We start from the raw sequence: 144,179 nt of genomic DNA, 5'->3' as shown, positions 1-144,179 counted from the left end.
GATGCAAGATAAGTCACATATAAGTTATATCATCATGGGCTTATCACAATCCTCGTCAAGAAAGTGCTGGAAGAAAAGGGAGTGACCTGTAAGGCATGCTTGAAGGAGTTTCGGGTGAGCAGTGTAGGGAAGTATGCTGGCACGAGTGCAAGCAAGAAAATGAAGGCAGGGACACTGTCCCCTGCCAAGTAAAAGGGTAAAAGCTTGCCGATGCAACGAAAAAGAAGTTTGTCGAAGACACTCCACTCTCGGCAAGAAAAGAAAACTAAGAACCCTGACAAAGAAGAACACTATCTCTCTAGGGATGAATCAGTATCAATCAAGCTCTCTGATTGTGATTGATGAATCATCTCAGGTTTTGCCTAAAGACCATAACCTTTCAATGCTTGCAGATGCAGCAGCCCACACCATGGTAAATGAAGAAAATGTGGAAAAGGAAGATGACATATTTTTGTCTACCTTTGTTCACAGATTAAGAAAGAAGAAGATGACACTGAGTGCAGGTAAAGTTTAGGTAGAGGGTCAGGAGGATGATGAGGCATAGCACATGGAGGCCCTTGACAATTTCGATGAACAGGACATCGAAACCCTCAATGTTTTTTTATCAACAGGGTATTGAATCCCCTGAAGAATTGGAAGAATGCATTAAAAACCCTGTGGAGTTAAGTGCGCAAGGTACTGAAACCCTTGGCACGAAGGTTGTGGAGGGAAACAAAACCCTCGGCGATAAGGAAACGCCAGGCGTAGAAACTCTTAGCGATGTCATAAAGAGAACACTGGAAAACCTTAATCTTGAAAATGACAAGACTTGCTTTGAGTCTGTTGCAGAGAAGGTATTTACACCAAAGGATCTGAGCATAGAACCCTCTACCCTCTACCTCAACAACCAAATAGTGGAATAGGAGAAGCAAGCTCATGACCTGGAGGCTTTGAAGTAGGTCGTGAAGGAGAAAAATTGGCAAAAGCAAGGCAAGGTAGAGCTACTCACAGAGGTCAAGAAGTAGGAACAACAAATGAAACTATGGAAGTATCGGGCTTCCAAGTGATACGAACACATCAAGAAGGTGACTAATCAGTTGAAATGAGCCTGAGGTAAAAAGCCAAAGGTAGTGAAAGTAGGGATAATTATTGAAGTATAGAATTGAGAGCTAGCCAACCATATTTGAAGATTTTTTGCAGTAGGTAAAATGTTGTGTGAGGACACACAATAACTTAGGGATGGGAGGATGTTGTTGTCCCAAATTGCTCTATTCTTACCCTATTTCCATAAGCCTTAGCCTCTATTTTATCTCTATTTAACCCTCTCATTCCTGCACTAGTCCAAGATAATCATCTATTCCTACATATACTTCGTATTTCATAATTAAGATTTATTAAGTGATTTATTAATTACTTTACATTTATTTCATACCTTTTAGTATCTCTTGTAACTTATGTTTAACTGTCCTAAAAGTAATTGAAGAACTAAGTGTTAATCATTATTTAGCGTGATCAATGTAGGCAGATTCCTACACTGCCAACGATGTTGCTCCGTGATCTCTGTGATAGTTCGAATCCTTCCACGTGGGCATTTTTGATCCATGACTCCTAGTTTGGTTGCAGAATATCTGAGGTTGGATGTTGGAGGCGTATAGTCCAGGATACTTGCCTAGAATATGATCTACAACTAGCAAAGTTTGTGCTTTATTATAACCATTAGCCAGTTTTACAATGTTGTTTTTTAATCCATTCGGCTAAAAGGATTGAATGGGAAATGACTATAGTTAGTAGAATATGGCTAAGGCCAAGAGAATGTATATAATTTATATTGTAGGTAGAGCCAAGCTAGCGATATCTGAGTTTGTAATTTCATTTACTTTGTAATTTTGTATCTCCCTCAATTCTGGGCTTGACTCACATTATCATGTATATTTGCTGATCAAGTTTAATATAAGGAACGAGCCATGTTTTCTTAACACTATGCCTAATTTTTATTTCATGCATGATTATGTGTTGAACCATTTCGTTTCCTAAATGGGAAACAAGCTGGTTGGCTTGGGCTGAGCCAACCCAGCTCGTTTACCCTTGTGCTTTCGCCATTTAAAATGTTTCTGTGAACATTTATTCATTTGTAGTTGCATGGCTTGGATTTTTCTTATATTTATTTCAGAATTTCTAAGTTAAATTCATTTCATATTCAATTTTGAACACACCCGTAGTTTGGAAGTTTAATTAAGTTTATTTATTTCCCTCAATTACTTTCTCGCAATTTCCTTCCTCCAATTATTTTCCTGCAATTTTTGTCTTAGTTTGCTTCCACTCGAGTCATGCTAGAAGATTCTTCCTGTACCAGTGTATGTAGTTTCCTACACTCCAGTTTATTCATTTACTTCATAGCAAGTGTTACATTCATTTTCCTGCTTATAATTTCATTTATTCCTACAAGCAAAAGTATTGTTAATTCAAGTAATCATTCTTAATGTTAAGAGTTATACTTCTAGAGGATCTAAGAATGTTTACATGAATTAAGGAAGGACATTATTACAAACACCATACTTTACACTTGTACTTTATGACTTAAGAAAAAAGGAACGGGAATGTTATAAGTGAATTGCCAAAAGTTAGTTTGATGCATACAAATTAATTTGACTGCTGCTTTGATTATTCTGAATTGTTTTTGCTTTATGAAGTTTACTTTCATTGCAAATTTTAGTTAATTAAAGAATTATTTTTCACGTGTAATTTATCTCAGAATCTAGCTTGCAATTGCAAGTGTTTTCAACATGTCCTTAATTCTTTCAAAAGTAAATTGGAAAATTTGGTGAAGGAAGCTCTATCTCGGTGCAAGAGATGGTCTCTTTTCATGGGAACAGAGTGCTCTAAGCCTTGAGGCTTAGAGAACCTCCACAAAGACTTAAGTCTTCAGTAAAGAAGGTAAAATATACTTTTTCACATAAGTATTGTACCTGCAATAGTGCGTGCAAATTACAATAGTACAAGAACAAGTTTCTTGGTGTCAAAGGAAGATCAATTGTGAAACAGATCTTTGCAAGGGCCCATATGTTAATCTATTAGCCATCTATACTGAAGATAAACATATTATTTCATTTCAGAATTTAAGATTGCTTCCAGTTGTGTGAAAGTTCCTTTACTTGATTTCCTCACAAATTATTCTTTTACATTCTAGCACTAGAATTTCTTTGGCGTCGATTGCAATTAAGATAGTTTTATGTGTGATTTTGCAACATTTCATTTAGTAAGTAGGATTAGGAATAGGAAAAGCTCATACCACTTCTGGCATTTCCTGTGCTTCATCTCTAAGTTTACAAAACCCCCAGGTTGACAATTAAGTGTTGAAGGATCTTGCTTAAGTGCAATTCCTGCACCCAAGATGGTCAACCATGGTTGAATGTCACATTGTGACAAGGATTGTCTAACCATGAAAATAAACCATGTTTATTTTAGTGTTTGTAATATTTATATTTGGTTTTACGAATGTAGGATTTATAATATTAGTCCCTTCGGTTTAATATTATTCCTTTGGGTTTATAATCCCTTGGGGTTTTAGTATTAATCCCTTGGGTTTATTATTCATTTGGGTTTATAATATTAGTCCCTTGGGTTTATTATTCTCTTAGGTTTATAATATCGATCATGGTTAACCATTGTCAATCATAGGCAACCATGGTCAACCATGTTTTAATGTCGCATTGTGATAAGGATTATCTCACCATCAAAAGAAACAATGTTTATTTGAGTGTTTGTAGTATTGATATTTGGGTTTACCAATGTTGGGTTTATAATATTAGTCCCATGGGTTTAATATCATTCCCTTGGGTTCATAATCCCTTGGGGTTTTAGTATTAATCCCTTAGTTTTATTACTCCTTTGGGTTTATAATATCAATCCCTTGGGTTTATTATTCCCTTAGCTTTATAATATCAATGATGGTCAACCATTGTCAATCATAGCCAACCATGGTCAACCATGGTTGAATGTCGCATTTTGACAAAGATTGTCTCACCATGAAAATAAACCATGTTTATTTTAGTGTTTGTAATATTTATATTTGGGTTTACCAATGTTGGGTTTCTAATATTAGCCCCTTGGGGTCATAATCCCTTGGGTTTAATATTATTCCCTTGGGTTCATAATCCTTGGGGTTTATGTTTCTCTTGGGTTCATAATATCAATCCCTTGGGTTTATTATTAACTTGGTTTATAATATCAATCATGGTCAACCATAACCAACCATGGTCAACTGTGGTCAATCATAGTCTGATCTCGCATTATGAAACAAATTGTCTCCACTTAGGGTTTATATACCTTGGTTTTTTAATATTAGCCCCTTTAGTTTAATATTATTCCCTTAGGTTCATAATACCTTGGGGTTTTAGTAATAATCCCTAACATACCCCTTTGGGTCTACACTGGGAAAATAGCTACTAGGCTACATTAATTAAAATTTTCTTTTACTTATTATTAAATTCTAATGGACTCATAGGTGGAGTTAACCAAATCATTACATGCATAGTAATCATCTAGGAAACTATACTCAAAATCTTAGGCACTGAATACCTGCAAGAAAATGAACCATATCTCACACTCTTAGATTAGTCGTTAATCTTAATCTCAACTTGGAGAAAGGGATCGAAACATGACATGTAGCCATCAAACTCTGAAATAACTCTTGCAAGCATTAATGGATATTAATTTAAGTTTAATGTAGTTATCATGTCCGTATGTCATGATCATAGTCCTGTACACATAGTCAATATGTTATTGTCCAACATCTCATTCACATGCATAACTAGTTAGAATTAGCGTAACTGGAGGTAGTCTTATTGGTAGGAAAACACAAATAATTTAACCATTGGTCATACAATGAGAAGCATTATTTCTGCAGCTATTCCGCTTATATAAGCAATCACCAATTTAGGAAATTATAAGCATACTATATTCCTTTATTAAATGAAATATGATCAGGTATATTTATATATGATCTCCTCATAAACAAAGTTAGTATTTACAACTACATATTATGCTTCCGCTATTAACTCTTCTTTTGAATGTGAAAGGAGTCACATATATAAAACTACAATCATTCTCATAAGAAAAACATTAACACACGTAATCTATTTATGAATAATTGTCACATGCAAATTCTACCATGAATGGGTACTAGAATTGTTACCCACTGAATATTCTTCTACAATTAACTTCACACTGGAATGCAACATGCATAAGAAAATCTGTCATTCCATAATAGAGATAAATTCACCCATCAGTATATCTGAGCTAAATGATTTAACCTCATAACAAGTAAGGATTAACATAAAACACATACCATGCAAGTGAATCTCATCATATTAGAGGAAAACACCATTAAATCTATTAATACATAAGCATATGTAATTCACTCAAACATTCTCATGGCGAAGAAACTTAAGAAATTTTCTCATAAACAAACTGGAACTATAATAGAGAGAGAGTAAGAATCATCATACAAAACATTCCACGCATATGACACCAACTAAAACCTCACTTGGAGGGAGGAGCACCACCACCCAACCATGAATCACCTCTGGTTCCCCCGAAGCCAAATTTCTTGCCAATGATCAACCATACTCAATTGATCAATGCACTGGGTAATTAATACCCTCTTTCATTATTTAGTTTCCATTAACAATGTCCTGCTTTAATGGATTTTTCCATTTGCCTAGGTATTTGTCAGAAAAGCTCGTCTTTATCTCCCATGAGGCTTTTACTCATAAAATCTTGCCTTTATCTCCCGCAAATATTTTTTGTCCAATGGATCTTTATCTCCCATCCATCTAATGGATCTCCAATCCATCCAAGCTTATCTAGAATCACATCTAGAATATTTATCATGAAAGATTCATCTCTATCCCATTCCTCAATGGGATTTAGAAATAGTCTCCTCTCTCTTGGTGGTCAACCCTCCAAGTGATTTATTTTATTAATTTATTTAATAACACATTTTCTTTTCATATTACATATCACCTAGGTTTCTTCAACTTAGGTTTAGAATTTTTGTCCCACAAAGTAGGGTTTCACACCTAGCTTTCCTCAACTTAGGTTTACAATCATTTAACACACAAGGGAGGATATCACACCTAGGTTTAACTCAGCTTAGGTTTACAATAATTTAGCACATAAGGGATGGGTGTTACATACTCCCCTCCTAAATTTTACACCATCCTCTGTTTATAAATGCATCATGTCCTCGTTCACAGGTAGCTGGTTTCTGAATCAATAACTCTCATGGCTCTGCCATCTGATGGAATTTTTCTGATGTACATCAGTCACAAGGAGTGCTCCTCTTCCATAGATACATTGGTCACCAAGAGTGCTCCTCTTCCATAGCTACATTGGTCACAAAGAGTGCTCCTCTTCCATAGCTACATCAGTCTCAAGGAGTGTTCTCCTTTCATAGCTACTTGTAACATTGTTTTCAAACCATTTGTGAGAATTTATAGATGTAGAATTTTAACTATGATACATATCATAATCTGTTACTTAATATTACTAAAGAAACTATTGATCATTTTTCATTTTATCTGAAGAATGCATGTTCACTTATGGCATTCTTCCAAGCCTTTGTGTTCTTTGTTGATCACTTGCTTCTTGAAGTTTCTCTGCATACAACATATCTATTAGCATAATTTCCACATCAATATGCCTACAATGTCATAAAAATATATATATTCATCATATGTTCACCATATATATATTCTTTGTAATCGTATGTATGCCAAACTTAACCATGGTTACTTATCCTTGAACCACTTCTTACTTTCCTTCTTCTATGCAACCACCTAGTCAGTTGTCCTGCTAGACATCTACCCAATGTCTTCATGCATACCTACACACAATGTGTATTATACACACCGATATACATATCATATTTCAAACATGTAACATATGTAGTCATACGGGTACCATATGTACTGTTGTACATAGTACCATCTATGCTACAACCCATCATACCATTCCCATGGTATCACCTGCATGACAAAAAATTTGTCCACATATTTTTCTACCATGTTAGTATCATGCCAAACATTCCTTTATCTTTTTCTAGCAATTAAAACAATTGTGCTCAGTTGACAAGGAATTTGTATGAGCATGGTTCATTTTTGTAATCAGAGAAAGTTTTGTCAAGTGTAAATCATTTTCAGATTTCATGTGGTTGTAACACAATATCAGTAATATAGTATGTATTCATGCATATTTGCATCTTAAGAAGACTATTAACTCATAGTTTAATAATCGTTAGATCAATACTTCATTCTTAAATCATTTATCTCGGGTGATTTACTATTTCCCTTTTTATGTTTCAACAACTTAACCACTCTGCACTATACTTTACCAACGTGATCATTATGTCAATCATGTTCTTTTCTTCTACAGATTACTCCCCTTTTATAGGCATTGGGGTAGCCACATCTTTAAGGTTGTTGTACAATGATTTCTATATAAATTGCCTAACGAACCAAGACCAATACCGAAATTCATCATGAGTTGCAAGATAATTCCAACAATCCATTAAACTCAAGACTCTTTCATGCCATGGATGCTTGACATATTTCATCAACCAAATGATAACTACAATATTGTTATAAGGCTATAATATTGTACACTCATATGTTGACATGGAAAATTTGTATGCCTCATTATTATGTGTAGATTTTAGCATTGTTCATTCTACAACAAGTTTATCTTGATGATCGCTTAACTAGGCTTATGATAACAATATACCAAGCAATCCATGACAATGCATGAGTATATGTATCATACAACAATAAAACAATGATGCAAACATGAACTTCCTCTATTGAAGCTAGATATAATGTTAATACCATGTCAATTACATTAATGTTTAAAATGCTCACAATCTTTCTCAGTCAACATTCCCTAGATAACCATCTCTTTATACATAACACATTCAAAAACCATCTACTAACCATATTCTACCAATAGGCCATATTTTTTTTATAGAGGCTCATGGTCAGTACCTAACAAGGTAAGCCCTCTTCCATAATCATCTTTACATTAGATGTTATAATAAAGACATAGTAGCAAACTATGATTTGTGCATAACCTTTGACATGATAATAATCATTAATCATTATACCTTGTTAATTGCATTGTATCCATAGTTTATTATGCTATAAAACATTCGAGAGTGGATGATTATCATACCATCATCACACCTCTCTCACCACAAGTATAATATCCTATGGCATTGATCTTCCCAATCTATCATCTTCCTTTTTCACCATTTGTTTATTATGGAAGATAGTTAAGTAGGCCTTAATGAGTTAGTTATAAGGATTTTCATATAGCAGTAGAAATTAATACCTACTCAGTTAATCCTCCAATCTGACTATAACCCTTTCAAGGTGTGATTAATCTATTGTTTAAAATATGAGAATTTCTCATAGTTTGCATCTCGTTGTTGCTTATCATAATCACCTAATAATTCATGCACGCTAATAATGTTTCACTGCTTAATTTTGGTAGCAGATTTATCGTAAAAGAAACCAAGCAATGTCCATGTCTTAAATGCAAGCCACACTTGCCAATATGCTTTACTGCATGCATTATTCTTTAAAAATGGACTAAAAGAATCCACATCCTTGACAAATAATTTTATTAAGTCCACTAACTCTCCTACATACAGATCATATCACTTTTTGTTTCTTTTCGTGGATAAAATTTCATTTCCTAATATGAATTTCTCCATAATTTCCACAACTGTGAATATCATTTGATGAAATCAATGCTCCTATACTTCATATAAGTTCATATAACATGAATAGGTTATAATTACATTCGGGTTATAACACATCCATACATCATTCGTTACTGCCACTCGAAAATCTTATTTCATAATTTAAGCTCTACCACGTCTCAAAGAGCTTGCATTAACTATATAGGAGAATAGTAAAACAATGAGTTTGTATATTTCTCAAATCTCCCTGACCAACATATCAACCAATTTTACTGCATTAAAACCTTGTACCAATGAATAAACATTGCAATGAATTAGAGCATAAAACCCTAAATGCCCAAGTATCTGATATGATTTGTGTAAATTTAGAAGCAATCTCTGAATGCATTGAAATAATCAATTTCATTACAACATTTGGCGACTATCTAGTCTCTCTCAGATAAAAAGCCACAATGCATTACAAAATTTACCGAGGGGGATTTCAAGACTAAGAAATCAATTTTTATGAGCTATTGTATTCCAACTCGGCATAAATTATAGTGGAATTCTGAACATAAATCAAAATAAATGATAATAAGCTTTTCGGTAGAGGAATTGTCTAATAATAACTATTTCACCGAAAGAAAAAACTGACACATCAATACCGGAATGAACGACTTACTCGTTGTGGAGCGGCGACTTCCGGAGCAATTATTTTCTTTGTTTTCGGCTTCTAGAGTTTTAAATACTTTTTTTCTCATTTCTATTGCTCTCAATATCCAAAAATTCCCTATGGATGGTTCTAGGAACCCAACAAAGGGTATAATTGAAAGAAAAATGAAATTAATACAATTGTTTTTTTTTTTTTTTTAGTGCAGTAAAACCCATGTTAAATATGAACTTGGAGATTCATTCCTACAAAACCCACGTGGAAAATCAACTTTTGGCCAACCCCACAAAACCCTCAATTTTTTTTCTTGTGCATCCTTTACAAAAGCCTATCGATGATTCTTAAAATTCTTGTTTTAATGGAGGATCTGCTTGCTAGCTATTATTGTTTATTTTGTTCTAGATCTCCTTTTGAACTAGTGATGCAAAATAATTTAATTAGCTGGGGCACTGGGTAGTGTGAGCGTAGAGTACATTCTTAGTTCTCACATCCCATTTCATAGTTAGCACCATTTACCCCAAATTTTATTAAATTCTCTGGAGAGAAGGAAAAATTCCATCTCCATAGGATTCCTTTGATATGAGTTATGCTAAACTTCCTTGCCAAGGTACATAGTGCACATTCACCTTTATATCTACAATGCTCAAAAATTTCTCCTGGTGTGGAGAGTTTGCAAACGTCCAATCTACCATAGCTAGTATTTGCAATGGCAAACAATTTTTATATAATGTGCTATCCATGCATATATAATTATCTAGTTTTCTCAAATGAAAACCAAAAAAGTTGATCAAAAGGCTTATCTATGTTGTTTGTAAGGTATAACGAGGTTTTCCTACTCACTCATTTTTGGGGGAAAGCCAATGTCCAAGCTTGCTTGTAGAGCGCTAGCAGGTTCTTCATCATTGTCCACTTCAGAACTTCCCCCTCTACTATTCGCCTTTCTTTGTTCTCCCTCAGAGAGAGAAAGTGCAATAGCGTGAACCAAATCCTCATTGCCTAGCAACATCAGAATTTATTCTATCATCTTCAATGAGTATTGGGAGTAAGAGGGGTAGTGAATTTGTAATGTTATCCCAGAGCTCCTCAACAAGAACTAAGAAAATTCGAAAAGTCATTTTAATGTCTTTAAAGCAAACCGTAAAGCAGGAAACCTTAGTTACTAATCATGTTTTTCCTAAAAATCAGAATGAAAGCTGGTGGTTGATTAGAGAATGTTTACCACCATGCCTTATTCTGCTAATCTCTGTTCTCATCCTATCCAAATTTTTATTTAGAAAACATCGTGACTACTTTTACTTAGCACGTCACACCTACTTATAATAGTATGTTTTATTGCTTAATCTGATCAATGGAGGATAATCATTATCCCTTCCCTACATACGACTCCTTATTGACAAAAGACAACAAACCAGATCCTAACTTTTCTTTGAACTTCCTACCAACTTTCTTATCTCCCAAAATGGTGATAAAGTGGCATTCGTAGCACTGCAACCTTTTTCTAATTTTTGGTTTATATTGCTGCCTCCTTTTTTTCTAAGAAAAGAAAATAGAAACAACAGTCGTCAGAGTTTCTTTGTTTCAATTACCTAGACCAGCATTCCTTCTACACTAACACACACATCACACCCCCATGTTTAGCACCCAACCAAACCATAGGGAAAAATCCATCGTGTGGGGTGTCACACGTTTCTTCCATTGTGTTCCTCGTTGAGAGGTTCAACCTAATTTTCGAATTCAGAACTCTGGCTGAAAGACTCATTTCTATGGAGGCCTTTTCTACATAGTAATTTGGTACTTACAGTTGCTAGTGAATTGTGAATAATGGAGTCCAAAGGAAGTGGGATCATTGCTTTTCTAATCCATCGAATTAATTTCATTAGATTTGTGCATATATAGAAAATTAATTTTCTATAAAGAGTTATACAATTGATTTCCAACATGGAATACAATTGATTTGTCCCTTCAAAATGTGTTGCATTCTTATCCTGCCTATGTTGACAAGTCATGTCATGTCGGATTTAAAGCCCGTAACACAATTGACAAGTCACTTCTAAATATTCAAGAGTCTATTCGTAAGTCGCATCTTGTTTTCATCATCCTTTAGTCATCATTTTTGTTTATTTTCATATACTAAGGAGCAAAAAAAAAAATCATGGTTACTTTGAAATGTGGGATGATTTCAACATATTCTGAAACAATGTGAGATTGTTTCACTTATGTGAAGATAATTATTTTTTATTTTTATTTTTCACCGCTGGTTTGCAATAAAGAAATCAATAGAGAAATCAACATAGTAAGTAACTAAATAATCCTCCCCAGGTAACATTTGTCGACGCATACTTTGGCATCAAAAGATCCTTACCTTCAAAAGTACAGAATTGTGACACTGATATATATATTCTATATATCAACCCCAAGGTATCAACCTTTAAGGTAGGTGTTCGGAATAAATCTGGTGTTCTCTCATTTCTAACAGTGCATGGAGTTCTTGCATGCTTCCTGTTCGATTTTAAAGGGTCCTTCTTATGTACTCTCATACATCTACAACAGTACAGCCTTTGGATGCAGTCCTTCATAGAGAAGCAACCTATTTGGATGCAGTCCTTCTTTTAAAATTGACTTGATATGAACTGTTTTTTCTGGTATTACCTTGAGAGATGACTTGTCTCGTTATTCACCCAAGAAGTCAAGAAATTCATTGGTATTATTAATTTGCGTAAAACACCCCATTCCTTTCATCTTCTTGGAAAGGTTATATATAGTGGAGCAAAATATAAATGTGACTCTATTTTACTATTGGGAGTCAAATAATATTTACCTATTTTCAAATTTTAATTTGTGGGGTGATTTATCTTATTTGGTTTTCCCACTTTCATATTCCGCAAAGGCGAATTGGCCCATAGGCCACAAGGTTTGGACTTGATCACTCTAATACCATTTGTAACGTACCCCTTTGGGCCTACCCCAGAAAAATAGCTACTAGGCTCCATTAATTAAAATTTTCTTTTACTTATAGTTAAATTTCAATGGACTCACAGGTGGAGTTAACCAAATCATTACATGCACAGTAATCATCTAGGCAACTATACTCAAAATCTTAGCTACTAAATACCCGCAAGATAATGAACCATATCTCACACTCTTACATTAGTCCTTAATCTTAATCTCAGCTTGGAGAAAGGGAAAGAATAATGAAATGCAACCATCAAACTCTAAAATAACTCTTGCAAGCATTAATGAATATTAATTTAAGTTTACTGTAGCTATCATGGCCATAAGTCATGATCATAGCCCTATACATATAACCAATATGTTATTGGCCAAACTTTCATTCACATGTATAACTAGCTAGAATTAGCCTAAGTGGAGGGAGTCTTATTGATAAGAAAACACAGATAATTGAACCATTGGTCATACAATGAGAAGCATTATTTCCACAACTGTTCCACTTGCATAAGCAATCACCAATTTAGGAAATTATAAGCATACTATATTCCTTTATTAAATGCAAGATGATAAAATATATTTATATATGATCTCCTCATAAACAAAGTTAGTATTTACAACTACATATTATGCTTCTGCTATTAACTCTACTTTTGAATGTGAAAGGAGTCACATATATAAAACTACAATCATTCTCATAAGAAAAACATTAACATAGGTAATCTATTTATGAATAATTGTCACATGCAAATTCTAGCACGAATGGGTACTAGAACTATTACCCACTGAATATGCTTCTACAATTAACTCCACATTGGAATGCAACATGCATAATAAAATATGTCAGTCCATAATAGAGATAAATTCACCCATCAATATATCTAAGCTAAATGATTTAACCTCATAACAAGTAAGGATTAATATAAAACACATACCATGCAAGTGAATCTCATCATATTAGAGGAAAACACCATTAAATCTATTAATACATAAGAATATGTAATTCACTCAAACATTCTCATGGTGAAGAAACTTAAGAACTTTTCTCATAAACAAAATGGAACAATAACAGAGAGAGAGGGAGAGTAATAATAATCATACAAAACATTCCAGGCATATGACACCAACTAAACCTCACTTGGAGGGAGGAGCACCACGACCCAACCATGAATTATCTCTCATTCCCCCCGAGTCGAATTTGTTTCCAAGGATCAACCATCCTCAATTGATCAATGCACTGGGTATTTAATACCCTCTTTCATGATTTAGTTTCCATTAACGGCATCTCACTTTTATGGATTTTCCCATTTGCCTAAGTCTTTTTCGGGAAAGCTCGTATTTATCTCCTATGAGGCTTTTCCTCATAAAGGCTTGCCTTTATCTACAACAAATCTTTTATGTCCGATGGATCTTTATCTCCCATCCATTCGATAGATCTCCAATCCATCCAAGCTTATCTAGAATCACATCTAGAAGCTTTATCATGAAAGATTCATCTTTATCCCATTCCTCAATGCGATTAGGCAAGAATCTCCTCTCTCTTGGTTCTCCACCCTCAAAGTGATTTATTTTATTAATTTATTTAATAACAAATTTGCTTTTCATATTACATATCACCTAGCTTTCCTTAGCTTTGGTTTAGAATATTTTAAACGAGAAAAATGGGTTTCACACCTAGCTTTCCTCAGTTTAGGTTTACAATCATTTGACACACAAGGGAGGATATCACACCTAGCTTTAACTCATCTTAGGTTTACAATAATTTAGCACACAAGGGAGGGGTGTTACAGGTTTATTGTCCCTTTGGGTTTATAATATCAATCACTTGGGTTTATTATTCCGTAGTCAACCATGGTTTATTATGAAGTCAACCATAGTCAACCATGGTCCAACATGGAATTGTGATAAGGATTGTCTCAATATGAAAATCAATGATGGTCAATCATGTTTATTTTAGTGTTTATAATATTTATCTTAGGGTTTATATACATTGGGTTTATAATATTAGTCCCTTGGGTTTAATATTATTCTCTGAGGTTCATAATCCCTTGGGGTTTTAGTATTAATCCCTCGGGTTTATTATTCCTTTGGGTTTATAATATCAATCGCTTGGGTTTATTATTCCCTTAGGTTTATAATATCAATCATGGTCAACCATTGACAATCATAGCCAGCCATGGTTAGCCATAGTTGAATGTCACATTGTGACAAGGATTGTCTCACCATGAAAATAAACCATGTTTATTTTAGTCTTTCTAATATTTATATTAGGGTTTACCAATGTTGGGTTTATAATATTAGTCCCTTGGGTTTAATATTATTTCCTTGGGTTCATAATCCCTTGGGGTTTTAGTATTAATCCTTTGGGTTTATTATTAACTTGGGTTTATAATATCAATCATGGTCAGCTTTATTAATCTCTTGTGTTTGTAATATCAATCCCTTGCGCTTCTTGATCCCTTAGGTTTTTAATATTTATCCCTTGGGTTCACTAATTCCTTGGGTTTATAATATTAAACAATTGGGTTTATTAGTTCCTTGGGTTTATAATATTAGTCCCTTTTGTTTAATATTATTCATTCGCATTCATAGGGATTATGAACCGGAGGGAATAATATTAGACAAAAGAGACTAATATTATAAACTCAATGTATACAAACCCTAAGATAAATATTAAAAATACTAAGATAAACATGGTTGAATCAATTATTATTATTATTATTATTATTATTATGAATTTATATTATAATAATAATATTAATATAATAATCATAAATATATAAATATATGAGAATATCGTTGTTATTATTTATATAGTTATTAATAATCATAAATAGTTGATCTTTAAAAAAATACACATAATAATTCCCTTATCACAATTCTAATTATTATTGGATCATGGTTGTTATTATGAATTAATATTATTATTATAATAATAATAAAATAATATGATGATAATAATAATAATTATTATTAATATAGTAGCTATTATGTTATTATTATAATAATATAATAATAATAATAATTTTATATTATTATGATAATATAATATTATTATGAGATAATATTATATTATCATAATAATATGAAATTATAATTATTGACGGTGAATGAGTGCACTATTAAAGCACTCCTTGCGATAGGTCACTGGTTCAAATCCCCATGGATGCTTACCTATAAAAAAAAAAGATAATACAATATTATTATGAGATATTATTATTATTAATTAATATTATTATGATTAATATTATTATTATAATTATAATATAATATTATTATAATAATAATACAATATAATTGTTATTATTATTTTTATAATTTTATATCATTATAATAATAATAATTATTATTATAATTATAATTATTATTATGATTATTATTATATAATGATAATGTAATATTATTATGAGTTATTATTATTATTAATTAGTATTACTAATACTATTATAATGTGTTTATATTAATATTATAATAATTATATAATAATAATATATATAAATGATATGGTTATTATTATTTGTATAGTTATTAATAATAGTAAATAGTTGGTGTTTAAAAAAATTCACATCTATGGGATTATATCTATCATATTAGAAAATGTGGTTGTATATATGTTTAATATAGATCTATCTACCTATATGAACCACATTGATAAATGTAGTTATACTAATTAAATATTTATTTTAATATATAGCAATTGATATTTGTGCTCAAACTAAACTCTCTCATAAAACATCTAAACTAGACGGAATCTGCTAAAAAAATTGCGTTCAAATAAAATGATTACTTCTCACGCTTATAAATCATGCTGCAATTAATAGACTCGTTAGAATTGAATTCTGGTTTAACTATTTGATTTGAAACGTAGCGATACTGCAGAGTCGTAGATACCTTTAGGGTTTAAAAACGTCAAAACAGAATTTCCAATGTGAATCGTTGAAACTAATCCTGAGCACAAAATGTACCTAATGATTAAATTCTCTGTTAAACAACTACACCTTGATTGGAAGGAGCATTCTGCCCTACAAGGGTTCTTTATAAAGACACAACATTTCATCAGGCTCTAATCTACTCTAAAAACAATACTCACACGTTGTATATCAACGGGCAATACAAATTACAGCACTGGAAGACGAGGAGTCCGAAATGCCAAGTGTTCATGCGCTCTCGGTAAAGTGAGTACATTAAAATTTTCAGTCATGTCCAGTTTCTGCCCATTCAGGGGAGGCCTCCAGTTGAAACAGTGCAAGAGCTGCGCCACCACAAACTCTACAATAAGCGTTGCCAATGGCTGCCCGGGGCACCCTCTCCTCCCTCCTCCGAACAGAAGCCACTCAAAGTTTTCATGAGTTTTCTGGATTAAGCCAGCTTCTGCGTCAGCGAGGAATCTCTCAGGCTTAAAACTTTGGGCATACCCCCCACGACTTTGGGTTCCTACCAATAGCCCAAAGATTGAAAAATGAGAGTGTTTATGGGGATTTCATAGCCAAAAACAGTGCAGTCCTCCACGGCCGAGTGAATCGCAAAATAAACGAGACCAGGAAGATCGGACTTGTGTACCATACTGTCCATTCCAACTACGCGTTCCAGCTTGTCCTGAAGCTTCTGCTGTTAGAACATTAATCACAACTGAGCAAACTAAGTCGCCCACTCACAAGTCAACAAGTTTAATGTGACTCTGAAGGAATCAGTCGAACATCAGATGACAGAGATCAGCGCAGGTCATTATTGATTCTCTTTCATATGTATCTATAAATAATTATATTCAGTAATGAAATATCAAACTCTTTTAATAGAGTCTTCATTATTTTCTTTTATGGTATCAGAGCTCAAATTAGCTTGAGGAGACAGAACTTGCTGTGACGAGAGGCCAAGTGGTATTAGCTATGTGAGGCCAATTGTTGTGCTCTTGTTGAACGATAACACAAGGAGCATGAGACGCGTTAAAGAATTGCTGTGAGTAGAACGGAGTGAGGGAGTGTTGCTGTTCTGCTGTGCGTAGAACAGAGTGAGGGAGTGTTGATGTGATGCTGTGTGTAGATTAGTGTGGAGCTGTGTTTTGAATATAGAGAGTCCGTTGTGGAATAAAGCCAAGGGCCGAGTCTGTTAGTTATATGGTTGTTAGTCGAAAGGCGCTAGCCAGGGGCATTGGATTGTGAAGTGCGGTGAGCCTTGTGCTCTTTGATGTTAACCCTGGAGTTTTCTGTGTATTTGGAGATGTTGTGAAGGTAGAGTTCAAATGGGATAGCGCACTGCCCTGCGTGAACGAGCCTGAAGGCTGTTGGGGATTTTTCTGTCAAAATCCCAAAAACACAATATAAAATGCACACAGAGAACAATGCTCTGTTTCTCTCCAGGATTTTCACACAGCGGAAAGCTAAAAATTATTTATCAGAACAGAGTATTACACCCATAAACTAGGATCTGTATTCATTAAAATGAAAAGCCTGATACAAAATTCTTCCTCTTGCTGCTCAGAGGGATTTACCAAAAAAAACACACATTCATTACAGTCTACGCTGCTGCATATTACAAACATACACTTGCGCTGCTGCGCTTCTACTCACACACACACACCTCTACAGTCTTCCTCAACACGACATCAACTATATTTACATTCAAAATCTGAATGGTTTTAATGAACAAAAATGGAGTCCCATACTGGGAACTGTTCGAGGCTGTCCTCCTCGTCCTTGACTGAGTTACTTATTAACTGTGGTAGCTGAAGATTGAATGTCTTCCTACTCGCCCATGCTGTAAATTGAAAGCTTCTGCCTGCTATGTTGTACTGTTCCATGCTCACTTAACTGCCTCCACGCCAATTCTATGTTTCTCCATATATTTGAAAACATACATAAACGCTGCAAAATACAAATAATTTGCCTTTGGGTGGATTTCAAACATTATACAATTTGGTTCCGGAAACCCATCGGGTCCGAGCTTCATCGCATGGCGCTTATATAAAAACGGTTATGTACCCATGGTTTCCCCGATTGCGATATGCCGATTGCACTATGTGCCGATACCTCTGATCATATATATATATATATATATATGCCTGCAATACATTAAAAATGCCCTGAGCACGGACTTGAAAATTTATCAAAAAAAATTTATAATATTGTCGGGTCCGCTCCGTCGCATCGCTACACAACTCATGTTAAAGACCCCGACCCTATGACACTACCGATAGCGATGTGCCGATAGCGATATCGGCGATCGCTCATCGCAAACACAAAAGCTTCTTTATAAGTCCTTCACTTCGACTTCGCCGATGCGATATCGGAGATCGCTCATCGGCGATGTTTCATATCGCTGCCGCTGCCTGCCTCCGATGCTCCAACCCGCCGATATGCCGACTTGCCGATACGCCGATACGATCTAGACCGTTGATCGGTTAGATCTGACGACTGAGGTTAAAGCGGATCTTTAAGCCTGCAGTTTGATTTTTGAAAGTTCTTGCCTCCCGATCCTTGGTGAAGCGCTCGGTTATTGTCTTCATGCTGCCGCATGGCTCAACTGTTGCACAGTTGAAATTATATTTTCAACACTCCCCTTTAATTTCAATTGTTGGGCATTCAATCATACCCAAACTCTTCCTCAAAAATTCAAAGCTTTTCTGATCCAATGGCTTTGTCAAAATGTCTGCTACCTGTTCCTGAGTGCTGCAATGTTGTAAACTGATTTCTCCATTAATCACCAATTCTCTGATGTAATGGAACTTTGTGTCAATGTGTTTGGTTCGTTTGTGAAACACAGAATTCTTGGACAGTGCAATAGCAGAGCTATTGTCACAATAAATCACTATTGTTTTTGCCTGCTCTTGGCCTAGGCTTCTCAACATCCTTCTCATCCACATTGCTTGACATGCTGCTGCTGTAGCTGCCACGTACTCTGCCTCTGCTGTAGACAACGCCACAATTGGCTGTTTCTTGGAAGCCCATGAAATGGCTCCTGAACCCATGTGAAAAACATAACCGGAAGTGCTTTTCCGATCATCCACACTTCCAGCCCAATCGCTATCAGTGTATCCAACTAAATCTGAATGTTCTGAGGCATGATATAGAATTCCAAACATTTTGGTACCTTTCACATACCTCAAAATTCTCTTTGCTGCCTGCCAATGTGCCTCCTTCGGCCTCTCCATAAATCTGGAAATCAAACTAACAACATACATTAAATCAAGCCTAGTTGCTGTTAAATACATAAGGCTGCCCACAATGCTTTTATACAAGCTAGGATCAAAATCCTTGCTGCTGTCCTTTCTGCTGAGCTTTAATCCCATTACTGTAGGAGTGATTGCTGCCTTGCATTCTTCCATCTTAAATCTGCCCAAAACTTGATTTACATATCTTGCTTGACATATAAAAATTCCTTTTTCATTTTGATCTACTTCTATGCCTAAGAAGTATCTCAAGAAACCCATGTCAGTCATTTCAAATTCCTCTTTCATGACTGATTTAAAATTCTCAATAAGATAAATATCATTTCCAGTGAAAATAACATCATCTACATACAAGACAACAATTAAAATTTTACCATCCTTTTCCTTGATGTAGACTGTGGGTTCTCCTTCACACTTGTCGAATTCATTATCCAATAGATATGAATCTATCCTGCTGTACCATGCTCTTGGCGCTTGCTTCAGCCCATAAAGAGCTTTCTTCAATTTGCACACTTTGTGCTCTTCACCTTTCTTCTCATATCCGAGAGGCTGTTCCACATAAACCTCTTCCATTAACACTCCATTTAGGAATGCTGATTTCACATCCATTTGGTAGACTTTCCATTTGTTTTGCGCTGCTATGGACATCACTGCTCTTACGGTTTCCATTCTTGCAACCGGTGCGAAAGTCTCCTCATAGTCTCTCCCATATTGCTGCTTGTACCCTTTGACAACAAGCCTTGCCTTGTGTCTTTCTATCTTGCCTTCAGCATTGCATTTGGTCTTATAGACCCATTTGACTCCGATAACTTCTTTACCTTTTGGTAGCTCAACCAAATCCCATGTCTTGTTTCTTTCTATGGCATTCATCTCCTCATCCATAGCTTCTATCCATTTCTTATCTTTAATTGCATTTTCGAAATGAATAGGATCATCAACATGACAATACAAGGCAAATAAGGAATTCATTCCTTCATTATAAATGTCACTTAAGTTTCTGAACTTTTTACCTCTTTCACTTGGTCTGCAAGTGCTTGAGGATGCACTTGAATTTCCTCCTTGTGGTGTGCTTGGAGAAGCACTTTCATTTATCCTCAATGGTGTACCTTGTTGTTCTTGTGTTGGTGCTGCTGTTTGGGGATTCATTTCAGCCACCTCCTCTTCATCTTCATCATGAGACAAACAGTTTTTAACATTCACTGTTTTCTCTATGCTTCCATCCCAAGCTTCCTCTTCAATGAATTGAACATCTCTGCTGACAAAAAACTTCTTGGTAGATGGGATATACAACCTGTAGGCTTTGGATTCCTCACTGTATCCAATGAAGATGCATTTCTCCCCTTTGCTGTCCAACTTCCTCCTTAGCTGATCTGGTATGTGTGCATAGGCCACACATCCAAAAACTCTCATGTGGGTGACTCCTTGCTTTCTCCCACTCCATGCCTCTTCTGACACTTCGTTCATGACTGCTTTTGTAGGACACCTATTCAAGATATATACTGCACAATTTACAGCTTCAGCCCAATAATCATTTGGCAAATTCTTTGCCTTCAACATGCTCCTTGCCATATCCATAATGGTCCTGTTTTTCCTTTTAGCAACTCCATTTTGCTGCGGGGTATACCTTGCTGTAAACTACTTGTGAATTCCATTTTCTCTACAAAACCGCAGGAATTCTTTGGAGATATACTCACCTCCTTTATCAGTTCTGAAAACTTTTATGTGCAGTCCGCTTTGGTTCTCCACAAGTGCTTTGAAGTTTTGGAATTTCTCAAAGACTTCACTTTTGTTCTTGAGGAAATATATCCAAGTCTTTCTTCTAAAATCATCAATGAATGTCAAGAAATATAGGCTTCCAGCTAATGATGGAGCTTGCATTGGTCCACACAAATCTGAGTGGATAATCTCTAAGGATGCCTTTGCCCTTATACTTTTCCCTGATGGAAAACTCTCTCTATGTTGTTTGCCCAATATACAACCTTCACAAAGGCTGTCCGGCTTCTCTATCAATGGTAATCCTCTTACCATTCCTTTTCTGCTTAACAAGTTAAGACCTCCAAAATTGAGATGTCCAAATCTCAAGTGCCACAACCAATTTTCATCCTTTGGCACGCTTTGGAAAGCCTCTTGGGTAACTGCTGCTATTTCACCTTTGTTTTTCAAATCTGCCCTTATTCTAAGAGGGAACATCCTGTTCCTCGTCATCTTCACTTCAGCAATGCATCTTTTGCTGGGTGCTATATCCATGATGGTGCATACATCATTTTTAAAGAAAACATTGTACCCCTTATGGACAAGCTGTCCAATACTCAAGAGGTTACATCTCATTCCAGGGACATAGTAAACATCTGCTATGGTTTTCTTTTCTCCTTGCTTTGTAAATATTTTAACTTCACCTTTACCCATAACAGAAATCGTGCTATCAGTCCCAAGTGTGACTTCTGATTTCACATTTTTATCTAGGGCAGAAAAGAAGGCTATGTTTCCTGTCATATGGTTGCTACAACCGGAATCTAGAAACCATATATCTTCACTATTTGTTTCAGCCATATTACAAGCTAACAACACATTACCTTGGCTGACATTTTCTCTAGTAATATTTGCATTAGATCTATTATTCACATCATGCTGCTTCTTCCTACATTCACTGGCATAGTGTCCATATTTTTTACAGTAATAACATTGGACATTGGATTTTTCATACCTTTGTCCTTGAGCATGATGCTGTCCACTTTGTTGGCTGCTGCCTTGACCTTGGTTCTGATTTGGATTGCTGCCTCTTCCTTGAGCATTTGCTGGACTGTTCCTTCCACCTCTGTTCTGGCTTCTGCCTCTTCCTCTCTTGTTTCCTCTGCCTTGACCTCTTCCTCTTCCAAAGGACATCTGGGTCTTGAAGGCTTGCTCTAGAGATGAGTTTTCATTTCTACTCAACCTCTGTTCATGTGTTATCAGTGATGCATGAAGCTCATCAACTGAAAAGTTTGAGAGATCCTTTGTCTCTTCAATGGTGGTGACAATCGCATCAAACTTTGAGGGTAAGACCCTCAATATTTTCTCCACAATCCTCCTTTCTTCGAGTATCTCTCCATGAGATCTTATTTGTGTAACCAGGCCAATTACTTGAGTGAAGAATGAGTCAATATTATCTGACTCCTTCATGTTTAGATTCTCAAAATCTTTCCTCAGCAATTGTAGTTTTGTTGTCTTCACTTTCTCCATTCCTTGATAGGCTGTTTTGAGAGTTTGCCATGCTTCTTTGGATGACTTAGCTGCTGCTAATCTTGGAAACACGCTTCCATGCACTGCTTGATACAAGAAGAAGAGGGCTTTTGAGTCCTTCTTCTTGTGGCTTTTCAACAGATCCTTCTCTCCCTGAGTTAATGCATTAAACTCATTTTCATCTGCTGGTTGTTCAAAACCATCCTCAACAATTTCCCATAAGTCTTGGGAAGCAAAGAGGGCTTTCATTGTTATTGCCCAATAGTCATAATTTTTGCCATCGAATAGTGGGAGCTGCATACCCATACTATTGCTGGTGCTGGTGCCTGCCATTCTTTCTCTTTTAACTTGGATTCTTTTGCTGAACTTCGCTCTGCTGGAGAAGCTGCTGCAGCAAAAGTCTTTTCTTCAGCTTCTTTGACACCTTCAAAGAGCCTGAACTTAGCTCTGATACCACTGTTGGGGATTTTTCTGTCAAAATCCCAAAAACACAATATAAAATGCACACAGAGAACAATGCTCTGTTTCTCTCCAGGATTTTCACACAACGGAAAGCTAAAAATTATTTATCAGAACAGAGTATTACACCCATAAACTAGGATCTGTATTCATTAAAATGAAAAGCCTGATACAAAATTCTTCCTCTTCCTGCTCAGAGGGATTAACCAAAAAAAACACACATTCATTACAGTCTACGGTGCTGCATATTATAAAACATTCACCTGTGCTGCTGCACTTCTACTCACACACACACACACCTCTACAGTCTTTTTCAACACGACATCAACAACAATTACATACAAAATCTGAATGGTTTTAATGAACAAAAATGGAGTCCCATACTGGGAACTGTTCGAGGCTGTCCTCCTCGTCCTTGACTGAGTTACTTATTAACTGCGGTAGCTGAAGATTGAATGTCTTCCTACTCGCCCATGCTGTAAATTGAAAGCTTCTGCCTGCTATGCTGTACTGTTCCATGCTCACTTTAACTGCCTCCGCGCCAATTCTCTGTTTCTCCATATATTTGAAAACATACATAAACGCTGCAAAATACAAATAATTTGCCTTTGGGTGGATTTCAAACATTATACAATTTGGTTTTGGGAAGCCATCGGGTCCGTGCTTCATCGCATAGCGCTTATATAAAAAAGGTTGTGAACCCATGGTTTCCCCGATTGCGATATGCCGATTGCACTATGTGCCGATACCTCCGATCATATATATATATATATGCCTGAAATACATTAAAAATGCCCTGAGCGCGGACTTGAAAATTTATCAAAAAAAATTTATAATATTGTCGGGTCCGCTCCGTCGCATCGCTACATAACTCATGTTAAAGACCCCGACCCTATGACATTGCCGATAGCGATGTGCCGATAGCGATATCGGCGATCGCTCATCGCAAACACAAAAGCTTCTTTATAAGTCCTTCACTTCGACTTCGCCGATGCGATATCGGCGATCGCTCATCGGCGATGTTTCATATCGCTGTCGCTGCCTGCCTCCGATGCTCCAACCCGCCGATATGCCGACTTGCCGATACGCCGATACGATCTAGACCGTTGATCGGTTAGATCTGATGACTGAGGTTAAAGCGGATCTTTAAGCCTGCAGTTTGATTTTTGAAAGTTCTTGCCTCCCGATCCTTGGTGACGCGCTCGGTTATTGTCTTCATGCTGCCGCATGGCTCAACTGTTGCACAGTTGAAATTATATTTTCAACAAAGGCTGAGGAGTGGAGACTCCTGTGAAGGTTTGTGTGTGAAGAGTGGTGGATTGTGTTCTACTTGCGAGTGCTGTGAAGCTGTCCGATCCCTTTGAAGGAATTGTTGGAAATTGTTGGAAAACGCTGATGAGAAGAGTTGGGCAGCGAAAGTGTGATGCACATCCAGGGCACTGAGAGGCAGACTATTCTAAAGTCAAAGCTCGCCAGAGTTTAAGAAAAATTTGAGCCTAGCTAAGAGTTGTGTGGAAGCGTTGTCAGATCTCCATCGTGTCTTATTTGTTGGGTTTTTTTCTATGTGGCAGAAGTAAAGTGGAGCGCGGCTGATATGTCTATCTTTTTTGAACATGAACCATTTTCTCAACAACCCATTTGACAACATTTTTGGGTCTTGCAGTTTTTTTGGGTTCGAAGAAATCTTTGACAAACAATGTGATGCTATTGAGGATTATGTTATTGATGATCACGAGCTAAAGTCTATTCCATATAATTTTACAATCAGTCCGCCTAAAACTTGATTTTCTCAAAAATCAATTGTTGTAAATTTGATTGGATCTGCTTCCAAGATAACTGCGACTATGAAAGATATGACCATGGATGTTGTTCAGAGGCTGCTTATGTTTGAAGATAACTACATTTTGGTGGCTCCTTTGTTGGTTCCTCATGGAAAGTGGGGAGAACATGAATTAGATTACCTTGTTCAGAATCTTGCATTGCATCCCAATCGAGAAGAGATTGTTGATGTTAAGTACGTAAGCAAGGAGTAGAAGAAGATTATAAAGAAATACAGAAAGGTGAAGATGAAACTGCACCAGCAAATGAATAAGCATGGACCCTTTAACAAGAAGGCAAAAAATGAAATGTTTTGTTGTAAGCTTAGCTAAGACTTACACTAGCAGGCAAGTTAAAGTTTAGGTCCTCGTGATTAAAGAGAAGTGTTAGAACATTAATCACAACTTATCAAACGAAGCTGCCCACTGTTCACACGTCAGCAAGTTTAATGTGACTCTGCAGGAATCAGTCGAATATCATTTCAAGACGACGGAGATCCGCGAAGGTCATTATTGATTCTTATGTATCTATAGGTCATTATTGATTCTTATGTATCTATAAATAATTATATTCAATAATGAAATATCAAGCTCTTTTCATAGAGTCTTCATTGTTTTTTTGTCATCCGCAACACTTTAGGGTTTCTCAGCACTTCAGACATGGCCCACTCTATGCTCGTAGAGGATGTGTCCATGCTAGCCACCAACATATCCTGCCGATATCAATATAATTGGCTTTTCATATTTATTTGAAATTCATTTTCAAGATCTATCACAATGAGATTATTTGGGTTTAAGTTTAGAATCATTATAGATAGCTTCATGGTGTCATTTTAGTAGTTCCATGATAAGTGGGGCTATACCATTATTAAGTAAGCCGAAGCCATTAAGTAAAGGAAGGCATTGTGGAAAAGGCATTGTATCCATTAGTGTCATTTTTAAGAAGCAAAGCATCTCAAATAAGTTTATAAACACGTGCTAATCACTTCTTAAAAATGAATTAATATATTGATTCTAAATATCACTTCTTAAAATGAATTAATATATTAATTCTAAATATCATTTCTTGAAAATAAATTAATATATTAAAATAATTTAATATATTGATGAGAATTATCCAGACAAATAATCTCATCCACCATTATATTTTGAAAATAAATTTTAAATCAATTCTAATCACAAAAACCTCACTTCTAAAAGTTGTATCTCAATTCCAAAAGTATCATTCTACAAATACCTAACCCAGCTTTAAACTACAATGACAACGGCTTTTATATTATCTTGTGTAATTTGGAGCTCCGTATCTTGATCTCGCGGGACGTTGGGGTCATGCTGCCCCTTAACCTTGTCTTCTTCTAGTACTTTCTCCATGAAGTGGTCTGGCGTATTATGCACTTGCTTCAAGCAACGGTTGAAACCTCGCAGATAATCTATCCAGGCCAGGTATGGTACATAATCTCCGATGTTAAAAGTAAACCTCGCAGATAATCTATCCAAGATAACATAAGAATTTCTTTGATCAATGAATCGAATCCAGTGCTACCGATTAGGTCTTCGTCTGAATATTCCTACCAACTACCATTTTGCAGATTATAGCATTTGTCAGAGCCGAGATGGTTTTGCTCATGTTTAAGGGGCGAGGGTCATCCTGAGGATGATCCGAGTTTGAGTTAATAATAGAGAAAATCATGGCTGAGACTTCCTCTTCTCTTATGATGAATCAATGCGTCTGGAGCTCAAGAACTGTAAAACGCAGATCTTACGCTTCTACCTCCAGTACGGACCGTACGGAAGAAGGCTACGTCCGAGGAATTATAGGTAAAGCACTTAATAGTGGCAGACGAATTTCGGCTGGCAAAGAGTCGATCATGGCCCTTTAGGAACTCCCCTGCAATTTCCCTCAGAAGAGAGGACTAGGGTGAGAGCGTAGGAGCCGAGGCGATGGGACATGAGAGGCCCGTAATTCAAAGAAAGCTCTGCAAGAGCTTGGTGGGGAAGCTTTCCTAGAAAATGGAGGTTTCCGATAATGGGCAAAGGGAACGGCCCCGGGGCAGCGGCCGCTTCCGCTTGTGGGGGTAGATGAAAATGAAGAAGCTCCATGCCACCACGATTGCGTATTCCCACAGGGATCTTGTAACAGATTCCCGTTCCCAGGCCATTGTCAGCTATCCACTCACAAATATTAACAGCTATTGATGTTCTCTTTCTACTTATTGAATCCGCATCTCCAAGGTAGACAGAGATTGAAGGCCCAACTGCTCTTATCGTAGCTTAATCGAAAGAGAGTGTGGAATACAGAATTGTTGCAAATAATAATCTCAACCACTGCAATAAACACCTAGCCATGTTTGTTAGAATTATTTTTGCAAGTTGTGTTTCTCTTTGAAGATGGAACGACTCAACCCAAGCGCCCACCATTCCACAACACAGCAAAGAATTGAAGGCATTTAATATATTTTGGTAAATAGACATGGGCAAGCATTTACTGAGCGAATATTGCACACACTCCACAAACACACGCCTGAAATGTGAACACTCAACAACAACATTATATTAATTATTTGGTTTGCAATGCATTAATGTAAAAATTGTATGTTGGGATAAATATGTATGTAAAAATCATTTTGCATGTAAGGGAGTAAGAAAAAAGAATCAAAGAGAGTGACATTCTTTGAGGAGAAAACGGTGGAGCAAATTTTGGTGGGCCCATGAAAACAAAAGTTACTATGTTTTAGTGTGTGTTATTCAGCTTGAAGTGAAGATCTGAAAATTTTGTTTTTATCTGAAGTGAAAATCTGAAAATCTTGTTTTTATCTAGTGAATGAGCGGCTATCTCATATGAATGTATTTTTCATGAATTAGAAATTAATCCTAAGTTTTTATTGTGTTGCTCCAAACTTACTTTGTTCTACATTGTATCTGAAAATCTTGTTTTTATCTGGTGAATGTGAAGTGAAGATCTGAAAATCTTGTCTTTATCTCGTGAATGAGCCACTATCTCATATGAATGTATTTTTCATGAATTAGAAGTTAATCCTAAGTTTTTATTGTATTGCTCTAAACTTACTCTATTCTACGTTGTTTTTTTGTCGTGTGTGAATACTGTGGTTTTAAGTCTCTGTGTAGTTGTGCATAAATCAAGCTATGCGAAATTAGTGTCGCCAAGAGTCATAGAGTTCGGTGAAATCGGCGTTGCAAAAATTCGTAGAGCTGCAGAAAGTAGCGTAAATCAAGCTGCGTGAAATCAGCGTCGTCAAGAGTCATAGAGCTGTGCGAAATCAGCTTCGCGAAGATTCATAGAGCTGCGGAAAGTCACACCCCTCTGCCTCGCCACGTAAATATTTTTTAACATGGTATTGGCTTTATTATTGTAAAAACAAGTGCTTTTACTAACAGTTAAAATTGTTTTGAGGGCAGATAGTGCTTTTACTAACAGTTAAAATTGTTTTGAGGGCAGATTTCTTTTAGCATATTTACCAGCAGAGCTGAGGAAAGTCACACCCCTCTGCCTCTCCGCGTAAATATTTCTTAACATGGTATTGGTTCTGTTATTGTAAAAACAAGTGCTTTTACTAATAGTTAAAATTGTTTTGAGGGTAGATTTCTTTTAGCATATTTACCAGCACGTAGAAAGCTTTTTTTGTTCACTCAGAAATGGCAACATCAAGCACAAGCTTTCCTAATCCTCAGATACCTTAGTTTAATGGCAAAAATTATGATTATTGGGCTATTACAATTAAGGCCCTATTTTCTTCTCAAGACATTTGGGATTTGGTGGAGAATGGTTTTCAAGAACCAGCAGATGCAACAGCATACAATGCTTATCTCAAGAAAAAAGAGATTTGTTAAGGGACAATGGGAAGAAGGATTCGAAATCCATGTTCTATATTTTCCAAGAAGTTCGTGGAAGTATTTTTCCAAGGGTTGCAGCAGTAACGAAGTCCAAGCAAGCATGGGACACCCTCCAGACAGCCTACTAAGCCATGGCAAAAGTCAAGACAGCAAAGCTGCAAATGTTGAGGAGAGATTTTGAAACACTTTGTATCAAAGAGTCTGAGAATGTAGATTTGTTTTTTACACATGTAAGTGGGCTAGTTACTCAAATTAGGTCTCATGGTGAGATACTTGAGGAAAGAAGAATAGTTGAAAAAGTTTTGAGAGGTTTGCTAGCAAGGTTTGACACCATTGTTGTGGCCATAGAATAGACAAAGGATCTCTCGCAGTTCTCAGTGGATGAGCTTAATGCATCAATGATTTCTCATGAACATAGACTTAATAGAGCAACAAACTCCTCATTGGAGCATGCCTTCAAGACACAAGTATCATTTGGTCAAGGTTGAGGCAGAGGAAGATCATATGCTAGAGGAAGAGGAAGAAGCCCACATAGAGGTGGAAGAAGCAGCCCTTCAAGCTCAAGTGGAAGAGGCAACAATCAAAATCCAAGTCAAGGCCAAGCCAAAATCAAGCACAAAGTTAGAGGTATAATAAATCTCAAGTTCAATGTCATTACTGTAAGAAGTATGGTCATTATGAAAATGAATGTAGAAAGAAGCAATATGACATTAGTAAAAAACCAAGTGTAAATTTCACAAAAGAAAATCAGAACCATGATAGCATGTTTTTAGCTTGTAATGTAGCACAAGAAAAACAAAGTGATATATGGTATCTAGATTCAAGGTGTAGCAACCACATGTTAGGAAACATAGAAATGTTTTCCAATCTAGATGAAAGTGTGAAATCTGAAGTGACATTAGGTACTAATAGTAAAGTCTTTGTCATGGGAAAATGAAGAGTTAATATCCTGATAAAGAAGGCGGAAAAGAAGTACATCTCAGATGTTTACTTTGTCCCTAGTCTGAAGCATAACCTCATAAGCATTGGATAGGGCATGTAAAAGGGCTATAATGTCTTATTTAAAAATGATGTGTGCGCAATTTTGGATAGGCCTCCAAGAAGACATCTGATTGCAAAGGTTCAGATGACAAACAATAGAATGTTTCCCCTAAAATTAAAATCAAATTTGCAAAAATAAGGTGCACAAACACAACTCTCAATGAACTCACAAGAGAATGGAAGAAAAGAGGCAGTTGTCACACAAGTAAACTTTCAAACAGAGGTAAAAGATGAAAAATGGTTATGGCATTTGAGATTTGGTTATCTCAACTTTGGAGGTTTGAATTTGTTGCATAGGAAAGGCACGGTGAAGGGTTTGCCACTCATAGAAAAATCAGACAGCCTATGTGAAGGATGTATCTTTGGCAAGTAACGTAGAGAGACATTTCCAGCAGGAAAGTCAATAAGAGCTAAGACACCTTTAGAGATTGTCCACTTAGAGTTATGTGGACCAATGCAGACACCATCAATTGGCGGTAGCCACTATGTATTGACCTTCATTGATGACTACATAAGGAAGACATGGGTCTATCTCCTAAAACAAAAAAGTGAAGTGTTTGAGTGCTTTTACCAATGCAAAGCTCTTGTTGAGAAGCACAGTGGACACTACATCAAAGTCCTCAGGACTGACAGAGGTGGAGAATACATCTCAAATGATTTCCTTCATTTTTACAGGGAGCATGGAATTCACAAGAAATTTACAACAAGATATACACCTCAGCAAAATGGTGTGGAAGAAAGAAAGAATATGACCATTATGGAAATGGCAAGGAATATGTTGAAGGCAAAGCATTTGCCAAATGATTATTGCACTGAAGTTGTCACTTGTGCAGCATATATCTTGAACAGATGTTCAACCAAGAGTGTCTAGAACATAGTTCCTAAAGAGGCATGGAGTGGAAGAAAGCATAGTGTCGCTCACATGAGAGTTTTTGAATATGTGGCATATGCACATGTCCCAGATGAGTTGAGGAAGAAGTTGGACAGCAAGGGGGAGAAATGTATATTTGTTGGATACAGTGATGAATCCAAGGCGTACAAGCTCTACAATCCATTAGCCAAGAAATTCATAATCAACAGAGATGTGCAATTCATATAAGAGGAAGAATGGGATGGAATTTTAAAGAAGACAGTCAATGTCAAAGCATGTATACCACATGAAAACAAAGAGGAATTAACAACAACAAGTAATTCCTCAATAGTGACTCCCTCTACACCTATTCAATCACAACAAAGCAGGCAGCAAGCAACACCATCAACAAATAATAGGACAGTTTCGCGTAGCCAAGCAAGTGCTTCTCTAAGCACACCACAAAGCACAACACCAAGTGACATGTCAAGCCCATCTTCAACAAGCACAAGAAGACCAAAATTCAGAAATTTAAATGAAATTTATGAGCAAGAAGAAGTTGATAGCAGCGCTGGTTTGAATTCCTTATTTGCATTATTTTGTCATGTAGATGACCCAATCCATTTTGAAGATGTAGTCAAAGAAGAAAAATGGGTTGTGGCAATGGAGGAAGAAATAGAAGCAATAGAAAGGAATGACACATGGGAGTTAGTGAGCCTTTCGAAAAGAAAACATGTCATTGGAGTAAAGTGGGTCTATAAGACCAAAAGTAACATTGAGGGAAAGATTGAAAGGCACAAAGAAAGGCTAGTTCTCAGAGGATACAAGCAGCAGCATGGAAGAGATTAAGCGGAGACGCTCGCATTAGTCGTGAGGATGGAAATAGTGCACGTAGTTGTGGCGATTGCCATGCAACATAAATGGAGAATGTATCAAATGAACGAAAAATCAGCGTTCTTGAATGGAGTACTGAAAGAGGAAGTGTATGTCGCGCAACCGCTTGGTTATGAGGTAGAAGGCCAAGAAGACAAAGTGTATTGGTTGAGGAAAGCTCTTTATGGGCTTAAGCAAGCACCACGCTTATGGTATAGAAGGATAGATGCCTACATTTTGGACAATGGTTTCGACAAATGTGATAGTTAGCTTACTCTCTATATCAAAGAGAGCAAAAGTAAGATTCTCATTGTTGTCTTAAATGTAGATGAATTCATTTTCACAGGTAGTGATGATTTCTTCATCATTGATTTCAAACAAGTCATAAAAAGTGAATTTGAAATGACTCACTTGGGATTGTTAAGATATTTTTTAGGCATAGAAGTGAAGCAAATAGAAACAGACATTTTTATCTCTCAAGCAAAGTATGTGGCAGACATTTTGGAGAGGTTTAAAATGCAAAACAGCAAGCCCGCACAAACTCCAATTGTCATGTGGTTGAAGTTGAACAAAGAAGATTGCAACAACAATGTCAATCCAACATTACACAAAAGCATGATAGGAAGCTTGATGTATTTGACCTCCACTAGGCCGGATATAATGTATGCAGTAAGTTTGGTGTCAAGGTTTATAGAGACACCCAAGGAGACACATTGGCAAGCAGTTTAAGGTATTTTAAGGTATGTCAATGGGACAAAATAGTATGGAATTTTGTACACAACAACAAGTGATTTCAGGCTGGTTGGTTACGTTGATAGTGATTGGGCAAGAAGTGTTGATGACAAAAAGAGCACATCAGGATATGTATTTCATTTGGGTTCTGCAACCATTTCATGGGCTTCCAAGAAGCAGCCAATAGTGTCATTGTCAACAACAGAAGCTGAATATGTCGCAACGACAGTGGCAACATGTCAGGCAGTTTGGATGAGAAGGATGTTGAGGGATCTTCATCATGACCAAGAGGGAATGACAACCATTTTCTGTGACAACACCTCAACAATTGCATTGTCAAAGAATTCTATCTTTCACAAGAGGACCAAGCATATTGATGCTAAATATCATTTTATTAGAGAGTTTATTAACAATGATGAAATTGTGTTGCAGCACTGCAGGTCACAGGAACAATTTGCTGATATCTTCACAAAGCCATTGGCACGTGAAAGTTTTTTTTTTATCTCAAAAACTCCTTGAAAATTGTCAATGGTGACAATTGTGATTAAGGGGGAGTGTTGGAAATAATAATCCCAACCACCGCAATAAACTTCCTGATAGTAGCCTTGCTTGTGACAACTATTTTTGCAGGTTGTGTCTCTGTTTGAAGATGGAAGGACTTAAGCCAGGCATGAACCATTCTGCAACACAACAAATAATTGAAGGAAGGCATTTAATGTATTTTAGTGAATAGATATGGGCAATCATTTACAGCGTGAATATTGCCCACACTCCACAAACACCTGCGCGAACTGTCAAAACTCAACAACAACATCATATTAATTATTTGCTCTGTCATGCATTAATGTAAAAATTGTATGTTGAGATAAGTATGTATGTAAAAGTCATTTTGCATGTAAGAGAGTAAGAAAAAAGAGTGAAAGAGAGCGAGTGTCTCTGAGGAAAAAATGGTGGAGCAAATTATGGTGGAGCAAATTTTGGTGGGCACGTGAAAATAACAGTTACTGTGTTTTACTGTGTGTTATTCGACGTGAAGTGAAGATCTTTGAAAATCTTGTTTTTACCTAGTGAATGAGCCACAATCTCATATGAATGTATTTTTCATGAATTAGAAGTTAATCCTAAGTTTTTATTGTGTTGCTCCAAACTTTCTATGTTCTACCTTATTTTTTTGTCATGAGTGAATATTGTGGTTTTAAGTCTCTGTATAGCTACGTGTAAACCGAGCTACAAAATCAACTTCGTGAACAATCATAAAGCTACCTCTGCCTCTCCGCATAAATTTTTTTTAACAAGAATTTCAAGTCGCCACGTTATGATTTATCACTTTTATTTTCTTAATATTATTAATATTTTGTGATAAATTTAGAAATGGATAAAAACTAGTGTGCTTGTATAAATTAAATAGGGTTATAAGTATTGGGTTGTTTGGCTAAATAAGTTTTGGTATAACCATGAATTTTTTGGTATTTAACATATGTTTTTCAATACATATATGGATTCAGCACTCTGAAATTTTTTGGGTATTGGGATTGTGGAAATTTCACAATTCAACTTGGTGATTCTAAGAGATCCTTACCAAATTCTAAATAAATTCAGATTGTAAGCAAATTCTATTGAAAAATATGCCCTAAAAACACCATAACTTATAATAAGTAAAGTAAAACACTTATATAAATTAAACATACATACACACACACACATATAACAAAATTCATAATTATATTGTTTCACGCTCACTTTACTAAAAAAATAATATGAAATAATCATATCTATATTTACAAAAACATGTAACAAGATTTATAATTGTTGTTGAATCTTGTAGAATTGTGTAAATGTTCTCCTTGTCCCACATTTAGGGTGTGTTGAAAAAATTAATCTCAACCACTGCACTTATTAAACATGCAACAACCATACTTATGGTACACTTGCAAACCAAGCAAGTAGATTAGGTTGCGGATTTTGTTTGCAGATTGAAGGATATGGATTAAATGAAGTTTTGGATAGGATTACAAACTTCAAGAACATATGATCATTTAATACAAGGTTGGTAAGGTTGGTAAAACATATAGTCCTGACATTATATGTACTCCACAACATAGAAAATCATTTTTTGTACAATCAACCATCGTATGCCATAACAGCTTTGACTTTGTCTTGAAGTAAAGTGTTAAAACTTGTATGTTTGAATATACATATAAGTTGAAGTCTTTAGCTTAGCGGTGAATATAATTGTCAAATGTAAGTTTTAGAAGTTTTAGAGAGAAAATCATGGAGCAATTTGAGGTAGGCTCTTAAAACAATTTAGTTAAAGGTTTTACATTGAGTTACTCTATAACTCTAAGTGAAGGAGCCAACACTTCCATATAAATGTATTTCATTTATTCGCAATTATAATCAAAAAATTTATTGTATTGCTCCCATTTACAGTGTTTTACTCTGTTTAACTATGCATAAATTTTTTGAGCTTTTATTTCTATTTAGTTGTGCAAGTCAACTTTGTGAATTAACCTCTGTGAATTAACCTCTGCAATTGTGTTGTTTAGAGGAAGCCTCCTTTGTCTAAACTTTCACATGTTATCACAACTAGTGTAAAATTTTCAAGTGTTTTTACTGTGAGTTAAAATTTGTTTTGAAGCTATTATTTTTGGAGCATATTTACTAACAGGTAAATTCAAGAACAAGGTTGACAAATCCTCAAATACCTAAGGTTAATGGAAAAAAATTATGACTGTTGGGCTATAACAATGAAGGCTCTTTTTTCTTCTCAAGATATTTGGGATTGGGTGGAGAATGGGTTCCAAGAAATAGCATATGCAACATCATACAATGCCTTGTCACAAACAGAACAGGATCTTTTAATGGACAATATGAAGAAGGATTCAAAAGCCTTCTTTTACATTTTTCAAGCAGTTCATGAAAGTATTTTCCCAAGGTTTCCAACAACAACAAAGTCCAAGAAAGCATGGGATACCCTCGAGGAAACCTACCAAGAAATGGGAAACGTAAAGATGGAAAAGCTAGAAATGCTAGGGAGATATTTTGAGACAATTTGTATGAAAGAGTCTGAGAATGTAGACTCGTTTTTTACACAAGTAATTGGATGAGTTACTCAAAACAATTCTCATGGTGAGACAGTTGAGGAAAGGAGAATAGTTGAGGAAAATTTGAGAATTTTTCCAGTAAGATTTAATGTCATTTTTGTGGCCATAGAAGAGACAAAGGACCTCTCAGAATTTTGAGTGGATGGGCTTCATGCATAACTGGTTTGGCATGAACATAGACTGAACAAAGCAACAAACTCTTCATTGGAGCATGCCTTCAAGACACAAGTTTCAGTTGGTCAAGTTAGAGGTAGAGGAGGATCAAATTCTAGAGGAAGAGGCAGAAGCCCACACAAAGGTTAAAGAGGCAGCCCTTCAAGCTAAAGTGGAAGGCGCAACAATCAAAATCCAAGTCACGGCTCAAGCTAGAATCAAGCACAAGTTCAGAGGTATGATAAATCTCAAGTTCAATGTCATTATTATATGAAGTATGGATAGTATGCAAATGAATGTAGAAATAAGCAACATGATATAAGTAACAAACCAAGTGAAAATTTCACAAAGGAAAATGAGAACCAACATAGCATTTTTTTTAGCTTGTAATGTAGCACAAGAAAAACAAAAGGATGTATGGTTTCTAGATTGAGGGTATAGCAACCACATGATAGGGAACATAGAAATGTTTTTCCATCTAGATGAAAGTGTGAAATTTGAAGTGAGATTAGATACTGATAACAGAGTTTTAGTCATGGGAAAAGGAAAAGTCAACATTTGAATAAAGGAGTGAGAGAAGAACTACATTTTAGATGTCTATTTTGTCCCTAGTTTGAAGCATAACTGCATAAGAATTGGACAACTCATGCAAAAAGGGCTACAATGTCTTTTTCAAGAATGGAGAGTGCACACTTTTGGATAAGTGTCCAAGAAAACAACTAATTGCAAAAGTTCATATGACAAGCAATATAATGTTTCCCCTAAAGATAAAACCATATTTGAAGGAAGAAGGTGCACAAGCACAATTGTCAATGAATTCAAAAGAAGATGAAAGAAAAGTTGTCGCTATCAAGCAATTAAACTTTCAAGCAGAGATCAAAGATGAAAACTAGTTATGGCATTTAGGATTTTCTCACCTCAATTTTGGAGGCTTGAATTTGTTGCATAGGAAAGGAATGTTAAAGGTATTTCCACTCATAGAAAAACCAGACAACCTATGTTAAGGATGCATTTCGGGAAAACAAAATAGAGAGACATTTCAAGTAGGAAAGTTAATAAGGGAAAAGGCACATTTGGAGATTGTCCATTCAGACTTATGTGGACCAATGCAGACACCATCAATTGGTGGTAGCTATTATTTTTTGACTTTCATAGATGACTATACAAGGAAGACATGGGTCTACTTCCTAAGACATAAAAGTGAAGTGTTTGAGCGCTTCCGCCAATACAAATCTCTTGTTGAGAAGCAAAGTGGACACTACATCAAAGTTTTGAGGACTGACAGAGGTGGTGAATACATCTCAAATGACTTCCTACATTTTTGCAGGGAGCATGGAATTCACAAGAAATTTACAACAAGGTATACACCTCAACAAAATGGTGTCATGGAAAGGAAAAATGGGATCGTTGTGGAAATGGAAAGGAGCATGTTGAAGGAAAATAATTTTCCAAATGACTATTGAGCTGAAGTTGTCACTTGTGCAACATATATCATTAATAGGTGTCCAATTAGAAGTGTTAATAATATGGTCCCTGAAGAGGTATGAAGTGGAAGAAAGCATAGTGTCACTCACATGAGAGTGTTTGGATGTGTGGTGTATGCACATGTCCCAAAGGAATCAATGAATAAGTTGGATAGCAAGGGGGAGAAATGCATATTTGTTGGATATAGTGATGAATCCAAGGCATACAAGCTCTACAATCCATTAACCAAGAAGGTCATAATCAGTAGAGATGTGCAGTTCATAGAAGAGGAAGCATGGGATGGAAATTTGAAGAAGAAAATCAATGTGAAAACATGTATACCACATGAAGACAAAGAGGAATTGACCAAAAAATGTAATTCCTCAATGGTGACTCGTGCTACTCCTATCAAGCTCAATAAAGTAGTCAACAAGTGACATCATCAACAAATAATAGGACAATGTTGAGCAACCAAGTAAGTACTATTACAAGCACACCGCAAAGACCCACAATGTCATTTACTTCAAGAAAAACATCAAGTGAAATGTCAAGCCCATCTTTTGCAAGCATAAGAAGAAAAAAAATCAGAAATTTAAGTCAAATTTATGAGAAAAATGGAGTTGACAGTAGTGTAGGTCCGAATTCCTTCTTTGCATTCTTTTTCATGTAGATGACCTAATCCATTTTGAAGATGCAGTAAAAGAAGAAAAATTGGCTACAGAAATAAATGAAGAAATAAGAGCAATAGAGGAATGGCTCATGGGAGTTAGTGGACCTTTCGCAAGGAAAATAGGCCATTGGAGTGAAGTGGGTCTATAATACCAAGAGCAACATTGAAAGAAAGGTTGAAAGGAATAAAGCAACGCTATTTGTCAAAGGATACAAGCAACAACATGGAAGAGATCATGTAGAGATATTTGTGTCAGTCGTAAGGATGGAATAGTGCACCAACTATTGCCTATTAGCATGCAACATAAATGGAAAGTGTATCAAATGGACTTAAAATCAACGTTCTTGAACAAAGTGTTGGAAGAGGAAGTATATGTTATGCAATGGCCGAGTTATGAGGTAGAAGGCCAAGAAGAGAAGGTGTATATGTTGAAGAAATCTCTTTATGGGGCTCAAGCAAGCACCACGTGCATGATATAGCAGAATAGATGCTTACTTGATGGACAATGGCTTTGATAAATGTGATGGGGATCCTACTCTCTACATAAAAGAAAGTGATGGTAAGCTTCTTATTATTTTTTTATATCTAGATGATTTGATTTTTACAGGGAGTGATGATTTTCGCATTGTTGATTTGAAGGAAGTCTTGAAAAGTGAGTTTGAAATCACTGACTTGGGGTTGTTAATGTATTTTTTGGACATATAAATGAAGAAAACATAAAATGGTATTTTTATTTCCCAAGCAAATTATGTAGAATTTATTTTGGAGAGGTTTAATATGAAGAACATCAAGCCTGCACCAACCCCAACTATCATGGGGTTGAAGTTGAGCAAAGAAGATTGCAGCAACAATGTCAATCTGACATTATACAAAAGTATGGTGGGAAGTTTGATGTATTTGACTGCAACTAGGTCAGATATAATGTATGCAATAAGCCTAGTGTCAAGGTTCATGGAGACACCCAAGGAAACACATTGGCAAGAAACCAAAAGGATTTTAAGGTATGTCAATAGGACAAAGGAGTATGGAATTTTGTATCCTGCAACAAATGATTTTACACTGGTTGGTTACACTGATAGTGACTAGGCATGAAGTGTTGCTCATAGAAAGAAAACATCACGATATGTTTTTCATTTAGGCTCGGGAGCAATTTCATGGGCGCACAAGAAGAAGTCGATAATGTCATTGTCAACAACATGAACTAAATATGTTGCTGCACCAACAAAAACGTGTCAAGAAATTTGGATGAGAAGAACATTGAGGGATTTATGCCATGAACAAGAGGGAACAACAACTATTTTCTACAAATAATAATTCTACAATTGTACTATCAAAGAATTATGTTTTCCCAAGAGGACCAAGCACACTGACGCTAAATATAATTTCATTAGAGAAATAATTAATAATGGTGAAATTGTGTTCCAGTACTGTAGGTCACAGGAATAGTTTGCAAAAATCTTCACAAAGCCATTAGCACGTGAAAATTTTGTTTATCTGAGAATTTGGTTGGGAATTGTCAAAGGCGACAACTATGATTAAGGGGGAGTGTTGGAAAAATTAATCTCAAGCACCATAGCTATTAAACTAACAACAGTTGGAGAGTGGGATATCCCTTGCGGCAGCACCAGTAAGGAACATAATGGAATTCCCACACAATGCCAACTCCACCACCGACTTCAAGATCAACATCACTACGGTTTCCAGCCGAGCTCAGACTTTCTCCACCCTCTCAGCGCCAGAGGATGCCATTCTTTCCCGGGAAGCCAATTTCTAGAACCAGGAATTTCCTGGTCCATTTCAGAAACCAGAAGGTGAGACTCCCTCGGGTTCATTCCAGGGACCTAGCAGTGGGCCTTCCGAGGATTCGTTCATGTGCCCTGGCTACGGGCCCTAAGGGGATTCGTGCCTGTGACCTGGAGGCAAGTTCGTTCTACCCCGGGGGCAGGTCATGAGGGTTTTTACCCAGACTAATCCCAACTTTTGGCTCACGATCCATGATGGGTTTATCGTTTTGGCCTATATGAATCCCAGTGATGAGTTCCAGCAATGGGTCATGGATGAGACGTACAACATGGTAAAGGACGAAGATGACGATCCTTCGTTTTCTCTGGTTAATAAGGCAACCAGTCAGGCCCTGAAGCATGGACTTGGAGAAACCCAGCTGGCTGGTTTGAAGTGGAATGATGTCAGGAAGAGGGTGTGGGTGAGGCTTGAACACTTGGCCTCCTCATCACTGTCCAAAAAGCATGTGTTCTATCTGAGATTTGTAAGGTAGGCAAGCCAGCAGCGGATCTGCCCCTCGAACCTACCAGATCTGCCTGCATAGGTACTAATGCTGGCAATACACATCGACTGGGTTGCAGAGCTAAAACAACAGGTCAGCATCATCTCTACCATAAGCAAGCAGCGGATCTGCTTCTCGAACTCGCCAGATATGCATGCAGAGGAGAAATCCTCTCCTTATCATCACTGTGGCAAATTTTCTCTCGGACACACAAGAGGCCCTGGCACTATGTCTAGGCACTTCTTTGACTCCTTTCAGATCTAAATTTCTCAACCTATAGGTAGAACCATCCTGCAATGGGTCAGTTCTTCAAATCTGGTGCTGGATCTCAAACTGGATCTAGAACGACGAATTGGGATCCCTTCAGGCCTTCAGAGACTTCTCTTTCAAGGTAAACAACTTGAAGACCTTCTTCCCCTCTCTTCTTACAGCATTACCAAAAATAGCTCTTTGGTGTTAACCCTTCGTTTGAGAGGAGGTGCAACGGGAGAGTCATCCTCTACTCCTCCTTTCTCTTACAAAGATGCAGTACACTCTGAGGGCCCCAAACCCCCAGAAGCTCTTAAACCTAAACCTTTTTTGGTTGACAAGATAGAGGAAGTTCCCTCTGTTCAAATCACCCATGAAGGTCTTGCAATCCAGCTTCAAGAATTTGCAGAAAGATCCATCATTTGCAGATTTAACAGACTGTGGCCATGATCCCAGGATCTCTATGCATGGATCCATGCAAACTGGACTCATCATTATAAGATCAGTTTCTGTTCAAAAGGATACTTCATTGTTCTATTTGAGGACAGTAAGCATTATGAAAAGGCTTTAGAAGAAGGCCCTTGGTTCATGGGAACTGCAGGGCTCTTCTTGACTCCTTGGTTCCCAGATTTTGATCCAGCAACTGCAGTCATTACCAGGACACCTGTATGGATCAGGCTTCCAAACTTACCTGCCCACCTATGGCATACTGCAGTCTATAAAGCTATAGGCAACACCTTGGGCAGTTTCCTAATGGGAGATTATTGGCAGGAAAATAAAGGTCTCTACACATATGCCAGAATTTGTGCGGAGTTAGATTTGAGCAAAGGACTTCCAGATCAAATCAATCTCAAGATAAACGACTTTGTCTGGACCCAGACACTGGATTACGAAAATACTGCTTTCCGTTGCTGCCATTGCCACCAATCAGGGCATCTGCAGAACTCCTGCCCATCTCTCCCAGCAAAAAAGAATAAGGATAACTTCTCCAAACCCAAGTCCAAACGATGGGCTCCTTGCTCTCCACCTCCAGTTGTGGATTCTGAATCCTCTAGGTCTGAAGATGAAGGTAGCAATACAAATTTGGATCAAGCCCCTCATTCTGTGGTCCCTTCCAACGATGGTTCGACGCATTCCTCCGATACAACCATTGCCCAGAAATGCATCCATATGACCTCCTCCTTTGATTCAGAGAAGGAGGTCCCCCTTGTGGAGAACCCCATTCTTCAAATGGTTATTGCTCATTCACCCTAGGATGGTTGGGTCGAAGTCAAAAAAAGGAAAGGGAAAAAGCTTCGTGTTGAGGCTTCTGCCCATTCTGGGTAGAAGTCAGTCTTTTTGCTTCCAGCCATATGTTGTAGCTTCTTGCTTGTTTCACTCCTTCTCCGGAACTGAGGTTGATAGTCCTATCATTTCTGGTTGCTGGTTTTTTGTCTCTCTTGATTGTATCATCTTGTACCATATTTTTGATTAATAGAATTAGTCCAATTCAAAAAAAAATTAAATAAAATAAAAATAAATAAATAAATAAATAAAATGAATAAAAATAAATAAATAAATAAAAAATAAAAAATAAAAAAAATTAATTAATTAATTAATTAAAACAAAAACAAAAACAAAACAAAAACAAAAACAAAAAAAAATAAAAAAATAAAAATCTTACAGCAGTCATAGTTGTGGTACACGAGAAAACCAAGCAAGTAGAATTTTATTGCAGGTTGCGGATTTTATTTACAGGCTGAAGGATATGGATTAAATGAAGTTCTGGAGAGGAATAAGAACTTCCTATTCCATAACACATTGTATAATAAAAAATGAATGAGAATTCAATCCAGGGTTCAAATGTATGGTGGATAGAAAATCATTTTTTGTACAATCACCCATCCCATGCCTTAATATATTTTACTTTGTCATGAATTAATGTATTAAAACATTTTATTTTCGAATATACATTTAAGTTGAATTATTTAGCTTTTTTGAATATACATTTAAGTTGAATTATTTAGCTTTGTGGCAAATGTAAGTATCAAAATTTTTAGAGAGAAAACTGTGGAGCAATTTGTGGTGGGCCCTTAAAACAATTTAGTTACATATTTTTCAGTGAGTTACTTTGAAACTGTCAGTTCAGTGTAAATCTCAGTAAGAGCTCTTGTTTTACTCGTTGAAGGAGCCACAACTTCCATATGAATGCAATTTAGTTACAAGTTTTACAGTGAGTTACTCCACAACTGTTGATGAAGTGTAAATCTTAGTAAGAACTCTTGTTTTACTTGGTGAAGGAGCTCGAACTTCCATATGAATGTATTTCATGTATTCAAAATTATAATCACAAGTTTTATTGTGTTGCTCCCATTTACTCTGTTTTAATCTGTTTAACTGTGTGTCAAATTTTTGAGCTTTTATTTTTGTTTAGTTGCAACTATGAGAGTTAACCTTCGTGACTGTGTCTTGTGGAGACTCCCCTGTGTGAACTTTTAGGGTGGACACTCCATCCATAAAAAAAATTATTGTGTTGCTCCCATTTACTTTATTTAACTGGGCGTAAAATTTCTGAGCTTTTTTTGTTTAGTTGCGCAAGTCAATTGTGTGAATTAACCTTCACAACTATGTTCTATGGAGATTCCCCTACCTGAACTTTCAGGATGCACACTCCATCCATCATCAAGGACTAGAAAGCAAAGAGATGGTAAGGAAACTTTAAGTAATGAAAACCTTGAGAATACATTTTCCTTCCTCCTTGGTCTTTTCCTCACTTCTCCTTTTTAATTATAATTTTACCATCTTTATTTTATTATTATTATTTTTTTTTTTTGTCTATTTTCCCTCCCCTAATAAAACCATAAATTATTATTATTATTATATTATACAACTTCCATATATTTACATATTAACGTATAATTTATTTTATATATATATATATATATATATATATATATATATATATATATATATATATATATTTATATATATATATATATATATATATATCATTAACCATTTAATGGTTCTTCCAATAAAAAAAATTATATAACCCCTCCCCTTATTATTATTATTATTATTATTTTATCTATCCCCTCCCCCTTCTTTATATTTTTTGTTTATTTATTTTCTCTAATTTTTTATTTTTGTTTTTACCTTTAATTAATTTCAATCCTTTTTTTTTAGCCATTTGATTCACTGTTTATTTTAACCACCGGCCACATTTAATAGTTTATTACCTCTTTCCATCATCCATCTAAATTTTTTTAATATCATTTAACCATTCATAGCTTCATTTTAATATTTTACATATTTATGACCGTTAATCTATTATCAAGGTTCTCACTACTTAATGGCTTGATCGGCACTCGCCCTTACCATTTATTTCTTTTCTAGTCTCCCATTAATCTATTCTCAAGGTTCTCACTATTTAAATGCTTGATCAACACTCACCCTTACCATCTCTGTACTTTCTAGTCCCTGGTAATGGGTGGAGTGTCCACGGAAATATCGACACGGAAAACATGTAAATAGTTCTTCATACAACATGAATAACCCTATAAATCTTCACTCTCAAATTTTTTTATAATTATGGAGATTATTAACTTATAAATATGTTTTTGTTATAGTACCATGCACCAATATGGTGACTTATCTATACTACATGTCCAACATCCATAATTCATTTCATATGGCACTTGTTCATATGGTATAACTGCCAAAAATATTCTATAAATGTTAAATCTCTAACATTCACCTAATAATTATTGATAATTAAATTCAAATTCTAGAAACCTAAAAAACAAGCTTATCTCAATAATTACAATTTAAACAATATAAACATATTTCAATTATTTTTTATTTGTGTAATTTAGATATCTAGTTTTATACAAAATATTTAAATCAAAATTTTATAAAATATCCATAATTTAATTTTAATTTTTTTATTTTTGTTTCGCTAAAATCAAAACGGCTAGCCTAACATCCAAAAAGGTGAATCAGAAATTTTAATCCATCCAATTGAAATACCCATTCTAAATTAAAGGTTGTGCTAAAAATCATAACAAATATCAAGTCACACATCAATTGCCAAACAATTTTCAAAATCTTATCAACTACAAGAAGTGGTTGTGAATGAAGCGTTTTCTTTCGAGTAAGGAGACAATCCGTCCACGCAATACAGATTCCTTATCCTAAGCAAAGCAATTTTGTTTCTTTCGAGTAAACGAGACAATCCGTCCACCCAATTCAGATTCCCGATCCTAAGCGAAGCAATTTGCCAAAAATTTATTTGCTACGAAATTTGGTTGTTGGTCAAGCATTTTCTTTGAGTGAACTCACTTGGTAAGTTTCATGTGATCATTTATCCTTTTACCTTTAAGTCATATCAAGTTATTGATGTCAATTTTATGGTTAAATTTAATTAAAATTAAGTTTATTACATATGTTAATTTATATATATCAATTACATTACTAAATGTTATTGAACTTAATATTAATATTAATTAATATATAATATAATAATAAAGTTTTATTATCATTATATTATAATTATAATATGTTTGTTAGGTTAGGCGTACCTATTTCAGGTTCTCGGAGATTTTTATTTTATTTTATATAAATTAACACACAAGATTAAATGATAAAAGAATATTCTTCGTCATATAACTTGGTTGTGGGATGGTTGGCTCTTGCGCGTTACCATGTTAAAAAAATAATTTTTAAATAATATTTGTTTTTTTGTCGTTCCATTCTTCGTCCACTGGCATTATGATTCTTGCATGCCATGCTGCCACACACATCCCTCACATGTTCATTAGTTGCAAGATCCAATGGAGATTTTGTTGTTGTTAAGCCGATTGGGATCAGATCATTTCGTTTACCCTCAAGGGCACATGTTTTGCCCTTTGCCTTCACGATTTTTACATTGTATTGTATTATTTTAACATTCGAAAAGAAATTTTATAGTTTTTCTCATGATATAATTCAATCATCATCTAGTTCTGAAGATGAATCACATTGGTTGATTCAACTTCACATTGGTTGATTCAAAACACGTCGACCAAAAATTTCTCTTATGTGATTTCTACCGAAAGAATTTTCTTAATCTGTGGTGTGTGTCACAATTAAATTCTATCATAGGATCATAATAAAACATACGGAAATAGCAGCTTGTTGTTATATGTGTTTGAGAGAATTATTTGGTTTATGACTTTAAATATATATTTGAAACATTTGATTTATGACCCGAAGATCAATAAATTGGTTATTTTTTATTTCTCTGTTGGCGATGAGGATAACTTCAGTCTTAACCATGGTGTAATATTTTCTATTTAAGAAACCATCACAATGAGTGCAAGTACAAGAGAGCATATATGATCATGGTCAATCATGCTCAATCATGGTCAAAAGTTACATTGTCACAAAAATTTTCTTGATATGAAAATCAATCATGGTTAGGCATAGTCAACCATGGTCCAATGTCACATTGTGACAAGGATTGTCTCAATATGAAAATCAACCATGGTCAACGATGTTTATTTTAGAGTTTATAATACTTATCTTAGGGTTTAGATACCTTTCCTTTATAATATTAGTCCCTTTGGTTTAATATTATTCAACGAAGGTCAACCATGTTTTATAAAATCAATTGTGGTCAACCATGGTTAATGAGGGTCAACCATTAGCCTATGTCACCTTGTGACAATGACTGTTTCAATATGAAAATCAATCATTATCTCAACCATGGTCCAATGTCGCATTATGATAAAGATTGCCTCAACATGATAATTATGGTCAATGATGTCAATTGTGGTCAACCTTGGTGAAACATGGTCAACCATGTTTTATAAAGTAAAACATGGCCATCCATGGTCAATCATGCTCAACCATGGTTGAATGTCGCATTGTGACAAAAATTGTCTTAATATGAAAATCAACCATGGTTAAGCATGGTCAACCATGGTCCAGTGTCACATTGTGACAAGGATTATCTCTATATGAAAATCAACCATTGTCAACCAATGTTAACCATGTCAATTTTAGTGTTTACAATATTTATGTTAGGGTTTATATACCATGGGTTTATAATATTATTCCCTTGGGTTTAATAATATTCCCTTGGGTTCATGATCTGTCGAGGCTTTCGTATTAATCCCTTTGGGTTTATAATAACAATCCCTTGGGTTTATAATATCAATCATGGTCAACCACAGTCAATCATAGCCAACCATGGTTAAATATGGTCAATCATGTTTATTTTAGTGTTTCCAATATTTATCTGAGGATTGATATACCTTGGGTTTATAATATTGGTCCCTATGGTCCAACATCACATTGTCACAACCATGGTCAACCTTGGTCCAACGTCACATTCTAACACAGATTGTCTTAAGATGAAAATCAAATATCATGAACCATCGTCAATCATGGTCAACGATGGTCAACGAGGGTCCAATGTATTAATCCCTTGGGTTTATAATATCAATCCCTTGGGTTTATTATTCCCTTTGGTTTATAATAGCTATCAAGGTCAATGATGGTCAATCATAACCAACCATGGTTAACCATGGTCAAATATCACATTTCAACAAAGATGGTATCAATATGAAAATCAACCATCGTCAACCATGGTCAATAACCATGGCCACATTGTGTCAAATATTGTCTCATGGTCCAACATCACATTGTGACAAGCATGACCAACCTTGGTCCAATGTCGCATTCTAACACATATTGTCTTAATATGAAAATCAACCATCGTGAATCATCATTAATCATGGTTAACCATGGTCAACCAGGGTCCAATGTCGCATTGTGAGAAATATTCTCTTAATTTGAAAATAAATCATGGTCAAGCATGGTAAACCATGGTACAACATCACATTGTGACAAGGATTGTCTTAATATGAAAATCAACCATGGTCAACCATGTTTATTTTAGTGTTTATAATATTTATCTTAGGGTTTATATACCTTGGCTTTATAATATTAGTCCCTTTGGTTTAATATTATTCAACAAAGGTCAACCATGTTTTATAAAATCAATTGTGGTCAACCATGGTTAATGAGGGTCAAACGTTGGCCAACATTGCATTGTGATAGTGATTGTTTCAATATGAAAATCAATCATCATCTAAACCATGGCCCAACATCGCATTATGACAAAGATTGCCTCAATATAATAATTATGGTCAGCGATGTCAATCATCGTCAACCTTGGTCAAGCATGGTCAACCATGTTTTATAAATTCAAACACAGTCATCCATGGTCAATCATGCTTAACCATGGTCGAATGTCGCATTTTGATGAAAATTGTCTTAATATGAAAATGAACCATGGTTAAGCATGTTTATTTTAGTGTTTACAATATCTATCTTGGGTTTATATACCTTGGGTTTATAATATTATTCCCTTAGGTTTAATAATATTCCCTTGGTTCATAATACCTTGGGGTTTTAGTATTAATCCCTTTGGTTTATTATTCCCTTGGGTTTGTGATAATAATCCCTTGGGTCTATAATATAAATCATAATCAACCATGCTCAATCATAGCCAACCATGGTCAACCATGATTATTTTAGTGTTTATAATATTTATCTTAGGGGTTATATACCTTGGGTTTGTAATATTAGTCCCTATCGTCAAACTTCATACTGTGACAATCTTGGTCAACCTTGGTCGAATGTTGCATTTGGACATAGATTGTATCAATATGAAAATCAACCATTGTGAACCATCGTCAATCATGGTCCGCCAGGGTCAAATGTCACATTGTGAGAAAGGTTCTCTTGATTTGAAAATCAATCATGGTCAACCATGGTCCAATGTCACATTGTGACAAGGATCATCTCAATACGAAAATTAACCATGGCCAACCATGGTCAATTATGTTTATTTTAGTGTTTATAATATTTATCTTAGGGTTTATATACCTTAGTATTATAATATTAGTCCCTTTGGTTTAATATTATTCAATGAAGGTCAACCATGTTTTATAAAATCAATTGTGGTCAACCATGGTTAACGAGGGTCAACCATTGGCTAATGTCACATTGTGACAAAGATTGTTTTTATATGAAACACAATCATTGTCTCAACCATGGTCCAGTGTCAGATTATAAAAAAGATTGTCTCAATATGATAATAATGGTCAGCAATGGTCAACCTTGGTCAAGCATGGTCAACCATATTTTATGATGTCAAACATGGTCATCCATGGTCAACCATGGTCAAATGTCACATTGTGAAAAAGATTCCCTTGATATGAAAATCAACCATGGTTAAGCATGGTCGACCATGGTCCATATCGCATTGTCACAAGGATTGTCTCTATATTAAAATCAACCATGGTCAACCATGCTTATTTTAGTGTTTAAAATATTTATCTTAGGGTTTATATACCTTGGGTTTATAATATTAGTCCCTTAGGTTCTTGGGGTTTTAGTATTTAATTCGTTGGGTTTATTATTCCCTTGGGTTCATAATAACAATCCCTTGGGTTTATAATATCAATCATGGTAAACCATGGTAAATCATAGCCAACCATGGTGAATCATGGTCGACCATGTTTATTTTAGGGTTTACAATATTTATCTTAGTGTTTATATACCTTGGGTTTATAATATTAGCCCATTGAATTTAATATTATTCATGTCAGATCATAATCCCTTGGGGTTTTAGTATTAATCCCTTGGGTTTATTATTCCCTTCGGTTTATAATATCAATCCCTTGGCGTTTATTATTTTGTTTGGTTTATAATATCTATCATGGTCAAACATAGTCAATCATAGCCAACCATGGTCAACCATTGTCTACCATAGTCAAATGTTGCATTTTGACAAAGATTCTCTCAATATGAAAATCAACCATGGTCAATAACCATGGTGATATTGTGTCAATGATTGTCTCATGGTCCAACATCACATTGTGACAACCATGGTTAAACTTGGTCTAGACACAAATTGTTTCAATATGAAAATCAACCATTGTGAACCATCATCAATCATGATCAACCATGGTCAATCATAGCCAACCAAGGTGAATCGTAGCGAGCCATAGCCACTCATTATCAACCATGATTATTTAGTGTTTAATTTTTAATAATTAATAAATTCTTTATTTATATTTAATTTTTAATAATGAATATTATTTATTATTTAAATAATTAACAATATTTAAAATATGAATTTAATATTAATATATTAACTATATATATATATATATTTTAATTGTGTAATATTAATATTAATATATTAATTTAGCATATTAAATTTATAATATAGTGTATATTAAATCAACTGTTATTTATATCAATTACATTTATTAATATGGTTGTTCCAATCATTTATTAATACGATTGTCCCAATTATATATATTTGAGAGAATTATTTGGATTCTCCTATATTTGAAATATTTAATTTGATTTGATTTATTACGCGAAGATCAATAGACTCGTTATTATCTATTTCTTTGTTTGCGATAATGATAGCATAATCTTTGCTCTTTATGAAACCATGGCAACGAGAGAGCATATATGATCTTTCTCACCTCTTGCTTTCCCAGGATTCTTATCCATTTAACGACAGTGTAAGTAATTCATCTCAGTTTTCCACCTTGCTTCGTTCCTCTTCTTCTACAACATATTGATTGATATATTGATTGTTAATCTTAGAAACGAACATACGACTATTAAGATTTTATTTTTATTTCTCTTTGGAATTGCAGATGTTGGACCATGAAGATAATGAGATGATGAGGGCTTTGCAGATAGTTTATTAATTCCAAATCAATCAATAAATATCATTTGGGTTTTAATACAATCTCCAATTCTACTAGATGTATTTTGTCCCTCATTTTGAAGGAGAAGGATGAATATAGACCAATTGTTTGAAGTTTCAAAAACTCATAAATATTTCAGAATGGATTTGGAATGCAATTCTTGCCATTTTTGGGGGGTTTTTCAATTTTTTAAATTTTTCGCAAACGAGTTCTCACATAAGACGAGGACTTGCATACCTTCAAAAATTTTAAATCAACTGAATGCGAATTAATACAACATTCAACACTTTTTACTTTATTTTCCATTATGTTTGTTTGTGAGTGATAATAAAGAAATTGAAAGATATTTTTTCGTTTGATATTTATAATGATTTTAGTTTAGATTATATGTTGCAAAAAGGGATTTGTGAGTTACATTTATCTCGACATGTTAAATGGATAAGTATAATAATATTAATATTACATACGCATGGAGGATAATTGATTAAAAGAAAATGGTAACGGAAAAAATACTTTGCGTTATTGAATAAAATACTCCACCGAATGTACTTATATTTTTTTATTTGGAGCAGGAGAGGTGCACTTTTGGAGAAAAAATATCCTTTGTGTTTCACCGACTCACACCCAACTCAAAATCTGTCGAGTATATTAAAACATTTCGTTTTTTATAATTAATTGATTTTGACAATTGGTTTATTGAGCATCGTGAGTTTAGTTAAGATGATTTTAGGTTTTGATATTATAATTCAAGGAATTTAATTAGTTAATTAAAATGAATTTATATAGATATTTATATATAAATAATGTTCAATTAAATTAATATTGTGTTATAGTCGTTGTAATATTCTCTAAAATTTTGGCTTGCATCTAAATTTCGAAGTTTTTTTTGGTTTTTTTGTTCATGGTCGCAAACACTTGGGCTTATTCTATGAATTCTTATAGAGTCTTTTACACCTTTTGCTTGTTCGACCAATGATCATTTTTTCGCTTGTTGATTGCTTTGTCATGTTTGCAGCTTTTTTCTGGCAATTTTGAAGGTTGCTTTTTTTGTGCATGAGTTGTTTTCGCTCTTTGAACATCGATCGTACTCACACACGAAGTTATAAGCACTGTCATACAAGTTTCGTAACAGTCATTCGAAGGTCTATCTCAAGTGTCACACTTGTTGCTCTTAACCTTAATACAGTCTCACTGAGCACATGTTTGTCTTGTTGGTTTGTGGTGTCTTGTCGTCAAGTCATGCTAAGTGTCTGATCACAATGTCATGTCTACACAAGTTCACTTGCTCTCGAACTTAGCTTTTTTTCCCGAAAAACTGTTGACCAAACAAACCCCTTCAATCGAACCTCGACTAATCTGCATTGTGAAGTCTCATCTCTCAATGACCCTAATTTATTGCCTTGAATTGCATAGTACTTAAACATGTACTCCTGAGTAGCTACACTGCGCAATCCTAGAAGTGAGTCACCTGGCTATCTCCTAGAATTGCACAGAATGTGTCTCCAGGTCTAATCCACTGTGCGCTTCCCGCAACATCAATTATCAAACCTCCTTATGGTCAGTCAAAAATCTACATTGCACTGAGACCCAAGGATGCACTCCTCTCCAGAATTATGCATACATACCCAACTTCCTACCCTACATTGCCTACAAAAATTACGTAGTCATACTGAGTTAGGCCTCCTATTGGCTTTCTTTGCACTGTCCCTGAAAATTGTGTAGATCTGGTTGGTACACCTGTTGCTCCCTCGCTCTGCAGTGTTTCCAGAAACTGCGCAACAACTTCCTGTCATGCACTGTCTCTCAAAAGTGTGTAGTCATGACCAACAACTCCCCACAACCTGACATACCCTGCTCTGGAAAAATTGCACAAAATGTTGTGCCAATATCCCTTGCTGTGTAGCTCTATCTCTCTTTTGAAAATTGAGCGGATTCTTAGCTGCACCTCGAGTGACTTGCCTAGTCCTCACCTTAGAAAATGTGTAGAACTATCCAAAAATTCCACTGGACACCCTGCCTTGTCTCCTCCTAGGAATTGCACAATTTTTTCTAGATGATTTCCACTTTTGTTACCGAGAAAACTAGTGTCTATTCATAACTGCTAGTCCCACTAAGATGGGTAGCTATCTTAGAAACAAACAAACTAAAGTTATCTGTGTTTTCCTTTACGAGAAATAGATGAGAAAGAAGCAGAGAGTACCAACCTTAGTCTTTCGCTTGGCTCCTTGCTTGTTTCCTTTCCCCTTCGACAGAATCTCACCACTGCTTCCTTACCTGTCCTGCTTCAAAGAGCACTTGTAGAATCACAGCAGCATAATACCATCAAAGCATAGAGATCTATCACTATAAAGAATATAGGATCAGATATATATTGACCATACACATGCATATATCAACACAATATTCAGAGATACACAAGAATATCGAGGAAAACTCGGATAGCTTTATTGGTAAAAGTAGTAGAAGAGAGGATTACAACCACTTGGTCTGACCCAGTGCCATCCTCCCAGCTTGAAAGCCCTTTTCACCTCATACAAATCAAGATCACCCAACGATGTCTTCAAAGAGAAACCAACAACACTTCTTTGCAAATTACCCAATTCCAACCTCTAGATCTCTGGGATGAGGGATCCATATATAGATATTTGCAGGGGGGTGAGTTAGCTTCTGGGATTTTGATTAGTGTCATCTCTCTGATAGTTCTGGGTTCCACTTGGAGATTTCATGATCTCTTACTCATCCTTGGGCGAATTGAGGGAGGCAAGTGTTAAATGAGCAGCTTCTAGAAGATTCTCAGGGTCTCCACCTAGCAAACTGCTTGTGCCATTTGTCTGCTCTTGCTCATCACACCTTACAGAAGGGCTTTCCAGTATGCATTGCACTTTTTGCATGTGGCAGGTGAGATGCATTGCACCCTTTGCATTGAGCAGTCTGTATGGTCCTGCTTTGACCAGTTCTGAGTGGTTTTTTATGGAAAACTTCTAGGAGATGATGTAATCAGCTGACCTTCCTCCTTTAGGGTATGAAACAACATTTTTAGGGACATAGAAGCCCTTGGTTTATGGACATATGTGATTGGGGTTGCAGTGCCCAAATATGTCTATAACAACCTTGCAGCGATCATTATTGTTCCCGATTGCACAATTTTTCCTCCCAGGGACCTCTGCGTAGTTTTTCCTCGCAATACTTTGAAGCCTCTCATCTAGTCTTAGCTGCGTTTTGTAGAGTTTCAATGTATTTTCTTCCCTCTCAGTCGCCTGGACCTAAAACCGAAAACAATGCATCATGCTAGACTATGAGATTTTTGTATTCGATGTTGTCCAGTCATGAGTGAAATGTAGGAACAGGTATATTAATGGAATATGGAGCGACGATGAATGTGATGAAGAAGAAGCACATGCTAGAAGACTTGTTTGTGGATGAGTGAAGGTACCAAGCACATGGAGTAGCAAGCGAAAGGGATACATGTTTTTGAACCATTAAGAAAATACCAAGACCGTCAAAGATCCTGCAACACTTTGCCATGTGGAGGTGAAGACACAGCACATCGAGAGCACATCCATCACTCAGCATCATATCAACTCGACATGGACACCAAAATCAATGAGTACATGTCAGCAGTGTCATGTCGAGTTGTGTCATGAGTTGTCTCGGCCACATCACTACCATGGGTCATACTGTTTGTAATAAAATGTAATGTAATGTGAAATTCCAAGAGACACACATATGAAGTTGCAGAGTCACATGAAGTTGAAAAGTCATAGGAAGTTGAATGGTCATTAGGGAAGTCCAAAAGTGCCAAGGGTTAAGCATCACCCTTGGCTATATATACCCCCTCATTAAATGATCAAAGGACTTTTCACCTTGGCTCCTTCCACATAGTCTTGAGAGTTTGTACTATGTTATTTGAGGAGCAACGAGTGTCTCCAATGTCCCACTACTGGGGCTAGTGATGTATGGTGTACAGATGTGTATTGAAACATTTTCTTAATTCAAAAGCATGTCTTAGGCCAGCACGTTTTCATACATGTTTTGTATTTTTTTGTAAGACTATTCTTTAAACGTTTGTAATGCATGTTTGCTTAACCTGTACTAAGATAGTTGAAGTACTTCGATTCTTTTAATACTTACATTGTGGAATGTGTTGTATTTTTTATAATTGTTATCTCGTCTGTGTGGACTACTCCACAAGACACTAGACAAACCATTCTTGTTTTCTTGGTTATAATGACCGTCACCCCCGTGTGGACTACTCTGCTGGACTGTGTATGTGTTTTCCCTTGCACTTTGGTTTTAACAACCGCCACATCAGTTGTGGACTATTTCATTGGATGTTGGACAGACCCTTGTCGTTTTCTCGTGTGTCTCTATTTGGGTGGTACAACTACCTCTCATCTAGAGGCTCACTTTTACCCTCTCCCTTAGAGTAAGAGAACCTAGACACAAAGTTACATTACGCACTCACAAAGCATACTCACCTCACTTTCTTGAAGTTACAAGAATAACACTCTCATGTGCTAAGCAACAAGAGTTAAAGTAAATATTTAAGATAATAGCAATCAATCCATTGTACCGGATGACACCAAACATTGCGAGATCTAGTTGGGACTTCATACCGAGGAAATCCCCTAAATATTAACAAGTCCATCACCATCAACATATTGTTATATAAATTTTTTAATTAAATTATAATTCACTCATATTTGAAAATTATAATTTTCACCTACACCGTGTTAGGCCATTTAGGTAATCGCAATACAATCTTAATAGTAGTAGAGCATTAAATCACCTTTCTCTATGCAGAATTGTCATCTATTAAATATTGACTTAAATATGACCATCAACTTTAGCTTGAAAAGTTATATAATATTTTTTGAGATGTGAAATTAGTTTAGCTTCTCATACTTAGAAGAATTTTTACAAGCATGCAAGGTTATTTTACGGAAATGGCTTTAACGCGAATCATATTGCTAGAATGATTTTTAACTCGAATAAGATTGCAGGGATTTACCTACAAATAACTTGCTAACAATACAAAAGTAGTCCAAGTGACCTTATTAATAAATTTTAAATTTTATTGATTATTTATAAAGTTTTTAATAAATTTTGATTTTTATTGATTATTTATAGGGTTTTTAACGACAACGATTCAACACATCTATGTGAAATTGAAATTGAGTGTAGATGAATGTTCTGCACAATTATAATTGTAAGTAGAATTGCGAGATACCAACTAAAAATAAAGGAAAAAAATGTTTTAATAAAAGATTTACTATGGTTATAATTTGTATAGACTAATTTTTTTATTTATTTTTTCTAAAAAATTCTAATAATTAGACTGCTCTTTTTTCTATTTTCTCTCTTTCTCTCTTTCACACAAAAGGTAATTTTGGATATCCACACGCTTTCTCCTGTCATGATACTTCTCCTGTCATGATACTTGGTATATATATTATGTGAGCAACACAATCCTAATTATAATAGCTAGGAATTTTTATAACCCATTGATGTTGTTCTCTTTTGGTTCTTTTCCTACTTTACGATGCCCAAAACAAAATAATTATAATATCATCTACGAAGAAGTGTCCCATGGATGTTGTTCTCTTTTAGTACTTGATGTTGCATGAAACATGTTGAAGCTTAATTATGTTAGCGAAAGCAGAAACTATAATAAGATGGTTGGCCATCTATGTTTAGGTTATGATCAATATTGTTTTAATAAAATGTATTTATTTATTTTGATGAAAGTTAAGATAAAGTGTTTTATTATTAATAATAAAAATAAAAGTAAATTATAACACTACTACAATGAAAGCATTTTTAAGACATTTTTTCAAGACAAAAAAATCTTTTATCTTAAAAAATTACTTTTTATTTTACTTATTTTACATTAAAATTTAATATCAATTCAATTGTCTTAAATATAAACTTTAAGACAAAAATAGGTTGACACAAAAATATTTTAAGACAAAACTTTATATATAAGACAAAAATAGTTTAATACAAAAATATTTTAAGACAAAAGTAGTTTGAGACAACAATATTTTAAGACAAAACTTTATATTTAAGAGAAAAATAATTTAAGACGAAAATATTTTGAGACAAAACTTTATATTTAAGACAAAAGTAGTTTGAGACAAAAATTTAAAGATAAAACATTATATTTAAGACAAAAATAGTTTAAGACAAAAACAATTTAAGACAAAAAAAAATTTAAGACAAAACTTTATATTTAAGACAAAAGTGGTTTGAGACAAAAATATTTTAAGACAAAACTTTATATTTAATACAATGACAGTGCGCCCTAAGTCGGCCAGCTTGTAGACAACTCTTGTCTTGCGCCTATACAGAGGTTTTTATTTTACTTACCATTCACGTTATCTAATATAAAGACAACGATTTGTTGGGCTCTTTGTTTTGTGGGGGTAGTCGACTAAGAAGAATGCGACAAGCTTTACTGACAAGATTTCTTGGACATCAATTCCTCTTCCGTCTCTTTCATATATGCTGATATGATTAGAGACAACTTGTCTATTGTTGCATTCGGCACTACTACATGGAGGGGGACTTTAAGACAATTTTTTAAGAGAAAAGAAATATTTTGTCTTCAAAATTTCAATATGAGGCGATAGTAAAAAATGATAAAGGTAAAGGATTAGGGGTCTGCCTACTAGCATTCACTGAGTGGTTGGTTTACCATGGTTGTGAAGTGATATTCAACGAAGGAAAAACATTCCTGAGACACATAGCCACAGGCAGGTGAAGCAAATCGGGGTTCATGTGAAGAACCTATATAAGCGAGATGTGGAAGACTATGCTACATTAAGCACTAAGGCAGAGAAAGTGAAGGTCGCGATGTTGATGAACTTTGGCACAAAATACTTGGTCATTTGTATCATGGTACCTCGAATATTATAGAACAAATAACCACTCGCCTCTCCAAAGGAGCATTTAAGCAATAGGGTATATGCAAAGGATGTACATTGCAGAAGTACATAAAATCCACATTCCATGATCATGACAACAAAGCACATGCAGTCCTAGAAAGGATCCACTATGATGTTTATGGACCTTTCTCGACAACCTACACTATCAGACACAAATATTTTGTCACTTTTATTGATGACTTCTCATGGAAGTGTTGGATATTCTTCACGTGGAATAAAGATGAGACATTCTTTGAGTTCGTAGAATTCAAGACACTAGTTGAAAAAGAAGCTAGCAAGAAGGTGAAGGCTCTATTGTAGAGGCTGCAACACCCTCCAAAATTTTGGCCTGCACTTAAATTTCATAGTCTACTATGGATATTGTGATCGATCGTTCCTTAGTCACTTATTGGTAAGTTCATGATCTCAAGCTCCCCTTTTCAATCTTAAGCGTTGTTCATGCTTTTATCTTTACATAGAATGTGTCATCTTTGGGCATGGGTGTAATCGCTTCTCATGTAAAGGGAGGTTTGTTTTGCTTCAAGGGGAAATATTTATGAGAATGGGTTGTCCTCACCACATAGAAATGTTTAACACTCATTTCACACACTCTTACAAAAGTGTCACCTTTATCCTCCCAAAGTCTATAATCGGAGCCATAGTTGTCGTAAGCTGCCATAAAGGTTGTTGCATTAAGTGAAGTATGTGTTATATGTTCTGGATGGTCTATGTTGTATCGATAAGTTTTCAAGTGTGTGATCATAGTGAAGTTTTACCACTATTCACATAAGTTTCACTGATCCCACACTTAGCTAAATTTCAGAGTTTCCTTAGCAACCTAGCCTCATCCAACTTTCCTAAATTACGCACTTCACATATGTAACCCTCTAGCTTTTCCATTGCTTGTTTGAACCATGCAATGCATAGAAATCCCAACCTCCCTTACCATTCAAAAATGCACAGTGGTTTCCTCTAGTGTCCTTCCCTCAGCTGGAACCCACTATCTCCAAAAATTGTGCAGTTTTGTCCCTTGACTACCCAGTCTGCCTTGCATTGTGAAATTGCATAGATGTGTCTTCCAAGGGCCTCTTCCCATAGTAGTGCCTTACATACTTAAACTGTGTACATGTGTTCTCCTAGGGCCTCATCCCGCAACAGTCACTGCCCATTGAAACTACACAATTATGTCTCTCACGGGCCACAAAGAAAGATGAAATGATAAATGACTCTCAAGGAGCTGAGGAGAAAAATAAGTAGACAAAGAAACCCAAGGGATGATAGAATATTAGGACTGCATGAAGGCTCCATCTGATGCATAACCCTTTGGAGGCTAGGTATGGAAAACAAAGCACATCTTTTGAAATACACCTCTTAATGTAGCTTAAAAGTTTGTTTATCATTGTCGTATCATTCCGTCTTCAATGACATTCATGGTTACAAGAACTAAAAGTCGTTCCATGTGTTTGCTCTATATGTCTTGCTACCTTTCACTTGTTTATTACATAGCTTAGAAGATGAAGAGCATTACCACTTGTTTATTTAAGCTACGGAGGTTGTGACCAACATGATCTTATGACTAACCAGGCATGATGCAAGGCATCCTAAGTGGGATGAAAGATGTTTGATGATACGTATGTAGTCAATACACTCCTCTGCATTACTCCTTTGCATTAATCATTGCTTTGTATCTTGCATGTACCCTCACCGCTTGTCAGATTTGGCTACCTACTGCCAATAGTCTCTTAGCTTTTTCCTGACAAAGCAGGTGAAGGAATTTCCTTCAACCTGATTTCTTAAAGGTTCTTCATAGAAATTATAGAGCTAAGAGAAGGATATGTGGAATCTCACTATCAAACTCTTGAAAATACTTTGCATGTTTGAATATATCCAAACAATTAAGCTACTACTCAACAACATTGTCAATCTGGGAAGACTTAAGAAAGATCACATCTATAGATATTATAAAGTTCTTATTCACTTCATCATAGAGATGGTATGCTTTGGAGGTATGAGTACCCAAAGAAGATACATTTGTGACTCCTTGCACTGAGTTTTTTAATCTATTCCTTAGGTATGAAGGCATAATATGAGGAACCAAAAACCTTGAGATGCCTCACCAAAGGAATGTGGCCATACCACATTTCATAGGGAGTCTTGTTTCTAATAGCAAGAGATGGACACCTATTATTTATATACACAACACATAGAACCACATCAGCCCAAAACCTTATGAACTTAACATGTGAACTATGCCAAGTTCATAGTGAAAGTAATACATTCCAATGAACTATGTGTTGAAAAATGTAGCAAGAAATTCTCAATTTGATTTTTCCTTGATTAAATTGAAAAAATTTGAATTTCCACATCAACAGACAACTTGGATGATGTTAACTTGTGTGACATGGCTTGTGTCACCTAGTTTACTCAATAAATTCAAGTTGGAGGAGTTAGAGTTCAGTTCTGCATATGCGATTGCTAATTTGTAGCAATAAAGGTCAATTATCTCAGGTTGTTGTTAGTTAAACTAGTTCTAACTTTTGGAGGAACTAGTGGAAGGTCATTTAAGCAGTGGGACTTTAGTCAAACTCGGTGATCATCTAGTTAACTGATCAATCAACCCAAAATAGTTGGGGCATGAAGAGAAGTCAAGTTCCCTAATATTGGTGGAGATTCGAAGGTAGTTTTAATTTCTTGTAGCTCACATAGTTGCAAGAACTTGCTATAACCATAGTGGAGGAGGTAGCTTGAGTAGGAGCTTCTTGTGAAATTGGAGAGGGAATGATTGTTGGTAGCATTAATAGCCTACCAACAATTTGTTTTGCACCACATTTCAATGTTTTGGGCATGGTTTTTTAGGGTGGATAATTTTTTTTTTTTTATGATTTTTGGTCATGCATGCTCTCACTAAGTATCTTGGGAGGTTTGTAATAGTTCCTTGCATGCACATTCTCACTAAATATGTTTTGGGATGTCTGTATTAGGTCCTTGCAAATTTCTATTTGCCAAGGTTTAACTACTTATGATCTTAGGTGCTCAAAACAATTCGATAGTTTATGGCACTTTCCAAATCACCATTCCTGAAAGAATCCAACAAAACGACTTTAGAGGAAGATGAGAAGGGAAAACTCTTATTCGAACTAGCCTAGAAATAGTGGAATTGGTTGGTCCCAATGGTTTTAGAGTTGTACCAGTCTAGTTTGGTGATTCAGATTGGCTAAGGTTGGTCTTGTATTGAACTGACCTTAAAACACCAAAGTCACTAGTTCTCTAATAAACTGACCAAATCTAAAGAATGTAGTGAAACATAGCTAATGACCACCAAATAATAATTTTTAAATAAAAAATTACTTAAAAGGAAAAAAAAATTATTAACTCGAGGGCCCTACAAAACCTAACCCTAGTAATTAATGGTAATATTTAATTTTTAAAGTTAAAGTAAAAGTTCACATTCTCCTTATCTTTCCTTTTTGAAACGAAAGATAAGGATAATGTCAACTTTTACTTAAATTTTTAATATTAACATTAATTGTTTCCAGTTGTTTCAAAGTGGTTCCAACTTCATTCAATTTTGAGAAAGTCAAATTTTAGATCCCATTCAAAACTTAGTGGTGATTGTTTGAATCGCTTCTTTATAATGAGTCCTAGACTTTGACTTCCAATTTTTCTGGTGCATTTATTGCATTATCATATTCCTCGTGAGACTTTGTAGCAGAAGTTGATCTTTAATCCATTGCAAGCACTTGACCTAACTTAGGGAACCATTAGCTACCCCTCCCAAGTTGCTCCTCAACATTGAAATTTTCTTTTTCAGTAGACATTCATTTTATCCATTAGATCATTTATTCCACTGTGACAATCCAACAACACCCCTGCTAGCATATGCTTGACAATCCATCTCATCTTTACTACTACCTTATAAACACTCTTAAATCTTGTGTCTCCAATCTAAAAGAGGAAGAACTAGAAAGGGCCTTCTTGGCCCTCTTCACAACCCACAATATGTTTAGCTTCTCTTTTGTGCTTACACTCTAGTCTTCTCACAGCTTCAGAATGGTGAGTCTTAAACACAGTCTCATGATGTCCATTTAGGGAAGCATAATTCACCCTTTCTTTGAATCAAATTACCCCCTAGCATTCCCTTTACCTTTACATGCAGGCATATATTTTCCTTCTCGATGACTGTTAAGCTTCCCATCTCTATTTCACCTCCCTCTCCTACCCTCATGAACCTGATAAGCCGAATTTAACCAATCTCAATGTATCTGAGATAAACAATCCATCCAAATAGGTAGATTGAGTAGAGACCCTTTTAGAAACTAAATCCATCCCTCCAAAATTATATATCCCTCCCCAACAACATCATCATGTTGAGTTCGAGATCTATCATTCCCATGATCACTATAAATTTCCGAGTCCTTCACTTACATATTTGGTAACATCATCATTCAGATCACTTATACTTTGTTGTGTTGATTCTTGTGTTATGATTTCCTTTAATGTAAATATCTCCCTAGTAGGCACGAGTAACCAAATTCAATTTCTTATTGAACTCTTGCGTTAACATACTTAATTTTCATTTTGACCTATTCGGTTTCAAATTCTTGTGCGGTTGGTTTACTGGTTGACTACTAGCATTCACCAAGTGGTTATTGATGATCATAGTTAGTATAGAGTGAATGTTGGACTTTGCCTTGAAAACCAAGCCCTAAGAATAAGAAATTATCATGGAACATTTCAGAGCCCATACTAGTGGAAGGCCAATTGTGAAGTGGGACTTTAGTCAAACTCAGTGATCATCTAGTTAATTGATCAATCAACCCAAAATATCTAGTGCATGGAGAATTCGAGTTACCCAACTATGGTGGAGATTCCAAGGCAATGTAACATCAATTGTAGAGTAGCCTTGAGTGTATAGGTTTTGCATGTAGTCACATGATCAACCTTGGGAATTTCACAATCCATTTTGTAAAATTTCCTAAATAATAGGGGCCTAATTTCTCAAGGAATTGTGCAAGGAAATATGGGTTCAAACAGAGGTAGAAACTTACTAAGTCTGGTTATAGCTTCATAGTGAGATGAGAGATAGGTTATTCACTTGCAGGTTGTGCTCAGTTGAGCAAATAAATTGCAATACATTTCTATTCATCATATTAATGCAAGCAGAGATTGGGGTTTTTAGCATATTTCTTTCCTCGGGAAAAATTATGTGTGCATGTGTGTTATTTCTTATTGCATGTATGAAATTTTTGTTCTAAATTGTGAATTAACTTTGAGAGATCAATAGAGTAGGTTTGTGTCTTGTGATTTTGATTAAAACTTCATAAGTAGTTTTAACTCTACACCATAATTTCTACAAGGATGGGGTTACCGGGAATAGTGTCTATATAGAACTACTAATCCCACTAAGGCTAGTGGCTACCTTAGAAACAAACAAAGTAAAGACTACTTTCATTTTCCTTTATGAGAGATAGATGAGAGAAGAATAAAGGAGACCAACCTTTGTCTTGCACTTGGTTCCTTGCTCGATTCCTCTCTCTTCTGATAGTCCTTTGCTACTTGCTTCCTTGTATACCCAGCTTCAAAGAGTACCTGTAGAATCAAAGCAGCACAATACTATACGAGAACATGGATCTATTATCATAAACAATCTAGGATCAAATGTAAATTGACCATACAAATGCATAAAACATAAATCACACAAGAGTATGGAGGAAAACTTGAATAGCTTTATTGATAATCAAGAAAGAGCCAAGAGAGTTACAACCAAATGTTCTGACCCAGCATCATCCTCTCAGCAAGAAGAAGCCCTTCTTCACCTCATGACAAGCTTAGATCACCCAACACTATGATCTCACACCAATAAACCAGTAGCACTTCCTCACAAGATACAAAATTCCAGCCTCTGGATCTCTGGGATGAGGGATCCATATATAGATATCCGTAAGGGAGATGAGTCAGCTTTTGAGAGTTGATTAGTGTCTTCTCTCTGATAGTTCTTGATTCCACTTGGAGATTGATGATCTCTTACTCATCCTTGGTCGAATTCAGAGAGGCAAGTGTCACAGGAGAAGTTTCTGGAAGATTCCATGCTCCTCCACCTTGCGGATTGACACTGCCATTTGTCCCTTCTCGCCCATCACACCTCATAGAAGGGATTTTTGAAATGCATCGCACCTACTATTTGTATTTAGGTGGGATGCAACGCACTTTACCTATGGAGTAGGTGAAATGGTCTCGTTTTGACCAGTTCTAAGTAGTTTTTCATGGAGAACTTCTGGGAGAAGGTGTAATCAGTTGACCTTGTTCTTTTAGGTGTTAGAACAAAATTTTTAGGGACTTAAGAGCCCTTGGTTTATTGACATTTATTGATTGGGGTTGTAGTGCCCAAAAATGTCTATAACAGTTGCCCCCTAAAGCATGAGGTCGTAAATCTGTTGATGTCGGGTGAAATGCTTTATCATGAGGATCTGAAGTTCTTTCAAGCTAGAAGGAGACCTGTAATAAGATACAATACAATACATTATCTTCATAATATCTTCATGATCTAGCTGAGGCAGGCATTCCAATGCTCAACTTTATAAATTGATTTTCATGTACATGAGACAGACAATCGTCTGAGTGTAGACTGATGATTCTGGTAGAGCCATCATCCCTTAGATTGGATGATTATCTGTGCAGCAACGATGTACATTTGATGTATTTATTTTCCTGAATATATATCGCAGCCCGGATGGATGAAACTAGATCCGGGGTCTTCAATCTCGTTCGATCTTCACTCAAGTACAAGTCGATCCATGTGAGAGATGTTCTGGAGTCGAGCATGGAAAGACATTGCCTGATTACCAGCCAATGATGTAAGCTGTTAACAGGTGTGAGAGGAATCACCGATAATGATGATGACCCTCAAGGTACTACAATACAATTCACGTGGTGTGAATAGAGGAATTGGCGTCGAACACCACGCAAAATCTTTCGGTCGAAGGCCATTGATGTAAACCTGTCGCAGGAAGTGAGAAACTTGCCATTGAGGCATGCAAGCTTCAAAGTACTGAAAGGGTTGTTCCTAGATCGACTTCTTGGATAATGAGCTGATGTCGACAAGAAGCGATCCGTCATAGGAGGGCCTTCGTGAATCCCACATCAATGACATGGAACGGAGCAAATGATTTTAATGGAGGTAAAAATGATCTAATGATATACGGTTCAGGGTGGCGGTCATGAAAGAATGGAGTGAAGATGTATTATAGTGGGTGAGACACAGGTGAATTCTCTGAGTGACTTCTCTTGAACATATCGGTGACACTAACATGATGGATTGGTAGAATTAACCCCAAAGATGGATGGTGTGATGGGACCATGGTGTGATGTGACCGATGAAAGGAACAACCCAACCCAACTTGGATGCGGAGTGAAAGTGTCATGTTCAAGAGCGACTTGCTACCAATAAAGTTTCTTCAAGTTTTCTTCCCAATTTTTCCCCAGTCATTGCTGACCAGTACCTCTTTATTTTTGTCAAGCTTGAGGAGGATAACATATGCTTGTTCTATAATTTTCCCTTCGGGGAAACCCATCGCTATGTTTTAATGAGCCTAGTGATAGTGAAACTCGCTTTTGTCTGCTATGGACAAGTTTGTCGCTATTAGGTTTTAACGAGTTTAACGACAAAGATAACTCGGTCCTTTTCAATTTTAGAGAGTTTGAAAAGGATCGTAAAGGAAACTCCAAAGATCCTTTTTCGTCATCTAATCCCTTAAGTCCGAAAAAGTATAAAATAATACAGAAGGGATGAATTTTCGATACTTTTAATGAGCCGAACAAAACAAGCGCTCGATCTTTTTGTGTAATAATCCCTCAGGTCCAAAAAGATTAAAATTTAAAGGAGGGATAGCACTTCTGGTCACTTTAACGAGCTAGAGAGGCCAATGGCTTGGCAATCTTTTCATATTTTACGAGTCAGTTGAAAAGAGCTTAAAGGAGACTCGTCTTTGAGGAACGAGTGATAAATTCGGGTAGCAGCTGATTCCAGGTAAGGTTTCGAATTTCTCAATCACGACAGTGTTACAAGGATGGCTAACAGGATCACTCTTCATAGCTGTTCCTCAAAAGGGGTAAACAATCAAGTGGAGGTGAATGATTGGCCAATACAGAGTGGAGGTTATGATGAGAACATGACCAAGGCTTTAAAGGCTGAAGTACTACATTCACGACGGTTATTTACCAGAAATTGGTTCATTTTTTAATGAGCTTAAATGCTAGGGGAAACATTTGCTCATGACTTATGTTTATTTTTTAACGAGCTTGAACTATGTGCTAAAACTGCTCGATTATATCCAGTCTTATAATAAGGATGTCTCGTAAAAACGACATTGTTTCAAAGCTTTGCCCCACATCCTTTCTTTATGCAAGTTAGGAAATGACCAATCCTACGAGTTTAAGGGTTAGAGGTCCTACAAATTTAAAAAAATAAATGGTCGCTCTTCGCTCGCATGCCAAAAGGTTTGCATGCCCCCAGGTATAGAGACAAATTTCTAGGTTACCAAGAAAGTTTCATCCGCACCGCGGATAAAATTCTTTCTCAGCGATGTCTATCGAAATAGGCAAAGGGAGGTGGTGTCACCTAGCATAACCTTTATGAAAGTATCTTATTCTAGCCTAATCCCATTTTCCTAAACGGACGGGTGTGTCAGACTAGTCATATATCCCTCGTGGAAACCTACCCTATACCTGAAGTTTCCCTGCCGAAGTAGACCAGGGTGCATGCCCCCTAGCTTTCAATCATGTCCCCCGAATCACTCGCGCTCATCGAGCGGACGGACTGGGGATTGATGAGACATTCCTTATGTGAAGAGACCATTTAGGGATGGTATATAACTATTTTCTATGTGTGAACCGAGGAATGAAAGCTGGTCTACGAGCTTGACCACTCTTCCTTCATGCGGAAAACACATTACTCTAAAGAGTGAGGAGACAATTGCTCCCATGCAACAAATATAGTCTCGTCCAAGGAGTAGATTATAATCCAGGGGTCCTTGGACTACCATTACGTTTATGTGAACGGTTTTCCCTCTCAATGTTATGGGCACATTGGGAAGGATCCCTAACGGTCAACTGGTTCCTTTGTCAAAGCTTGTTAGATTTCTCATCTCAGGCAAAAGCGATGGCGAACCAAGCGCTTTCCAAGCAGTTGAGGAAAGGATACTCACGGAAGCCCCTTCATCTATGATGGTACCGGCCATGACCATTCTATACACTTGAGTAATGATTCGGAATGGTATACTAGCCGGTAAGCGGGGTCTGCCTAGTAGATTCCAGTCAAAGGAAACAACTAGGTTGCTTGGAGGTGGGACCGAATAGACGGTCGGGTATGAATCTGAAGAACTTCCTTCCTACAATAAAGGAACGGGTAGACTGCCCCCATGTTCAATGGAGTTTGTGTTTATGAAAAGAATTTGGACGGTGTCATCCTTATTCTCTTCGATGATTGTATCATCTGAAGAGGGAACCTCTGAAGGCAAGATCGGGTCAACTGCTGCCTCGACCTTTTGACTTTTGTCTGGTGTGGATTCAGATGGTTCATCTTCAATGATAGGAGCTTCGACCGACCACAAGGGCGTGTCAGTCGGATTCTCAACTAGTGACGGACTCGGCAGGAGTTTCTTATATCCAAGAGGAAGCCGTAACGGTGAAACCGGACGGTCGTCCAAAACTCTTTTAGCCTCATCTAAGAAGGGACAATGGTGGATGATATTATCGCCTTCACACAGTTTACAAGGAAATTTGCATTTTCCTTTTTGTCCAGGGGCTTCACTTTCACTAGTTGATGGTGTACTTTCAACATGATCACCAGAGGTTGACGACACCGGGTTGTGCAAACGAGGAGACCAGTCCCTTAAGATCTGAGGGATGTAAGGACAATCTCGATGATAGTGGTCTCCTTTGCAAATGACACATGGCGATTTAAGCCTGGTCAGTGTAGTGTGTGGATTTTCTGGTTGCCCCTTTTCGCCTTTGGCTCCTTCTTCTTCTTCTCTTTCTTCTTCTTTTCCTTCTTCTTCTTAGGTACTTGATTTTTGGCTTTACCAGCTTCATCAAGCGAAGAGGAAGGAGGAGAGGAAGAATTGGAAGAAGTAGAGGGTTGGGGGGTAACTCTGGAATCGTTTAGTTGCTGACTTGATTGTTCAGGAATCGCGGTGTTCTGAATGACAGAGCCATACGGGCAAGCCAATTGTCAATCCTGGAAGCGACAATGTGGCCATATGGGGCGCACCAACATCTCCCCAAGAGGAGAAGGGACTAGGATTTCCTCCAAGGGGAACTCCTTGGTTGGTGGACTCCATTTTCCTCAACCCAAGACCAACGTAGGAAAAGTGATGATTATTTCGTTTAAAATAAATTTTAGATGCTTTGACACAACTTGTTTTTCCAATTTTAAAGACTCGAGAAAAAACAAAAGATGACTCTAGTCGCCTTCGATTTTTAATGAGCCTGAAGTGACAAGTGCTTAGATGGACCTTTTTCGTTAAGGAGTCTGAAAAGGAATGAAAGGGACTGCTCTAGAAATATAGACAGAGGGATTACCAAACCAATCGCAAAACTACAGAATACTTTTTACGGTACGGTAGTCAATCTTCCCGAATGCTGTGTTCAGTGCATTGCGATCAATAGGGCGGCAGACACGGCTTCCTATGGATAAAGGATTAAACCTATTGTGGTCTCCCAAAATATACTCGACGGTACGTGGGAGCACAAGTCTGTACTGGCACTTATCGTCTGAAAGTGGAGGAATCACCCAACCAACAGTGAAAGCAACAGTTACCAGGCTTTACGACGCCGGAATACGTCTCTAGCCTAGACTTCTAGATGTTGTGCGTTAGGTTCCAAAGAATTTTTAGATTCATTAAATTTATTTTATAATTTATCTTGTTTAAGAAATTTGCCTTTCAGGTTCACCGCATGATGTAAATGTACAATTCCTGAAATGCAATCTAAGATGATAAACAGTCGTTTAATCTTCTTTTTAGCAGATGAAAATCCTAGCTACTAAGGAAAGAGAGATGGCGTTCTTTCAGCAAAGAGCAAAGAGCACACACTATATGCATTGTCCTAAATCAACCAACAAACAGTCTAAATGCAAATGCACATGCATGTATTTGTTTTCAGCCTTCTTAATATGTGAATGATAAAAAGAAAGCTAATGCGCAAATCTGAATTATTTTCAAAGCGACAATTACTAACAAGTTTCTTTTCAAAACAAAATGAGGATAATGACAAAACTTTGCGATTTGGAATTGAAAACTTGCTTTCGACACTTCGAAAAACTACTAATTTAGACCAAATACAATAGTAACAAGATAATCGACTATCAAGAATAATCAGATTCTCTTCTATGACTGAAAATGACACTTGCGACACTTTCAAATCAAGAAACAACAGTACAATTATGCTACTTCTTTGTAAAGGAGGACTGGAAATGACTCAAAAAATACATAAAAACATTTACAGTTCTTTGCACAATGGAGACGGAATATCAGCAAGGAAAGGGGGTTTAAACAGAGGTGTACTGACTATAGGCAGCAAAACTCCTAAATAGATCTGAAAAGAATGAGCACAGAAACCAAAAATTTAAGAACAAGGCCTTGTCTGATCAGTGCACCTGTAACATAGTGAAACTGAAATGTAGCGCACCTTCTACACTCGGGAAGTGCGCTGCATTTGAAGTTCACAGAACAGACAGTGCGCTGGACCAGGGATGAGACTTGGATTGGGTTCCGGGTCACAGTTTGCAGTTCAGTTCAGGGATTTTGGCCGAGCAAGTGGTAATCAGTAAATCAATCACAGGGGTAGATCTAAGGAGGTTACTAGAGCCACCACAAGGGCAATTAGAGAGTTTGTAAATCAATTGTTTAATTCATAAACAAAACCTGGAGATTGACTAAAGCAGCATTTATCTACTTTGCAAATGCAGTTCGAAAGCTACCTGGCTCAACTTCAGGTTTCGTCTGTAAGTTTATAAAGTAAACAAGTGTAGATAAACAAACAACCTAGTCACTCCCCAGTGGAGTCGCCATTTTGTTACCGGGAATAGTGTCTATACAGAACTGCTAATCCCACTAAGGCTAGTGGCTACCTTAGAAACAAACAAAGTAAAGACTACTTTCGTTTTCCTTTATGAGAGATAGATGAGAGAAGAATAAAAGAGACCAACCTTTGTCTTGCGCTTGGTTCCTTGCTCGATTCCTCTCTCTTTTGATAGTCCTTTGCTACATGCTTCCTTGTATACCCAACTTCACAGAGTACCTGTAGAATCAAAGCAGCACAATACTATACGAGAACATGGATCTATTATCATAAACAATCTAGGATCAGATGTAAATTGACCATACAAATGCATAAAACATAAATCACACAAGAGTATGGAGGAAAACTTGAATAGCTTTATTGATAATCAAGAAAAAGCCAAGAGAGTTACAACCAAATGTTCTGACCCAACATCATCCTCTCAGCAAGAAGAAGCCCTTCTTCACCTCATGACAAGCTTAGATCACCCAACACTATGATCTCACACCAATAAACCAGTAGCACTTCCTCACAAGATACAAAATTCCAGCCTCTGGATCTCTGGGATGAGGGATCCATATATAAATATCTATAAGGGAGATGAGTCAGCTTTTGAGAGTTGATTAGTGTCTTCTCTCTGATAGTTCTTGATTCCACTTGGAGATTGATGATCTCTTACTCATCCCTGGTCGAATTCAGAGAGGCAAGTGTCACAGGAGAAGTTTCTAGAATATTCCATGCTCCTCCACCTTGCGGATTGACCCTGCCATTTGTCCCTTCTCGCCCATCGCACCCCATAGAAGGGCTTTTTGAAATGCATCGAACCTACTGTGTGTATTTAGGTGGGATGCAGCGCACTTTGCCTATGGAGCAGGTGAAATGGTCCAGTTTTGACTAGTTCTGAGTAGTTTTTCATGGAGAACTTTTGGGAGAAGGTGTAATCAGTTGACCTTGTTCTTTTAGGGGTTAGAACAACACTTTTAGGGACTTAAGAGCCCTTGGTTTATTGACATTTATTGATTGGGGTTGCAGTGCCCAAAAATGTCTATAACAGATGGTGGAGGCAAATTACAGAATATTTGTTAGTAGACAATATCCCTACTTCAAAGTATCTATGACAACTTTTGCGAGAAGAAGACATTGAGGATAAAATGTTGGATTGAGGAAGAATTAGTCACAAAATTCACAAAGGCAGTAATTTTGGTTGCAGGTGTGGAGGTAGATGGATTAAATGTAATTGTGTAGGTAGACAAGTCATAGTTACTTCTTCGATATTTGTCGATGATGTGTTACTATTTGGTAGATTGACCTCTTTTGATTGGTATTTGCACTCCTTATGAATAGTAATAAATCTCATATGATTCCTTCTTATCGAGATGATGCATTGGTATTGGAGATTTATCATATTTTTGGTGTTATCTCCACTCCACTGGATGCATATTTTGAAAATCTTAGATTTATGCTCCAACCTAATTGTTATGGAATTAAGGTTTGGAGTTGACTTATAGAGAAAATCCACTGTAAAATTTTATCATGGGCACAGAGGTGGCTCTCCCTAGGAGGCAAGTTGACTCTAGTTCGAGAAGTCCTTCAAAGAATCTCTCTATATTGGCTTCATATTTTCGCCCTGCTTAAGAATATCAATAAATGTATATTTTTGGCTTCATCTTGGCATGAGACAATGTGTCGTAAAGGATAGAGTGGGCTTGGTTGTTGTTTACTATGTATGGAAGTGATGGATAGCCATACTCATCTATTTATTTGATTCTCCTTAGAAAAATAATTTTGGAATGGTGTATTTAATATGTTGCATTTACAGGCAAATTATAACTACTCTTTTGTGGTTGATTGTATCTGAGACTAGATTATTGAATATAAAAGATTTGGACCACTTCCAATATACATTGGGGTTTCAACCCAAAGAATGCATTATTGTCTTGAGCTCCTTTGTTGTGATACATCCACCTCCATCCTTGTCAAAAAAGCTAAAATCCTCCCTGAACTTACACATAACCTCCATCCCATATTCCTTTTGTAGATAAAACCCTTCTCTCATTTTCTGACCATGCCATTTTACCCTCCATCCCATATTCTCTCATGAGCCATGTGTAAACCACCATTTCATTCAAGGATGGGGATTTTTATGTGTACTCTAACCATATTTGTTAGATACTTTCCCCCTTTTCTTGCTTATGGTTTCTTGCTTATTCATTCATTGCCAAACACTATACCACTAGTTCTAAGAATCTTGTGGATACTATCACCACAATAAATGTATATTTTATTTTAGAGGAGACAAGAATTGTATATTTCCCTTTGGGACACTCCAAAAATATTTTGATGCACCTTTGTGACCTTTATGACTTTATGACCTTAATTCCCATTCCATGTTCATCCATGTGGATGCACTTTATGATGTTCTACGACAACCTAATGTCCTTGTCAACTTCCTCTCATCTTCCTTGTCATGTTTTCAAGACCTGTGTATCCAAGAAGAAATTTGGGAGATGAATGCCATCAAGGTAGAAAATGAAGGGGGCTTCAAGTCATTTATTTAGGGTTCCCACTAGCATAGTCCAACCATATGATCCACCCAATCCCTAAATTTGGGTCTACTGCTATTTCAATTAATTATTAGAAGATCATGGTGGGCCATAATTCCAAGTTAAATATTATGACTCTTCATAGGATATTATTGGAGATATTTGAGGAGACATCTTTTTGGCTAAAGGGTTAAGGGAGGATTTTGACTTCAATATCGAACCATCAACCATATCCTCAACATATCGAACCAACAATCAAGAAGAAAACTGAGGTGAAGCATGGGCATCCTCTCTCACCCACATTGTTCAGGATATATATCAATCTATGAATGCCTCTACACTCCACCAACTGTGCATCAATAAAATTTTGGGTTTCCCCACTGTCCTCCAAGATGGATACATGTTGTCCCTACATTGTGCCTTTGATTTCCAAAATTGCAAAATTGGGATTTTCCATGTCAAAATTTTAATTCAAGATTGACCATGCATTGGAAGGCCATTAACACAATATTAAGACATAAAAAATGAATAATTGACACAATACCAAATACAATACATACATTGAGTTTTATCTCACAAGGTATCTAGATGCTAATTGAGCAAGTTCACACGAAGAGAGAAAGGCAATGTCATGATACATTGTTCAATTTGTAATTAAGAGCATTATATTGGATAAGGGAGAAGTAACATTTATTTTCTTTCTCATATACAAAGGCAAAATTATGAAGCAATGTCAAATGCCTTTCATGAAGCAATGTTGTTGTAAAGGGTGTTAGAAAGCTGGCATTGTAGGCAAGACCCTCACACCATACTAGATTGTGTTAACCAAAGCATGTTAACCATGTCCAATGATCTCAAATTTCATGAGCATGTTCAATGAGTGACCATAAATGAGGGTTGTCAGAGTGGCTAATAATCATAGTTTATCATGGATGATTGTCATCATACATAACATCCATGGTCCAATTCATTTGTTTGGTGCCCAATGTTGGTGAATCATTGTATTGCATCATGGTAGCATATATTGCCTTTTTTAAAGAAAAAATATATTGAAAATAAATTAAGTTATGTCTCATGCAAATGTTCAATATTGTTGTGTTGTGAGTGGTTTGCATATTATATGTATCATATATCTATAATCACTTATTTCAAGCCTACTTTAAGAAATAAAGGAAGAGGTGCAAGCCCTTACCATAAGGACTCCCACCAACTCCTCTTCTTGTAGAAATTTTTCAAACATTAACCCATAAATCAAACATATGCCTTTGTTTCTCTAGTTTGGAAACCCTTGGATGTTTCTAACAATGAATTCCTCCCAACCACTACTTTAACCATCTATTGAATGCCCTTGATTGGTATGTGTAAATTATTTTGATTGATTCCTGGAGAGGTGTGAAATCTAATTTTGCATGAATGATACAAACACCAAATTTAACCCGTGGTAGCCAAAATTTTAGCCTTACAACTCTCTCATCCAATATTAGATACTTCACTAATTAGTTGATGGGTAATCTACTTAACAATATATTAAATATTAGAAGCATTCATATTAATAGAAAAAATAAGAATAGTATTTAATATTAAGTTATAATGCAGGTAACTGCCAAGTTGACATATTCTTTGCCTTGGAAGGTGAATAGTTAGCTTGACTTAATGTCTGATGTTAGTTTTAAAACAATTAAGATAAAATTGTTTAAGAGAACTCACATAGTCTATAAGTGCTGAGATGATAAATATGATGCAAAAATTTACTCAAAAGTTCACATTGTAAAAGAGGTTTTCACTTATAGTAATATGACCCCATTCCTCCCTTGATAGATCCAAGGTTAGTATATTTGTCCCAATATAAAAAATGTGTTTCTCTTTTATATTATTAAATTAGGTTGCTTCAATAATCATGTCCTTATTGTTAAGGGGAGATTATCTTAAAGTAAGTGTTTTCATAAGTAGTGTGATAGAAGTAACAATGGGAAACTATATCTATATATTTTTTTATACATGTGAAAAGGCAATCCCTAATTTATCTATGTCCATGGTAGTGAAAATATATTTGTTATAGTGGTAGCTCAATTATTTGTCATATTAGTATGAGTAGTGGTACCTTGTGGTCATTGTATTATGTTTAGTGGATATAGTAATAGATGGTGTAATTTAAAAATTTTAATTTAGACTACATTTACATCACAATGTGATACTCCATAATTGTACCAAAACTTAGCAGTGAAGACATGACAAGTAACTAGATGTATTCAACAAAATTTAAATGCTTATCATTGTGTCTATGAATAATATTTATAGTGCTAGCTAAATTGGGTAGTATTGACTTACTTTTATGATTCACATAGATATCATCATAACTCATTGGTTTTGATACCTTGATTATTTGAAAATAAATGCTAGTTAAATTAGGTAGTATTGACTTAGTTTTTCAATATATATACATAAGAACATAACTCATTGGTTTGATACCTTAATTACTTTGGTTTTACCAATTTGTATATATATAGGAACATAGAGGGTTTCAAGGAACAGAGAGGGTTTCAAGGAACAGAGGAATGAAAAAGCTCGAGAAATGTTTGCAAATTCATGAAGATGGTGACAGTGCCACACCAATGTCACTTTGTTTCTACTTTGCTCAGAGATGGCTAGAGAATTGCCTCGATTTGTTCTAGAGGGATTCTCTAGACGGCACGAGAAATTGGGCTCTTTGGAAGGAATTGATGGAACAGAATCCAGCAGTGGGCCTGGCGGAACTACTCCATTCTCTGCCTGATTCCTGCCATGACTTTCCATTATGAATCCATCGAAAAATGGTGTTGCATCTTCATCAACCAGACCGCACGAGAAATTGGGTTCTTTGGCAGGAATTGATGGAACGAAATCCGGTGGTGGGCTTGGCAGAACTACTCCATTCTCTGCTTGATTCTTGCCATGGCTTTCCATTATGAATCCATCGGAGAATGGTGCTGCATCTTCATAAACCAAACCTTCCTCCACACTGCAATGAACCAACACCTTTGCTTCTTCTTTAACCTTAATTATTGTACTGAACGTATTTCAGAGGTAACTGCTGTAAATAATTCCTTTTGCGCTTGCTACGCTTCCTTCCAAATTCTTGTCTTTCAGGAGGCCAAGGAAGAAATTTTAAGCTCCTTATATAAAGATGCAGAGTATGGATTCATCCATGTTGATGGCCTAATGGTGTTGGTTCAAGAAAACTTCCAAGGGCTGCAATGACTAATTCCCCAAGCTCAACAATTTGGCCCCTTGCGCAAGGAATTCTCTCTCACACATAGAAGATTGATATACCATTGAAAAATAATATATGTTTATTTTGCATAATATTCTCCTGGAGTGTAGTGATGCTAAGCCTATGTTGGAATGAATTCCCTCTCTGTAGTATTCTAGGGTTCTGTAAATATGCACAGGGGATGGTGGTGGCCTGTCTTAGGAGTATCATAATCTATGCACTTAAGGAGGGTTTGTCGAGAAAATGGAGAGATACACACCAATGTTTGAGAGCCATGAGACTAGGGTTTCTGTGATGGGCATTAAGGGCATGAGGCCCAATGGTTATACCCATTACTAGCATTCAGGCAGCAGAGCACATACTCGTTTATTCATGGGTGGTGGGAGATAGATACTAAGACCCTCATTCTTAGGAAAAGTGGGAGACATGGGCATTGACTGAGTGGGAAACAATGGGAAACAGCAGGCTAGGCCATCTTAAAATGGAAACAGGTTGGCTTAAAATGGAAACAAGATGGCTGAAACCACTGAAACTTTTTTGGTGTAGAGGCTGAAAATCATTTTGGTGCCAAATTGTTTTATTTTTTATATGCTGGGGCTTTCATTATTATTTAGTAAAGGAACTGGAAGCTGAGCTAGAAGTTTCAAGGAAGACAGCAAAGGGTTTATTTTCCACACGTATTTTCCTTGCAAAATTGTTGGCATTGGTATTATTTTCCTTGCGTAGCTATAAGCATTGGTATAACTATAGGAATTGGGATTATTTTTATGGTATAGATGTAGGCATTGGGATTATTTTAATGGTATATTTGGGTTTGTGAGTATAATTTAACCTATTTTCCAACTGGGGAAAGTACTTTTGAATTATACTAAGTGCATGAACATGGAGCCCCAACCTAATTTGAATTAATTGGTCTCTAGCATAGTCTATATATTGCATTCATGTTCATGAATAACATATTATTAGATTTTATTAGAAATTTGAATTGTCTCTCTCGTTCATTAGTCAATTTCTTAGTGGTTTTATTCTCTCTTGTTTCTTGTTTTGCAAGTAACTATCTAGTATTTTTTCACACTTATATCTTTCTATTGTGATTAAAATCCAATATACATTTTACTTTGAGCTTTATATAAGTGTAGATCCACTTTGCATAGGGTAATTCAGATTCTATTATAGTTTTATCTTGGCTAAGAAACTCATCTTGGTACCATTTCCTAAAGTCTTGCATTATTGTGATTTGAATCCATTCTCCTTCAAGGAAGTTTTGTTCAAGAATGCTTATTTTTATTTTTCTTATGTAATTCACTCTTGGAACCATTTTCAAGAAGCTCATATGAATTGACTATCCCAACCTTAGACAAATCAAATATTGATTTGTTACTAGATGTATCTATCCTTTCAGCATGGTGTATTTTTATGGAGGTGATTTTCCTCATTTTATTCGTAGATAATATGTGTTTTTTAACCTCTCAACGAATCTTTATCTTTGAAATTAATCATTGGTATCATTAGGTCTTTGTTGCAATTGCTTCTGAATTTCAGATAGATTTTCTAGCAACAATGCATTCAATTCTAACTGTCTTTCTCTCTCTTGGATTATCCTTTCATTATCTATCATATAGCTTTAGAGCATTTCTTTTAGGATCGTCATTGTTTCTACAAGATTTAGGGGTGTTTCTACTTTAGTATCCTCACCATTTCTGCAAGATTTAGGGGTTTTTCTACATTCATCCTCTCTTGATATTCCTCACATTTGACATGGGTGGTTTCTTCAAGAGGACATCATACCATATTGGGTTTTTCTTGTGATGTTGCTTCCACTTTTTTCACTCAATTATATTTTCTTTTTAGTGTTGTAATGCAAAAAATTCAATCATTAGTTGTAAATTTGCATCACAATTTAAATTAATAATGGATATATGCAATTGTGTCTTATAACATGATAGTGTTGCACCCTAACCCAACATACAACATTGTAACAATCCTAGTTCCTTTGGGTGTGTTTTGAGAAATGTGGTCATCCTTTTATGAAAATGCACGCCCCATTGGCTCATTGTTATATATTTCAACTTCTATGCAATAAATGACCACATTGTGTCACTTGATATCTACCATTTTAGGAGATGCACTGGGATGATCTTTTGCTTGGATATGTGATCAAGTGTTTGGCACTAGACTCTAATTCGTTAGCATGAAATAGGTTCTAGAGGGGTGTTATGGAAATATGATTAATTCTCCTCTGAACATCTCAAATATCCACAAATTTGCACATAGGTATAATACCAAGCCATGATATTTGTAGCTTGGGTCTTTGAGAAGTATGAGGCATGAAATTGGCATTATGGGTTAGGTCATGAGATAAATTTGTAACCTATGCATCCATGTATGACCATAACCTACCATAGAGGTTGTGAAACCTTCATATGTTATGTAAAACAACTCGACATGGTTCATAAGGGCTTGACGAGTGGATTGGTTTAATCCCACACCAACATTTACTCATGAATTGATGAAACCAAAGCTCATGGGCATTCACTGCATTGGCATTCATTGGAATTCACTTATTCCATGGGTGGTTAACTATATTGGAGGGTTAAACATAATTCTGGGTTTTTATACCCTCTCTGCCACTAGTACTCTACATTATTTTATGTCTTTTCATTTTCCAAGCATATTTCAGGGTTCTTTATTGCATATTGGTGCTCTTCTAAGGTAGCACACCATATCGCTTCATCTACCATAATAATTCTTTGGACTCTGATTAGTAGTTTCCATACATGCTTAATATGCATTGCTTTTCAAATGTTGATATCACAGTTTAATATAAAATGGTGATAATTTATTTAAATATTTTATATACAAAATGATGCTTGTTTGTTAGGAACATTGTTTATTTTTTGAGCACCATATATGGAACCTCATTGGTTTCACTAGTGTGAATATATAGTGGGTTAGGTTGGATTGGGTTGCATGGGGTGGGTTGATTCTGATAATAATTGTAATCCCTTCTTCTAAAGCATCTCATAATTTACAATAGCAAGAAGATGAAGTGATCCATATGTTGTCGTGCAGTGGAAGCTACCCTTCTCGATGGATGTTACATCCATGGCTGCCCAATTACAGATATCATAAATGTTGAGGGATAGGTGTTACTCTGTTTTTTGGGCCTCTATTATGCCCTCTTCTTTTGTAAAACTAGGGAGCATCTAGCCCTTGCCATCAAAGGCATATTGAAGAGCATGATTAAAAGGCATAGTCAATCATGTACCTGGGCTACTCAAGAAGATAGCTAGCCACACCAAAAAGCCCACAAGGATGACTCCATCTAAAGCAACTCTAGTACTCCCAATCTTAATTTTGCTCAGGGAGCTGGGCATGATTAATTCTCTTTCAAATATGGATCTCAGTTGTGTAATATTTTCAATCCATAATTGCAGAGAGTCAACCAACCATACTTTCATTTAATTTTCTACAATCTCTCACTCTAATCTAACTTCTGAAAGTTGTTATATAAATGATCGAATAGACACTAACTGTGCCAGCAAACTATCTTGAGGCATTATCTGGGCCCAGTGAATCATCCCTGAGACATTATCTGAGGCATTAACCTATTTCTAAGGCATTATCTATAGTAGCACATTAAATATGAGGCTTAACTGTGGCAACAATATGTCTATGAAGTAATTCTGAGATAGAAAGATACCTTTGAGGCACTGTTGATGACAACAGATCATTCCTAAGGTATCAATTGTGGTAGCGAACCACCTCTAAGGGAATGTTTGTGGCAACGAATCACCCCTAAGCTTTTTATGTGGCAGGAAATCATCTTGAGGTATGGTCTGGGGTTTTGAGGCAAGCAAGGTCTAGTTTGGGGTTGACTGTGGCAACAATGAGATAGTGAAGTAATTTTTGTAGGTAGCAAGGAAGGTGGAAATCCATCCTCTATGACAATAAGGGTTTCTGGGTTTGTAACAGTAATAGATCACCGCTTAAGACAGCATATCACTTCCCTCATGCAACCAAAAGGATGTGACCCCTCACATAGAGATAGTAAGTGCTGGAAAGAGGAGGATGAACTAGGCAGAAGACTATCAAGGGTGATAGGAGGGTTGAAGGTCACCTCATTAAGGCATTGAAGGCTAGTAAGACAATAATTAGGATTGGGTTGCATGGAGTGGGTTGATTCTGATAATAATCGTAATCCCTTCTTCTAAAGCATCTCATAATTTACAATAGCAAGAAGATGAAGTGATCCATATGTTGTCACAGTGGCAGCTACGCTTCTTGATGGATTTTACATCCATGGCTACCCAATTATAGATATCATAAATGTTGAGGGATAGGTGTTACTTTGTCTTTCGAGCCTCTGGTATGCCCTCTTCTTTTGTAAAAATAGGGAGCATCTAGCCCTTGCCATCAAAGGTATATTGAAGAGCACGATTAAAAGGCATAGTCAATCATGTACCTGGGCTACTCAAGAAGACAACTAGCCACACCAAAAAGCCCACAAATATGACTCTGGCTAAAGCAACTCTAGTACTCCCAATCTTAATTTCACTTAGTGAGCTGGGCATGATTAATTTTCTTTTAAATATGGATCTCAGTTGTGTAATATTTTCAATCCATAATTGCAGAGAGTCAACCAACCAGACTTTCATTTAATTTTCTACAATCTCTCACTTTAATCCAACTTCTGAATGTTGTTATATAAATGATCGAACAGACACTAATTGTGGCAGTAAAGTATCTTGAGGCATTATCTGGGCAGCGAATCATCCCTGAGACATTATCTGAAGCATTGGCCTTGTTATCACCCCAAGAAACTCTCCTAGGTTGTATCTCAGAGATGCTCAGGAACATTACAAACTCAAAAAAAAGTTGGAAATGGATGAACAGAAGGAATGATGCATATTCAAGCCAAATAACCACTTCTACTATGCTTAACTCCAGACATGGGTCAACAGCCCTAGACTACAAGGCTTTAGACCACCAATTACTCACAATTTAAGGAATAGGTGAACATGGAGAATACTGACCACACCAGCAAATGCACAAGACCATGTGATGGCCGGCTGCAATGAGTAAAAGGTCTGTAAATCTATTTCCTAATGCACAGATAGGATGACAACTCTCTGGCACTAAAATAATAGAAACCTGCATACACATTCAATGATACATACTAGATTCTAACATAGAGGTGGGATGACAGCCCCTTTAATGCTAAAAATCAAGAGCACATGAACAAATGCATAACAGGCACAACCTGAAACAGGATAGAAGTGGATAGTGAGCAATTAACAACAAAAGAAGCTTGTATTAGCTGAAAATGAAGACCAAACACTACAAGTATCAAAGTAGTTATAGTCTCCAGAAGTTGAACCTTACATCAAAACTACAACCATCAACGCCCTTACATTTTGTCTTCTGGATATGTATATAGGTTGATCACAAAAGTGCTCTACTATTCTATGCGTGGAGGGGTCATAATGGACCACCAACCACATTAACTATCTAATATTGATTTCTGCTGCAAACTGCGTGCCTTAATGAACAAAATTGTCCTTTTGAGATATTCTGTTGTCCTTCTCAAGCAGGTGGAGTGCCGTATGGAAGAAGTTCCATAACTAGTAAATGTTGAAATCTACCCAAGGCTGTCCTTTTCTTCTTGGCCATTCTTCCTTGTTAATTGCAGTTGTTGTGGAATAATTGCATCGGGTATTGGTAATTGATCGCCTTTGTCCTTCAGGGCAAAAATGGTTATGGACACGAAGACTACATCGTGAACAAATGAGTGGGATTGGGAATAAACAACAGCCATCAGATTGTGCAGATGAATGGATGAAATTGACTCGAAGGGAGATATTTGGGGGAAGCGAGGCAGAGTGATTATGAGCCGTCAAATTTCACAGATCAACAACATAGGCAACGTGACAGGGGTGATGGGCGAATGGCAGTAAGCGGTATTATCGCACTACCTTTGGTGGGTGAGCAGTAAAGGTACATTGGCCAGTGATCACAGTTATTGCGTGACACATGGCAAAGGAAAACCACTTTCGCCACTGGTTAATGAGTGGGCAGCTCGCACGATTGGGAGGAGTGATTGCTGTCAGATTGCTTTGGCGAATGATCGAACAACAGAGATAGGTGGGAAAGTTATTTGTGTGTGGGACCATTAGGTTAAGCGCCTGGGGCTTAAGGAAAAGGGTCTATGCAGAGGTTTTTTAAGGAGAAAACACAGAGAAAGCGAGGCTCATATGAGTGTAAGCAAAGTGAAGGAGGGTGAGAAAGGTGGTTGATGCGAGTCCCCTTTTAAGTACAAACAATGCCACCAGACCCGGATTTGACCTTCAAAATTTGAAGCTTGTAGCAGAGCTAACATTGGCTCCTTCTGGGGATGAGATCATCCCTGTGAGGTCTCAAGAACCTGCAGACCATTGCCTTTCTAATGAAAAAAAATTATCCAAATTCCTAGTGTTCCATTGGGCATGGAGTCTACTTTACTTACACTAAACTGATAAAACAAAATATTTACAACTTTAAGGCCAAAAGACCTTAAACAACATAAACTTTCAAAAATTGCCCATTAACTAGGCCATCAAAAACTGCCTCTCCTCCCATACTTTTCAGTATGAAGGTGTTGTTCCCTTGAATCTAAGAAATGATGAAAGGCCCTGTCTAGAAAGCATCAAATTTCCCATGATTGCCTTTCTTTTCTTTTAGTGCATCCCACTTCAAAACCAAGTCTCCAACCTGAAAATTATCTGTCTTTGTCTTCCTGTCAAAAGCATCCTTGATCTTTTTCTGATGTGCTGCAGCCTTTTCAACCAGCTGTTCTCTAATCTGATGTACCTCTGCTAAATCAGTGATCCTTTTTGCCATGTCTTCTTCCTCATTCTGTTTTGTTTGAAGGAATTTTTCCACAGGGAGAATTAACTGAATTGGGAATACAACTTCAGTGCCATATACCAGCGTAAAAGGAGAATTCCTCATGGATTTTTTAATGGTCACTCTGTCAGCCCAAAGTGCATACTTGAGCTTAGAATCCCAATTCTTTTTATTGTCTTTTAACAGCTTCTTAATTATCCTTATCAGGCTTTTATTAGAGGATTCTGTTAGACCATTACCTTGAGGATAATATGAGGTGGAATGAACTAGTTTAATACCCATTGAATCACACATTTCCACCAATTCTTTCGCCCTAAAGGCTGCTGCATTGTCTGTGACTAATTTATGTGGACAACCAAATCTGGTGAAGATATTTTCAATTAAAAATTTCATGACCACATTATGATCAGCCTTTCTGGTCGAGATTTCTTCAATCCACTTAGTTAAATAATTAGTGGCTACTAATATCCATCTCTGCTGGCCACTAGAATGTGGATTGATCTCTCCAATGAAATCCAAGCCCCACTACTGAAAAGGTCCTTTTGCATGTATGGGTTTTAAGGGCAGGGACTTCAACTGCTACTTTCCTTCAAATCTTTGGCACCTATCACAAGATTTAACAAATGAAAATACATCAGAAAATAAAGAGGACCAGTACTACCTAGCTCTGAGAATTTTGTGGGAAGTGGTTTTCCAATAATGGTGCCCTCCACACCTGCTGGAATGAAACTATTGCATGACTTCCATTGACTGTTCTTTGTCTAGAAACCTCAAAAGCACTCCAGATGGATCTCTCCAGTAAAGCAAATTTTGATTAATACAATATTTAGCTACCTTAAGCTTAATAGTTCTGGCTTGACTTTGAGTAAGGCCTGGAGAGATCTCTAGCTTCAGCAAGAATTTAACTATTGCAGAATTCCAATCACAAGAAGCTAGATTTTTGACCAGTGTCTAATTCTTTTCTGGTTTAGTTGCTTCCTCTTCTTCTGTTTGACCATTTTCTGCAATTGTGCACAGGAAATCAATATCCAATGATCTGCAATTTTCTTCAGCCAATAACTTGGCAAGACCCTAACCTCTGACCAGCTTGGTGGGCTTCAATTCTATATCAAATTCTATCATCTTTGCGATCCATTTTGCCCTTCCATCAGCATCAGGTTGTGTTAAGACATCTTTTATTGCAACAAAGGGTACATATGCAATTATCTTGGAATGCAGAATGTAAACTCTGAAAGCTTTGAAGGATTTGATAAGAGCATATACTTGTTTTTCAATGATATCATACCTTAGTTCAGCACCCCTTAAGTTTTTGCTAAAAAATGCCACTAGATGCTCTGAACCTTCTTCATCTGTTTGCAATAAAACTGCTGTAATGGTGTCTCTAGAGGGATTTTATGCTGAATAATCTTCTTATCATACATTTTCAGGTCACTATATTCCCAGGCAAACACATCAGCAAATTGCTTCGTTAAATTGCAGTATTCAGAACTTTGGTCAGCGGACAAATGGGTGGATAGATTTATATATCTAGGCTGACCTGGACTCCCTATATCATGCTTACAGACTACAGATTGATCTTCTTTTTGGGCAGCCTTATAAGGTACATCATTTTGGTTAAATAGTCTTTCCAGAGGAATTAAACCCTTAGGAATATGATTGCTGGGAAGCTGGACAATGCTATCTTTACCAATTTTATTTCTAAGCCGGGATTTGGGGCTTTCTAACAAGGCTTCATTTTCTTGGTCAATTCGCATTTCAGAAAACTCATGAATGACTTGAAGAAACCTATTTATCTCATCATCATCATCAGAAACTTCCCAATGCTAGACATTATCAGGTAAGGATGGTCTATAATTGATTTGGACTTCATACACCAGTCTGGGAGGCATTGGATGGACAAATAGACTAGCAGAAACAACAAGGGAATCAGCAAGCTAATTTTGGGCTCTAGGAATATATGAAATACATAAATAATCAAAAGAATCTCTGATTCTCCAAACCTCATCTCTGTATGCTTTCAGCCTTGGGTGCTTTGCCTGAAATGTTTTATTTACTTGCTGAATAATTAGATCAGCATCTTCAAACACCTTTATGTCCCTGATTCCTCTGTCTTTTGCTGCGTTTAGGCCCAATAGCAGAGCCTCATACTCTGCTATATTGTTTGTGACTTGAAAAGCCAGCTTGAAAGAGAGTTATGTGCTCTTTTGTTGTGGATATATTAGCACCACCCCTGCTCCTACAGTCTCTCTGGAACATGCTCCATCAAAGAACATCTCCCAAACTCAACCTCCTAGCTCTTCTTCGACCTGAACTGTTTGTTTCCTGAGCTGCATTGAGGCCTTTTGAGATTCTTCTATTTGGAGAATACATGCTCCAAAATCAGTGTCCATAGCATATATGGGATGATTAGTAGGATTTTTCTCATCACTGATAATGTATGCCAACTATGCTTCTCTATACAATCTCCTGCTTTCTCCTCCAAATACTGGGATAGTAGCATAAGATAGATCATTTTGTAATGTCCCACCTTGTCTCTTAATCCATCTTCTTGACAACAACATGCAAAACTTAGGAGGGACATCTGCTACCATAATATCCATCATCATACTTTTCATGGGTAGCTGAGTTAGGGTAATAGCCAGGTCTTTGATTAATCCTAGGCATTTAACTTTCCTTGAATCAAATGAGAATAAATCATGATATGGTCTAGCGATATCAAGGCCTATCTCCTCCATGATAGCTTTAGGCATTAGATTGTGGCTGGCCCCTGTATCTAGCAGGCAGTTGTGGAGGATTTTGTCATGAATGGTCACGGAGACATAAAAAGATGGAGAATTATTATCAGCAGCTTCATTCATGGGGCTAAGCACAATGGCAGGCTCGTCATCTTGCAAATTGATAGAGTCAGTCGAGGTTTGTGTGATTTCTAGCTCAAGGGCCTCAAGGATAAGCTTTCTAAATACTTCACTCTTTACCAACTCTACTAGAGGCACAAATATTTTTAACTTCTGGACTTCTGACTCAAAGCTGAAAGAGGAAGGTAACTTATCACAACCTCTTACCTCTTGAACTAGAGCTTTCAGGATGACTGGATCACCTGCTGGTCTTCTCTGTCTGATATTCTATGACATTGTTTGGACAACAGCTCCTTGGGTAGGATTCTCTTTGACATTTTTGCATTTGACCTCAGATTATATCTTTGTTGGTCACTAGTGTGCAGAAAAGCTCCTCTGTCCCACTACTAACTGTCTTGTTCCTGCAGCAATGATTCTTCATATGTAGCCAATGTCAAAAATGCAGCACTGCCTTTATCTTCCATGCAGTGAATTTCATCCTCATCTTCAAACTATTCCTCCTCCATGACTACATTCTGGAAGGGAGCTTTAACCTTTTGTTCTTCATTTGTTTCTTTACCCCTCTGAATTATTTGTAACTGTTCATTTGCTTTTCTGAATGGATTTGAACTTCTTGGAGCAAATGTGTTCTACTGCCTTGTCTTCCCAGAATTCTACTCAACCTTTGGCTTAGATATTTCAGCAGCCAATGACTCTATCATCTTAGTCATTTTGTCTAATTTAGGATCTGAAGATGATGTAGAGGAGGTAGAAGCCTGACCTCTCTGCCTCCTTCTCTCAGCTTGACCTTTGAGCTTTTCTGCAACCATAATATTAGATTCCACCTCTAGTGCTGCATCCTGCATGTCAGCTAGAGTGGCACATCTTCTTTCTCTCAATAACAGGCAGAAATAAGAGTCAAAAGCATTGGCATAAGTGAGTTTGGCAGAGGTGGGGGTAGGCTTTACCTCTGCTGGTATCTTACTATACATATGATTGAATCTTTTATTAAAATCAAGCAAAGATTCCCCATTCTCCCTCTTCAGGTTCCCAAACTTAGTATGATAATATAGCAGGTCCTTCTTATCTCCCCATTGCTTCAAAAATGCTTCATCTAAGGCTTCAATATCAGCAATAGATCTAGGAGCTAGCTCTCTCAACCACTTTCTAGCCTCTCCATCAAGGCTTTGGACAAAAACTGTCATCCACACATCGTTTTCACTTATATCTAAGTTATCAGCATAACTGTAGAAGGCTTCAAGGTGTTCTTCAGCTGTTACTCCCTCTGTGCTAGTGAACTTAGGCATATATTTATGATATTCTCCCACATGCATGGGATTCAAAGGAACAGGCAAGACCAAGGGTCCATATCTAGCAGCAACAATTCTTTCTATGTTCATGGGTGCTTGCTAGCTTGACATGATTGGGATATGTGGAAGGATACTAGCAGATTGAACAACTTGAAACAATGAAATAGATGACAGAGACAAAGGAATGTTTTTGACTGTATGGGAAGTTTTCTTTGGACTGAGATTCAAAGGGAAACTAAGTGAATAAGGAGCTTTATAAATCTTTGCAAGTATTTCCTGACTAGCAATACTAGGCTTCAAATCTTCAAATTGTGTATCTTCAACTAAAAACTTCTCATACAGAGACAAATAAGATTTCTTGGGCTTACCTGATCTTGATGCTTCTTTCTGTGATGTTTTCTTCAGTTTAACAATCTTCTCAGGGTCAGGCACTGGAATAGCTAGAGATTTCTGAGGATTCCTTCGAGTGGGTCTCAAGAACTGAGCCAGAACTATAATGTGGAGTCACCAAAGGATGGTGTTCCTCCAGTGGAGTCGCCAGATAGATGATTACAACCAGAAATGTGACTAGACCTTGTCTATCATCAAAATATGGAACTGTGTCGTTCTCCTAGGGAAGCTGAGCTTCAATCTCCTCTCCCCGGCAATGACGCCAATTAATGTTATCACCCCAAGAAACTCTCCTAGGTTGTATCTCAGAGATGCTCGGGAACATTACAAACTCAACAAAAAGTTGGAAATGGATGAATGGAAGGAATGATGCATATTCAAGCTAGATAACCACTTCTACTATGCTTAACTCTAGACATGGGTGAACAACCCCAGACTACAAGGTTTTAGACCACCAATTACTCACAGTTTAAAGAATAGGTGAACATGGAGAATAATGACCACACCAGCAGATGCACAAGACCATGTGATGGCCGACTGCAACTAGTAAAAGGTCTGTAAATCTATTTCCTAATGCACAGACAGAATGACAACTCTCTGTCACTAAAATAATAGAAACCTGCATACACATTCAATGATACATACTAGATTCTAACACAAAGGTGGGATGACAGCGCCTCTAATGCTAAAAATCAATAGCACATGAACAAATGCATAACAGGCACAGCTTGGAACAAGATAGAAGTGGACAATGAGCAATTAACAACAAAAGAAGCTTGTATTAGCTGAAATTGAAGACCAGACACTATAAGTATCAAAGTAGTTATAGTCTCCAGAAGTTGAACCTTACATCAAAACTACAACCATCAACGCCCTTACATTCTGTCTTCTGGATATGTATATAGGTTGATCACAAAAATGCTTTACTATTCTATGCGTGGAGGGGTCATAATGGACCACCAACCACATTAACTATCTAATATTTCTGCTGCAAACTGCATGCCTTGATGAACAAAATTGTCCTTTCGAGATATTCTGTTGTCCTTCTCGAATAGGCGAAGTGCCATATGGAAGAAGTTCCATAACTAGTAAATGTTGAAATTTGCCCAAGGCTATCCTTTTCTTCTCGGCCATTCTTCCTTGTTAATTGCAATTGCTGTGGAATAATTGCACCGCGTACTGGTAATTGATCACTGTTGTCCTTCGGCACACAAATGGTTATGGATGCGAAGACTACATGGCGAACAAATGAGCGGGATTGGGAATAAACAACAGCCGTCGGATTCCGTAGATGAACGGCCGAAATTGACTCAGAGGGAGATATTAGGAGGAAGTCGGGCGGAGTGATTATGAGCCGTCGGATTGCACAGATCAACGGCGGAGGCAATGTGACAGGGGTGACAGGTGAATGTCGGTAAGCGGTATTATCGCGCCACCTTTGGTGGGTGAACAGTAAAGGTACATTGGCCAGTGATCACAGTTATTATGCAACACGTGGCGAAGGAAAACTGCTTTCCCCACTGTTTAACAAGTGGGCAACTCGTGCGATCGAGAGGAGCGACTACCGTTAGATTGGTTCGGTGAATGATCGGATGGCGAAGATAGGCGGGCAAGTTATGAGTGCATGGGACCATTAGGTTAAGTGCCTGGGGCTTAAGGAAGAGGGTCTATGCAAAGGTTTTTTTAAGAGAAAAGATAGAGAAAGCAAGGCTCATACGAGTGTAAGCAGAGTGAAGGAGAGTGAGAAAGATGGTTGATGCGAGTCCCCTTTTAAGCACAAACAACACCGCTAGACCCAGATTTGACATTCAAAAGTTGAAGCTTGTAGCAGAGCTAACAAGCCTATCTCTAAGGCATTATCTACATCAGCACATTAAATTTGAGGCTTAACTGTGGCAGCAATATGTCTATGAAGCAATTCTGAGATAGCAAGATACCTTTGAGGCACTGTTGATGACAACAAATCATCGTTGAGGTATCAGTTGTGGCAACAAACCACCTCTAAGGGATTGTTTGTGGCAATGAATCACCCTTAAGGTTTTTATGTGGCAACAAATCATCTTGAGGTATGGTCTGGGGTTTTGAGGCAAGCAAGGTCTGGTTTAGAGTTGACTGTGGTAGCAATGAGATAGTGAAGTAATGTTTATAGGCAACAAGGAAGGTGGAAATTAATCCTTTGTGAAAACATGGGTTTCTGGGTTTGTAACAATAGTAGATCACCGCCTGAGACAGCATATCACTTCCCTCACGCAATCTAAAGGCTATGACCCCTCACATAGAGATAGTAAGTGTTGGAAAGAGGAGGACAAACTAGGCAGCAGACTATCAAGGGTGATAGGAGGGCTAAAGAAACCTCATTAAGGCATTGAAGGCTAGTAAGACAATAATTAGGATTGGGTTGCATGGGGTGGGTTGATTCTGATAATAATCGTAATCCCTTCTTCTAAAGCATCTCATAATTTACAATAGCAAGAAGCTAAAGTGATCCATATGTTGTCACAGTGGCAGCTACCCTTCTCTATGGATGTTACATCCATGGCTGCCCAATTACAAATATCATAAATGTTGAGGGATAGGTGTTACTCTGTCTCCTGGGCCTCTAGTATGCCCTCTTCTTTTGTAAAACTACGGAGCATCTAGTGCTTGCCATCAAAGGCATATTGAAGAGCATGATTAAAGGGCATAGTCAATCATGTACCTGGGCTACTCAAGAAGACAGCTAGCCACACCAAAAAGCCCACAAGGATGACTCCAGCTAAAGCAACTCTAGTACTCCCAATCTTAATTTCTCTCAGTGAGCTAGGCATGATTAATTCCCTTTTGAATATGGATCTCAGTGGTGCAATATTTTCTATCCATAATTACAGAGAGTCAACCAACCAGACTTTCATTTAATTTTCTACAATCTCTCACTTTATTCCAACTTCTGAATGATGTTATATAAATGATCGAACAGACACTAACTGTGGCAGCAATCTATCTTGAGGCATTATCTGGGTAGCGAATCATCCCTGAGACATTATCTAAGGCATTGGCCTATCTCTAACACATTATCTATAGCAGCACATTAAATTTGAGGCTTAACTGTGGTAGCAATATGTCTATGAAGCAATTATGAGATAGAAAGATACTTCTTAGGCACTGTTGATGACAACAGATCATCCTTGAGGTGTCAATTGTGGCAGTGAACCACCTCTAAGGGATTGTTTGTGGCAACGAATCACCCCTAAGGTTTTTATGTGGCAGAAAATCATCTTGAGGTATCGTTTGGGGTTTTGAGGCAAGCAAGGTCTGGTTTGGAGTTGACTGTGGCAGCAACGAGATAATGAAGTAATGTTGATAGGTAGCAAGGAAGGTGGAAATCCATCCTCTGTGACAACAAGGGTTTCTAGGTTTGTAACAGTAGTAGATCACCGCCTGAGACAGTATATCACTTCCCTCATGCAACCTAAAGGTTGTGACCCCTCACATAGAGATAGTAATTGCTAGAAAGAGGAGGATGAACTAGGCAACAGACTGTCAAGGGTGATAGGAGGGTTGAAGGTGACCTCATTAAGGCATTGAAGGCTAGTACGACAATAATTAGGATCAGGTTGCATGGGGTGGGTTGATTCTGATAATAATCGTAATCGATTCTTCTAAAGCATCTCATAATTTATAATAGAAAGTAGATGAAGTGATCCATATGTTGTCACAGTGGCAACTACCCTTCTCAATGGATGTTACATCCATGGATGCCCAATTACAGATATCATAAATGTTAAGGGATAGGTGTTACTCTGTATTCTGGGTCTCTAGTATGCCCTCTTCTTTTGTAAAACTAGGGAGCATCTAGCCCTTGCCATCAAAGGCATATTGAAGAACATGATTAAAAGGCATAGTCAATCATGTACCTGGGCTACTCAAGAAGACAACTAGCCACACCAAAAAGCCCACAAGGATGACTCTAGCTAAAGCAACTCTAGTACTCCCAATCTTAATTTCACTCAGTGAGTTGGGCATGATTAATTCTCTTTTAAATATGGATCCCGGTTGTGTAATATTTTTAGTCCATAATTGCAGAGAGTCGACCAACCAGACTTTCATTTAATTTTCTAAAAACTCTCGCTTTAATCCAACTTCTGAATGTTTTTATATAAATGATTGAATAGACACTGATTGTGGCAGCAAACTATCTTGAGGCATTATCTGGGAAGCGAATCATCGATGAGACATTATATGAGGCATTGGCCTATCTCTAAGGCATTATCTATAGCAGCACATTAAATATGAGGCTTAACTGTGGCAGGAATATGTCTATGAAGCAATTCTGAGATAGCAAGGTAACTCTGAGGCACTATTGATGACAACAGATCATCTGTGAGGTATAAATTGTGGCAACAAACCACCTCTAAGGGATTGTTTGCGGCAACGAATCCCCCTAAGGTTTTTATGTGGCAATAAATCATCTTGAGGTATGGTTTGGGGTTTTGAGGCAAGCAAGGTTTGGTATGGAGTTGACTGTGGCAACAATGAGATAGTGAAGTAATGTTTATAGGCAACAAGGAAGGTGGAAATCCATCCTTTGTGACAACAAGGGTTTCTGGGTTTGTAACAGTAGTAGATCACTGCCTGAGACAACATATCACTTCCCTCACACAACCTAAAGACTGTGACCCCTCACATAGAGATAGTAAGTGCTATAAAGGGGTGCAAAAAATAGGTAGTAGACTTTCAAGGATGATAGGAGGGCTAACGGTCACCTCGTTAGGGCATTAAAGGCTAGTAAGACAATAATTAGGATCAAGTTGCATGGGGTGGATTGATTATGATAATAATCGTAATCCATTCTTCTAAGTCATCTCATAATATACAATAGAAAGAAGATGAAGTGATCCATATGTTGTCACAGTGGTATCTACCCTTCTCGATGGATGTTACATCCATGGCTGCCCAATTACAGATATCATAAATGTTGAGTGATAGGTTTTACTCTGTCTTCCAGGCCTCTAGTATGCCGTCTTCTTTTGTAAAACTAGGGAGCATCTAGCCCTTGCCATCAAAGGCATATTGAAGAGCATGATTAAAAGGCATAGTCGATCATGTACCTGGGCTACTCAAGAAGACAGATAGCCACACCAAAAATCTCACAAGGATGACTCCAGCTAAAGCAACTCTAGTACTCCCAATCTTAATTTCGCTCAATGAGTTGGGCATGATTAATTCTCTTTTAAATATGGATCTCAGTTGTGTAATATTTTCAATCCATAATTGCAGAGATTCAACCAAATAGACTTTCATTTAATTTTCTACAATCTCTCACTTTAATCCAACTTTTGAATGTTGTTATATAAATGATCGAACAGACACTAACTCTGGCAGTAAACTATCTTGAGGCATTATCTCGGCAACGAATAATCCCTGAGACATTATCTGAGGCATTGGCCTATCTCTAAGGCATTATCTATAGCAACACATTAAATTTGAGGCTTAACTGTGGTAGAAATATGTCTATGAAGCAATTCTGAGATAGCAAGATACCTCTGAGGCACTATTGATGACAACAGATCATCCTTGAGGTATCAATTGTGGTAGAAAACCACCTCTAAGGGATTTTTTTTGGAAACGAATAATCCCTAAGGTTTTTATGTGGTAGCAAATCATCTTGAGGTATGGTCTAGGGTTTTGAGGAAAGCAAGGTATGGTTTGGAGTTGACTGTGGCAGCAATGAGATAGTGAAGTTATGTTTATAGGAAACAAGGAAGGTGGAAATCCATCCTCTGTGACAACAAGGGTTTTTGGGTTTGTAACAGTGGTAGATCACCGCCTGAGATTGCATATCACTTCCCTCATGCAACCTAAAGGCTGTGACCCCTCACATAGAGATAGTAAGTGTTGGAAAGAGGAGGACGAACTAGGCAGCAGACTATCAAGGGTGATCGGAGGGCTGAAGGTCACCTCATTAAGGCAGTGAAGGTTAGTAAGACAATAATTAGGATCGAGTTGCATGGGGTGGGTTGATTATGATAATAATCGTAATCCCTTCTTCTAAAGCATCTCATAATTTACAATAGCAATAAGATGAAGTGATCCATATGTTGTCATAGTGGTAGCTACCCTTCTTGATGGATGTTACATCCATGGATGCCCAATTATAGATACCATAAATGTTGAGGGATAGGTGTTACTTTGTCTATTATGAAACCAGCTCAAGAAAAGATAGAAAAGATAGATCAACGCCTTAGAATTCAGCCTCTTCGAGGGGGCAACCTCCTTTACATTACATAAATGAACAATTCTTGGATGATACAAATGAAAAAACCTCCTTTCTATATATAGGAGTCTAAGGAATCACAATATAATCCAGCCGACCTAACAATAATAATATAAAGCCACAAAAATAACAAAAGAGGGATTCTATGGGGCACAGAAATAACAACATGGGGGTAATAGGGGCACAACAATATAAATAAGGGGTATAACTACAATAGTAATGGGGTAATCACTAATATTATAGGGACCCAACATGCCCCTCTCCTTCAAAAAGGTGTTGTCCTCAACGCTTGAGTAGTTCTGGATACTTCTGCATAAAATTCTCATCCTCCCATGTGGAATCTTCAGCGGATAAGTTCTTCCACTTGATAAGATACTCTGAAATTGATCGATTTCGTAGCTGTCGAGTTCTTGTTTCTGTGACTACTTCTGGTTCCAATATAATTTTTCCTTCCTCGTCAAGTTCTGGCAATATTGTTTGAATTGGGAGCTTGTCACCTATAACCTTCTTTAAACATGAAACATGGAAAACTGGGTGCAATCGAGAAGCTGCAGGAAGCTCCAATTTGTATGCCATAGTACCAATCTTTTGCAACACCTTGTACGGACCATAATATTTTGGTGATAATTTATTATCCTTCTTAGCTTGCTTTAGGGACATTTGCTTATATGGTTGTAGTCGTAGGAATACCCAATCACCTACATCAAAACTTCTTTCACTGCGATGTTGATCTGCCTGTTGTTTCATTCTATTTTGTGCCAACACGAGGTTATCCTTTAAGAGTTGGAGGACTTGTTGTTGATGTTCAATGTGATGTTCCACTGCCTGAACCTTAGAATTTTCTCTTAAATATGATGTGATGGATGGTGGTTGATACCCATAAAGTGCCATAAATGGGGTCATTTTTGTTACTGTATGGAAGGAAGTGTTATACCACCATTCAGCCAGAGGCAACCATTTGACCCATTGTGTCTGTTTATCAGATACAAAGCAACGAAGATATCCTTCCAAACATTTGTTTACTATCTCAGTTTGCCCATCAGATTGAGGATGATAAGATGAGCTATGAGCTAACTGAGTACCAAGACAAGAAAATAATTTGTCCAAAAATTTCCAGTGAAAATGGGATCTCTGTCACTTACAATAATCTTTGGGTTTCCATGTAGCTTTTGAATTGTTTCCATAAATGCAGTAGAAACTGTACTAGCTTTAAATGGATGTGATAATGCACAAAAGTGTGCATACTTGGTAAGTTTGTCAACTACCACCATGATTACACTCTTTCCCTCAAACTTGGGTAAACCTGTGATAAAATCCATTGAAACCTCCTCCCAACGTTGGCTTGGAATGGATAAAGGTTGTAGTAGACCCGGTGTCTTAATTGTTTCAACTTTATTTTGTTGGCAAACCAAACATTCCGCCACAAACTTTTGAATATCTGATTTAAGGCCATCCCAAAAAAATTCCTTCTTAACCCTGTGGTAAGTTTTTAAAAATCCTGAGTGCCCTCCTAAGGGAGAAGTGTGCAATTCCATAAGAATCTTTTGTTTTAGCTGGGAATTCTTACAGAACGAATCATTTTTCCAGCTAAATGTATCAGACGTACTGGAATCTTGTTGTAGCTTTCGAATAAGTGCCCACACTTCTTCATCATTCTTCCATTCCTCCCTTGCTTCGTTTATCCAATCTAGTTGGATAATAGAAATGGCGCACAACAATGCTTCCACATCCTCATCCTTTCTTGAGAGTGCATCTGCTACCACATTTTGCTTCCCTTTTTTGTAGATGATTTCAAAGTCATAACCCAACATCTTTGTGACCCACTTTTGTTGCTCTTCAGAGGATAATCTTTGTTCTAAAAAGTATTTAAGGCTATCATGATCCGTTTTTACCTTGAAGTGTCTTCCCATTAGGTAGGGCCGCCATTTCTTAAGTGCATGGAGTATTGCCAACATTTCCTTCTCATAAATAGCTTTGCTTAAAAACTTTGCCTTGATTGGATGACTTTCAAAAGCAATGGGTCTTTCATCTTGCATTAGAATAGCACCAATTCCATTTCCTGAAGCATCACATTCCACAATAAAGGTTTTTGTGAAGTCCGGTGTAGCTAAGACCAGTGCTTGGCACATTGCCTCTTTAAGATGTTCAAAGGCCTTTGTTGCTTCCGGGGTCCATGAAAATGCATCTTTCTTCAATAATGTTGTTAGAGGTGCGGCTATTCTCCCATAATTCTTAACAAATTTGCGATAATACCCTGTCAACCCAAGAAATCCTCGCAAATGCTTTATGGATGTGGGGATTTTCCATTCCTTAATGGCTTTAATTTTGCTAGGGTCTACCTTAACTCCTTCATGAGATACAATATGACCCAAATATTCCACCTCCTGGACTCCAAAGAAACATTTGGATCTTTTTGCATATAATTGTTTCTCCTCCAATAGTTGTAGCACCTTGTCAACATGTTCAACATGATCCTTCCAAGACTTGCTGTAGATTAGTATATCATCAAAAAATACTAACACAAATTTTCTAAGGAATGGTTTGAAAATTGAATTCATCAAACCTTGAAATGTTGAAGGTGCATTGGTAAGGCCAAAAGGCATGACCAAAAATTCATAATGACCTTCGTGAGTTCTAAATGCCGTTTTCGGAATGTCTTCAATCTTCATTTTGATTTGATGATATCCCGAACGAAGATCCAACTTGGTGAAGTAAATTGATCCATGCAATTCATCCAGTAATTCATCAATGACAGGAATGGGAACTTATCTTTAATAGTGAGCTTGTTGAGCTCCCTATAATCCGGACACATGCGCCATGATCCATCCTTCTTGTGCACCAATACTACTGGAGCAGAGAAAGAACTTTGACTTGGTTGAATTATACCAGCCTCTAACATTTCTGCAACCATACATTCAATTTCACTTTTTTGGACATAGGGATATCTGTACGGCCTGATGTTTGGAGGAACACTTCTTGGAATCAGATGAATAGCATGATCATGATCACGCATAGGTGGGAGACCTTTGGGAGTCTCAAATACCTTGGAATGATTGTCCAGGAATTTTTGGAGATCTGGAGAAATAGATGATTCCAATGTGGAAACATCTAGCGAACATAATTGTGCAATTACACCTCTTTGCTCCTTTTTTAGAAGCTTTGTCATACCATTAGAGCTGATTATCTTTCCTGGTTTCCCTGCAATACCCCTTAATTCAACTTCCTTTCCTTCCGTAGAAAATCTAATGAAAAGTTCTTGAAAATTAAAAGCTATTGTACCCAAGGATTGTAGCCATTGGACTCCTAGTACAACATCAGCACCTCCCATTGGAATGGAAAGCATTGGGCTAGTCAATACATATTCTCCCATGGATAGCTTGATATTATGGCACTTTCTAGAGCAATTTATTGTTCCTCCATTTGCAATCATTACTTGACACTCTGGTGCTGGATAAAGGAAGCAATTCAATTCTTTTGCTACCTTACAATGAATAAAATTGTGGGTGCTTCCTGAATCAATCAAAACTATTACCTTTTTCTTCTTGATTTGTCCTTCTATCTTGATGGTTTGAGGAGTGGTAATTCCTGCTAATGCATTACAAGATATGGTTGGATTTATCTGTTCTTCCTCTAGGCTTTGTTCCTGGAGTATATCCTCTTCTTTTGACCTTTCTTGCTCCCTTTCTTCTTCCTCTTCACAATCTATGTAGAATAATTTCTTCTCAGCACACTTATGGCCTTTAGTGTATTTGCTATCACAACTGTAACAAAGCCCTTTTGCTCTTTTTTCTTCCAATTGTTGTGGTGTCAACCTTATAGGTTGTGGAAGACTATGGGCAACAACACTTCCTTCTTTATAGTTGTGAGTGGTATGCTTCCTGGTTGCCATAATTTTTCTTTCCATTTTTCTTGCTAACCTGAATGCCTTCTCTAATGAATCAGGTTCCCAAAGGCGAACATCATGTTGGATATTATCCTTTAAAGACCCTATGAACACATCAATGTTACCAAATGTTATGAAACCAACTCAAGAAAAGATAGAAAAGATAGATCAACGCCTTAGAATTCAGCCTCTTCGAGGGGGCAACCTCCTTTACATTACATAAATGAACAATTCTTGGATGATACAAATGACAAAACCTCCTTTCTATATATAGGAGTCTAAGGAATCACAATATAATCCAGCTAACCTAACAATAATAATATAAAGCCACAAAAATAACAAAAGAGGGATTCTATGGGGCACATAAATAACAACATGGGGGTAATAGGGGCACAACAATATAAATAAGGGGTATAACTACAATAGTAATGGGGTAATCACTAATATTATAGGGACCCAACACTATCTCCCAGGCCTCTAGTATGCCCTCTTCTTTTGTAAAACTAGGGAGCATCTAGCCCTTTCCATCAAAGGCATATTGAAGAGCATGATTAAAAGGCATAGTCGATCATGTCCCTGGGCTACTTAAGAAGACAGCTAGCCACACCAAAAAGCCCACAAGGAGGACTCCAGCTAGAGCAACTCTAGTACTCCCAATCTTAATTTCGCTCAGTGAGTTTGTCATGATTAATTCTCTTTTAAATATGGATCTTGGTTGTGTAATATTTTCAATGCATAATTGCAGAGTGTTAACCAACTAGACTTTCATTTAGTTTTCTACAATCTCTCACTTTAATCCAACTTCTGAATGTTGTTATATAAATGATTGAACAGACAATAACTATGGCAGCAAACTATCTTGAGGGATTATCTAGGTAGTGAATCATCCCTAAGACATTATCTGAGGCATTGGCCTATCTCTAAGGCATTATTTATAGTAGCACATTAAATCTGAGGCTTAACTGTGGCAGCAATATGTCTATGAAGCAATTCAGAGATAGCAAGATACCTTTGAGGCACTGTTGATGACAACCGATCATCCCTGAGCCATCAATTGTGGCGGCGAACCACCTCTAAGGTATTGTTTGTGGCAACAAATCATGCCTAAGGTTTTTATGTGGCAAAAAATCATCTTGAGGTATGGTCTGGGGTTTTGAGGCAAGCAAGGTATGGTTTGGAGTTGACTATGGCAGCAATGAGATAGTGAAGTAATGTTTATAGGTAGCAAGGAAGGTGGAAATCCATCCTCTGTGATAGCAAGGGTTTCTAGGTTTGTACCAGTAGTAGCTCACTCCCTAAGACACCATATCACTTCCCTCACACAACCTAAAGGTTGTGACCCCTCACATATAGATAGTAAGTGCTGGAAAGAGGAGGATGAACTAGGTAGTAGACTGTTGAGGGTGATAGGAGGGCTGAAGGTCACCTCATTAAGGCATTAAAGGCTAGTAAGACAATAATTAGGATCAGGTTGCATGGGGTGGGTTGATTCTGATAATAATCATAATCCCTTCTTCTAAAGCATCTCATAATTTACAATAGCAAGAAGATGAAGTGATCCATATATTGTCACAGTGGTAGCTACCCATTCTCAATGGATGTTACATCCATGGCTGCCCAATTACAGATATCATAAATGTTGAGGGATAGTTGTTACTCTGTCTTCTGGGCCTCTAATATGCCCTCTTCTTTTGTAAAACTAGGGAGCATCTAGCCCTTGCCATCAAAGGCATATTGAAGAGCATGATTAAAAGGCATAGTCGATCATGTACTTGTGCTACTCAAGAAGACAACTAGCCACACCAAAAACCCCACAAGGATGACTCCAGCTAAAGCAACTCTAGTACTCCCATTCTTAATTTCGCTCAGTGAGCTGGGCATGATTAATTCTCTTTTAAATATGGATTTCAGTTGTGTAATATTTTCAATGCATAATTGCAGAGAGTCAACCAGCTAGACTTTCATTTAATTTTGTACAACCTCTCACTTTAATCCAACTTCTAAATGTTGTTATATAAATGATCGAACAGACACTAACTATGGAAGCAAACTATCTTAAGGCATTATGTGGGCAGCGAATCATCCCTGAGACATTATCTGAGGCATTGGCCTATCTCTAAGGCATTATCTATAGCAGAACATTAAATTTGAGGCTTAACTGTGGCAACAATATGTCTATGAAGCAATTCTGAGATAGCAAGATACCTCTAAGGCACTGTTGATGACAACAGATCATCCCTAAGGTATTAATTGTGGTAGTGAACCACCTCTAAGGGATTGTTTGTGGCAACGAATCACCCCTAAGGTTTTTATGTGGTAGAAAATCATCTTGAGGTATGGTCTAGGGTTTTGAGGCAAGCAAGGTCTGGTTTGGAGTTGACTGTGGCAGCAATGAGATAGTGAAGTAATGTTTATAGGTAGCAAGGAAGGTGGAAATCCATCCTCTATGACAGCAAGGGTTTCTGGGTTTGTAACAGTAGTAGATCACCGCCTGAGATAGCATATCACTTCCCTCACACAACCGAAAGGTTGTGACCCCTCACATAGAGATAGTAAGTGCTGGAAAGAGGAGGACGAACTAGGCAGCAGACTGTCAAGGGTGATAGGAGGGCTGAAGGTCACCTCATTAAGGCATTGAAGGCTAGTAAGACAATAATTAGGATCGGGGACACAGCTAAAGAACATATGACTGTTTGAATATCTTTCATTCCAATTGTACATTAAATGGAAGGATCTTTACTTTATATGGATTGATGAATATTGCATTGTTATTGTGAAATATTACCCTATCATACTTTGTTGAAAACCCTATTTCAAAATTGTGCCATAAGGGTCATTTTCACCAAGAGGGATATTACACATCTGTTGTGATTACATTTAACTTGAAGTTGCTTCTATTGCAAGTTACGTTCACTAAGTTGTTACATTACTTCTTCAAGATTTACATTAATTTGGGATGTTAATCAACATATTGCAAATCTAAAATCACTTTTGCATGTATAGTAAATCAGATTTGAGATCTAACCCACTTGTTTCTAATTCATATAAAGCATCTAAGTGGATCGTGTAATTTATGCTTGTTCTCTTAAAGATCTATCTTGAAGCATTAGATCACTAAGTCGTTGGATCCTGTATATTACATATGCACTATATTTGTGGATTCACTTGGTTATTTGTTGAAGTATATCGTTGCATTCAATCGCTTAATCATAATCAAGGTTTTCTTACACTCTTCCAATCATCAATCATAACTCCCATCCATTACCCAAGGGTAACATCTGTAGATTGAGTTTTTCCACTAAGATGCTAGTTTAGGCAATAATAGGATTCACATGTGTTTGAATGAAATTTGACAATTGAAAATAAGGTGACCTAGTCATACCATATACATAGCCCATCATCAAAGGGTAGTGTGCAGAATCAAGGTATTTTTCATGCCACATTTTTTGGAATACAAAGATGATAGATGAGAATTCCTTCAGACAGGAATGTGGTACTATAAAGAGTAGGTGGATTGACTGATTTCTCATCCATACCAAGTATGTCCATTTGCTTCAGAATCTTTAAAATATGATTCTGTTAGAAGCATTTATTCGAGGAAGACTGACTTGTGTATGCACAAAGCAATGATATAATCCATATTGTGGAAGTGACCATAGGTACTTATGTGAGGGTGGTAGGTGGCTAAAATGGAGGTGATCCAACTTAAGGAAGAGAATATTGGTGCTGACATGGGGGTAGTAGGTTTAATTTTGGCAATGGATGGCTGATTCTTGAAGCATAAGCTCAAAGGTAATGTCTTCAATGGAAGTGTTGAAGTGATTGAAACAAATATTCAATTCTAGATCAATGGTCTTGTTTAGTAGTTGTTTTACAGGATAGCTAGAAATTGTCCGGAATCTCTTTTCTGAGGGGAAGTAGTGGTGTTGAGTCAGTTATCAAGCTCATGCAGACTTTACTGGCATCATTCTTCAAGATTACAAAGAGTTCATTGGAAGTTGATTTTGGAGCTCTCATCTAATAAGAGGGAGCATTGGTAATCAAACATTGTGCTCCAACAAAAATTTCATTTATATTAATAGTCCACATTATAATTAACGTTAGTAACATGTAAACAAGTTCAACATTGACGATTGTTATAGTTAAAACACCTTAATGGGTTTATTTTTTTATAGGTGATGTATTGAGTAATGTATAAGGAGAAAAGGATTTAAGAGGGATAATTACAGAGAGAATTTTGACAGTGGCCTAGGGCTACCCATAGATGTAATGGTCTGGAGAATAATATAGTTTACATGTTCCATTTCCAGGTTTTTCCACGTACTCCATGTCTATTATATGCTCACATGTGATCCTTTAAATTTATGACATAAAATCACAGAGTAGAAAAGTTAGCTGAGAAATGCACATTATTCTGTCTTCAGGGGCTTTAGTATGACCTCTTTTGAAATAGTACTATCAGGTCCCACCCTAATATAGGAAGTTAATATTTTATCATTGTTTCTCCACTTGTCATGATACCTCTCCATACTCCTCGTGTGTTTCCATCTAGTTTCCTGATTAGTGGGCTCCTTCATCCAAAATTGACAATCCTCAAGACTCTGTTTCTTGGAATTAAAAACATTTTTATGTGGTTTGTCATAACTTAATTTCTTCTTAATGAGGTTCATTGGGACTATCCTCCCTTGAAGGGGTGCAATCATGGGATATGGCATACATATATATTATTTTGGTCTTCCACAGTCATTCCTTGTGCCAAGTTAACTCCAATGTTGGCATGTTCATCTTCTAAAGTTAAAGTGATTGGTATCAGAAAACTAAATTACAATAAGTGTATGGCATAATTTTATCACATTAGATAAATAAGGGAACTAGATAATAAACAAATCTAACAACTACCTGTTAAAACATGCCAAGGGAAATTACATTTCACAATAATATAAGTAGTTTAAATGTTATAACCTTATGGTTGACAACACATAAACCCAATATTATATAGAGATTACTTTGCATTATTTGAAAACAATTTGAGACAGTGCATTGCCCTTTGTAATATAATCCAGAGAAAATTCATCTCTTACCCAAAAGAGGATCTGAGTCAGATTTTTTTTTTCTAACACAGAGGTTAGAGAGAAAAAACCTTCTAGCCAGATCTATGCATTATTCATCTGTATGGATTGTCAATAGCCAGTGTTGATGTGTATAGCACTATTTCTGTAACATAAATGCCTTCATGATTTAAGATTTCCATTGATACAAAATCTGTGCTTGAGCATTGATTAATTGTTAGAGTATGGGTAATCTCCACTTAAGACCACATGGTGACCCACTACCTGATGTATTGAGTGCTTTAATTTGCTTACATATGGGAAAGTTATCCACTTTATTATTTATGACTAGGTTGGCCTAGTCTCCCTCTTGGCACTAGTGCCCAACCCTAGAAGGATGTGAATAAATTCATGCACACTCATTTGGACAACATATTCATTGATTATTTCAATCCAGTGCCATATTTACCCAAGTACAATTCTCTATTTTTCTCTCTCATGCTATTTTGCTACAATTAATATTGTTGTTTTGTTAAATGTCATAGTAAATCTGAAGGGTTTCTACATGATTCTATTAGATCACTATAGATCTTCTATCTGTGTTCTCAACATTATATCAGTGTGACTCTTCCTCCCTTGGTTGGTAGTATTTACAGGGCTGTCTTAGGTCTGAAAAATATGGTTTTCAACCATTTTATGGCAAGCACAAACAAAATTCTGGGGTTTTATACCCTCTTTGCCACCGGAACTCTTCATTATTTTATGTATTTTCATTTTCCCAACATATTTGAGGGTTCTTTATTGCATAGTGGTGCTATTCTAAGGCAGAAAACCATATTGCTTCATCTACCATAATAATCCCTTGGACTTTGATTGGTAGTTTCCATGCATGCTTAATATGCTTAATATGCATTTCTTTCCAAATGTTGATTTCACAGTTTAACATAAACTGATGATAATTTATTTAAATAATTTATATAGAAAATGATGTTTGTTTGTTAGGAACACTACTTGTTTTTTGAGCACCATATATGGAACCTTGTTGGTTTCACTAGTGTGAAGAGGTAGTGGTTTATAGTGCCCAACCCTAGAAAGATGTGAATAAATTCATTCACACTCATTTGGACAACATATTCATTGATTATTTTGATCCAGTGCCATATTTATCCAAGCACAATTCTCTATTTTGCTCTTTCATGCTATTTTGCTATAATTAATATTGCTATTTTGTTAAATGTCATTGTAAATCTGAAGGGTTTCTACATGATTCTATTATAGTTTGATGAATAGATCACTATAGATCTTCTATCTATGTTCTCAACATTATATCAGTGTGACTCTTCCTCCCCTGGATGGTAGTATTTACAGGGCTATCTTAGGTCTAAAAATTATGGTTTTCAACAATTTTTTAGCGAGCACAAACAAAATTCTAGGTTTTTATACCCTCTCTGCCACTAGTACTCTTCATTATTTTATGTCATTTCATTTTCCTAGCATATTTGAGGGTTCTTTATTGCATATTGGTGCTCTTCTAAGGCAACACACCATATCGCTTCATCTACCATAATAATTCCTTGGACTCCGATTAGTAGTTTCCATGCATGCTTAATATGCATTGCTTTTCAAATGTTGATTTCACAGTTTAATATAAACTGATGATAATTTATTTAAATAATTTATATAGAAAATGATGCTTGTTTGTTAGGAACACTGCTTGTTTTTTGAGCACCATATATGGAACCTTGTTGGTTTCACTAGTGTGAATATATAGTGGGTTTGGTTGGGTTGGGTTGAGTGGGGTGGGGTGATTTTGACAATAAACGTAAACCCTTCCTCTAAATAATCTCATAATTTACAATAGCAAGAAGTTGTAGTGATCCATATGTTGTCACAGTGGCAGCTACCCTTCTCAATGGATGTTACATCCATGGCATCCAGTTACAGCCATCATAAATGCCAAGGGATAGGTGTTACTCTATCTTCCGGGCCTTTAGTATGCCCTCTTCTTTTGTAAAGCTAGGGAGCATCTAGCCCTTGCCATTAAAAGCATATTAAAGAACATGATTAAAAGGTAGAGTCAATTGTGTACCTGGGCTACTGAAGAAGACAGCTAGCCACACAAAAAATCCCACAAGGATGATTCCAACTAAAGCAACTATAGTCCTCCCTTGAATGGGTGCAATTATGGAATATGGTATACAGATAAATTATTTTGGTCTTCCACAATCATTCCTTGTGCCAAGTTAACTCCAATATTGGATTGTTCATCTTCTAATCGTTTGGTATCAATTTTAATATGGCAGATATCAAAACTCTCAAACTTATCTAAAAGGAGTTTTATTTAGTTGTATATTGGAGGAAAGTCATTCCCCCTTGCAATCCCTCATCTTATAACATTTTTTTATAGTAATTAATGAGTCTTCAAGTACACTTATGTTTTGTTCAAAGTGAAATGGTGGATTTCTAGGTATCCACCACTCAACTCTAGATGATGCTCTTATATATATAAAATTAAGAATGTATATATATATGTATATGTATATGTGTGTATATATATATATATATATATATATATATATATATATATATATATATATATAGATATATATATATATATATATATATATATATATATATATATATATATATATATAGATATATATATATATATATATATATATATATATATATATATAGAGAGAGAGAGAGAGAGAGAGAGAGAGAGAGATAAGTTTTTGAGAAATATTATAGAGATGTTAGTAAATTTAGTAAGACTACATCATGTGAATTTAGTAGCTTGTAAAGTTTGAATTGGTCTACATTCACTACATGCATTTTAATCACAAAACTCCTTAATGAAATTAGTATTACATGCATAAAAGTTTAAACCAACATATTTTAGAATAATTTTATGGTTTTACACGTTGTCATATATTTCAACATTTATTTATGTAATGATCTTAACTAGTGTCCACAAACTTTTCTTCACAGATTTCTATTACATTATTCTATACAAAATGGCAGACCAGGTATTTATGTTTCTTTTGGTATTTGTATTATTTATGTTGTTGATTTAGTTAGAGGCTGGATTTGTTTTTAGAAATAACTTTAAAACGATACTTCAAAAGTTTGTTTGTGGCTAGTTAAATGCTTGTTGGAACACTCTCATAAGCTTGCCTCAAAGTGTTGGACAGATCTTCAATGCTCACTCAACACATTGGTAGAGTTTTGTTCAAGGTTTTGAACCTAGTTCTCACCTTTTTTCATATCTAATTCCTACAGAAGCACTAAACACTACCTTGAAACAACAACAAAAACAAAAGTAAAAACAATCAAGTGATCAAAGAGCCAAAAAATACACTAAAAAACTACATATTCATAGATTCACTCCCTAGGTTTATTCATTGGTCATGTTCTCTTGAAAAATAAGTAATACCCAAGTTAAAAATTGCAGTCTTATTGTTTAAAAAACATGGTGCATGCAGGGAAATAGCACATCATCATCTGAATATTCAGATGAACGAGAAACAAGACCTACTCCAAGTACAAATGAATACTTCAATGAAATGATATATTGTAGTTGCAAAATGTGCCAAAATACGAAACTAAAGAAGCGAAGGCTTGTTGGTATCCATAGATTGGAACATGGAGTTTATATAGAAGAGGTACATTATAATGAACAAATTGTTATTCTTATAATAAATAAATATGCACATTATTTAATACATTATTATTGATCATTTCATTTGATTTTTTATTTATTTATGAAAAGCCACTTCCAGTTCCCAATATTCATGAAGAACCAATGGATGATATTGATAATAGAAACTCTCAAGATGAAGGACAAGACACATTTATGGAAGAAGCCACTTCACAAATAAATGAGGCTGGTGTCAATGAATTTATCGAAGACTTGTACACATCTTTTGAAGAAGTTGTTGATTCACCCCTAGCTCATTTGGCTAGGACGCCTCTTTATGCAAATGTTGAATCTTCTATATTGGTGACACTTATGTTGTTTTTGAACTTGAAGGTTACACATGCACTGAAAAACACATGCTTTACTGATATATTAAGGTTGGATTGATATTCCTATAAATTAATTCTCTAGATGTCTTAAAAGTTTTGAATGTTGTGTATACTTATAAAAATCATTTGTTGCACTATGCAGACTTGTGGCAAACAAAATACTTCCAAAGGACAATAAGTTGCCTCATGGTCATAGAGAAGTATCTTCAATAATGAATGACATTGGAATGGAATACAAGACATATGATGCATGTCCAAATGACCATATATTGTACTATGGAAATAATTCAAATTTACAACAATGCCCAAAGTGTCACACAAATAGGTATTGTCAAGATCAATTATCCAAGAAGGTTCCTTATAAAGTATTACGACACATTCCACTAAAGCCAAGGTTTCAGACAATGTTCAAATGCAAGGGGTTGGCAAAATATATGGATCATCATGCACAAGGGAGGAGCCAAGATGGTGTCAAGCGTATGGTTGTGGATAGTAAATATTGGAAAGATATTGAGGTAAAATTGCCACATTTAAGAAATGAGCCAAGGAATGAAAGAATTTCTCTAGCAATGGATGGCATAAATCCTTTTGGAGATCTTAGAACAACATATTCTGTTTGGTCAGTGTTAATTATAAACAACAATCTCCCCCCTTCGATGGCAATGAAAAAGGAACATGCAATGTTAACTCTTATCATACCAAGTACTAGAACATGTGAATGCAATGTTTTCTTGAAGATTATATAAAAATATTTCAATTCAGTTAATCCTAATAAATAACTCTTTGTTCACTTAGGGAAATATTAGGTAAAGGATATGGATGTATACGTGGAGCCCCTCATTGATGAGCTTCATGAATTATGGGATGATGTAAATATGTTTGATGTATCAAGACCTATAAATGATAGAAACCTCCCATTTCATGCAATTCTTATATGGACAATTCATGATGCCCCGAGGCTCTCTATTTGTTTTGGTAATATAATATAAATTACATTTATAATTATTACGTTCATTTTAGCATTTACTAAATATGGGTTCCAATATTATTTTAGGACTACAAACAAAGGGGAAACATGGTTGTCCATCATGTGGGCCAAAATTGTTGCATAGGCAATCAAGGGATCTCAATAAAACTGTCTATGATGAGTATTGACAATTCTTACCACAAAATCATCATTATCAAGTGCATGATAAACATATGTTCAATGGAAAGGAAGTGGCAATGAGGAAGCCAATAAATATGAACCTTGCTAGGTGGAAAGTGATGTATGTCAAAAATGAAGGGACACGCTTTCCCCTAGGAATGAAAAGACTTTCTATTTTCTACAAATTAGAATATTATGAGAGCTTGCTAATAATACTACGCACATCGGGAAAAAGGTGGCAGAGTGCTTGTGGAAACATCTAAATGGAAATAACATTGAAGCACAAATAAAGTTAAGAAAGGACCTTCGAGTTGCCAATATCATGCCAAACATGTGGTTGCATGAAGAGAACTCAAATGTTCATGCTCCATGGACATTTACATCAAATGAGAAAAAAAACATCATTTCTACTATGAAAAGCATAAGATTTCCTTCTGGCTTTGGCGCGACATTAAAAGACTTATTCACAAGAGATGGATCAGAGTTTTCAGGCCTAAAAACACATGATTGGCACAATTGGATAAAGGTAACGTTGTCACATGTTATATTTGTTAGAAACTTAATTATAAAATTGTATATCCTAGTGATAATATCAGTTCATGCATATTTGAACATGGTTATTTGTTAATAGACATGCTAGTATAGTGATAAAATCAGTTCATGCATATTTGAACATGGTTATTTGTTAATGGTCATGCAGTATGTGTTGCCTGCAACAATACTAAGTACTTTTGACCACAATGTCACTTTGACTATTTACAAATTATGTAAATATCTGAGGTATTTTTCAATCCATCATGCATACTCTTCCATTACTTTTATCATTTGAAGTGAATCATTGGTTATGCCTTTATATGAGTTTCTACTTTTAGTTTACAAGAAATAACAAGTCTTTATTGTAATACTTGTAGGTTGGTCTCATCTAAAGAGATACATCAAGATGACTTGAAGTATTGGAAGAGGAATGTTTCACTTTTGATGTGTGATATTCAAATGTGCTTCCCTCCAAGCTTCTTTAATTCTCAAGAGCACTACCTTGTACACCTAGTAGAAGAGGGTGAATAGTATGGTCCTATTCATATTCGAACAATCTGGCTCGTGGAGAGATATATGAAGGTCTTAAAACAATTTGTGAGGAAAAAGGCTTGACTAGAAGGGTCCATAGTTGAGGGGTACATGGTTTTCCAGGCCATGGTTCATTTGAGTGAGTACTTACCTCAATTGCATCTTGAAGCTCCGTGATTATGGAATTATAACCAATCTCAATCATTTGAAGGAGAAAAAATAGAGGGTGAAGGGACTTCAAATAGGATAAAAGGTATAAAAAAATGTTAGGATTTATTTGTATCTTAAGTTTTATATTACATGGCTTTAAATAATTATTAATTCATTGAACAAATACATTTTTCATTGTAGATGCGAAGGAGTGGGAGGCATTACATTTGTATGTTGCATACAATTCTGACTTTATGTTGGAATGGATGGAGAAGTATGCTGAAAAAAAAAAATTAGAAGACGAAAATGCATGGGCCAATATATATAATAGACATGGTGAAAACACTAATCGAGGATTTCGTACAAGCCATAAAAGAAAGTGGCCAGAGAGATGCTCGTGGAATTGGCTAAATACCAATATTGAACATGAGGCAACAAAAGGGAATAATAGAGTAACACAACAACAATTGAATCTCATTAAAGGATCCATAAATGGGGAGGTGATATATATTAATATATTGCATATATTTAATAATTTTTTTGTTAGATTTCATATCCTTTAATCTAATTAGTTGATATTCATATGAATTTAGGTAAGATATTACAAAGGAATGTGGAATTTTGGTCATCATTTTCGCATCAGAAAAGTTGATGAAAAGAGAAAAGCTTATTATTGTGGAGTTTTAGCATCATTTGACGTGGAATGTCATTAACATGCAAATGACAGACAACCAATCACAAGAACACTTCACTACTATGGAGTGTTGGAGGACATTATCGAGCTTGATTTTATGTCTTTCAAGAAAGTTATTTTTCGTGTTGAATGGTACAAGCTTATTGAAGTGGGAGAAGAAAAAACTATCTTGCTCCATAATACCTGGTTGGTCATTTGTGATTGATTATGATCCAAGTGGACGAAGAGTAACATTTTTTCAAGATGTAGAGGACCATGATTTACTTGAAGATGCAGAAGTTCCCCCTGAAGACATAGATGGCCAAGATGGAGATGATGAAGAATTTATTGTCAATGATGCATATCACTAAGATGAAGACCAATATGAGTTTATTGAAGTTTTTGAAGGACATGAGCAACCACATGGGCATCAAATCCATGAAGATGATGAATTCATTGATTTTAATTTACCTATAGTTGAAGGTGATGAAGACTATGAAAATGATGGTATTAATTTATTTGTGGATTTAGGGTCTATTAATGATGGGGTATATATGCCATCAGATGAGGAGATTTCTTGTGAGGATGACATTTTTTTATCACTATGTATACTTTAAGATAGTTTTAAGGATTCACTACAATATAATTTTTCTTTACAAGTTAGACATATGAGTTTTTAATTGTAATGAAAATTAAGTAATTTGAATGTTTAATGTTTTACATGTGAGGATGACATTTTTTGATCACTATGTTTACTTTAAGATGGTTGTAAGGATTCACTGCAATATAATTTTTCTTTACAAGTTAAGTAATGAGTTTTTAATTGTAATGAACATCAAGTAATTTGAATGTTTAAGGTTTTACTTGAAAGACATATATATTCGGTGTTACCGATTCTATTTTCTTATCGATTTTTTGATCAAGGTTTTCTTATTTTTGTGTTATTATGTGTTTTTTTAAGAATGTACCTATGGGTGTTACCGATGCTACTATGGGGGATTCAATGATATTCACTACTTTTATGGAAATGCTAACAAATGCATGAGGGCAAGATGCTGCTATGATGATGCATGAGGTAAGCTTGAATATTGTCTTTTATATGTTCAATTATCTTATATTCCTTATTATATTATGCTAATTTATGTTTGTGGAATGCAGGCAATCGCTAAAGTCATTCCAACCCCTATAACACCTTATAATACATCTAAATAATATTAGTGGTAAAACTTGATCAATATTTTTGTGCATTTAGTTAACTTATTTCACTATATATATTTATTAATATTTGTGTTTTTATTAAGTGTGCATTTTGTTGGCATGCAAGATTCATTTATGCCCCTCAATACAACCAATGTTGACATGTAGGGATCATTAATGCCCCCTTATACATCTAATGTTATGCAAAATGTAAGATTCAACCATTTATTTGTGTGAGTTTGATTATGTTATTTGTTGGGAAATCTAGGGCATTTATTTAATAAATTTTTTTCATAATGACTCCACGATTTATGAGGCTACGAAGAGCTACATCATGCCTTCAAATGGATCACCCCATCCATTTTTTTCTTCTTGTACATACAATACTATATTAACAAGTAACCCAAGTAATATATTATTTCAAAACATGATGTCAAGTTACTTTTCTAGGGTTTTTATGTAATCAAGAGGCCATTTTAGGGTTTCTTAAATTCAAACCTTAAATCATACTCTTTTCCCTTTATGTCATTCTAGAGTTTATCCCATGCCCTAGAAATCAAATCATAGGGAACAAATACCTTAAGATTAAGGTTTCTAAATACTAGGGTATTTCTTAAAATATAAACCCATAAATTCAACCCTACTATATCTTATGATAGACCCTTTAAAAGAAAATTATTATACATACCTCATGGACACCTATCTGTATTGATCAGTATTTTGGTTGCCATGATTCTTTGCAACGGTACTATACATTTCATTGATCATTTGCCACCTTCATGACCTTCTTTTAATGAGTCTTCCAAGATATTTTCATTCTATAATGGGACTTGCTTCTTCATGTGTTCATGAAACCCATGCGTCAGTCATAACAAAAATAATCTTCTTTTTCCTTTTTTTACATAAATTACATAGAAATGTGATTACATATGTTATTATGATGACTGAACCTAGTTACATATTTCAACATTATTCATCTATTATTCAATATTATTATTTATATTTGTGCCTTGCAGGATGTTTCTAGGGTGACTCCAACAAGTATACAATCTGTCGGTATAGAGGGTCATGTTATGCCATCTACACCTAGAATAGAACCCCATAACATGCCCTTTACACAATCTATTGGTATAGAGGGTCATGTTATGCCATCTACACCTAGACTAGAACCCCATAACATGCCCTTTACATCAAATGTGGGTCCAGTCAGCATTATCCCACTAGGACCAGAACAAGTTTCTTTGAGGAGTCTTATAGACTCACAAACAAGAATGTTAAGGCTCCTACCAGATATTCCTACAATTTTTCAAATCAGACAAGAAATAATTGAACAAATTCAATTATGGGAAATGTCATTGATAGAGAGTGTAGCTCCTGCAAGAGATCAACAGGTAATTTTTTTTTTTTTTTTTAATTTCATTTGTTATGTTTAGGATAATTATTTTAGAAATGAAAAATAGTTTCATATTTTGGTTGGGTTCTTAACAGTTCCACAATTTCATTGTAAACGTAGGAAGTAAGTGACAAAGTGCCTAATGTATCTATAAGGGAACCTTCCTCAATCCCCAAGACTACAAAAATATCAATGGTGACCACAAAAGGAATGCAAGAAGTTACAATCTTGCTCACTTCAGAAGGGAATGTCTTGAAGGATGAAACAAGGCTGAAATTTTATCACTTTATTTTTCGTCATGCAAAACAATTATTTGGAAATACCATCCAAATGGATTGGAGGAAACAAGCCAATGCCAAAAAAGAGGAACTATTTAAAGATGTAGTAATAGCATTTGGTAATCCTGGATTTGATAAGGAACTTATTTTACAGATTGCAAGTAAATATATGCAGTCAAAGAGGTCCAATTTAAGGGCAAAGTTGACAAAAAACTTGATGTATCCATGTCCAGCTTGGATCACAGACCAAGTGACGTGGGATGAACTTATGAAAGATGCCAGGTTTAAGAGGAAAGTCCTCAAAAATCCAAACTACACCATTTGCACAAGGAGGAGCTAAGAGAGGCCTACAAGATACAAGAAAAGCAACCCAAGCTAGGGTGACAAAAATTAGATCTCACAAATTAGGCTCTAATGGATATACTAGTATTCATGGTGGTATGGTAAGTGATATTTCCATCTATTATATTTTCTATTTTAGGCAAAGTAACCATGGTCACATTGAGTTAATTGTATCTTATTAGTTATTTTACCTTATAGATATGAGTATCTTTGTTAATGTAGGTTCACCAGTTTCGAAAGGAAGCTTTAGAGGAAGACCTAAAATATGCTTTATTACATGGTTCCCAAGGTCTTCACCAACACATGATAAATTGAGGGGAAAAATTAATTACTGGTTATGGATCCGAGGTTAGTTTTTTATAATATTATATGAATAATGCAATAAATCAATTGGATGCACAATGTTATTATAACAAGTTAAAGTGTGTTGTGTATAGGAATTAGGTGAAACATCTGGGAGTGAGCATGGGGAGGAGATACAAGCACATGATGATTTTATTGTTGCACAAAATCATCCAATTTTCATTCCTGAACCTTGGCAGGAAACCATTGTTGAATTTCAGTGAATGGGGGATAGAAATAATGAGGAGGGTGTTCAATGTGATGAGAATTCCACACCCAAAATTAATGTAGCGCCTCCCAAAAAGAGGACAAACAGGATTGATATGTGTTAAATTTTAATAACTTGAACGTGCATCGCTCTAGCTTCTAAGGAGTGCACTAGCTTGTGAGGGTCCAAACATAAACTAATTCTATGTGCAACAAAACAAATTTTGAAGATACTTTGTTTTTTTATGAGTACTTACATATTATGGGTATCACTAAGACTGTTGTAGGTCCTAACTTGTATTATTTGTTTGATTATGATAAATTTGATATGCTTATATTTGTGTTGTATGTAGATGACCTGGTCCTAAAAGTTAGTTTAAAACACTCTATCCCATGGTGCAAGAAGAACCTAGCAAGTGAATTTGACATGAAGGACATACACCTCATGTGTTATTTCTTGGTCTTGGAGGTTTGGCTGAGTTGAGGTGAGGTGGTCCTCGAATAGGGGTAAGTAAGCAAGTGTTATTTTGAAGAAGTTTTGGATAATGGACAATAAACCATAGGCTACTTTTATGATACATATTTTGAAGTTATCAGTAGATTAAGATTAATATTTGGTTGATTCGTCAGTGTAAAAAAAGTATATAGGTTCCCTAACATGTCTGGTAGAATTTAGCAATCAAATTGTTGTGTGGATGAGATTCCTTGTCTCACAAACAAGGGGGGCTCAGACACTAATTTAGTGTCCAGCTTGGCTACTAATATATGGTTGAGCTGAGGTTGCTGCAAATATGCTCCATGTCTGAGGTATGCGAGGTACTTAAAGGGCACACTGACACAGTGCTTTGAGCTGCTACATGCTTTAGTGGATTTTGATAGGGCCAAAGATGCAGGTGGCAGCAAGAGTGATTCATGGTTTTGTTTCAGCTTGGGTTCAAATATAATATCTTTGTTAGGATGGGATACCCATGTGTGCAAGTTGAAGAAGTCCCTTTCTGGGCTAAAGTAACCTCTTGTGCTTGGTACTCACGGATTTATAAGTACTTACAGATTATGGGCATCACTAAGACCATTGCAGGTCCTAAACTTTATTATTTGTTTGATTATGATAAATTTGATATGCTTATATTTGTGTTGTATGTAGATTACCTAGTCCTAACAATTAGTTTAAAAAAATCTATCCCATGGTGCAATAAGAAACTGGCAAGTGAAGTTGACATGAAGGACATCAACCTCATGTGTTATTTCTTGGTCTTGGAGGTTTGGCTGAGTTGAGGTGAGCTGGTCCTCGAACACGAGTAAGTAAGTAATTGAGATTCTAAAGAAGTTTCGGATAATGGAAAATAAACCCTAGGCTACTTTTATGATACATATTTTAAAGTTTTTAGTAGATTCAGATTTAGATTTGGTTGATTCGTTAATGTACAAAAAGTAGATAGGTTCCTTAACATGTATGGTAGACTTTAGTGGTCAAATTGCTATGTGGATGAGATCCCTTGTCTCACAAACAAGGGGGGATTAGACACCAATTTAGTGTCCAACTTGGCTGCTAATATATGGTTGAGCTGAGGTTGCTGCAAATCTGCTGAAAAATGCATGTGCCATCCTTAGATGTGTTTTTTTTGTCCAATTCAGTTCAAAAATTAGAATGCCATGTGGATCAGACTTAGGTAGGGCACACTATTCCACAGGTGAGGTTATCTATTATAAGCATCTGCTGCATGTAGCCTATGTACACTTCCCTAGAGTAGAATGACAGTTTGATTAGGATGCACTAGTTAAGGTGTCCCTGCTGCTTCTGTTATTCATTTAGTTTACCAGAGTTCTAAAATTAGAATTCCATGTGGATCACGCTTAGCTAGGGCACACTATTCCATAGTTGAGGTGATATATTATAAGCATATGGTGCATGTAGCCTAGGTACACTTCCCTAGAGTAGAATTAGGGTTTGATTAGGATGCACTAGTTAAGGTGTCCCTACTATTTTTATTATCCATTTAGTTTACTAGAGAGTGTGTGCATTGTTTTTCCTTTCCCAAGCTAATAAAGACAAATAGAGATGATTTTTTGAATGCTATAAATTGTTTTGTTTTACTGTTAGTTTTCAGTTAGCATTTGAGATTTTAGACCTAACACACAAAAGTAGTTTTGAGAGTTCCTTAAGTTTACAGGTTTTTTTGCCATGTAGTGAAATTTTAACATACTATTATAGACATCCAAAAATTGTATGCTTCAAGTAAAGTCTAGTCAAGATTTCCTAGCCTTTTGTATGCACTAGGGACGACTTTAGACAACTTGTCTTCATCTGAATATTTTGGGGAATTGGTTTAAGTATGTAAGAGGACATAGATATTCAATACTTTCTAGCTATTTTATTGCATTCTGGTTGGAAAGCATACTACATATCAACTGGTGCTTTAAACATGTATTTCAAGCAGATTCGTTAAGCATATTTACCACTTCAGGTATGAGCACATGGGTATTATCTGCGGTATAAGAATAATTTCTTGCATTCAAAATTTTATAAATAAAGAAGACACTGTAAGCCTCTCTTGTTTAACATAACTATTTTTCCTTCTTTATACCATTTCTCTAACCATTCATGAATTCATTTTTAGTGTATCAAGAGGTTTGTGATTTGTACATGGAGATGTTGTTCTGGACATGTACAAGTCTGACATGGAAAGGGTAATCTTCTCAGGTAAGAGTAGTGAATATACTTTGTACCATAATGATTTTGTTGTAGGAATAAATTGTTACATTCCTTGCAATTCAAATAGGCAGAGGTATTCATTCTATTGATCTATCGCTAAATGGGTTTGTGCTGACAATCTTAGCCTTTTTGCTAATAGTCTTTCTTTTGTTTTGTATTTTCAGAGTCCAGATGGGTACACCATTGCATTGGATACAGGAGATGAGACTCTTCGGTTTTGGCAAGTCTTTGGAGATCCCGATACCTTAAAGAGGATAAAGCATAAAGATGCGACTGGTGTGTTTAACATGTATCTCACGCATATCCGCTAAGCAGATTGTCCTCCTTCAGGAATGAGCACAAGGGTATTATCTGCTCACATTGATTTAGATAGAACTAGTTGACCTTATGGAAATATTGATATATGGTTAAGATAAGATAGCTTTACAAGTCACACATCTAGAGTGATGCATCTGGCAGAGGTATTCATTGTATTGATCTAATGCTAAATGGATTTTGTGTTGAAAGTCTTTGTTTTTGTGTTGACAATCTTTCCTTTGTTTTTGTGTTGACATAATGACACCATTTCCTTTGTATTTGGTAAGTCTTTGGAGCTCTTGATACCTTAAAGAGTACCAAGAGTAAAGATGCAGATGACACATTAAACATGTATTTCAAGCAGATTCGTTAAGAAGATTTACCACTTCAAGTATGAGCACATGGGTATTATCTGTGGTATAAGAATAATTTCTTGCATTCAAAATATTATAAATAAAGAAGACACTATAAGCCTCTCTTGTTTAACATAACTTTTTTTCCTTTTTATACCATTTCTCTAAACATTCATGAATTCATTTTTAGTGTATCAAGAGGTTTGTGATTTGTACATGGAGATGTTGTTCTAGACATGTACAAGTCTAACATGGAAAGGGTAATCTTCTCAGGTAAGAGTAGCAAATATACTCTGTACCATAATGATTTTGTTATAGGAATAAATTGTTACATTCCTTGCAATTCAAATAGGCAGAGGTATTCATTCTATTGATCTATTGCTAAATGGGTTTGTGCTGACAGTCTTAGCCTTTTTGCTGACAGTCTTTCTTTTGTTTTGTATTTTCAGAGTCCAGATGGGTACACCATTGCATTGGTTGTAGGAGATGAGACTCTTAGATTTTGGCAAGTCTTTGGAGCTCCTGATACCTTAAAGAGGACAAAGTGTAAAGATGCGGTTGGTGCTTTTAACATGTATCTCATGCATATCCATTAAGTAGATTGTCCTCCTTCAGGAATGAGCACAGGGGTATTATCTGCTCACATTGATTTAGCCAGAACCAGCTAACCTTATGGAAATATCCATATATGGTTAAGATAAGATAGCTTTACAGGTCACACATCTAGAGTGCTGCATCTGGTAGAGGTATTCATTATATTGATCTAACGCTAAATGGATTTTGTGTTGAAAGTCTTTATTTTTGTGCTAACAGTCTTTCATTTGTTTTTATGTTGACACAATGACAACCTTTCCTTTGTATTTGGTAAATCCTTGGATTTCTTGATACCTGAAAGAGTACCAAGAGTAAAGATGTGGATGGTGCTTTAAACATGTATTTCAAGTAGATTCGTTAAGCAGATTTTCCGCTTCAGGTATGAGCACATGGGTATTATCTACGATATAAGAATAATTTCTTGCATTCAAAATATTATAAATAAAGAAGACATTGTAAGCCTCTCTTGTTTAACATAATTGTTTTTCCTTCTTTATACCATTTCTCTAACCATTCATGAATTCATTTTTAGTGTATCAAGAGGTTTGTGATTTGTACATGGAGATGTCGTTATGGACATGTACAACTCTGAAAGGGTAATATTCTCAGGTAAGAGTAGAAAATATACTCTGTACCATAATGATTTTGTTGTAGGAATAAATTGTTACATTCCTTGCAATTCAAATAGGGAGAGGTATTCATTCTATTGATCTATATCTAAATGGGTTTGTGCTGACAGTCTTTCTTTTGTTTTGTATTTTCAAAGTCTAGATGGGTACACTATTGCATTATCTATTTCTTAGTGAATGATTCCTTTCTCTGTTAATCATGATGTGTTGATATTATATATTTGAATTCACAATTACATATGTGGAACTCAACAGTCGATGCTCTATATTTTTGGATTCAAATATTTGCACTAGTGTTTATGATATTATGACAAAATTTGTCTTGTGTTAGATGTGAGTGTCATAAAAATGGGGAGGATGGAAACCTATGAGAGTGAGGTCTATTTATAGAAGTCAGAGATGGCTATGATATCCATGCTTAGTGTAGCTTCCACTTCATCTCTCGTTGTAGCAAAAAATCTGTGTAGCGATTCTCTGGAATCACTGGTGTTGTAACATAGGGCCTTTAATTGTGGTGTCAGGTACCTATTTGTTTGGCAAGAAAGGGGTTGGATCTAGGGTCTTGCTTCAAAGGAGGAAGATTGGCACTACACGAATTGTATGCATGGTTGAACCAGTGGAAGTCTGTGTTAAGGCTACCGCAGGTGCACCTGATAAGCTTGGGGACTGTAAATAATTTTTCCTTTCATGTTCCCTTGTTTTAGTAGAACTATTCAATCTTGCATTTCCTGTTTTCTTCAGTTTTTATTTCATATTTATTTGTCAAACAATTTGTTGTGGTGTATTGATGCATTTCAGGAATTTTAATGTATGAAGTAAAGCTTAATGTATTGAACACATCTTTTCACGGGTCCCTTGGGGACTATAAGTAATTTTCCTGTTATTTCCCCCTTTTTTAGCATAATGATTCAATGTTGCATTTCTTGGCTTTTATTTCATGTTTATTTGTCAAACAATTTGTTGTCTATCAGTGCATTTCAGGCATTTTAATGTATGAAGTAAAGCTTAATGTATTGAACACATCTTTGAGCAGGTCCCTTCAGCCAGAGGGTTTTGCTTACTCTCAAGGAAAAACAAGTCCCATGCAACATGAAGTCATTGATACCAATAACAAACCTAACTGGTAACTTTCTAGTTCCGAGGCCCATATATTATTTTTTTGTTTTCATTGTAGGCCATTTCTTTATGGCTATGGTTAAAAACAATTATGAGTGTGAGATTGTGCCTATGTTTATGTGGGAAATTAGGGGGAGCTAAGTTGAAGATGTTGGTGCAATGGTTTTTTCATATGAACCCTCAAGGAAAAATTCCTGTCATCAAGATTGATTATAAGTGGATTCTAGACTCCGATGTTATAACCCAGATATTGGAGGAAAAGTACCCAAAACCACCTTTGGCAACGCCACTTGAGAAGGAAACTTTGTACGTATTCTCAACTCTTTTCAATGTTACATTTTTCCATAACCTATAAGTTAATGCTGGAATTATGGATCTATTTCTTCAGAAGTGAAAATGACGTCACAAAACAATAAGAAAACAACCCAAAAAATCTATGTACTATTTTTTGCTCCATAAAACAACCGAAAAATCTACATCCATACATCAAAATACGATTCTAGATTCCATAGTTGCAGATAGAGTATTATTATGGGTAAAATCATTGCAACGTGATCAATATAACAACCAAGAAATGAAGCAAGTCCACTCTAATGATTTTGCTACACAACATTTACTGGGGAGGGCCAACAACTGAGTCCTTTCATATAACTCTTGTGTATTAATTTCTCCCAAGTTTGCTAAAAATGCATCCGCTCTGTCTATTTTTGCACTTGCTACTGTTGTTCTCACTGGCTGCTCCTTTGGGATACTTGCAGGTTAGAAGATGTATCGTCATCTGTGATAGACTGATTAATTGCTCCCAACTGCTCCTTGAACTCTGAGTCTGCAATTTGTCTATTTTTTTTACTTTATCCGTCATCTATGATAGACTGATTAATTGCTACAAACTGCTCCTTGAATTTTGGGTTGGAAATTTGTCAATATTTTTTGGCAGCATAACCAACTCTTCATGCCACTTGAAGCCAGATATTCATATGATATATGGCTTTAATTTGCTCTGCCATTCTCTTTATCCAACTGTTACCGACACAGATGTTCATGGTGCTCACTACCCATCTTTATAAACTATATATTCGTTGTTGCATGAATCACTACCATCAAGATTTCCTCACCTTGGTTGCTTTCACAATGCCTTTCCACATAATTTTTCTGTTCAGAGGCAGGCATAGAGTGTGAGCAACTCTTCGTCTATTATTCTTCAATAGCCATTTCAAATCTTAACAGTTGCCTCTATTATTCCTCAATAACCATTTCAAATTTTAACTGTTGGCCGATAAGGATAGCTGCTTCCAAACAAAGACTCGTTTTTCTCCACAGCATTCATTTAGGAGGCCTAAAATCTGAGTCCTTGCATATACACCCTTGTGTATTAATGTCTCCTTAATTTCCTGAAATTATTTCTACTTCGTTTGGGTTTGTAACTACTACTGTAATTGACTACAAAAGTCAATAATTCCAACAAATAACTAGATCTGATAAGTTTGCTTAGATAGTTGGATTTAGGATAATTTAACATCCTCTAATAGCCATTTCCCAATAATGTAAAATGCCCTTACAATTTCTTTCTAGACTATTGAATCCCTTCCATTACCTTTTGATTCCTTTTCAAATCACTAATTTACAGAGAAGAGTTCCTATCCTCAAGTCATCAAGTCTAGGCAAACAGGTAGACAATATTCCATTTTCTCAGCTTTTAAGAGTTAAAAGCAACATTAGTGCTAAATAAAGACAAATCAACTGAGTTCCTTTCCTCAGCCATTGGCTCTAGCCAACCAGATATGCATCATTCCCTTCTATCATTTTAAGGGTTTAAGCAGTATTAATACTATAGAAATTGTTTTATTATAAATGTTTCTGAGGAAATATTGGCTTGGTTTGGTTTGTAGTTTATTGAATCAATATAGAGTATATTTGACGTGATATTGGATTGATTTCATTCTGCTTTAATATAAACCAAGAAACCCAGCTGACAACCATTAATATCATAATGATATTACAGCATGATGCTTTTAAGGTTGTCCTTTAGTACAACTTAGGAGTACCTAATTTTAATATTACAATGGCCGAGGATGCTTTTACATCAACTTATAGGTTTGAACTTGGAATTTGTTTGCTAGTATGCGAGTATGATTACACTTCCAATATTTCATGCTCCAAATTGAACATTATCCATTACAAGGGTGAGCTGAGTCGGTTAGCTCATGCGAGACAACAAACGTGAAAGGCGGAGCAGAGTTCCTGTCTTCAAGCCATCAGCTCTAGGCAAACAGGTACACATTACTTCATTTCTAAGCCTTTTAAGAGTTAAAAACAACAGAGCAGAGTTTCTGTCCTCAAGCCATCAGCTCTAGGCAAACAAGTACACATTATTCCTTTTTCTTAGCTTTTAAAAGTTAAAAAACAACATTAGTAATGAATAAAGACAAAACTGTGGCCATGTGAAAATGGATACGCATTATTCCTTCTCTCAAATTTCAAGGGTTTAAACAATATTAATACTAAAGAAATTGTTTCATATTAAATTGTTCCAAGTTGGCTTTGTTTGATTTGCAGTTTACTGAGGCAATATGGGGTAGATTTGATGCATTCTTGTTGGGCTAATTTCAATCTCCTTTAATATAAATATAAAGGAAGAAACCGTTAACATCATAATTATATTACATCATCATGGTTTTTAGGTTGTGTAATTAGGAGTACAAATGAAGAGCTTATGGATGTTTTCTAAGTTACTTGATTTTAATATTATAATGGCCGAGGATACTTTTATATTAACCTGGAATGATAGGTTTAAACTTGGAATCTGGAATGATATGTTTAAACTTGGAATTTGTTTGTGAGTATACAGTATGATGGTGCATCCGATAGTTTTAAAGCTATTCAAAGATTTCTCTATGTTTAAATTTGTTTGTGTTTTCTCTATGGAGGGTTGATGTTCCCATTTTGATTTTATATAAAATCAAAATAACATTGCCAGCCATCTGGTATATGTCCGTGGGGTAAAGAATCAAGATGGATCTCGGTGGACACAACTTTTCTTTCGAAAAGTATGTAGACCATTTAATGAGTGTGTGTCCAAAAAATTGCGTGTAGTGGTGGATGTCTATTCGTTGGATGGGTGACGTGTTGAAAGCAACATGAAACCCTCTAATCTGACTTGTGCATTAGTGATTTGAAAAGGAATCAAAAGGTAATGGAAGGGATTCAATAGTTTAGAAAGAAATTGTAAGGGCATTTGCCATTATTGGGAAATGGCTATTAGAGGATGTTAAATTATCCTAAATCCAACTATCTAAGCAAACTTATCAGATCTAGTTAGTTGTTGGAATTATTGACTTTTGTAATTGAAATTATTGATAGTAATTGACTTTTGTATGTTCCCACCATATGCTATTTTTGGATATTTGTAGCTTCAAAGATGCATCTTCCTATATGATAGATTTATTAATTGCTGCAAACTGCTCCTTAAAATTCTTGATTGGGCAATTTGTCATCATGTTTTTCCTTCACTGTGGTTAAAGGATTTATCCTTCAGCATACCCATATCGTTTATGTTACTTGAAGGTATAGATCTTATGATATATCTCTAATTCACTCTTCTATTAAATTTCTTTCAACATAAGTTGCGAGAACACGCAACAGAGTGGGAGTGTCATTTACCAAAAAACCTCATAAGTAGAGTGTCACAGGAGCATCTATTTTATATTTATGTGTATATTTATATTATATTGCATTTGCATTCAAAAGAGGCATGTAGAATGCTAAACTAGTTACCCCAAGGCAACCACCTTGAAGCCATCACTTGTATGCATAAGACCACAATACATAAGACTGAACAGTTATACACCACTAAAATTTAAATTTGTCAATATATATGGCATACATATTTACAAATTCATTCCTCATATTATTTTAACAATTTAAAAAATCTATCAGCCTGTCTTTGCACCTTTTGGGGCAATTGCTAGTAGACCAGATTGGTGATACTCAGCACTACCAACACTCCAGGGGAATGCAAACCACCAACCCTTTTGAATGAAGATTCATTCTTCTCAACCTCTCTTCATTGAACTCATTTTCTCATGCTTCCCAACTCATTATTGTAATAAGTAATGGCATTTGTGGGAGAGTTCTCTCTGTGATTTACTGCAATAGCTAGAGTACCATCCAGTTGAGTAGTTCACTGGGAAGGAGGACATTTATTATGTTTTGAACCAACTTGCCTCTTCTCTATTTGATGCTTTCCATTTCAATCACCACTTGATATCATGTCATCTAGCTAGGTGGAAGACTTCACTTCTCTCTCCCCTATCTCCTCATTTAGGGAAAATACCATATGATTGTTGAGTATTAATGTTGATTGAGATTCTGCAAGTTTTAGTCAAAAATTCTGTTCACTCTTCTAATAAAAGTTTTCAAATACTTCCCATCCCACTGCAAAGAAAAATAGGTGATGTACTTTCATTTTAAAAGGGTTTGAAACTTGTCTAGTATTTTCACTAGTATTCACGACATTTTTGGGCTTTGATTGGGAACAAATAGTGCTACCAACCAAAAATAGAGATGGTATCATCATTAAAATTTATGTTTATATTAAAGAGTATATTGATTTTGTTTTTGATCCGTTTTTATATTAAGAGTTTAATAAGTTTGCAGAATTTTATTTTTATTTCAATTATTAATTATTATAAAGATGGTAGTGGTTTTTATTTAAAAATAAATAAAATGACTCTACTATTGCATTTGCAGGTGCTCCGGGGAATCAAGAAAGGCAAGGCAAGTGATAATGAATAAATACTAAGAGTTCACACATTTCTATTTCGGGTACGCACTACATTTGTTTTATTTTATTTCAGTAAGTAGCTCTCTTGGAAATGGTTGAGCAATGGTATAAAACTTGCCTTATAGGAATTTATTATTTTAGTCTTAACAGGAAGAAGGATGGGTGGTATGGTGCGCCTCTAAGTAATGATTAACTACTATGAAAACATCTAGTGGTAGAGACTTTTCTGCAACTTCAACTTGTTATGAAGTTAATCTTAATAGTTCATTACCCAAATTAGATTCATTGGATATGAAGCTTCCTCGGGAACTATATCACCACCAATTTGGATACCAATTGCTGCAATTCTTGGGCTGTAATAGGAGATGGAGCCAACTCGAATTGTGAAAGCCAATAGTGGAGAAGATAATTATGTAGGTCACCAATAGATTGAGAATTGGCCTATATCATGTTGCCAGGACTTGTGTCAATTTTTCATCTTTTGTAAAACCTTCATGAAGACAAAATTTCCAATCAATTGTAAATTCAAATTCATATACATTATTACAATTCTTTTTTATCAAGGAAGCCAATTCCAATTATACAAGGGTATTGAAATTGTGGTTTAACAACTGGATATGAATTTAATTTCCACCATTTAATGTGATTGAAGCTTTGAATTTCTATGTTAGAGAGTAAACCCTCTTGTAGGATGGAGAAATCTAGAACATTTCTTTTTTGACTCATACTATGTCTTAAAATGAAGTTCCAACTGAGGATCTTGCATGTTCAAATGATGTGAATGCATTTTCAGAAAATATAAGTGTGTTGCCTTATTATTTTCAATGTTGCTTTCCAGAATTGTTTTTTCATTTAGATTTAAAATTACTTTGTTGTTAGCGTTAAAAATAATGGATTTATCTATTTTTTATTCTGTTGGTATCCATAAACAACAAAGATTTAAGGTAATTAAAATCACTATTTGGGAACTTTGAATGTGAAACTACTTTGAAAGAACATTCAAAATGATTTTATTTATTTATTTTTAAATATTTTTTATATTGTCTCTAGAGAGACAATAGTTTGAATTATGGACATATAGTCTCTATAGAGACAATATGTTTTTAATCTCAGCTATTGTCTCTAAAAAGACAAAAATGTAATTGTCTCTAAAGAGACACAAATGAAGTTGTCTCTAGAGAGACAAATGAAATTGTCTCTAGAGAGACAAATGAAATTGTCTCTAGAGAGACAAATGAAATTGTCTCTAGAGAGACAAATGAAATTGTCTCTTAATAGACAATAATTCTTGTCTTTATAGAGACAATAATAATATGTGTTCTATATTGTCTTTATAGAGACAAATTTTTGAGACATTATATTTTGAGACACCCACTTAAAGAAAATATTTAAGACAATATACAAGTTTCTTTTTGTCTTAAGTTAAGACAATTGACTCAAATATTGTCTTAAATATTGTCTTAAAACCCCCCTACATGTAGTAGTGTAAAATATTAAAATACACCTTCACCTTTATTCAATATATAATTTCACTTTCACATTTGCATTCATTTAAATATTTGATAAGTTAATTACAATATTGCATCTTCATATTTCACTTATATTGATTCACTATTCGGAGAATTAACTGCAATACTCTATCCCTAACACACATCATTGATTCAATTCGCAGCAATACTAATTATGCTACAAGAATATCTCTTCATCATGTTTTGCATTTTTTTAAATTTATTTTTATGTTTTCAAAATTAAATAACATTTTTACTTATCCATTTTTTTGTTTTATAATTGGTGGAATTGGTAATATGTCAGCTCTTGTACTCATGTGACATGGGATCAATCCTTTACCACTGGCACTATAACCTACAAGTGCAACTCCATCGCCCCCAAGCACAATGCATGGGTAAGATAAGGTTTGAACCTGTGACGTGCACAATGACATGAACGCCTTAGCAGTGTGCTTGCTAGACAACAAGTTGCACCATTGGGGTCTTCTTTACTTGTCCATTTTTATTTCAAATGAATTTTTTATTTCTATTTTAATATTTATATAATTTTATAAAAAAATGTTTATAAAAATGTTTTTAATAAATTAAAATTATGCAGTTTTATTAATCAATATTTACAATTTTTTCATTATTTTTGTATTGTAAATTAAATTATTTCAAACTATTTTATTAATATTTGTTAAAAATATCCACGGATGCGGGTGGCACCATTACTCTTAATGCACATCATGCAGCAAATTAAAGCCTGGTACTGCCAGCTGCAGAGCAGCGTGGCTTCCCAAGACTTCACCTTGTGCGAGCGGGAGGAAGGTTTTAAGGCTGGATCTGGTAGGAGATTTGCATTAATGGCTCACGCTGTTCGACGCAACATTCCCTCTGTTATAATCATGTCGATCCTCAGTGTCCTCATCACGCCTTGTGCTCAGTCTCATGGCAACGGAACTTGGTTAGCAGAGGTAGATGGTGACGGGCTGATTCTTGCTCACCGCCACGAGCTCCAGGCCAACATTTCCAAGGGTAAGCTCTCCCTTGTTTTGGACTTACGCATTGGCTGTATTGTGCCTTCGTCTGGGGTGTTTTCTATTTGGTATCTCTGTCGTTTCAACCAACCGTGTTCTGTAGTCTCTGGTGTCTATAATCTCTCTGCGCCCGACCACTCGTCTGTCATTATGGTTCGTTCGGGTAAAAGACATCGTTCTGGGGGGCGTCGTGACAATGGCTTCCATTCTTTGGCCGGTCATTTTGTGGAACCTGAACAGACGCCCTTCAATCCTCCTCCCATCCACGAGGCTGTGCCACCCTTGAGCTCTGGGCGCAAGCCAATTCCGAACAGTGCCTTCCAAACCACACACTTTAAATTTCAAAGTAATTTGAACAGGCCTCTTATTACTGCTCACATCACCATTATCCTTTCAGAAGAGGAAAATCAGGTCTCCCCTCTGGCTTGTGTTGCTCCTGATCCTTCCCAAAGAAGTGAGCACTCCATGGATAAAGATAGCCCAGAGAATTGGAAAAATGAGAAGTCTGGTAAGGAGGAATTTCTTAAAAATATTCCGCCCCTTGAAGACATAGGCCTTGCTGTTGAGGAAGGGACTCGTGGTGAAGCAAGCCATTCCATGGCAATCCCTGTCAGTGATTTGGATGGAAATGAGAGTCTGAGGACCGGCAGTGCATGTCTGGCTGAAGAAAAGAATCATGGTAAGGCTAAGGAAGGGTAGCGCCACCTGGGACTACTTCTCTCTTTTTTGTTTCGGCTACTTTTCAGATAATCACCTACAAGCATCTAGCTCACAGTCAGGATTTAGCACTCATGACCTGTTGTTTTTGGCTTCCCGCTGGGGAATTGGTGATACACTTACTGCTGGATTGCACTGATTTTGTGTTTCTGTGGCCCATGTCTCCTTCCCAGCTAAACATGTCTCTCTCTGTGTTTTTCATCGGGTTTTTTGCTCTATGTAACTGGTCTCCCCAACTTCTTTTTGTAAGGGGACAGTTCTACTGTGTTGAGTGCCCTCAAGCTATGTTTTCTGAGGCCTCAACTCTATGTAAAAATATTTTTCTTTACAGTTAATAGAATTTAGTATTTGCAAAGAAAAAAAAAAATATTTGTTAAAAATATAGGCAAAAAATATTTTTTTATTAAAAAAATATAAATATAAATTCATATATTTGTATTATGGAAATCATGGTTAATCATGGTCAACCATGGTCCAATGTCACATTATGACAATGATTGCCTCACTATGAAAATCAATCATGGTCAACCATTATCAATCGTGGTTAATCATGGTCAAGCATGGCCTAACATCACATTATAACAAAGATTGTCTCTATATGAAAATAAACAAAAGTTAACCATGGTCAACCATGACCAATCATGGTTAGCTATGGTCCATCATCACATTGTGACAAAGATTGTCTCAATATGAAAATAAATCATGGTCAACCATGGTCCAACATCACATTGTGACAAAGATTGTCTCAATATGAAAATCAATCTAACATAGGGAAAAAAAGGAGCATTCGAATTATTCGAATTTTTTGGCAAAAATCACAACCATATGGTAAATTTTTGTATTAAAACATTTTATTTCTTACATTAAAATATAATTTATTCATTGTCGCATTGTTACATTACAAAACTTGGATTTTATATTAGGTTTATAATATTAGGGCCTTTTAATATTGGGTTTATAATTTATGATATTAGGTTTAATATTAATATTAATATTATGTTTAATTTATAATATTATTATTAGGTTAATATTATAGTCATTCATTGTCAACCATGGTTCAATGTCACACTGTTACAAAGATTGTCTCAGTATGAAAATCAATCTAATAAACATTGTTACAATGTTACATTACATTGGAATTAATTCAGTGTTGCATTGTTACATTACAAATCATGGGTTTAATACTAGGTTTATAATATTAGGGCCTTTTAATATTGAGTTTGTAATATTAAAGTTTAACATTAGGTTTACAATTTATAATATTAGATTAATATTATTCTTAATATTATGGTCAATCATATTCAATCATGGTCAATTGGTTCAACATCACATTGTGACAAAGATGATTTCAATATGAAAATCGAACATTGTCAACCATGACGTATCTTGCTCATCTATTCTCAGTCATGGTCAAGTATGGTTAACCATGGTCAACCATGGTTTATAATATTAATCGCTTGGGTTTTTAAAATTAATACCTTGGGTTTACCAATCCCTTCTGTTTGTCATATTAATCCCTTTAGTTTAATTTTATTCCCTTTGTTTTATATTTCATTGGGTTTATAATATTAATCCCTTGGGTTTATTAATCCCTTAGATCTATGGTATGAATCCCATGGGTTTATAATATTAATCATAAGATTTATAATATTAATATTAGGGTTTAATATTAATCCTAGGGTTTAATGTTATTCCCTTGGGGTTATAATCTCTCACATCTTTTAATATTAATCTAATGGGTTTATTAATCCATTGAGTTTATAATATTTGTTGTACCCTTTTCATCCTCCCTTTTAAATTTTGTTTATATAGCAGAGGAGATCTAGCATAGTATGCAAAGAGGAATTAAAAAAGAAAAGGAAAAAAAACACTTTAAGAAGAGCAAATCAAGGATTAAAAAGGATTTCCAAGCTAAAAGAGTTTGGATGAGACTTTGAAATGTTAGCTACAGGAAACAAGTCTACTAAGCAGAGGTGGAACCCATCTGGTAGGCTTGAATAGATGAAGTTACCCTAGTAGAATAATAAAAGCGCACAAAGGTTCAACATCAAGAGGAAACTGATCAGGCGAGGTCCACCCATAAGTAACACCCCGATGAAAGGTTAAGTGTGAATAAAGTTAAGCACCAGGAGTGGAGGACCGAGGTGACATCATCCTAGCAGGGTCCACCCAATGGTAGCACCTAAGATGAAAAATATAGAGCACACAATGGAAGTGACGAGATGTAACTGAGTGGGTGGTGTCCACCCAGAAGTAACATGCCAGTGATGTATCATGAAGCGATAATGGAGAAGACTTAAGAAAAAGGAAAAAAGGGTAAAGGAAGAAGAAAAAGGGATCCACCTTCATAGTGAATCAGATAAGCTAATCAGAAACTTTAAGATGTCCTAGGAATTGATCTCCTTATCAACCCAAAGGTTGTCTCTAGTGTTGGGTAAAATTAATTGCTTAATAAACGAATAAAACAACTAATCTCCTAGACATTAATTATCAACCCGAGGAGCATCTTTTTATTTTAAGGAAATCAATGAAATATATGCATAACAATACCAACAAGTAACACTAGTTCTATATGATTGTGCTCTCTACTCTCAAGCTCATTTACCAAGAAATAAAATGCAAGATTTGAATAATAAAAATAAAATTAAAAAGAAGAAAGTAAATGACAGGAAAAACAATTATACTAATCACACAACTTGAATCATTGCTAGATTAAACCACACATTACTGAATTGGAAATTTAATCTATTGCATTATACAAAATTCAAATGCTAATCTAGAGCAGCGAATTAAATTAATTCTAGAAATTGGATGAAATAACAAATCTGAAAAATGCAACAAACAACAAATTAGTTCAAAGAAAGGAAATCTATTTTAAGGAATGACAATTTAAGGAATGACAATTGGAATTCAAATAAACAACCACATAAGTAAATTAATTTACATGTTCAAGGTAGCACCTCGTCCAAGGTAGTGGGCCCAACTATCCAAGACTTAGTTCCACCTTGAGAGGTAACTCAGATCAGATTACAAATAATGGATGTAGAACTCAATGGATAACTTCCTTCATTAAAACATATGAGAGAAATAGTCACAGCATAATGAAGCTTTTGGCTTTGCCTGAAATTCAACAATTGTACATCCTCTTATCTCTTATCTCTTATCTCTTCTGCTAACTATCTCCCAAGTCTCCTCTAATTCTCTAATTCTCCCCCTATTATCCTCCCCTCTTTGATCCCTATTTTCATTTAAATACATAGAGAGTAAAGGGAAGTTACAACAAAGATGATTACAAAATGATTTTCATTACAAATTTGGATTATACAAAACAAATTGATCAAGAAGATCATATCTAAAAGGTATTTCCATTAACATTTAGTAGGAACAAGTCAATTTTGGTATTGCAACTTGGAAGAATTTGGAAAACGATCGCAACAACAAATCTGAGAAAATAATCTTTGAAGAACCTTCTGTTTCTCTTAATACAAATTGAATTTTGGAAAACTACTCATCACAAAACTAATTCAGTCCATTCTGGACAAAATCCATGTTTCAGATTTTCTAGATTCTCCTTCATTTGTCCAAAATGTCCAATGCAAAAATATTACTTCTTATTCCAGTGAATTTTTGAGTTGGAATATTTAATTTTGAGTTGGAGATCAAATTTGCAATCTAGAAAATATCTTGGAGGCTAAAATCATGAGTGATGTTACAACAAATCCATTAGTAAACCATCATTGGTAAAATCATGCATAATAATCATCAATTTATTAAAAATAAAGGAGAAAAATAGTATCTATCCATAAGAGCATAAATAATTATAAAATGGAATTATATGATAAATTATGATAAATGATGTGATAAATAATGGTAGAAATGGGTGAAATATGTGTTAAAAAGTGATAATAATAAGGACAAACTAGTGGCCCAACATACCCCCAAACTGGATATGTTGCATGTCCTCATGCAACCCCAAAGCCTCTGTATTAACCAAGCTATAAGAAATGTTCATCCCAAGTCATGAAAGTGATGGGACAAATGAGTTCTTCCTCAAATAATGAATATTCAATTTTAGCAATGTGGATGAAGGTGTAACAATTTTCACATTGACTTTTAACCATATGTATATGAAATTGTAGCAAAATATGATATAAGTAATGGAAAATTTCATTAACCATTTTCTCAAAAGCTACCAACTAGATTTTGCTGAAATTTGGAAAGAAGATTTCTACTATATTAATGCTTCTCTAATTCAAAAATCATATTGTTTTGATGCACAGAGCATGAGATATAAGCAAAATGGTTGCAGGTGATAGTGCGTGATTTCTGAAATTTTTACAAACTAATTTAACTTGAAATTTTCTGGGTTTCTATATTTTAATGATACCTCTTTGCTGTCCAAAAATCACAAGAATTCAGTTCATAGTTTTAAAGGTATGCACAAATCAATTTCTGCACTATATAAAAATGAAATTGTATGTCTCAAATGAGAAAAAAAGTAGAAAACATCCATCATGTGTAGCAATTCCTCTCCCAAACTAGAGAATTAGCATGCCCTCATGCAGTAGTAGACAAAAAATGAGGTGGCTGCTACAATTGTGGATGAAATCTATGCTTGGTGTAAAACAATATGGAATAAGAGAGGTTTTGAGAATGAATAAGGAGATTGGTGGATGATGGCATGATCATAATAAATAAATGAATGAAAGTAACACTCCCCGAAACGGATAGCTTCTATGTCTCTAAAAAATGGGAAGTGGTAAAGATGTCAAATGAATGATGATAAATAATGCTCAATGGATTTTCATGAAATTCTCCTAAACTTTTAATAAATCAGAAACTTATGCTATTTTACCTCAAGTTTTAGCTCTGGGAAAATGTGGAATGACATGTATGGATTGGTATTTATTGAAGCTGATGTAGGCTGAGATGATGCAAAAGGTGGAAGCCATGCAAGCACATCCTATGTGAACAATTGTTCGCATTCGCGAGTTGCTCGAGCCTCTTCTGTTAGTTGCAATAGTGTGGGCTCATTGCGAATAGAGTTGCCCCCCCATACTTGTTGTTCTCCTATAAACAATTCACTACTCTGCATGTAATTTTCTTGAATCCACAGTTTTAGTTTTGAACAGCAACATATAAGCCACATGCAAAGATTTCAATTAGAAAAAAACTTTTGTATAAATGCAATATTTTGTCAAATCAGCAAGTTATGGCAGAGTTCGGTAATTATTACGCATGTTATCCCATAATGCATACCTTCCCCCCTCAAATCAGAAAAGGGCGTCCATGATCATAAAGCATAGGAAAAAGGGAAAGGACGTTGAGGATTCATAAATGTAGTCGACCAATCAAATAAAAGCGGCTTAAAATACGACAAAGGAAATCAAAGCATTACACATCAAAATATTTGAAATGCCCAAAAAAGAATAAACATATATTAGATCATTATGTAAATAGATATTTACCTTAGGTGGAAAAGTGACGAACGCATGACTGGCGATAAATGTTAATGACTGGTGGTAGAGTGATTGGACAATAATGATATAATGCATATAAAGATATAGTTTACCATGCATGTTGGCTCATTGAACTAGAAATGTTGTTCAAATGGTAAATTCTCCTTTAGAAATGAATCCATAGGGGGTAATAGGATAAAGAGTATTTGGTAGTGTAACATAGTACTTCAATACCACAAGCAAAGACACTGCTACCAGTAGGTGTTCATAACCTCGACAGGGTTGCTTTTTAACCCTAAAAATGAGTCACGGTCCTCCATTTAGTATTTAGATGGTTTTCTTTTTTTATTTCTATAAAGAAACCACTATGCTGGCAAGGTAACTAGATAATCATACTGCCATTCACTAGGATATAATAAAGTGATCAGGCTGGCTTGTGATGAGACCCCTTGTCCTTCTGAGTGTTTTAACTATCAAGAAGGTCATTACCTTGGTGTGGTGGCCATAATGAAATGTCACTTGTTACACCCTTATGAGCATGGTAGGTTGGCTCGTGATGAGACCCCCTATCCTCTTGAAGATAATGCTTGTACAATTTTCATATTTTTATATTTTAATGCTTTTATTGTAAAGAGAGGGAGGCTCATTTTCTCCTTAAGAGTCAGGGATGGCCTAAGAAGTAAAAAAAATGCCAATGAAAGTTATGCTTTCCCCCCCATATCATCATGTCAAAGGGATTTATCCTTTTGAAAGTGTAAAAGATAAACTAGCATGGTATTAGAATAATAAATCATTTTATGATATGTCCAAAGAGAATATATTCAATCAATCATTATATAGGTGTGCCATGTCAGCTTCGGAATAAAGATGACCATCAAAAGGTTTTATAAGTCATAATGTTATTAATATTATTGTTTTTCTTTATCTTAGGCACAAATCCAACCAAATGGTTTTTTATTCAAAAAAAAAAAAGAGAAAGAAAAATGACAAAATGACTAGCGATGAAATAGTAAAGATAAATCATAGTTATTCCTACAAAAATGTAAAAAGTGTTGTTTAATCGATTGAATAGCAATCATTCAATCATTTGAACAACAAAACTAAAACATGCAAAAGTGTTGTTTAATTGATTGAATAACAATCATTCAATCATTTGAATAGCAAAAATAAAACACGCAGAAGTGTTGTTCAATTGATTGAACAACAATCGTTCAATCATTTGAACAACAAAAATAAAACACGCAAAATTGTTGTTCAATTGATTGAATAGCAATCGTTCAATCATTTGAACAACAAAAATAAAACACGCAAAAGTGTTGTTCAATTGATTGAATAACAATCGTTTAATCATTTGAACAACAAAAATAAAACATGCAAAAGTGTTGTTCAATTGATTGAACAATAATCGTTCAATCATTTGAACAACAAAAATAAAACACGCAAGTGTTATTCAATTGATTGAACAACAAAAATAAAAGACGCAAAAGTGCTATTCAAATGATTGAATAACAATCCTTCAATCATTTGAACAACAAAAATAAAACACACACAAGTGTTGTTCAATTGATTGAACAACAATCGTTCAATCATTTGAACAACAAAAATAAAATACGCAAAAGTGTTGTTCAATTGATTGAACAACAATCGTTCAATCATTCAAACAATAAAAATAAAACACGCAAAAGTGTTGTTCAATTGATTGAACAACAATCATTCAATCATTTGAACAACAAAAATAAAACGTGCAAAAGTGTTGTTCAATTGGTTGAACAAAAATCGTTCAATTTATTGAACAACAATCGTTCAATCATTTGAACAACAAAAATAAAACACGCAAAAGTGTTGTTCAATTGAATGAACAACAATTGTTCAATCATTTGAACAACAAAAATAAAACATGCAAAAGTGTTGTTCAATTGATTGAATAAAAATCGTTCAATCCTTTGAATAACAAAAATAAAATAAGCAAAAGCATTGTTCAATCGATTGAACAACAATCGTTCAATCCTTTGAACAACGAAAATAAGACAGAAAAGTGTTATTCAATCACCAATGGAGTGGAAACTACAATTTTGAAGGAAGAAACACCTGAAACACAAAAACCTAAGAGAAATCAGAACAAAAACAACAATTTATTTGAAAACAGTAAATAAATAAATAAATTAAGTTACAACAACTATGTTATTTCCTATGGGAATATCAATTTGTCAATGGAAAAAAATGATCTCTTGGAAAAATAGTCTAGCAGTAGTGACATGAATCTTCAAATGGAAATAAATTCTCCATTTCTTCTATTATGAATCCATTAGGTACTAAATTGGATGAAATGTCGTTGTTTCATTAAAATTTCATTCAAGAATCACTCGTTCATAAATTGACCTTCTTTATTCTCCTAGGACCTGCGAAAAACGAGTGCCTACCTGTAATAAAACATTAAATCATGGAGAAAGAGAGGTGATCAAGCTCCCCTAATCCATGATCTATGCAAAAAAAATAACAAGTATTTACTTTGTAAAACAAATCCATGGAAAAAATAGCAAAGTAAAATTAATTTATTACCTCCGGGAGATGAGTGGCCAATCATGCTAACTTATAGTGTTTTAATCATAAATTCTTTGTTTTTCATCTGATTTGAGTGATTCTAAAGCCAAATGAAATTTAATTCAGAGAGATATCTCAAAAAGAAACAAGTTTTAAAAATTACATGAGATGATATGTCAATTTTACTTGGAACAACCTGCATAATAGAGTCATTTTCAATTTCATGGTTTAGACCAACAGTTGATATTTTCAGCATAATGTTTTCATCTGATGATAGATTGAGTTGATTCAACTTGAGAATGAAATTAGATTCATTTATTTATCTCCAATAGAAATAGGTTTTGAAGAAAAAAGAATTGATGGGTGAAATACTTTAATGAACAACTGGAAAAACAAAGTTTTAAGAGTGCTGATTTATGATAGACAGTTAGTATTTGGGTCATAACTTTCTCATACGATATCAAAATAGAGTGATTAAAATTTCTTTGTAAAACATATTCATAGAGGAATATACCATAGAAACATGTTTTAAAAATATAGTAATTTAGGCCTCCAAAAACGGACTGTCCCAACTCTGTTCCTGAGCTGCCTACTAGACACCCTGTCAATGTTTTGGTTATAACATTTTCATTTCAAATCCAAATGGAGTGATTCAAATTGGGTTGGAAAGTAAACATCAAGGGCTACTTAGGATAGAAACAAGTTTTTAAAATATTCACTTTTGGTCCCTCAAAACATGACTGTCTTGACTGTGTTTTCAGAATTTTCATCAAGCTCGCAAGCCAAAAAATATGATATTCAAGCAATTTTTCCAAATTGGTGATAAAAATGAATATGAGTGTTTGTAGAATTGTTATTTTCAATATAATACATCTACATACACAAATAAATTAAAATATTTATCACCAATGTTGATTTCCACAGCGTGTTGCAACAAAAACAACTATTTTTACATAATAATTAAAAACTTTATTTATTTATGTCCTTATTTATTTATTTTCTACACTAACCTACTAGTCTTTGAAAATTGAATATGCTTACGTATACAAGTACTTCCAGTGGAGCCATTTTTGAAATAAGGCCTCAAGTATGTACATACCAAAATTTGAAAAATGCATGCTAATAAATAGTAGGGTATGAGAAGCCAACTTCTCTTGAAAGGATGGTGTCAAAAATTGTTGAAGTATGGAGTGAGGATGCAAACAAATGATGGAGTGAAACCAATTTTTTATATATCCTTTACTTTCTTGATTTCCCATAGCCTTCATATCACGAAGTTCTTGAGCTTTTAAAATGGCTTGTTGATGCAGACTAGAAGAAACCACATTTTCTTTCATAACTTCTACAATTTTTGGATTTGAAACATTCACAATCTCAATATAAGTTTTCTACAATGGTCCATGTGAGATAGAATGGGTGGGAAGGGTAGGTAAATTTTGTATTTCAACACTGTAAACATGTTGTACTGGTTTATTATGGTGAGGGTGTGGAATGAGTTGAGTAGAAAATTGTGTAGGGCACGGAGAATTTTGATGATGTAGTTGATTAGGTTGTTTGGATGATTTTGATATGCAAGAAAGATGTTGTGGAAGAGTTGGTGAAGAATATGGATGATGTGTTTGTGCTATAAGATGAGGGAGAGTAGTCATGCAATCATAAGATGAACCATGCCAAACTTGTAGACAAGATTGGTGGGGGTTATATTGAGATTGACATGGCTGCCCTAACACATGAGTATTCCATAATGGATTATGCAAGTAAGAAAATGGAGAGGAAGTGTTTTGAACCATACATGTAGGCCATGATTTCCATGGTTTTTACCTTGTTGCAGCTTCCCCATCTCTTTGATATGCTACTTCCATCCTAGATAAGGAAGAGTGACTATCTATGGGATGCTCCTTTTGGCAATGAGGGAAAAACACTTCTTCAATTTCTTGATTTTTCTGAACCTGCAAAACATCCAATTGTGAATTTAGAGAGCTAATAAAATCAATTTTAAAATGTTAAAATAAATCATTGATTTCAACTCCTATATCTCCTGTTCTTGTAGTAGATTTGGAAAAGAAAGAAGAAACTTCTCTAGAATTCTTACCAGCCTTAAAGATTCCTCTTGAATACCTTATGCATAATTCACAAACATCATCATATGATAACTGAAAAACATCACCTTTTCCCATTAGATTTAAGAGTTCTAAAAATTCATCTTTGATTCCTTTAAGAATGAGTGTTTTTAAGACCTCTTTTTTCAAATGCTTATGCTTTGATTTTTGAAGGTTGTAATGAAATCACTCTACATAGTCCTCCAAGCTTTCATCTTCCCCTTGTATCATATTGAAAATATCTTCACCAGCCTTGCAATAGTTTTGGTGCTTCTTCAAGATAACGTTCTTCATGTCCTCCCATGTTTGGATGCAGTTCCCACCAAGGCTCATGAACCATCAGAGAGCTGCTCCTTTTAGAGTAATAGGAAACATTTTCAACCTTTGATCACTAGTACAATAATCATATCCTCTACAAAGTACTTCAAACTCAAATAAAAATGTATCTGGGTCTTCATTTGCCAAACCATGAAAATTTGGTAGCGCAGATGGGGGAATGATGTGCATTTGTGTCACTCCTAGCTCTCTAATAGGGAATTCAAAAGTAGCAATGTGAGCCATTTCTTACCATAATAGAAGATTTTCTTCATGTACTACATTGGGGATCCTCCTTCAAATTTTCTTGTCAATTGGTTAGTGAAATGGGTGGTGCTTACATCACCACTTGAGTGGGATTATGAGATTTTTTCAAACTTCTACCTCTAAAATTCCTACTTCTATCAGTGCATGTTATATGACCTAAGCCTAACTAGTGAGGGTAGACCCATCACTGGTTCCCCAGGATGCACACGTAGGTTCTTACATCCCGTCTTCAATATACAGCTCTCACAAAGTCAGGTATGCATCTGAAACCAGATATTAGTGCGGTAGTAAAATTTGATTGTCTCTCTGAGAATGACGCCAAAATGTTGGGTAAAATTAATTGCTTAATAAATGAATAAAACAACTAATCTCCTAGACATTAATTATCAACTCGAGGAGCATCTTTTTATTTTAAGGTATTCGGCAAAATTTATGCACAACAATACCAACAAGTAATAATAGTTCTATATGATTGTGCTCTCTACTATCAAGCTCATTTACCAAGAAATAAAATGTAAGACTTGAATAATAAAACTAAAATTAAAAAGAAGAAACTAAATGATAGGAAAAACAATTATGCTAATCACACAACTTGAATCATTGTTAGATTAAACCACACATTGCTGAATTGGAAATTTAATCTATTGCACTCAACAGAATTCAAATGCTAATCTAGAGCAGAAAATTAAATGAAATCTAGAAATTAGATGAAATAACAAATCTGGAAAATGTAGCAAACAACAAATTAGTTCAAAGAAAGGAAATCTACTTTAAGGAATGACAATTGGAATTCAAATAAACAATCACATAAGTAAACTAATTTACATGTTCAAGGTAGCACCTCGTCCAAGGTAGTGGGCCCAACTGCCCAAGACTCAGTTCCACCTTGAGAAATAACTCATATCAGATTACAAATAACGGATGTAGAACTCAATGGATAACTTCCTTCATTAAAACATATGAGAGAAATAATTACAACATAATGAAGCTCTTGGCTTTGCCTCAAATTCAACAATTGTTCATCCTCTCATCTCTTATCTCTTATCTATTCTCCTACATCCTATCTAAGAATTGTCCATCTCCTATCTACTAATTATCTCCCAATTATCCTCTAATTCTCCCCCTATTATCCTCCTCCCTTTGATCTTTGTTTTCATTTAAATACATAGAGAGCAAAGGGAAGTTACAACAAAGTTGATTACAAAATGATTTTCATTACAATTTTGGATTATACAAAACAAATTGATCAGCAATATCATATCTAAAAGATCTTTCCATCAACATTTAATAGGAACAAGTCGAATTTGGTATTGCAACTAGAAGAATTTGGAAAATGGCCACAACAACAAATATGAGAAAATCAACTTCGAATAACCTTTTGTTTCTCTTAATATAGACTAAATTTTTGAAAACTGCTCAATAGAAAACTAATTTGGTCCGTTCTCGATAAAACCCATGTTTCAAATTTTCTAGATTCTCCTTCATTTGTCAGAAACGTCCAATGCAAAACTGTCACTTCTTATTCCAGCGAATTTATAAGTTGGAATATTTAATTGTGAGTTGGAGATCAAATTTGCAATCTGGAAAAGGCTTTGGAGTCTAAAATCATGAGTGATGTTACAACAAATCCATTAATAAACCATCATTGGTAAAGTCATGCATAATAATCATCAATTTATTAAAAATAAAGGAGAAAAATAGTATTTATCCATAAAAGCATAAATAATTATAAAATGAAATTATATGATAAATTACGATAAATGACGTGATAAAGAATGGTAGAAATGGGTGAAATAGGCGTTAAAAAGTGATAATAATAAGGGAAAAATAGTGGCCCAACATCTATAAGCTACAACATCCTCTAGCGCCATTGTTGACAACCAAATCAGAATACTTTTTCCCCACATAATACATTTTTACACGCCTTTTTTTAGGCGAGAAAAGGGAGTGTGGGTTGAATGTCTCTCACCTTAGTGACTCCACTGTAAACCTTTTCATTTGGAAATACTATATTTTAGGAGGCCTCGCACTCATTCTGATACCTCATTGAAGAAAAACCCCCTGGTATTTGACCCAAAAAGAATCACATCTAGGAGAGTTTGGAATCAAAGGACTCTAAGAACTCCAATCCCTATGGTTTTTACCCTAGAAATTCCAACTTATAGGTCAAAAAAGGTTGAGATAAATTCTCCTAAAACCTGACCTAGAGTTTTAAAATTTTCAGGAGCATATTTCCCTCCACTTGGCTCTTACTCTTCAAAACTTAAGGTTGAAGATACCTCTATTAGTTTACATCCTTTTACATTCCATACCTTCCCAAAAGATGAATAAATCAAGGGTATCCTTATTACAAGTTTTTCTCAAATCCCTACTAACACTTCATTCCAAGCCTAGTTAGGTATTGTTCACACAATTCCTCAAGAAGCCCATGTTGTAAACATTTTCCAACTTAAATTTAAAAATATGGTTTTCCTTGGTTTCCTACTTAAGAAATATGCCCCACTTAACTTGTAGAAGCATTTGAATGGAATTCCTCAAGATTATCTTAAACTCCTACCGAGATTCACTAGGGAGGATGATATCTTAGCCTAAAAAACACATAGAAGCCTTATGTTCATTTACTGAGCACTTAAATGTAGAGATGAGACTATTTGCTCAATATTTAGGTGGGGATGCTAGAAAATGGTTTGAAACCCTACCAAATGCTTCAGTTAATACTTGGGAGGAACTAGAGAACTCTTTCACGTAGAAACGGGGAGAAAAGAAGGATCATGGGTATGTTCTCAATGAGTTCAATGCAATAAAGAAAAAACATAATGAGGATATCTCAGCCTTTATAAAAAGGTTTAATAAACTATATAAAAGTCTTTTTGTCGAGATTAAACCTTTGCAGATAGCTGCTAAAGTGGTGTTTTCTAGAGCCTTTGAGCCATACTTTGGGTTCGCCCTCAAGGAAAGGAAATCTCGTACACTAGATCAAATCCAGACTGATGCTTTGGAAGTTGAAGCAAATTTTTCATCCACTAGGAATTGGAAAGGAAAGGGAAAACATGGTGCCAGAATAAGGAGAAAGGAAGATGTTATCTCCTATGGCCAAGTAAAAGAAACCAAAGAACAAAAGTTAGATGAGATGAACAAATTAATTAGCAATATATCAAAATGAACTTGTAAAGTTGGAGTTGGAGAGAAAAAACCCTCCTTAATAGGTTAAATAAGGTCTCAACTGGAACTTTAACCCCCAGTATAGGTGGCCTCCTTTGCATATTTTGTAAATAGAAATAAAGGATCAACCAGACCACATACAACCTCCTTTGTACTTTGAGATGACCCTGAGGAAAATATTGAAGATGCTATAGAAGTGTAGGAAAACCAACTCTCTTCTCTTTCAGAAGGAGAAAATGAGATAAAATAACAGGAAGGAGAAGGGGAGGACTTGATTTTCCCCTTGAATGATGAAGAGAAAAACAACTACTGTAAACAATTTGTTGATTTCATTCAAGCCTAGCTACATATGAAATATGATTTGAGGTCAAGAAAAAGATCCACGATGTAGGATCAAAATGAGGAATTTACTCAACCCATTGCCCCTAAACCAAATGATAAAGGGAAGAAACCAATCAACCCCATCCTGTCGACCAAAGGATAGTCCCCCCATTCTGGTCATCTTGAGTCTACAATGCCAAAACAGAGAAAAAACCAGTGCAAACAAAGCCAATATGTAAAGAAAATAATGAACTAGTTGAACTAGTTAAAGTTGATAGGAATCCCTCTCCCTTCAGCCTGCAAAAAGAGTTAGGAAAGGTCAATATATCTATTCCTTTGACTAAATTGTTGAAACATACTAGTTATAAAGCCCAAGATTCTTAGTTAATGGACTTATCCACCATTATGCCACTTCAAGGAAATCTTAACCTATAACAAGAAAGCCCCATGGTTATGTTTGGTCCACATGTGGAGGAATAGGATCCTTCCACTCCTCCATTCTATGTCACCCTAGTTATCCATGATTTATTGTTCCATAATTGTATGCTTGACTCAAGAGCTTCTCACAATTTAATTCCATTGTCTATAATGGAGTAGCTAGGTTTGCAAATAAAAACGCCATATAAGGATTTATATTCCTTTGACTCCAACAGAGTAAAATGTTTGGGTATGATTAAAATCTAGTGGTTAATTTGGCACAAATCATAGTGAAGAGTGTGCTAATGGAGATTGAAGTTGTTGATATCATTGTAAGATCTGGTATGATCCTTTTCAGGTCATGGGGAATGAAAATAGGAGGATCTATCAAGATTTATCCCACATATGCTATTATTATAGTGTTCAATGGAGAAGAGTGTAGGTTATACAAAGAGTCTAGGTTTGTGAAGACAATGATTAAAGCCAATTGCTTAAATAATTCTCCTATGTATGGCCAAGGTAGATATTTTCCCTACCTTATGTTGGAGGAAGATGATCAAATTATGGAAAACACCCAGGTAGAGTCTCCTTCTTAGATGGGTAAAAAACAAGCAGAGTCTAGTCACATTGGGAAATAATATTTTGATGGTGCCTATTTTAAGGAAGGAAATGGGGTGAGTGTCTTGTTCATACCTCTGGAGGGTAATCTTGTCCCTCTCTCATTCAAAATGTAGAGTTTGAGGCTACAAACAATGTTGTTGAATACAAGGAATTGTTGTTAGGGTTACAAGTTGTTAAAAATCTCAATATTGAATGCTTGGAAGTATTCAGGGATTCTGAGATGGTTGTAAAGCATGTCAAAAATGAATGTCAAAATAGCCACTCGAGGTTGAAGTCCTATAGAAATCACGTATGGGATCTGATTGAAAATTTCTTTCTAGATTTCAATATTTAGTTTCTACCCAGGGAGCATAATTAGATGGTTGATTCATTGGCAATTGCTACCAATAACTTTAAATCTCCTCAAAGCCCCTTACCCAGGTATGAAGTTAAGCTTAGGTATAGACCCTTAGTACCAAACAATGTGAAATACTCACAGGTTTTTGAGGATGAGAAATAGATTAAGAATTTAATGGAGGTCATTGGAGAATTCTATAATTTAGTGATTAACCAGCAATACGAAGATGTAGTGGAAGAACAACATGCAACTTGGGAGGAATCAATTGCTGGTCATATAGTTTTGTAGATTGAGAGAAATAAAATTCGTAGAGGTCTGGTTCAACTAGAAATATTGTTTAAAGAAAATGATGTAGTTGTCAAGCCAACTAAACAAGAGCTTAAGGAGGATGTAGAGGACTATAATATTGGCATAGAACAAGAGACTAAAATTATTACATTCGATAAAGGATTTCAAAAAGAATACAAACAAAGATACCATGATCCTTTTAAAAATTATATGGATATTTTTTTCGAGCCTTATGATGATTTGAATACTTTTGATCCCAATATCATACAACACAAAATTCCTTTGAATACTGGAATGAAGCCCTAAAAGAAGAATCTCAAATAAATAAATCCCTTATTACTTCCATCAATTGAAAGGAAAGTCAAGAAGTTTCTACATACTAAAATTATAGTGCCTCCAAGATATTCAGATTGGGAGGCAAATTTAGTCCCTATTAGGAAGAAAAATGCAGAGATAAGATTATGCATTGACTTCATAAACTTGAATATGGCATATCTGAAAGAGAATTACTCCTTGCCCAAAATGGATTACATTCTGCAGAAAGTGGTGGGATCATCCAGACTATCCATAATGGATGGGTTCTCTGGATATAACCTGATTGTTGTAAATGCTAGGGATCAAAAGGAAACAACTTTTACAACACCATCAGGAACATTTATGTATGCTAGGATGCATTTTGGTCTCATAAATGTTGTAGCAACTTTTCCAAGGGAAATGGACATAGTGTTTGTTGGGGAAAAAGACAAATTTGTGGTAATTTACCTGGATGACATAGCTATCTTTTCAAGGAATGATGAGGAACATCTCCATCATTTGCAGCTTAATTTTAAAAAGTGAAAGAAGTACGACTTGTTTCTAAATGTAAAGAAGTCACAATTTAATCTAATTGAAGGTAAGTTGTTGGGTCACACAGTGGAAAGGGAAGAAATGAGGATTGACCCCAAGAGGGTGGAGGCTATCAAAAACATCCCATTACCAAGGAATAAAAATGAGATACAGGTTTTCTTAGGCAGAAGAAATTTCCTAAGAAGGTTTGTACCAAAATAGGCTCAAATTGTAAAATAGATGATTGATATACTGAAGAAAGACAAGGAAGTCAAGTGGAATGTTGAAGCTCTAGAATCATTCTCCACAATCAAGAAGGCCTTTGCAAAATCCCCAGTTTTAGCTAGTCCTAATTATCAAAGTCCATTCCTCATTTTTTATTTTGCATCTCCTAACACAACGACAATTGTTTTATTTCAGAAGAGTGAGGAAGAGAAGGAAAATCTAACTCCATTCTTTTGTCAGGTATTAAGGGACACAAAATTGAAATACAATATTATGGAAAAACATGCCTACACTTCAGTGAAGACTCTGAAATATTTTCGAATTTATATTATGCAATCCAGAATAATTGCTTATGTACCTACAACTGTCACTAAATAAATTCTCACATAGGGAGAGAACAAGGGTAAGAGAGGCAAATAGATTTCCAAGATCCAAGAGTATGGAATAGATATCAATTCTACCAAATTGATCGAGGGGCATAGGTTGGCCAAAATTTTTTCATAAGGCAATTATTAGAACTTGGTCATAAACATGCTAGTTGATGAGGCGGAAGTAGAGAAATAAGGTGATCAGGGGGATATCGATAAGGCAACTCATAAAATTGAAATGAAATACTTAGTCTCTGAATGATATAAAAATTTTGTTCATTATTTTTTATTTATGGAATTCCCGCCTAAATTTGACGAAGTAAAGTACATATCTATAAGGTTACAAGAAAAAAGGTTATCATTTATAATGGTCACTTATATTGGAGGGACCCTGCGGAAATCTTATTGTTATTCCTGGTGGAAGAAGAGATTCCCAAGGTAATAGATGAGTTTCGTAAATGTGTTTGTGGGGGACATTATAGCTAGAAGGTCACAACCCATAAAATTCTCAAAGTTGGCTTCTATTGGCCTGAGTTATTTGGTGAGGTCGATGCACACAAGTCAAAGCCTGTAAAAAGTGCCAAGTATTTTGCGAAGATTAGAAAATAACACCCCTCCCTTTGATCCCTATTTTTGTAGATGAACCATTCAAGTAGTGGCAGCTAGATTTTATTTGATAAATCCATCCATGATCTAGTAGAAAACACAAATGGATACTAACAACAACAAATTAATTCACTAATTGGGTGGAGGCCATCCATTCTAGGAATGCAATCGATGCAGTGGTTATTAAGTTTATGGAGGAGAACGTTCTAGCCATATTTGGCTGTCCAAGAAAAAATGTTATTGATAATGCATAGGTATTTAAATCAAGACAATTTATCAGTTTATGTCAATATTATAATATTATTTTAGGACACTCCACTACTTTTCACCCATAGGGGAATGGGTTAGCATAATCACCCAACAAAACCTTAG

This window comes from Pinus tabuliformis, chromosome J (assembly GCF_031772625.1).
Source record: "Pinus tabuliformis cultivar Carrire ecotype Pingquan chromosome J, CPIR1, whole genome shotgun sequence".
Lineage (NCBI taxonomy): Eukaryota > Viridiplantae > Streptophyta > Pinopsida > Pinales > Pinaceae > Pinus > Pinus tabuliformis.
The sequence above is the reverse complement of the archived record's forward strand: the minus strand, read 5'-3'. Positions refer to the sequence as shown.